A 108728-nucleotide genomic window follows, 5' to 3' on the forward strand; every position below is an offset into this window, starting at 1 on the left:
GCGAACCTGTCGCACAGAACACAGCGTTGGGCTGGATCCTCTCGGGAGTGATCGGCGATTCAGTTTCCGGACACGTCGCGTACACGCACCAATGTCGAATCGAGGAGGACCTAGTGAACGTAGTGCGCCGGTTTTGGGAGCAGGAGAAAGCTCCGTCGAAAACAGCGGCTCTCTCGAAAGAGGAAGTGGAGTGCGAGAAACATTTCGTCCGGACGCATTCGCGCCGGTCTGATGGACGCTACGTAGTGCGCCTTCCTCTCGTCTCGCCGCTACCGGACCTTTCCGGAACGCGTCGCGTGGCCGAGCGAGTGTTGCGAAGTATGGAGGGCCGGTTCGCGCGGGATGCCGCCCTTCATGCCGCGTACGTGGAGTTTATGAAACAATATGCTGAGCTGGGGCATATGACGCCGATCCACGCCGACGACTTAAACGAGACTCGCGTTTGCTACCTGCCGCATCACGGCGTTATGCGGGCGACGAGCTCTACGACCAAGCTGAGGGTGGTATTTAATGGCTCAGCCACAGTGCCATCCGGGGATTCGTTAAATCAGCACCTGATGGTCGGACCCAACTTGTTGCCGGCGCTGACGGACGTACTTACGCGATGGCGCCGCCACCGATTCGTCTTCGCCACCGACATCGAGAAGATGTATCGGCAGATTGACGTCCATCAGGAGGATGTGGACCTGCTGAGGATTCTCTGGCGGTTTGATCCCAGAGAGCCTATGCTGGAGTATTGGCTCACTACCGTCACGTACGGCTTAGCCTGTTCTCCACATCAGGCGATTCGTACGATGCACCAGCTCGCCAAGGATGAGAGGCATCGATTCCCGGAGGGAGCAGGCATCCTGGAAGAAGACACCTACATGGACGACGTGATCTCCGGAGCGAAAACTCTAGCTGCCGCTTTAGAGAAACGGAGACAGCTGGAACAGATCTGCATGGCGGGCGGCTTCCCGCTGAAAAAGTTGTCAGCCAACGACGAAGCTCTCCTGGAGGACGTGCCAGTGGAGGATCGACTGCTAAAGGAGTCTCGAGGCTGGCAACCTGGCGAGAGCCATCTGACCTTAGGCTTGCGGTGGCACCCGCATGAGGACCAATTCTCCTATACGACGCAGTTGATCCGGACGGAAACGTTCACCAAACGAACAGTCCTCTCGCTGACTGCAAGACTGTTCGATCCTCTGGGGTGGCTCGCCCCTGCCACGGTGCGAGCGAAGATCCTATTCCAGTCTACGTGGTTGTTGGGGATCGATTGGGACGAGCCGCTCCCCGATGAAGATGCCCGAAACTGGCGGGAATTCCAGTCCGACCTCCCTTCCCTGGAAGCCATCCGCGTCCCGCGCTGGCTGACGAGCGGAGACGAGGACTGCCGCCTGGAACTGCATGGCTTCGCCGATGCCTCGGAGCGAGCCTATGCCGCCGTCGTCTACTTACGAATCGAGAGCGGAGACGGCAAAGTAGAAGTGAGGCTACTCGAGGCTAAAACGAAAGTCGCCCCACTGAAACAGGTGACTTTGCCTCGTATGGAGCTGAGTGCCGCCGCCCTGCTTGTGCGAATCGCGGAACACGCTCAGCGAACCCTCGAGGCGAAGGATGTCCCTACGCATCTGTGGTCGGACGCCAAAGTAGTGCTGGGTTTGATCCGCGGACATTCATCATCTTGGAAGACTTACGTGGCCAATCGAGTGAGCGAAATCCAGACGACGCTGCCTGAAGCAATCTGGCATCACGTCCCCGGCCGAGAAAACCCCGCCGATTGCGCTTCGCGCGGCATATCTCCGGAGGAGCTGGTGAACCACCCACTCTGGTGGCAAGGACCGCCGTGGCTCAAAATCGAATCCAGCCCGTGGACCGGCATTCAAGCGACCGAGCTTCCTGTTGACCTGTCGGATCGCCGGACAAATGTGCACGCTGCAGCCACTTCTACGGAGAAGGTCGACGAGCCTCCGGAGTTGACGGAATGCTCATCACTACAACGACTGTTGCGGCGAACTGCCTGGTGTCGTCGCTGGCTGCGGCAGTTGCCCCGGCGGAGGACCGTCGCCGACTCTCAGGCCGATCTCGAGGTCCCGTTCGTGCTCCAGTCTTCCGAGCTCGATGAGGCACGACGTTGCTGGATCCGAGTGGTGCAGGAGGCTGCATTTAGCGAGGAGCTGAGAGCGATCTCAAAGGGCGAGCAGCTGCCGGCGCGCAGTGGCATCGCTAAACTAAATCCGCTTCGGGATGAGCAAGGTGTCCTGCGAGTCGGGGGACGACTTCGGCACGTTCGTCTAAATCCCGACGCGAAGCACCCAGTGATCCTGCCGAGTGAGTCCCATTTCACGCGACTCGTCATCGAGGCTCACCATCGACGGACGTTGCACGGGGGCGTGCAAATGACGCTGGGTTCCATCCGGCAGGAGTTCTGGATACCACGAGGCCGTTCCCTAGTCAAGCGCTGCATCCACCGTTACATGACCTGCCTGCGATGGCGGGCGGCGTCGCCGCAACCGCTCATGGGGGACCTGCCGCCGCCCAGGGTGACACCGGCTCGCCCGTTTCTAAATACGGGCATCGACTATGCCGGTCCAGTTTGGCTGCGGACGTCCAAAGGACGAGGACAGCACGCAGCCAAGGCCTTTATTACTGTTTTCATTTGTTTAAGTTTCAGAGCCGTTCATCTAGATGTGGCGTCGGACTACTCCGCTGACGCTTTCCTGGCCGCCCTACGCCGATTCGTCGCCCGCCGAGGTCTATGTCGCACACTTTACAGCGACTGCGGGACGAATTTCGTTGGAGCGGACGCGCAGCTGAGAGCCCTCTTCTCCGCGAGCAACCCAGAAGGCCGACGCATAGCCGCACGCCTCGCCGAAGAAAGGATACAGTGGCATTTCAATCCCCCGGCTGCGCCTAACTTCGGCGGAATCTGGGAGGCGGCAGTAAAATCTATAAAGTTCCACTTGAGACGGGTAATTGGCGACGCGAAATTGACGTACGAGGAGATGGCCACCGTTCTCGCTGAGATCGAAGCGTGCCTGAACTCTCGTCCGCTCCAGGCCATATCGGATGACCCGGAGGACTTCACCGCGCTGACGCCCGGCCACTTCCTCATCGGCTCGGCACTCAATGCCGTACCGGAACCGTCCCTAGCCGAGGAGTCGACGAGCCGTCTCTCCCGGTGGCAGCTACTACAAAGCATCAAGGATCAATTCTGGGACCGGTGGTCCAAAGAATATCTCCACACGCTAGCGCACCGTCCTAAATGGTTTAAAACTAGCGAGGAGATTCAAGTCGGCCGATTGTGCCTCCTGAGGAGCGAAACGACTCCACCGACGAAATGGCCGCTAGCGAGAATCGAAGAGCTGCATCCCGGGGGAGACGGCCACGTTCGCGTAGTCTCCGTTCGCACGGCTGCCTCGCGCTTTAACCGGCCCGTGAGTAAGCTCGTTCTCCACCCCGTGAGCGTCGCGCCTGAGAAGGACACCTGCTAAGTACCCTCTCTGTACATACTAATTATTAAAACTCGTTGTAATCTTATCCTTAATATTTTTCTTTAATATATGTCTGCTGGTAAATAAATAAAGTCCCTTTCAAGATTCGCGCATATAACGTACATCATATTCTCTCGCCTGCGTTGCGAGACGTACTTGCGTTCCAACGCGTTCGGCTAATCGCGTTACGCGTTCACGTTCTCGGCGCGTGTTCGATTGCAGCGGTACTACAGCAGACGCGGGCGACGTACCGCAGTATAGTAATTCGTCGGTTACACCATACGAGGCGGGCGGAATGTTCGCGATCGAACAAAAACCAGCGTCGGCGAATCCATACCGCGAATCTAAGAAAATCGCTATTTCTAAATAATTTCGGTATTTCTGTCTTTCAGAGTAAAGCCGGCCCAATTCTGTGTAAGAATAGATTTGCTCGAAGAAATAGCCGTATATTTCCCGGTAGCGCAAAGGGCAGAAAAACAGAGTTCAATGTTGTCTATACGAACTCGCTCCTTTGTCTCGGGGACTCAGTGCTCGAGGCATACCCCGGGACAAAGCGAGCGAACAATATTTCCAAACAGCTGATCGGTTGCCGGACTCGAGTTCAGCGTGACATTCGTTAATACGAATTTCTCGAGACGCCGACAGCTGATTGGCCTAGCCGAATTTTCGGCTCGTAACCGGGGGTCCGGAGGATTCGAGAAAATCAAGGGAATAAAACCCCGGACCTTCGCGCGCGAGTTCGCAATCGACGAAAGTCTCTCGGAGAACGCGAATCGAAATTAAAGTCACTCGTGTATACGTTGCTTGCGATCATCGTGTGCTTATTTTCACGCGCGGGAATAGCCGTCGTTCGCGAAACCATATGTCCGTAGCTCGCGGCATAGTGACTCTGTAATTACTTGTAAATACTGTACATAATTCAATTATAGACACTCTACTAAATAAGACTTTAAGAATTCTAAATTCCTTCCTACTCGCGTCTCCTTCGACCACTCGCGCACACCACCACTTCCAAAAACTTTGCTATTATAATTTTTATTATGATAGATATATTAATATTTAGATTAAATATTAAATAATTAATCCTTTTAGAGTCTAATCTTTTTTGTGTGTGAGAAGAATATATTTAATTTAGTTATTTTTTAAAATGTTAGAGATAGCTGAATACAAATATAAAATTTATCAAAATTTATTTTGTTGTTATTGCTTTCGTGAATAATTAATATTTCCAGACACTAAAATATAAAATCAACGTCTATCATAAATAATATAATGGACTTGATTCAATTAATATTTTAACTTGCCTACAATACGAATTGCGCTACAGATCACTTTCTCGTTCTCTTCAACTTTTACAAGACAGCAATTTACAAGACATTTACAAGACAGCATATGCATACGTGTCCTGTTTGGTCGCAGTTCCAACACGCGGCGGCGGGGTTCACGCTCGCGGAAGCCGGAGAATTGACCGACGCCCCTGTCGCAGGGGCGGCGGTCACGGCCGGGGCACTCGCTTTCGGCCCGCCGGCCTTACCCTTTCTCGCGCCCGTCTTCGTGCCGCTCGAATTCGCGGGGGACACGCCGAGCGCGGCCACGGTGCCGCGTTGTTTCCCCCCCGGATTGCGATTAGCGCCCTGGGGCTGTCGGTATGCTAAATCCGGGAAGAAAGAGCGTTCTGGCGGAGAAGGAGCGCGATAGTTTTGCGCGGCACGGCAACTCGCCTCTGCCCGCGCGGCCCATAGCTCGAGCGCGTCCATATTTTGAACCGAGTCTCGAGGTATCTGTGTCTGTAACCGGGGAAGCATATGTCGGTGTGCGTAACCGACCTTCTCCTCCTCGCGCCACGGCGGCGATAATCGATCGTAAAGCGTATTTAAGCACGTCAGGTAGTCCGTCACGGACTCCTGTTCCCCCTGCGTACGCCGCATTATCTCGTCGCGGAAGGCAAACTGAAAATCCGGGTTTCCGAAACGGGTACGCCACGCGGTTTTAAACGCGGTCCATGTCGTCAGGCGCTCCCGCTTTCCGCGAAACCAATAAAGCGCAATACCCGATAGGAAGAACGGGAGGCATCGCAGAATATCCTCGTCCGCCACGGGGATCAATTCGCGGCCCTCCTCGACACGCAACAGAAACGTCTCGGCATCCTCCCCGCGCGCGCCCGAAAACTTTAAGTCCCATTTCCGCATGATATTATAGATGGTCGTCGCGGAGTTACCGTTCGGGTCTGGCGAGGCTCTAGGCGCGTGACTCCGGGAAACGTCGGAGTGATCGAGGTACGGAGGCGGGCCCATTGCCGCGGACGGGCTATCCGGGCGGATGTCCTCCGCCGGGATATCGAGATATCCGGTACTGACCGGGTGGTCCGCTTCGACCCCCGTCATTTGGTTTAGTTCGAGGTTTGCCGCGCGGGTTGACCCGAAGTCGGTCACGCGGTTCGATTCACGACGCGCGGCCGTCAACAAGCGTAACAAGCAAAGCGTCAACTCGGGGTCGGATCCGTCGGTCGGTAGCTCGCGTCGACTTAACTCGGCGATTCGCTCGTCGCGCGAAGCGTGGATAATCCACTCGTCGGTGAGCTCAATTGGATCCATCTCGAAAAATTGCAAAAATTTCCTTAAACGCTACATCTACCTCTCGCGAGAAACCGACGGAATCCTACGGTGGTCTGAAAAAGAAAAAATATCGCTAATCGTCCGACCGAATCATTCACAAAATTCGCGAAATTTCATTCATCAAGATGTTCCATTCTCAAGTCGAATAGCATAACACGCGAACAATACACGCGAAAGGAATGTGAAGGTACTCGATAGTAATAGTTTTTCCGAAGCGGCCTTCCGCCAACGTAAACAGAATTCCGATGGTATCGCGATCGCGCTTTCTCCAAATTCCACGGCCTTAATTGGTCCCGAAGGATTCCACGAATTTCCTGCTTAACCCGCCCAAATACAGATTCAATTAATTAAACAAATCAAACAAAATAATTTCACAAAGCCTGAAAAATTGTTAAACGAGACATAGCATCATAATACATTCGCAATAACACAAAAAAAAGGCAGGAAAATAATAGGAGAATAGGTTCTCTTTATTTCAACTCAACAGCCATGTATCCTGCCGACATCTTCGTCACCCGCACGTAGCGCTAATGCCCTGTACGTACTTGTCTTTCGACGATCTTCGGCTGCCCGACGTTGGGCGCCAAATTTTGTCACGACTTTTTCACTCCCGGAGCGGTCCGGGACGTGTGCCGGATCAAAAGGGGGAAGGAGAGCAGGATGGTAGGCCTCTCCGGTGATTCTCTCGCACCTCCGACACTCCACGAAACGATTCTAATGTTGGACGCCAGACGCGTAAATTCGCGTCCGCGAAATCGCGAGAAACCAAAAACGAGACGCAAAACGAAATAAGTCGGTGTGCGAAGGAATGGCTAGCTCGACCTACTAGCAGGGCGGGGTTGATGAAGGGCAGCGCGGTATTCGGCGGGATGACGCCTAATAAATGATGTCGTAACTCAAGCAATTAATAAATAAAGGATAACATTTATTCTGTAATGATCCTCGGATGAACAGTAAACGCCAATTCGGCTTCCTTTAATCGAACCAAAACAAATAGGTGGTTGATAACGCGGGCGTCAGATTTTTAATAACCAAATATGATAACGCGGACGTCAGAAATAAACGAAAAATTACGTTAACTCAGTAAACGCGCGGAAGGCGCCGTTAGTAAGCAAGATAACGCGAGAAGAGAACTAAACTTACAAAATCAGCGAGATCATAGAATTTCACAGATAATAATAGTAGAATATTACGCGGACGAATACTATAGAGTATCGGTAAAATTACGACCGAATACGACGTAACTGGAATAAACGCGAAATAATAGCGTGAAATGCCGCGAAATGGTAGTGCGTCACGCGCGGAGCGCGTGAGCGCAAGGTCCAAACCCGTGCAGGGATTCTGTCGCCAAATAATCTTAATCTAACGCGAGTAATAATCTTAATCTACCGCAAGTAATAATATTAATCTAACGCAAGTAATAATCCTAATCTAACGCAGAGAATAGACGTGACGCGAGTAACGTCCCAACGCAAGAAGGAACGAACGCAACATGTGATATCGCCAAGGACATCCTAACGCGAAGAATAAGGCGCCGGGGCGCTTAACATAACGCGAAATACTAAACTAACGCGAGGAAATATGCGGAATTACCGCGAGCAATACTATAACTAACGCGAAATTACCGATTTATCCTAACGCAGGAAACTGAGATTAACGCAAGTGATTCTGATCGAACGCAGCACACGCGATCGTCAGCGATCGTCCAACGCGAAAAATGATGCGCCGAGACACTCGGCGTAACGCGAAATACTCGAATTAACGCGAGAAAGATTACGGAATTATCGCGAGTAATAACGAGACGCGACATTAGGTCAACGCGAATGGCATCTTAAGGCGAACAACATCCTAACGCGAATAATATCTCACGCAGCCGATATCGCGAAAATAATCTAAATGTCCGAAAGCGAATCGTAAGTAACGCAATTAAACCAACGCGAATAACCGTCTGATGCCATGAATATCGCGTGCAGAATCTAAGATTCGACCGGGCGAAGTACTACGCACAACGAGACACGCGGTCGTGACCGCGAAGGGCGCGAGAAATGGCGTATTCGCGATATCGAATGTCGTCATTGACGCGCCTACCGCGATCTCCAGGAGTCCGTAGACTTCGATCGCAATCCCAAGGCCACGAGACCATTCCGGTGCCCCTCGCTCTCGCTATCGATCGCCAAATACGCCTTGTCGGCGAATACGCTAATTATCGCGAGTATTCCCGAGCGAGAGCGCGACCCGGGGAGCGGTGTCGTGGCTTTACATCGAATATTACCGAAGCAACCTCACCGTAGGCTGATTCTCTCTCGAGGATCTTCGCCGTCGTCCCAAGGGTCGGAAGAGTAGCTGCGAGAAGTTCGACAAGCTCCAACGTACGAAACGACGAAGTGCGGAACACAAAATTATCGCGACTTAGATTTCACGTGTGTCGATTGGCGAGGACGATCCAAGAATGCTCCCGAAATTTCGCTCGATGGCGGAATCGATAGCGCACCCCACCCCGGGCGTACGCGGCCCCGCGACGTTGGAGCGCGGACCAATGAGGGGTGAGCTCGCTGGCTCGCGGCGGATTCGTGCGTAGGGCCGTGAATTACGGCTTTCCGCAGGGCGCTAAACGGCCCTTCGCTCGCGCGGCAAATTTTCCGGGATTCTTCCCGGCGGCGGACGGGACGTGTCTGCCTCCGCGTTCCTCCTTTTCGGTTCGGGAATGGTGGCCATCCATCCCGGAATCCGGTCAGCAGTGTGAGGAGGGCAGGTGAGCTGATTTAGCCCCGGCGCCCCGGGGCCCTGCCATTATGGGTCCGCCCGCCGCTGTGTCACGCGCCGCGCGCGTGTCTTCCTGCGCTCCGTCGCTCTCGGCGGTCCGCGAATCGCTTCGATCCGCTTTCCGTCGTCCGATTTCTCGCCTCTGTCCCTTCCGTCGACTCCGTTTTTCGCGATCCTCTGCATCCTCTCAGGAAACTCCGGTCTTCGGCTCGGTGAGGCGCCACGCAAATGATAAAAAATAAAAATAAAAGGGATCAGTAAATGCAACGCGATTACAATATGCCCCTGGAGATCTCGCATCGATTCGTTGAACCGTGCTCGGGCGTGAAAAAGGTCGCGAAACCCGCGCCTTGTGACGGCGGCGGGGCGCTGCAACGATGCAGCGAAACTGCAACGTCACAATATATATATATACTTCCCATGTAAATATCCCAGGTAGCACACATGGTCTTATTGACGTCAATTTAAGGTCATATGACGTGTATTTGGCGTCATGAAAAGGACATGAATTAGACGTCATTTTAAGACCAAATTTGAAGTACACGACAATTTTATTTTCATTTTTTGAGTTTTTCTTAATTAAAACAGACCCATACAGCATAGAAGTTTGCAAGACATTGCAGGAACGTTACAAGTTGCAATGTAATGTTGTAAAGACAATTGCAACATTTCGTTGAAATATTAGAACAACATTGCAGAAATATTATAAGAATAATTGAAAATATAGTACTATACCTTACTCCGTGAACATATATGCACACACATACATAAAGAATAGATTTTTTTTAGATTGATGTTTCTTTAAATTTAATTCCTAATTATTTTTCAACTTTGATTCAATTCATTAAATAAATTCTTTATTTTGTCAGGTAGCGTCTTTAGGCGTTATCATGCATGTTGTTAACGTAATTAAATTAATATTATATTATGTTAAATATACGAATTTCATATTAATAATTATTGTACATTAATTATAATTGCGTTATTATTTTTAATATTTACCAGTTATTATTATTACACGATTTTTTAACACTATAAAGATATGTTATATAGAAGTATAAGCAACAAGGAAGCGTCAGAATCGAAGGATCAACACTAGTCCGTTCGATCATCGATGTCAAGCGACGTTAGGTGCGGTACTGACTCGGATGGGTGACCGCGCGCGGCTGTATGCACACACGACATATATATAATAAATGTATTTTCTTTTTTTTTGTTTTTCTAAAATTCTTAATTCACAACAGCATAACAGCATATACATACCTTTAAATGACTCATATTTATGTCATTTTTAAAGCATTTTTAAAATTATTATGAACATATCTTATTTTTTAAAACAATATTTCTAAAAGATTTTACAAATATTATTGAATATATTTATTTGCAATCTTTTAAAAATATTTTTGAAAATATTTTTCTGACATGATCTGACGGACATAGAAACATTCTAAAAATATTTTTGTAAATTATTTTAAATTATTTTAATCTTTCTAAAAAATATTTTAAAAATATTTAAAAAAACATTTTGTGCTGTATGGGGTCACGCGTGTGCGCGCTCGTCATAAGAAATTTATATTTCGATTAAGTATACCGTAATAAAGCACAATAAGCATAAAATTGTTACGTAATTATCGCACCCATCACAACCGGGTGCTTACAAATGGTCCTTCGAGCCGGATTCCGGTATAATCGGCCGGATGCGGCATAGCAACGTAACGTGCGTCGAACCGGCAGTGGAAAAACGCACGCAAGTATTTGCTGGCAACGCTGTCGAAACTATCCAGCGGAGGTAGTCCAGCGGGCAAGTACTAGAAGAATCGTAAGTCTCGGTTATTGCGATAGCCGATCGACTGCATCCCAAAGCATTGACGCCTGAAACAACGGCAAAGCATCGACGCCTGAAACAACGGCAAGCACGAGAGGATAGTCAGGCTGTCTCTCTCTCTCTCAAGTGTGGCGTGCCCAGAAACCAAGGGCGCCACCGGATACTCACTCGTGCGCAAGGCCGAGCCTGAGGAAGCGGATTCGCGCGCTTGCAGACGACACAGAGGGCGTTTGCACGGCGGCGATCTCAACACACTAGATACTCACACGGAAAAAATTTTGGGGCAGTTGCTGACGCAATTGCGATTGTTGCAGCGCAAACCGGAGATGAGTTTCGCGTTCACGATTCGAAACAATGCTCTCTTTTTTTTGGGACAGCTGCTCTCCCAAACTGCGACGACTGCGATCTGAAAGCGTTGGTAATGCAGATACTTTCGTACAAGAGGCAGCACTGTCTTTACCATTGGGTACACACAGTACAATTTAAGAACATTACCGACATTTCGCGCGTCAGATGCCTCCCCGTGATTCGGGAAAATTGCTCTCTGCAATGTTTGGGACAGTTACTCGCCCAAATTCGAGTCGGCAGTCCACTCAACTGTGATGTGAGAGCAGCTTTACCATGCAAAGTGCAGCAGGCCACTCATAATTTTTTCCGTGCACTCGTGCGCAAAGCCGAGCCTGAGGAAGCGGATTCGCGCGCTTGCAGACGACACAGAGGGCGTTTGCACGGCGGCGATCTCAACACACTAGATACTCACTCGTGCGCAAGGCCGAGCCTGAGGAAACGGATTCGCGCGCTTGCAGACGACACAGAGGGCGTTTGCACGGCGGCGATCTCAACACATCGGACACTCACTCGTGCGCAAGGCCGAGCCTGAGGAAAGCGGATTCGCGCGCTTGCAAGCAACACTAACCTGTAAGTTTCCGTTACAGGGCGCTTGCACAGCGGCGATCTCACCATCACGTAGCCACGTGATACGACACCGGCGGCGACACGCGCCCACCGGTATTCTACGAGGATTCGAGGTCGGGATCGACGAGGGTCAGCCGTGCTGTCACCACGATTCGAGCACCATCGTTCCACAGACAGCTCTACGACTTGGCAGCGAGGATCACAGCAGCGTCCGAGCGTGCGCTAAGCGTATCGAGTGTAGCAATCTAAACATAACCTGTAAGTTCGTTCCGTTACAAAAAATCGTGTCAAGTTAGCGTAGCTTCACGATGGCAAACGAGCTAACCTCTCTTAGGCGTGCGCGAGGTACGTTTAAGTTCCGTCTTACGGGTTTCGAGACATTACTAGAAGGCTTTCGCGCGTCGGACAATCCGATCGAAACTCTTGAAACGAGAATCGAATTCATACAAAGCTTATGGCCTAATTTTAACGACATTCAGAATAAAATCGAGGATTTAGACGACGTGGATGAAGAACGGTATATCATAGACGAACGGTATTGTTCTTTAATCGGACGAGCACGGGCTCTTGTCAATCTTGAGCGAGCACAGCATCAGCAAATCAATCACGCGGGTAATCAGCAGCATAACAATACCCACCCCAACGGGGGTGCCGGCCACACGCAGGATATCAAGGTCAAATTGCCGACGATGAGTCTTCCGGTATTTGACGGGAATCCTGAGCAATGGCTCCAATTTCGCGACAGTTTTCAGGGGCTTATCGAAACTAACGCTAACCTATCAGATATTCAACGCATGTATTATCTGCGGTCGTCATTGAAAGGGCGGGCCGCAGAAGTCATTCAAGCACTCGAGTCTTCCGCAGCAAATTACGAGATTGCCTGGACGCTCTTGAAAAAGAGATTCGAGGATAAAACCGCGATCGCAAGTCGTCACTTGCAGTTGCTGCTCGACATTCCCGTGATGCAGAAGGAATCCGGGGGGCAGTTACGAAAAACATTAGATAGTATGTTGCGACATATTCGTGCTATTGAGCAGCTCGGGGCTAATACCTGGGACGCAGTAGTAATTCATCTTTTAACTTCAAAGTTAGACAGCATGACGCGACGCGAATGGCGCGCTCATGCAAAAGAACGGGAAAATATCACAGTCGGCACTTTGACAGATTTCCTAGAGGATCGATGCCTCATTCTCGAACTAGAGAATATAAAGTCAGATGCAAATAAATCACAATTAGCAGCGCGATCGGAAGGGCGAGCGTCGTCCCAACCGAAGAAAGCAACACAATCGAATTCTTTCGCGACTACGAGCGATGAGAAACAAGCGTCTCGCAAATGTGCGTATTGTCAAGAAAAATCGCATCTTATTTATTCATGCCACAAGTTTCGCGATTTAGACGTACCGAAAAGACAAAGTGTAGTAAACGAGCGTAAACTTTGCCGTAATTGCTTGCGAAGCAATCATATCGCAACTAATTGTCTGTCGACTCATTGCAGGAAGTGCGAGGGTAAACATAACACGTTGTTACACTCTAACGATCAATCAGTAGAAACGAACAATCAATTGAATAATAGCAGCAATTCAGACGCTAGCAAGGGCGTCGCTTTAGCGTCAACAAGCATTACAAAGCATTTCTCTCCTTCACGAGTCATATTGTCAACCGCAAGGGTTTGGATTCACGATAGGAGCGGAGCACGAGTCGAATGTAGAGTACTTTTAGACTCAGGTTCTCAGTTCAACTTTATAACGCGTGAGCTTTGCAAGCGTTTGAAGTTAAATACACACAAGCAGAGTTTTTCAGTCAAAGAAATAGGTCCAGCCATAGAGCTCCACGCATCAACGGAGGCTGTTATACAATCTAAGTATACTGCATATCAAACTAAGCGTCAATTTCTGATTACTGAACGAATAGTCGATAACCTGCCCATAGCAGCAGTCGAAATCGGTCATCTTAAAATTCCTCCTAATGTAAATCTCGCTGACAGCACGTTTCACCTTCCAAGTAGGGTTGACATGATATTAGGAGCAAGCATATTTTGGGATCTTCTTTGCATCGGCCAGATAAAGCTAGGCCGCAATCAGCCAATCCTCCAGAAGACACATCTTGGATGGATAGCCGCTGGTGACACTACGCCAGTCAGTCAGTCGCCTGCATCAATCAGTTATATCACAGCCGACGCGGCACTTCACAAGCAAGTCGAAAGATTTTGGAACATAGAAGAGATCGACCGTGCGCCGGTGCGATCAAAAAGCGACGAATCGTGCGAACTCCACTTTCTGCAGACCTACAAACGGGACACAAGTGGACGGTTTGTAGTCAGTCTACCATTCCGAGGGGACCCCAGCGAGTTGGGCGAATCCCGTAATACCGCGGTGAAACGATTCTACAAAATCGAACAGAAACTAGAACGCGATCCTGAGCTCAAAGCAGCTTACGTTAAGTTTATGCAGGATTACGAATCATTGGGTCACATGACCGCCGTGAGCGATACAACGAGCGATACAACGAGCGACACCTCGCCGGTGTATTACATCCCACATCACGCCGTAGTCACCCGAGTCAACGGGCAGAATAAACTTTGGGTAGTCTTCAATGCTTCTGCCAAGACAACTTCAGGAAAGTCTCTCAATGACATTTTGCAAGTCGGACCCACGACTCAGCCAACGTTATTTGTAATAGTGCTGCGATTCCGACAACACCAATTCGTACTAACAGCTGACATCGTAAAGATGTACAGACAGGTCGAGATTCTCGAGGAGCAGAGAAATTTGCAGCGAATCGTGTTGAGGCCAGACAGCAGTCTACCATTATTAGACTACTTATTAAATACAGTTACATATGGCAAAGCAGCCTCAGCGTTCTTAGCCATTCGATCCATGCAGCAAGCAGCTCATGATGCGAAACAATCTCATCCAATTGCGAGTCAAGTCATATTGGAGGATTTCTGCGTAGATGATCTCCTCACCGGCGACGATGACATAGCCGCACTTCGATCTCTAAAAGCGGATCTCATTGAAATATTGGGATCAGCAGGTTTCACATTGGCCAAATAGAACTCGAACGAACCGACTCTCCTCTCATCCAGCGAGAACGAGGTTCCGCAATTATTGAACATCGGAGACGAGGTGAAAACTCTCGGTCTTTCGTGGTCTTCCACCAAGGATACACTGCAATATCGAGTGACCTTCCGAAACACAGAGGGTCGCGTCACAAAGCGCAAAGTATTATCGGTCACGTCCCAGATCTTCGATCCATTGGGATTGGTAGGACCAGTTACGATAACTGCGAAAATCTTACTCCAACGCATGTGGCAGTTAAATCTCGCATGGGACGAATCACTCCCTATAGCAGCCTACACTCTGAATGGCTCAACTATCTCGAACAGCTTCCCGCAATCAACAACATTTCTACCCCGCGCGTGGTTGTCTGCGGAAACCCCGTGCGCATCGAACTTCATGGGTTCTCCGACGCCTCGGAAGCAGCCTATGGAGCCTGCGTGTACTTACGATCATCGACAAACAAGGAAGAATTACCATTCGGCTTTTATGCGCAAAGTCAAAGGTCGCGCCATTGAAAACAATCTGTATACCTCGCCTAGAACTCCTCGCAGCTCTTCTGCTAGCAAGACTGATTCAACTAGTAATGGCTACGCTATCATTAATCATTCACGCCCGCTTTTATTGGTGCGATGCAGAAATTGTGCTGGCGTGGATATACGGCGAGCCTTATCAACGTAAAACCTTCATTGCTAATCGGATCACGGAGATCCACCAATTGACAGAAAAGGACATGTGGCATCATGTGAAATCAGAAGACAATCCAGCGGACGTTATCTCCCGTGGGGTGAACCCAAGTCAACTAAAGCATCTCCGTCTCTGGTGGGAGGGACCTGAGTGGTTGTGCGATCCTACAGCGCATCTCCACGAAGCAATTCCCCCGGTAATCGGCGAGATTCCGGAGACCAAAGCACCACATTCCAGCACTACATTCACGCAAATCTTCGAGGATAACTATATACTCGATCGGTTTTTTTCTCTTTCTAGACTGAAGCGAGTTATTGCATATTGCCTACGTTGGAAAGAACCAATCAAACCAAGTACTACGAAACAGATACGACCATTGAGCGTCGACAAATTGGATCAAGCAATGCAGCTGATCATCAAATTAGTACAAGCGCATTGTTTTCCACGTGAGATCCACGATCTAACTATCAAGCAACGTGTACGACATGACAGTCGGTTACTGACACTGCATCCCTTTCTGGACGATAAAGGAATCATCCAAGTAGGAGGACGATTGAGGAACGCACAAATCGAGTACTCGCGGCAGCACCCAATTGTCTTGCCTTCTAATCATCACGTCACCCACCTCATCATTCGCGATGCGCACTGCGCAAATTTGCATCTCGGTGCACAAGCTTTACTTTCCACATTACAGGAATCCTATTGGATCTTATCTGCTAGGTCAACTATCAGAAAGATTTTGCATAAATGTATTATTTGCTTCAGAGCCAGACCGTATGCTGCACGACACCTTATGGGTGAGTTACCGACACATCGCGTAACATATACTCGCGCGTTTGCAAACGTAGGAGTTGATTACGGAGGTCCGTTCAACTTAAAGCTTTCGCGTAACAAAACTTGTAAAGCATACGTCTGTGTTTTCGTATGTATGTCTACTAAAGCAATACACATCGAATTAGTTTCCGATCTAAGCACTCCGGCATTTCTTAATGCACTTAAGCGATTTATTGCGCGGCGCGGCAAGTGCGCACATATCTACTCAGATAACGGTAGTAATTTTAAGGGCGCTAAAAACGAGTTAGCGACGTTTTACGATCTGATCACGACGTCAGATCATCAAGAGGCTATCGAGCGACATTTTTCCGATCACGCCATACAGTGGCATTTCATTCCGCCGTACTCTCCCCATATGGGCGGCCTTTGGGAGGCTGGCATAAAATCTATCAAAACGCATATGCGGCGTATACTCGGCGAAGCACTATTAACGTTTGAGGAAATGTACACTATTCTTACACAGATTGAGTCAGTATTGAACTCGCGACCGCTTACCCCGATTTCGAGCAATCCCACGGATCTGCGTGCGTTAACACCAGGCCATTTCCTGATCGGGGAACCTTTTAACGCCATTCCACAAAAGAACTTTGTTGAAACCTCTTCTAATCGTCTTACGCGTTTCCAGTATCTCACTAAATTGGTTCAAACGTTTTGGACTCGTTGGTCTACAGAATATTTGTCTAATCTCCGACAGAGATTCAAGTGGAATCGCGAAGATCAAGTTTCACCGATCAAGGTCGGTACATTGGTAATATTGCGAGATGATAATGCACCCTCGATGCAATGGGCATTAGGGCGTGTAACCGAGTGTCACAAAGGCAGCAATCAAAAAGTCAGAGTTGTAAGTGTAAAGACTGCGAAAGGCATAGTGCAACGTACTGTAGCGAAACTCTGTATTTTACCTATTGATGTATAATCTCCTATATGTTTCTATTTACGCGTAGCAATAAGATTAGAATAAGTCCTGAGAGTACAAATACTTGTAATATCTCGTTGAAAGCCAAGTCTTTCAAGGCGGGCGATGTATGTTAGTAAGTAGCTGCGCGTAGAGATGTCGCAGGAGTTAGTGTGAAGTAAGATGGCGGGCGAAGAGAAGTCACGCGTGTGCGCGCTCGTCATAAGAAATTTATATTTCGATTAAGTACCCACGCAACACACCGACGTCCTTCGGACGTCCGAAGTATGCTCCGAAAAGTCTAATTTATGTCGCCTTCTTGCGGACGTCTAAAATACGTCTCAAGGACGTTGTTTGAACGTCTTATAATGAGGTTATTTACACAGACGTTTGAGGGATGTCCAGAGTACATCGTCAATATGTCTGATTTTTCAAATTAAACCCAAGTTTTTTTACATTTTAATTTCGTTAAACAATATTGAATGACTTTATTTTACATATTTGTTCAATAGATATCTCGATAATATATAATTATTTTGTTATGTCATATTTTTACCGTCATATAAAAGACGTCTAAAGGACGTCTCGAAAACGTCTTATTATATTTTCCAATGCGTAAAACAAAAATGTTTTATTACTTTTACATTATACATAATGTTATTTCATGTTCTTTGTTCAATAGATATCTCGATAATATATAGTTATTTTGTTATGTTATATTTTTACCGTCATATAAAAGACGTCTAAAGGACGTCTCGAAAACGTCTTATTATATTTTCCAATGCGTAAAACAAAAATGTTTTATTACTTTTACATTATACATAGTATTTCATGTTCTAAGAATGTCCTGTGGATGTCGTCAAAATTGTTTTGTCGATCTGATTTTATATTATTTAATTATATATTGTAATTAAAAAAAGAGTATGCGGAATGCGGAATAATAATATATTTCTACAGGTTTTTAAAATATCTAGTATAATGTAATCTAGTTATATATATATATATATATATATATATATATATATAAATTAGATTACATTAATATTATAATAATAAATATTATATAATTGCGCATACTTTTTTACCTTTAATTACAATATATAATTAAATAATATAAAATATATGTATTAATATATATTAATAAAATATATATTATATATATGTATATATATATATAATACTACAGATTTTTAGTAGCAGCGAATATCGGAACGCATTCCATGTATGTATGTATAGGTTGCGTGCGCAGCGGCTACTATAGCTTAATTTGCCTAGGATTGGTCTCTCTCGCGTGGAGCGCAGGCATTGGCGCGATTCAGTGCCGCCAGTGATGCGCGCGTTCTAATTGGTCGAGAGTGGCGTGCGAGTTGCGTGTCACGTGTCATGTGCCGGTCGTGCGTGATGTAAAGCCTTGTGTACACGATGCTAGAAATCGGTCCGAGTTTCGGTTTAAGCCAATCAAATTGCAGCTCTTACAGAAAAGCAGCAGTTTCATTGGCTTAAACCGAAACTCGGACCGATTTCTAGTATCGTGTACACAAGGCTTTACGCGCGTCGTTCTTTCGCGGCGGCCATTGTTCTGGTTGTGCGTTGTGCGCCCGCCGATTCTGAGTTGGTCGTATTTAGCGTTAACGTCGGCAGTCCGAAGTCCCGCGTCGTAGTTTAATTAAGTTGCGTTAGTCAGTCGCGTTCTGTAATTAGTAAGTCGTGTCGCATATTTTTAGTGATCTGTCCGTTGTGAGCGTACCGCGCGTCGCTTCTTACCGCGCGGCACATGTTATATCCTGTGCAACACGTCCTGTGTGCAACAGCCTCCTCCATTTGCTTTTCGCCGGGACGAGACCGCGTGTTAATTCTATACCGTGAAAGTAGTGAAAGTGACATTTCTGATACATATATATACATATATATATATTATTGAGAGACGTCGACGTATCTTACGTAAGTATCTTAATATAAAATTTTTACTTTTGGACTTTGCGTCGCAATATATCTCCGCTCGTGGGGCATGTAAAGCTAGAACTACATCTATCGTAACGCTTATTTGATCGTGGTCGTAAGCAATAAAGCCATCGTAAACCGTATATCTATGCCAATACATCTATAAACACATTTTTCTTCACATGTCGAGAAAGCTGACAAGTTAGGTTATATGTTGTAATAGTTTAATAGTTTGATTAAAAATATATTTATTCGTACACAGGTATCACTTTGGCCAGAGCTAACTAGACAGTTGATGAGGACCGTTGTCAGGACCGTGAAATTTATAAAGAATTTTTTCAAGGAGGAAGTAATAATTTGTAGACGTATTGTCTAACCACGTGTAGAACTACGAAAAAATTCATAGCTACGTGCTTGATACTAACAGGTATGATATTTTTATATGTGACACTTCCTGCATAAGAGCATGATTTTTAATAATTGCTGCCAGAAATACTTCTCAGGCTACGGTCAACGTGACGCTACAAATGCTTCGAAGCATTCCTCTTCTCTTTTCTTTCAATGAAGAAAGAAGGAGAAGAAGAACGCTCCAAAGCATTTGTAGCGTCACGTTGACCGTAGCCTCAATGTATGCAATACATATATATATATATATATATATATATATATATATATAGGTGCGTATATAATAGATTGAGCATATCTTAAGAAGCCAATTGAACTTCGACACGCATCGGTATTTGTAATTTTTCCCTCGTTGCACACTTTCTGCTTGACCTAGTGTCACAACAAAGAAAGTCTGAAAAATATTCGAAGTGGAAAAATAAATCCTGACGGTATTGTACGTGAATTCGAAGATCCGTGCAACTGCACACGTTCAAAGGTTTATTCAGTGATTTATGAATACGCGCGCGCGAGAAGATAGACATTTGTTCAACATTTTACACACGTAATATAACGCCGACGACGATGATGCTTCCAAGTTTGGCCAGCGTTGTTCTATGGAAAAAAGGAGAAAAAAAAAGAAACCATGCCATTTCACGTCCGCACAGATTTCAAGCACGCTAGAAGCTACGCTCCGAGTTTTCAATCAATTTTAGAAGTGTTTGGAAACATCTAGTTATTTGTTATCAAAATGTTTTTATTTGAAAATGGAACGCACAATAACATAGGGTTTAATTTCTTGCCTTTGATAGCAAGAATTTAATATGGCCGTGATGACTACCCATGAGTCTTAAAAATGAGGAACTTTCTTTTTTTATGCTTCTTTTACCTATATGGTTCTATATGCAGAACATAGTCAATAGTTCTTGTAATAAATGTTTGCATAACTATATATACATTTTAGCTGTACTATATATAAGCATTTATAAGCTGTGTTTTTTTATAATAAAATAAATATTAATCTGATTTTACTTTCTCGACCATTTCGCGAATTTAATAATCTCTATAAATGCTATTTTCAGAAATATACATCAAAAACGTCTACACTACATCTATTTTACATCCTGGGGGCCTATTACGTATCTTTTCACGAGGTAAAAATGCGAAAAGTGAAAGAATTCACTAGAATATACTATAATTTTATTGGTTGAAATCTAAATCTGTTCACTTTTCGCATTTTTACTTTGTGAAAAGATACGTAATCTAGGCCCCCTGGAAGGATATAACAATATTTACTGGACGTCTTTGGGCGGTACATCGTATCAATAGACATCGTTAGTAGTCAATAGACAATAGACATCGTTAGTACGTACAATGACATCTATTGGACGCCTTTGGTACGTACCGTTGTACGTACTAACGATGTCTAATGGACGTCTTTGGGCGCCACATTTTTCGTACAAAAAGACGTCTACTGGACGTCTTCGGTACATCTTCAGTACGTCATGTGACGTACGGACGGGACGTCGTTTAGACGTCTAAAAGACGTCGGCGTGTTGCGTGGGTATACCGTAATAAAGCACAATAACCATAAAATTGTTACGTAATTCTCGCACCCATCACAACCGGGTGCTTACATATATAAAAAAATATCTGTTGCGTTATTTAATATTATAAAATTGTAAAATAAAGATACTTTTATTCTGAATGTACTTATAATTCTTTAAACAATATTGTAACAATTTTATCGCCAACTAAAAATTTCTAAATTTATTCACCTGTGTGTGCGTGCGTACATGCGTGCGTGTGTGTGTGTTTTATAAAATATTTTAGTTTCAGGGGTTCTTTTGTCAATTTAATCTACACAATTAAATGGTTAAGTTTGTTTCATTTTAATTCGCTGAATTTAATTTGCAATAAATTACTAAATTTATTTATATAAAATATTGATTTTATTTTGTCATTTATTTGGTTTTGTTTTTATTTTGTACATAGAAGTTATGATTATTTCGCTTGATAGAACGTGTTTTTCCATTTCTTAACTTACGAAAGATCATTATCAAAAATTGCACATAATTATCGTAAGTAAACAAAATATAAATAGTAGTTATACGAGTGAAGGACGTGACAGACAGCGTGCATTAATTCCATAGTTGATGATACACTTGAATGAATCGTTAAACTTGTTGGTACTTTATTATAAACTACGTGCAATATTTCCGACTATATAGAGTTTTATCATTTTATTTATATCTTTTTTATATCAGAAACTTTTAACAATAAATATGAAAAATTACTGCAAAATATCCTCACGTACAACGTATGTGACTACTCTGCATTGCGATTAGATGTAAATGAGCGATATGCATACAATATACCGTGATACCTAACAGAAGTGATTACATTATACCACGTGTATATCTATCGATCATTTATGTGAAAATATGCAATATGATGTACGTGTAATATATAAACAATATGATCATATGTATATTGTATATTGTACAACGTGCAATATACACGTGCATATCGGTCATTTACGTCTAATATCGTAATGCAGAGTAATCACGTACGTTGTACGTGAGGATATTTTGCAGTAATTTTCCATATTTGGAAGATTCTGATATAAAGAAGATATAAATAAGATAATAAGGCTCTATATAAGTCGGAAATATTGCGCATAGTTTTAGTAGTATATAAAGTACCACGAGTTTAACGATTCATTCAAGTATATCATGAATTATGGAATTAATGCACGCTGTCCGTCACATCCTTCACTCGTATAACTACTATTTATATTTTGTTTACTTACGATAATTATGTGCAACTTTTGATAATAATCTATCGTAAGTTAAGAAATGGAAAAACACGTTCTATCAGGCGAAATAATCATAACTTCTGTATACAAAATAAAAACAAAACCAAATAAATGACAAAATAAAATCAATATTTTATATAAATAAATTTAGTAATTTATCGCAAATTAAATTCAGCGAATTAAAATGAAACAAACTTAACCATTTAATTGTGTAGATTAAATTGACAAAAGAACCCCTGAAACTAAAATATTTTATAAAACACACATACACGCACGCACGTACGCACGCACACACAGGTGAATAAATTTAGAAATTTTTAGTTGGCGCTAAAATTGTTACAATATTATTTAAGGAGGTTCGATGGCTACAAAAAAATGCAGCCAGTTTCATGAAATTTTAATATGTTGTTCTGGAATGCAAAATAGAATTATGTGAATTTTTTGGGAATTTTTCACCGTCCCGTTTTGAAAAAAATCTACTCCAAAAATTTAAAAAGTACAATTTTTAGAGTAGATTTTTTTCAAAACGGGACGGTGAAAAATTCCCCAAAAATTCACATAATTCTATTTTGCATTCCAGAACAACATATTAAAATTTCATGAAACTGGCTGCATTTTTAACATAGGTTCTTATGGGAAATAACATATTGCATATACCTTCAGAATAAAATAAGTGCAAGAAAAAATGCAAATGATAAGGAAAAAAAAATATGCACATGTAACTTAATAATTTACAAATAAATGAGCGAAAGAAAGGGAAAGGTTACCGCACATTTCGTAGAAAAATTAATTATTAAAGCATAAATTGCTTGATTTTTCGTCTGCTAGACTGCCACGGTCGTGAACGACGTGAACAGCAGCACGCACTATACACGCGGCGACCAATCAGAGCAATCCCCTTCTCTCCCACTACTTCAAACGCTAGTGCGCTGTTACCAGAACCCCCGCATCCCACTACTCCCCCCGATGAAGCCATCGAACCTCCTTAAAGAATTATAAGTACATTCAGAATAAAAGTATCTTTATTTTACAATTTTATAATATTAAATAACGCAACAGATATTTTTTTATATAAGAGATGCAAAAATAAATAAATTTTTGAAAAAATTATTCGTTGCGGTTAAATACACATAGGTGTTCTTATTATAAAACTTTTCACACATGTAGTGGGGGTAAAAAGATAAATTTAGAAATTTTTTTTGCTGCTCAAAAACGGTTCTAGAGGGTGAAAACACCCTTTATATCTAGAGTGGCTTTTTGCTTTTCTTGATATATTTCGGAAAGTATTCGATATATCAAAAAATGTTTCAAATAAAAGTTTTATGGTAAAAACATCTCTATTTAAACACATTAATAAAATTTTGAAAAAAAAAAATTTTCTAATTTTTAATCAAAATTTTGTTTAAAAAATAATTTTTAAAAAATATTATTAATGTTGTTGAATAGAGGAGATTTTACTATAAAACTTTTATAAGAAACATTTTTTGATATCTCAAATATTTTTCGAGATATATCGATAAAAGTAAAATCCGCTCTACATATGAGGAGTGGTTTCACCCCTTAAAACCGTTTTTGGGCAGCTACAAAAAATATCTAAATTCATATTTTTACTCCCCCTACATGTATGGGAAGTTTTATTAAAATCATAATTTTCGAGTTCGCGAGGTTTCCTTGTGAGTCAAAAAGTCCTTTACAGTTTTTGGATACCTTTAATAGGTCAGTAGCTAGGTAAGTTTATCCTGCAAAAGGTCGAGTGACAAAAAATATAAAATGTTTCCATTAACATTATAAATTAAGCCTATTGTTGATATGTCATTAATAAACAGTATTTCATTAATAAACAATAATTATAATAAAATATGCTCAAACGGAGCCTTTTGTGAAATTTAAAATATGAGATTATATAACATATATGACATGATTTCACCATGTGTAAAAATCAATTTTTAAAACATTATTTTTAAGTTTATTCGAATTGATTATTGTTCGTACAGATTTTGTGTTCTGATATATGCACTCTACTTATACGTTGAAAGTGCAAGGAGTAAATATTTGACATATTTGGAATATATTATTACACTTTTTCTCGTTCTAATATTTAGTCCTAAATAAACTGATATTAAGGGGATTCTATAGCCGTCTGTATTACCGACCAAATTCTATATCTGTCCTTGTATAGACAATGATAATAGACAAGGATAGACAAGGTTATAGGTTATATTGCATTTGTCACAGATAACTTTTTTGTTTAGAGTCTAAACCTAATTCTGACAACGGTATCGTATTTTTGGATGTAATCCGCTGGGCACGCCACAGTCTTTTTGTAACAATACATTGTAGAATTTTTATATAAAGCGAATGTTTTCGCAAGTTGACGCATTGCTATACCCATACAGCACAAAATGTTTTGAAAAAATATTTCTAAATATTTCTATACAAATATTGCGAGAAACATTTTAAAATGGTTTTAGGAATATTTTAAAATGGTTTAAAAACCTTTTGTGGTAACATTTTTAAGAATATTTTAACAATATTTTAAAAATATTTTTAAAAACGTTTTTTTTTATCACCCAGATAAAATTTTCTTAAATATTTGAAATGTATTTTTAAAATATTAATTCGAATCTACATATTTATTGTATCATAAACTTGTTTCAAAATATTTAAAAAATATTTTTATTTTTTATTGGTTTTATAATCTTTTTTTAAATATTTTCAAAAATATTTTTGAAATATTATGAAATATTTTTAATTAAAGATGTATGTCGCTTATGTCAAAATAAAGGGATAAAGCTGAAATTTACAGAGATTGTGCACTTATATATCCCAAAAACCTGTGTTAAATTTGCGATCGATTGTCCGACCCGTTTCTGAGATATTTACTTTAAAAGTTACAGAAATTGTATATATATATATATATATATATATATATATATATATATACAGGGTGTTCCAGAATGTTTGGTACTTTTTTCATATTTAGATAGAGCGAGCCAAACTGAGTCGAAAAGTCATGTACCATTTTGCAATTTTCGCAATAGTTGATGAGTTATTAATGATTAAAAATCGCCGTATTGGCCCGGCCCACCGCCAAATCCAAGCGCGCGGCGAGATGCGGCCGCCCCGCGGTCGGCGCGCGGGCAGTTGTTTTCCACAAGCGGCGATGATTACGCACGAGCGGCGCGTAACGCCGGGCCCCCGTCCTGAGCGATGATAGTTTCTCGCCTTTTTTAAATAGAAATAAAATTTTCTAACAACATAGAAAAATTTTTTGTGCGTACGTATGTACATACGTGTGTACATGCATACACAGGGAAATATCAATTGTACTGCTTAAAAAAGCGATTACTTAATTTACTTTTTTTTCTTTTAGTAAGTAACGGTTGTCTTTAAGAAAGAATATTTTCTTGATAATAGTCTTAAAATGTACAAATTTTAGAAAGAGTCTTTATCATGTACTCGAAAGAAGAATTTATACTCCTTCAAAGAACATAATAAAATTTTATGAAAGAAAAGTCAAAATAATAAATAAAGTAATATGAGGACCCTCGAGATTAAAATAAGAGAAGTCAAGGGTATGAGGGTCAGAGGCAGATCACAGTGCGTAATATCAGAAATAACTGATTTATTCGTCGTTTTGATACATTACATCGATCCGTACGTTTCGGCTCAGTTTTGAGCCATCTTCAGCGGCAGTTACAGAAATTAAGTTACACGTTCTCCGTACCGTATGGTGAGTTTACCGATTCAAAGTATCAGAAACATAGACCAATTGATCCATATCTGTAAATTCGTTCAATTAATGTTGAGATATTAAAAAGATACCTTAGGAAACTCACTATTCGGTCTGAAAAACGTGGAATACAGAGTCATGTACATAATGAATACTCTCTGCGAGAAGACTTGACGATCTTGTCGACACGACACACAATGATATGAAAGGTCTTGCAAGAAGAGGCATGTCGTAGGTCAACACACCGGCAAGGATTATAACAAAGCACGATTTGACACTGTCACAATATTGCATGTATACCAATAGTAAAACCCCGATTTGCCAACGACCAAAGTTCATGAGCATTGATTACAATTTGCTCAAAACCGTGACATATGCATGATGCAAAAAATCCGTGTCATTTTGAGACGGTGTCAAATCGTGCTTTGTTATAATCCTCGCCGGTGTGTTGACCTACGACATGCCTCTTCTTGCAAGACCTTCCATATCATTGCTGTGCATGTGTCGTGTCGACAAGATCATTATGTACATGGCTCTGTATTCCACGTTTTTCAGACCGAATGGTGAGTTTCCTAAGGTATCTTTTTAATATCTCAACATTAATTGAACGAATTTACAGATATGGATCAATTGGTCTATGTTTCTGATACTTTGAATCGGTAAACTCACCATACGGTACGGAGAACGTGTAACTTAATTTCTGTAACTGCCGCTGAAGATGGCTCAAAACTGAGCCGAAACGTACGGATCGATGTAATGTATCAAAACGACGAATAAATCAGTTATTTCTGATATTACGCACTGTGATCTGCCTCTGACCCTCATACCCTTGACTTCTCCTATTTTAATCTCGAGGGTCCTCATATTACTTTATTTATTATTTTGACTTTTCTTTCATAAAATTTTATTATGTTCTTTGAAGGAGTATAAATTCTTCTTTCGAGTACATGATAAAGACTCTTTCTAAAATTTGTACATTTTAAGACTATTATCAAGAAAATATTCTTTCTTAAAGACAACCTTTACTTACTAAAAGAAAAAATAGTATATTGTGTTACAAGTGCGGAAAGTTGGCTGTTGGTCACGAGCGCGGGTAGGCGCACTCGCCTTCGGCTCGTGTTCGTACGGCCAACTTCCGTACGTGTAACACATACTATTTTGTATTACAAGTGCATGTAGGGATGGGGGTTAAGGGAGTGGAAATGTGCGTATATTAGACGAGTGCGGGTAGTCGCACGAGCCGAAGGCGAGCCCCTCCCCCCGCATACTTTAACCGACATTTATTACAGGAGCAAATAGCACGTATCGCGTAGGCTCGTAGCGAGCGCGAGCGCGAGCGCACAGTCACGTTTATCCACTACCTGTCGAAATCGACTTCGTCGGCCAGGTCGGCCTTGTCGTCGTCGTTGTCGTCGTCGTCGTCGTCGCGTCGGCAGCGGCAGCGGCGATGGCCACGGGCTGACGGGCCTCACGGGTCTGATGCCCTGATGCCCGAGCGAGAAAAACGAATAGCGGCGCGAGTTTGCACGCGGTTGTCCGCGATACGAGACTCGCGCTTCAGACTCGGCACTCGGCGACTCCGCGACTCGGCCGCGCTGACGAAAGAGAACACGAAAGGGAGGACGCGCCCGTACTCGTACCGTTTGGGAAGGTTATGCGTACAAGTATGTACAGTAGAGTGACATATGAGTAGCTGTTAGGTTAGGTGTGTGTTGGGAAGAGGCGAAGTGGCGGTATTTTCGGTAGTTGTTTTCTGTGTGCGAGATGGCGTTGATACCCGTTAGGTATGGCTTGAACCCGTGCGCTATGAGTCTTAGCGCACGGTTTTCCCGTTGACTATGACTTTGGATGTGACGTGTGGAATATTTTGTAGGTAGATGTTGGCAAATCGTTACTTTCCGCACAGAAAACACACACGGAAGTGCTACTTTCCATGCACGTGTAATACAAAAGTAAATTGAGTAATCGCTTTTTTAAGCAGTACAATTGATATATCCCTGTGTATGCATGTACACACGTATGTACATACGTACGCACAAAAAATTTTTCTATGTTGTTAGAAAATTTTATTTCTATTTAAAAAAGGCGAGAAACTATCATCGCTCAGAACGGGGGCCCAGCGTTACGCGCCGCTCGTGCGTAATCATCGCCGCTTTTAGAAAACAACTGCCCGCGCGCCGACCGCGGGGCGGCCGCATCTCGCCGCGCGCTTGGATTTGGCGGTGGGCCGGGCCAATACGGCGATTTTTAATCATTAATAACTCATCAACTATTGCGAAAATTGCAAAATGGTACATGACTTTTCGACTCAGTTTGGCTCGCTCTATCTAAATATGAAAAAAGTACCAAACATTCTGGAACACCCTGTATATATATATACATATATATATATATGTATACAGACGAACAATATATATGTATAATCCCATAACCCCATAACCCCATTCTAGAATATGCCCAATTACAAATTTGAATACGCATCATGTCTTACCTGCACAATTTCACGACTCATTCCAAAAACTGCATTACCATGTCGTCAGTATCCAAAAACTCCATAAAAATCATAACTTAATAAGTCTGACCTTGTAATCCATTCAAAATTAGTGTTTTCTCAAAATTTGTACTGGGTTGACTGGTACCTCCACGTGGTCAGGATGGGTAACGCTAAAACGTCTTTGCCACGTTTTATAATTGAATCCAATTGATTCCAATATTCGCCGCACTGTAAATCGATGTGGCTTGGATGTCCTTTACACGATTCCCAAAAAATTGGATTCAATTATAAAACGTGGCAAAGACAAACTCGTAAATATGAAGGAAACAGGTGTCGTCTACAAAATTGAATGTAATGACTGTAACGCCTCCTACATTGGACAGACTCTAAGACATTTGGAGACTCGTGTTAAGGAACATCTAAGCGACATTAAAAAAGATGTGAATAAACACTCCGTAGTTAGTAAGCACCGACTTACACACGGACATAATTTCAAATGGTCCGATACGGAGATTATGCATAGGGAGAGAAATGTGAGGAAGAGAGAGATTGCGGAGATGTTTTACATAAGAAAAGAACAAATGAACGCGATTAATTTAAAGAAAGACACTGAAAATCTCAATCCGCTATACGACAGAATTATAAGAACTACCTAATCATTTCTCTCTATGTGTATGTTTTTATTCCGTTGACCTAGTCACTTATTTGTATTTCGATGATTAGTCGATCGCCGTCTTTCGTTTCGGAACGACGTGTCTCCTGTCGGTTCCGTTTGCATTATGATTACGGGACACTGTATTGCGACTCTTAAGAATTTGACAAAGTTGCTACAACTGCAAGAACTTTACATATGGCAGAAATAATTGTGAACAGGATTAGATAGGTAGATATTTCCTTTTTAATTGTTCCTTGTGTGAAATTGTTTCTGTAACAGCGTGCTTGTAATGACTTCGTTGTGTATACTTTTTAGAAATCTCTTGAAAAGGACACAAAACCAGTGTCGAAACGTTGAGTTAAGAATCTTCGATAATAAAGTCAGTTTGGTCAAAAAATATATATCTCTGGTTAATTTTTCACTGACGAAGAAAAGAATTTGTTAATTTATTATTTTTAATATTTACCGGTTATTATCATTACACGATTTTTGAACACTATAAAGATATGTTATATAGAAGTATAAGCAACAAGGAAGCATCAGAATCAAAGGATCACCACTAGTCCGTTCGATCATCGATGTCAAGCGACGTTAGGTGCGGTACTGACTCGGATGGGTGACCGCGCGGCTGTATGCACACACGACATATAGATACATAATAAATGTATTTTATTTTTTATTTGTTTTTCTAAAATTCTTAATTTACAACAGCATAACGGCATATACATACCTTTAAATGACTCATATTTATGTCATTTTTAAAGCATTTTTAAAATTATTATGAACATATCTTATTTTTTAAAACAATATTTCTAAAAGATTTTACAAATATTATTGAATATATTTATTTGCAATCTTTTAAAAATATTTTTGAAAATATTTTTCTGACATGATCTGACGTACATAGAAACATTCTAAAAATATTTTTGTAAATTATTTTAAATTATTTTAATCTTCCTAAAAAATATTTTAAAAATATTTAAAAAACATTTTGTGCTGTATGCATGGGTATGCAGTTTCTAAAATTATTTTTATTCTCGGTATAAAATCACGTGGTGTGCCCTTTATTTCCGAATATGCTTCAACTTTGGAGAAGGATTTTTAAATCCGTAAAGCCAAAAAAAGATATCTGTGACAAACAAATGTCGGTATTACAGACGACTATAGGATCCCCTTAATAGCTCTTGTTTAAGAATTAACTAATACATAGCAAATCCAAGTGTGTTATTTTAACTGAAGCTCTTTTTACACATTTTTTGCCGTTTTAAATGACGTCATTTAACACGGTTGAATGTATTAATACGATTAAACGTGTTAATTTAACACGCAACAAAACATGTAAAACGAGCTTCAGTCAAATGTATCATTTTTAAACGTTTATGCGTGTAGAAATAACACACTTGGATTTATAGTGTAGTCAGTTCGGTTCCTGGTGTTCTTAACAGTCTACAGTATTTTTATATTTGGAGTTATATGGCATTAGTAGAGTTTATACCTCTCATTGAGAGACATATTGAAGTGCAGATTGTTATCTAATACCACTAAGCTATTCATGACTTCTACCAAATGTTGCATCACGGGAAGGATATTATTTTATTAGAATCTGATTGTTTGCCTAAGTTTCTTAATGGAATGCTGCTATATATACAAAAAGATGTATATTTACTGTAAAAAAAAACATTTTTTTAAATGTTAATAAATCATAATAATAAGAGAAATAGAACCGTTACGATATACAATCAAATTAGAATCAAAGCCATACGATCCAAGCTTAGATCTTTGACAGCCTTATATTAATTTCCGTGTGTGTGTATATATATGTATATACACACACATATATTTTTCCAACTAATAAATCATATATTTAATATTAATAAATTATTTATTCAATTTTTTAAAAAACGTATATTTAATGTTAACAAAACATTTATTTAATGTTGATAAAACATTTATTTAATGTTAATAAAACATTTTTTAATGTTAACTAATAACGTTTATTTAATATTAAAAACACTTTTTTAATGTTAAAAAAACGTTTTTTAATGTTAACTAACGTTTATTTAATATTAAAAACACATTTTTTTAATGTTAAAAAAACGTTTTTTACAATATTAAAATAAATATTTTTTTTATTAAAAAAAAGGAACTATCCCATTAATTTAAACGGTTTTTAAATAATTTTTTTTTATTACTAAAAATGTTTTTAAAAACGTTTAAAAAATATTATTTTGCTACTTGGGTATTTGCGCTCTATAGATGAGGCAGGTCATTGCATGATGAGACTAGTATGACCAAATCACGAGTGGTTTTGGTTTAAAAAGTCAATTATCAACCTGAAGACGACGGTTGCGATGGACATTATCGAGCGATTTTCATCGTTAACTACATTGCGAAGGGTTGTGGCGTGGTGCTTGCGATTTGCACACAACAGTTGTGGTAAGGAGAAACGTGTAGGAAACATTAAGACTGTCGAATTGCAGGAAGCGATGAACTGCATGATTCGTTTAGTACAGATTAGTGCGTTTGCGGAGGAAATGCGTAATCTGCGCCAGGGTAACATATTAAGCTCTAAAAGTAGATTATTACCATTAAGTCCATTTATAGACAATTTGGAAATATTACGAGTTGACGGAAGATTAGAATGTGCGAATTTAAACTATAATCAGAAGCATCCGATACTCCTGCCCAGCGATAACCATTTTACTAAATTGATATTTAGGGAAGCTCATATTAAAAACTACCATTATGGCGTTCAAACTATATTGTATATAGTGAGACAATCGTATTGGCTTCTTAGGGGTAAAAATATTCCTAAGCATATCGTACGTACATGTATGAAATGTTTTCGTTTTGCGCTTCCCACACCAAAGTATGTAATGGGAAACCTTCCGAAAGACAGGCTAGTGTTGGTGGACTAGCACTAGATGTTGGTGGAAGAGTAGATAATTTCACTGCCTTAGTAAGCAACGTTGATTTAACAAAACAATAATATCTGAATGTGTCTATTGATTCCTCATTATGTGAAGCGCCATACATCGGCAAAAGAAAGCATACTCCATTAGTAAAAATTAATTGTGGCAAACATACTTTTATTTTAAAAACCTCCGCAGAATTTCTCAAATCGTCACGTTTTTCTAATATTTTTAAAGCTTTCGATTTACCTTTATTGAATAGAGCGGATATAGTAAAAGTAAAGACCATATTTTGTTTTTGCATCCGCTCTGTTCAATAAAGGTAAATCGAAAACTTTAAAAATATCAAGGGACACGGTAGTGTTTCGCGCCAAGTACGAGCGGAGCGAGACACTATAGTCCCAGTGAGAAATGTATAGTTGACCTGACGTCGAATCAATGTTGATAATTATCGACATTGATTCGACATCGGATCAACTATAATCAGTCAAAAAGTTTGTCAATTAGCAGTGATTCGACGTCGAAGACGTCGATCAATTCGACTTAACCAGCTGTCAACCTCTTCGACGTCAAATTAACGTCAAATTGACGTCACCTTTCTAACTGGGGTGTATATTTACGCAAACTCACTGATTTGCAGATTAAGAAATAAGAAATAAGAAATCCGGTTTATATCGATTTTTTAGAAAAACGTGACGATTTAAGAAATTCTGTGGTAGGTTTTTAAAATAAAAGTATATTTGCTACAATTAATTTTTACTAATGAAGTACGCTTTCTTTTGCCGATATATGTATATGGCGCTTCACATAATGAGAAATCAATAGACACATTCAGATATTATTGTTTTGCTAAATCAACGTGGCTTACTAAGGCAGTGAAATTATCTATCTTCCACCAACATCTAGTGCTGCTCAACAGCATTTGTATCGAGTGTACTATCAAGTAAGGGAGACCGGGGCTAAAAGGTCAACGGGGTTGAAGCGTCAAATCAAATATCTCGGAACCTGTATATTGTGTGAACTCGCTATTAACATTGTAAACGCTGCTTATGGTACCCATGTGACCAACGGAGTTTCGGCAGGTTACCTGCCGTATTATGATTTTTACGAGGGCAAACGTGTTTTCGGAAGGTGAAAGTTACATTTTCTGCGCGTGGAAATTTTGTAATATCTGCAATAATATTTGCTCTCCAAATCTCGAGGTACGTGATTATAAAGAGTAATGCATGCTGAACACGAATCCAGTGTAGTTTTTTCATTATCGTTGATGTCTAATATTTCGTGGGCGATCAAACCTGAAACTTGTGTTTGGGGCTAATCGGTCAGTAAGCAGTCCAGATGCATTTCCAAGGCATTTCCAGGCTTATTGCATATGGAATATAGATGAGACGGGAATTACAACCGTTCAGACACCGAATAGAGTCATCGGACGTCGAGGAGTGAAACAAGTCGGGCGAGTGACTTCTGCGGAAAGAGGAACCTTCGTAACTATTTTTTAATAATGTTTCGCATAAAAATTTTAAATAAATTTTTATATTTTTCTCTTAAAAAACAATTATTAAAATGTATCCTATCATTTTTCAGGATTAGATGTACGTATATGTATTGAAAATGCAGTGTGACGTTTAAACCCCGGCATTTTTGAGATTTCAATTTTTCCACCGTTGTCGTTTTTGCTCTATACCGGTTAAACAAAGCGACGTAGACAAAAATTTCCTATATAAATTTTGTAGCTAAAGGTTCACTCTTTACAGTGGTATACCACTTTTAACTAAAATTATTTATTTTCTTGTTAAAAATCGGCACCGAAAAAAAACTGACCTTTTAGCCCCGGTCTCCCCTACAAACATATGGCTCGGGGAACGATCTCAATCCTGAAGACTGAGGATGGATAAGGAGGAATGATATTTTAGAACCGATTCTATCTTTGCTATCACCTGCTCCGGACACTCTGTTAAACTCCATTTTTTTGCAACTGCTCGAAAAGTTGCGGATTAAACTGTGGCTGCAGAAAAATTGGTTAAAAATGTTCAGCAATGTGTGGACATTGCCGTGGCCAATCTTGCCTCAACGCAGCACCTAATGCAATCGAAGAATGCTATGCCGACAGCTACGAAGATGTACATCCTGCAGATCTCTTGGCGGAAGCCATGGAAATTAAGAAAGTTATGGATATCGACCCAACGGAGGGAATTGAAGAAGTACTTAATTGTTTATTTCTCTTAGAAAAGCCCGCTCCGCGCGGGCTCAAAATCTATTCCCATCTCCCCAAACTCACCCATTAATTAGGAGCACCAAATTTGATATTCTTTCTCCTCAAACTCTAACCTACATCTCCGAATTCTTTTTTAATAAATAATAGATAATATTATAGATGCAGATTAGCATATTGTCAAATATTTAAAAAATGTAATCCCCTATATTGAAGTCTTTAAATTTTATTTTTGCTCGTGCCTCGCGCGTTTTCACCCTCCGCTGACCCGCCATTATTGACTCTCTTTCATTTTCTTTTATTTTATTTTCTTTCCTCCTTTTTTCTATTTTGTTTAAAAATTCTACCGGGATTAGTTTTACATTTGCTGCCTTTCTGTTCTAATATCAATTCATTTATTCTTTTTTTTCGCCCGCTTTTACCCTCTAAAAAATTATCCATTAATGAAAAATTATACTTATCCTCCAAAAATTAAAAAAATTTTGGCACCGGTTTCAAGAAAATCTCTATTAATACTTATTATTTCTCGAAAAACTTGAAAAATTTTGAAACCGGTTTCCAAAAAATCGGTACCAAAAAGTAATCCATTAAAATTATCTATAAAAAAATATTCAGCTTGATATCTCAAAATTTGCGGAAATTGGAGCAATCACGTACATTTTTTTAAACAGAAATCGGAAACCTCTTTATTATTAGCAATTTTTCTAATTCTATTACATTCTTTAGTTCTTTTTGTACCCCTATTTCATATATAATTCTTTAAGATTCGGTCAATTATTTCCCAAAAAATTGGAAAAATTTTTAAACCGGTTTCCAAAAAGATCGGTAACGAATAATTATACACATCATGGCAATCCCCGGAAAATTCAACCCCTACTTCATATACAATTCTTTGAGATTCGGTCCATTAACGAAAGAGTAGTTCGCAGACAGACAGACAAACAGTCGGGTTTTATATTATAGTATGATTTTGTCTCTATACGATCATATATAATTATATATAATCATATATACGTTTTTACTGAAAAAACGCCTTTCCAGCCCCGGAAGGGGAACGAAATAAAGATGATTGATTGATATAATCATTATAATCATATATGAACATATATAATGAGATTATATATGTAAATATATATAATCATATATGATCATATATATAGTTGTGGCGGCATGCGCCACCAATGATACACGCCCGCGCGGCGCCTGCATTACCGGCAGTTCGCGGCAACGCCGCTAGGCGTCGCATCGCCCGCGCATTCTCTCACGGTCAAAATTCCGCATCGACTAGTATAAAGGGAGACCCCCTACGGGACCGAATCAGATATTCTTAGGCGCCAGTCGCCTAGCATAGAAGCGCCTGGACGCTCAGCATAGAAGCGCCACAGTATATACAGTAGCGCAACTCTCCCGATTTCAGCGTGGATGAAAATGAACTGCACATGCGCGTGTGAGGTATGTAACCAATCAGAGCACTGATATTCTGTCTCACTTCTGCTCACTTCCTCTCTGTATTTTCGCTCTCTGTCAGCACCGTTGAGATGCTCCATGCAGGACATTTAAATGGCCGTTCAGTAGAAAGTGGCGGCAACGGACATCTGATGTGATCTGATGCGAGAAATAATAAAGTGATAAAGTGGTGAAGTGATAAGTCCTCAGTGAATAGTGTACAGGTGTTTAGTAAACGGTGCAAGAAAACCGAGAACAAATTATTTTCTTTACGGAGAATAGTTAATCTGTACAAAAATTGTACAGATTCTCGATTCTCTTATAAAGGAAAAGCACTTTGGTCTTAGCTTTGTTGCAGGTATTTGTGAAGAAATCTTGAGGGATAATCTGGAAGAAAAAGATGGCCCATCAATCAAGCGCGTGGTGTGTTGTTCGGGAATGCAATAAAAATATTGTAGAAAAACGACATTTTTTTCGGTTTCCAAAGGAACATGAAAGGTATAATGATTTTATTTATTAATTATTATTTTTTTAAACAAGTATAAATTTACATATTATAAAATACTATTTTGATATTTCTAAATGTATGTATATTATTATGTGCATGCATATGTATATATTATTGCAATATTTCTTTACATTTACAAATTTGAATAATATTTACAGATGGTTGCAATGGATACGTGCTTGTGAAAGATTAGATTTGGAAGCAATGGGTGTAGAATATGGCCATCGCAATTACCGATTGTGCCACTTACATTTGAAGAAAAGTGGTACAAGATAAGTAAGAGTAGAGCTCATCTTCAACCAGATGCAGTACCAACAATATTTTTGGAAGAAAGTAAGCCCATATACACATCTTATAATGTATAATCTTTTCTTTTTATATTCAATAGTATATTGTATATTAAACAATATCAAACAATATTTTTATAATATACACATTAATTAATGATATTGCATATAATTTATAGCAATGCATGTATTACAACATCAGCAAATGAAAAGATGGATGAAGAGCTACCTGAAGAAGAAAATATTTATATTTTACAACAAGAGGAAACAAATAGGTACTTAAATATCTGAAAATGTATTTATCTTTCTATTATAGATAGTATTTTGTTCTTATAATTAACTTTTTTTATACATTTTGTTCTTATAATTAACTTTTTTAGACACTTTTTATTTTGCAATGAAAAGTAATATTACACTAAAATGATATGTTTCAGTGACTTACAGTCGAAATCATTCTCGCCTACAGAGCAGATGCCAAAATGTGATAAAGATGTCCATATTGCTAAGCCGTACGTATTTGTATTTACATTATATACATACATATGTATTTTTATAATATTATTTCTTTTATACAGTTTTTTATAATCAGTCTGTAGATTTTGATTTAAACTTACAACTTATTACATTCCATTTTATGTTTCTTTTCTTTTAAAAATTGCGTTCTGCATTTAATATAACAAGATATAAATAATATTACGTGAGAGTAATTGTTTTTATAAACATTTGTCTTATTTTAACATGTCTGCATATACATATAAGGAATATATGCATATATAAGATAATTTTAAATAAATAAGGTTATCAATACCATCTCTATTTAATTATAATATTCAAATATAAGTTTTTCAAGATTTTATAATAAATATTTGGTTTATTTTATTTTTATATTTTTTCGTTATTGACATTTCTAAAATTGTAATTAATACTTCAACTTTCTTTCTAGAGTTTTACTATCTGTTTTTTTTTGCTATAATATATGTATATATTATGTATAGGAGCACGTCCAGCAGCACACGCTCAATAAGAAGAGAAGAAAGTCCGCGGAAGAAAAAATTGCAACAACTTGTACGATTACAAGGGAGAGTAAAAACACTGGACGAAAGAAACAGACGGCTTCAGAAGAAAGTGAAGATTTTAACTATAAGGAAGAAGAAATCAGAAAAAGAGAAGCTTAAGGACCATGAGATTTTACGTCAATTAGGCTGTAAGTTTTTTTCTCCAACTTTCGCACGATTGTTATCTGCCCAAATTGATGCGCAAATTAAAAGCAAACGTGGAAGACGGTATAGTTCCGAATTTAAACAATTCGCTTTAAGTATATACTTTCTAAGTCCGCGATGTTATAAAGAACTTCAAAAAGAATTAGCATTACCTGCCATACGCAGTCTACACAAGTTTACACAAACGTGGCAAATTAAACCCGGTATAAATGATAAAATTTTTTATGTGTTAGCTGTAAGGTTAAATTCATTGCCACTATTAGAACGTCATTGCATTTTGTGCATAGATGAAATGAGTCTACAAGCTCATTTATTTTACAATGTTTCACAAGATGAAATAATTGGTTTTCAAGATACCGGTAATGATCAGAAAGAACCGTTACCTGCAAAAAGTGTTTTAGTTATTATGGCACGTAGCATTGCAGGTAATTGGAAACTTCCCCTTTGCTTTTGTTTTGTCGAGAATGCATGTAAATCTAATGTATTGAAACCTATTCTATTTGATGTTATACGTAAATTACAACATTGCGGTGCTACTGTGCATGCTTTAATTTCGGACATGGGATCTAACTTTACACAACTATCCCGAGAATTAGGTATTTCTGTACAAAATTCAATCTTTTTAGTTGACGAACATGAGGTACTATATATATTCGATACTCCGCATTTAATGAAAAGAACTCGTGATAATTTGTTGAAACATAATATACAATTTGGAAATAACAAAGTTGCTTCATGGGATTATATTATTGAATTTTATAACAGAGACAGTAAACAGTGGATAAAATTGGTCCCAAAGTTAACTAAAAAGCATATCGAGCCAAATAATTTAGATAAAATGAGAGTATCATACGCTGTTCAAGTTCTCAGTAATCGTATGTGTGCAGGCATGTGCACTTACTTGTCCTTGGGCCTTCTTCCAAGCGCAGCAGTTGGAACAATAGATTATATCGACCATTTTGATAAATTATTCGATATTTTAAATTCTTCCAGTTTAAATAGTCCAAAGGAATATGGGCAAGTATTTACAGGAAGCGAAAAACAAATTAAATTTTTAGAAGAAATGTTATGTTTGTTAAAAACTATTAATGTAATTAATGAGAAAGGATCTCGTGTAAAAGTTAATTGCTTCGAATGTTGGCAAATAACTATTAATAGCATGATGCAACTTTGGGAAAAATTAAAATGTCATAATTTTCCACATATTCGGACACGAAGAATCAATCAAGATTGTTTAGAAAATTTCTTTGGCTGTGTTAGACAACAAGGCGGTAATTCTGTAAATCCGACACCGATACAATTTAGTCGTGCCTTTAAAAAATTATTTAGTATGAAGATGTTACAACATTCAGATGCGCAAAATTGTGCTGCAGATACTGATCGCATGTTAAGTTTAGTTGGTGTGTCATGTTCGAATCCGTCTACTTCCTCAGAATTTATTCCATCTACGGCACGTGTAATTTTAGATATTCCCAATCACGATTATCATAACATGGAACTACCAGAAGAAAATGCCTTTAAATATGTTTGCGGATATTTAATAAAAAAATGTACAGAAATGCATACGTGTGAAGCGTGTACAGATTATGTAAATGAAAATATGACTGTCTTAGATGATACTGCTTTGTATTGTTCTTTCCGAGCTTACAATACAGAGGAAAATCCTTTTGGAAAATTAAATTTACCAAGTAATAATTTTTGTGCTTATATACATCAATTAGAGGAAATATTTGTGAAAACGTTTGAAAGTAATTGCTTTAAAAAAAACATTGGTATCTATTTATTTCAACTTGCACAGAATGTAACTTTTGAAGCGCCGTGTCCACATTTCCCAACAATTTATTTAATAAAATTATTTTTCCGTATGCGCATTTATTATACTTTAAAACAACATAATAAGGCATGTAAACGTATTGGTAAAAGAAACAGAAAAATGTTGAATATTTTACATTTATAAGTCTTTTCTTTCATATATAATATATATTGCTTTCTTTATTTCACTTCACACACACACACACACACACACACACACACACACACACACACACACACACACCACACACACACACACACACACACACACACACACACACACACACACACACACACACACACACACACACACACACACACACACATATATATATATAGACAGTTTTGTTTTTATATACCATTACTAATTTATATTTCTTAAGTGTATGACTGATTGTGACATTGTATTTGCGAGCATATACTTTCACGTGTTTATGTTATAACAGTTTATGGTCATGGTAATAACAACTTATAATTTTCTTAATCTTTATTTTCTGTTTGTATGCTATGTTTATAATAAATAGATTTCATAGTTACATACAGTGTTATAAGTATTAAATATTAAAGTTTTAACTGTAAATATTAAGTTACTTTCTTTACCACTCTTTCTTTGGTTCGTACTGAGGTGGATCGAGTAACTGAAGTACGGACTAATGATTGAGTTGGACACAAGAAATTAATAAATATATTTTAGGTATAGGAATATTAGGAGTCAAGACATTTTGTTGTTTTACACAAATTGCATATTTTTATTATTGTATACTTTTAACTTTAGTATAACTTTAGTATGACGTTCTTTTATTTTCATGTATTAATATTTGTCAATAAAATTTCTATTTTATATATGTATGCTTGGAACTGACTTTGTTAACTTACATTAATATATTAATATGTGTTTTCTATCTGGCCGCATTAGCCCCGATGAGGTTAGGTGCCATTATAAAGGAAGAAGAAGATTTACTATGTATTTGGTTGGTGTAAGCTATCTATGATTCTCTTTTAGCTACTTTTTTTCACTATTTGCATATTGTACTTGTTTTATATATTTTGTGAAATTGTACACTAGAATAAAATTTTTTCAAAGAAACATAACCTCAATATACTATTTGCATTTCTATACACACTATCTTTTACTTAAACTATATTTAACATTCTTTTTACATCTTATGCACTTTTTATTATTTTTTATTTTGTTTTACTATTCTTTAATTTGCATGATATTTACATATATATTATTGTATTATTTATATAATTAAGTTTTTGTATGTTTTGTTTATTTTTTTATTATTTCATAATTTTTATATTTTTTTTCTTTTTTTTTACAGAATATTGCCAACACGAGTCATCAACTTATTTACATACTTTTTATCCGCTTTTTAAAAAAGCATGTAACAGATTTAACTTTTATTAGTTCTTTCATTTCGTTTACTTTGTCATTGCAATTATCATTGCAGAAATCATGTAACTTGACAGTTTATACATTTGTCACATATACATATACCTAGATATATTACATATACATAATTGTCATTGTGAATAAAAAGAATTAGATAAAATTAAGTTACAAGTTGTATTATATAATTTTCTTAATATTTCCTTGATATTTTCTTTTGTGACCGTTTAAATATTGATAGCATAAATAATTTATTGATTTGTGTTATACAACTCGTGTATAACACGAAGAAGTAATATGGCACATTTGTACAATTGCTATACAAATTATTAAAATTTATCTGTATTTTGTATATACCTATATATATATATATATAATTAAAAAATATATAGTGCCAATAAATAAATATATAGCGCGCGTCTAGTTGTACATCATGTTTTATTTCTATCTCAAATGTAACCCTTGTTGTTTATGCATGCGTTTCTGCGCGTTATAACGCACGTCAAACATGCGTCTCCATACATTATCCCAATCAAAACGCGCGCGTCTGACACGCAACGATAAATTAGAAAGAGAGAGAGACTTATAACAGTGAGAGGAAGTGAGACAGATTATCGGTGCTCTGATTGGTTACATACCTCGCACGCGCATGTGCAGTTCATTTTCATCCACGCTAACATCAAAAGTGCCGACAGAGAGTTGCGCTACTGTATATACTGTGGAAGCGCCCAGACGCTCAGGGTACATAGCAAGGCGTTAATCGCCCAACACAGCGCTAGCCGCTTAAACAGGCGCGAGTCGCCAGACAGCATTCACAGCGCTAAGCCGCTTACACGGCGCGAGTCGCCTATTAGTCATCCTCTACGCTAGACAAACCCACGGCATAAAGCAATAGGCCAGCCAATCACAGCGCTAGTCGCTCAATTCGGCGCGAGTCGCCTCCCGACCAATAGCGGCGCACGGCCGCGCGGCATAGGCGTAAATCGCCAACCAGTAACAACGCACAGCCGACCAATCAAGATACGAGGCACCGGCCAATCAGGGCGCACTGTCGCCGAACCGAGGCGCCAGACGCCTGTCTATCTACCACGGCGCACGGTCGCTTGCCACGCAGGTTAAAAATCACCTCATACAATTACGGCGCTCGGACGCCCGACGCGTGATCATCTAACCCTGGCGTCTCACACCTTTAGCGGTAAGCCGGAAAAAGGCAAAACGCCGCGCCTGTTCGAGGAGCGTTTCGTCTCCAAAAATGGAGACCCCACTAAGCGTCGGCGGACGCAACCTATACCGCTTCAGGCGTTAACAGTTAGGAAGCGGAAAATCGTGCTATCATCGGCATCTTCGGAGGTAACGAGCACTTCGCCAACACGGGAGCAGCCTAACGTACCGCCGCCTAAGCTTCCCAGAGTACGCCCCGTCTTCAGTAAAGGAAAGACTCGATCTCGTGATGTAGCGACTTCTACAGGGGACCTGAATCCTACAACACCGGCTTCATGTACCGTGGCTACCCAGACGAGCCCGAGGAAGCAACAGAGGGATGTCGCCACACAGACGAAGCAGCGAGGTGGTTACCAAATGAAATGCCGCCGTTCCTATTAAACACTGACACACTCCCATATGTAGATATGTAAATATACTCTGTGTAAAACATATATCGAAAATTGTCGCCTACATTTCTATCCTCTCTGCGATTCACAATCCTTGGGCCAACGCCTACTCACAGTAGCAGACTAAGGTAGAATACCGTCTAGATATAAGTAGCAGCGCCCATAATAGTCAATATATATTGAAAAAGAACTGTTTAACTTCGATAATAAAGCATAGATAAATTAAGTGTATATTTTTTCAAAAGCTATAAAATCAAAAGTAAAATGATTTATCCCATATATTATAACTTGGCGCTGATTGGCGTGAGACACTGCCGTATCTCTTGATACCGTTCTTATACTACTGTTCGTCAAATTTTAAATACGAGAAACGAATCCTATCGGATAATCCGAATTTAAAAGTGTAATATATACATATAATGCACATGTGTTGTGTTTATATATGGTTATATATAATTATATATGTAGGGGAGACCGGGGCTAGACCGTTAGTTTTTTTTCGGTGCCGATTTTTAACAACAAAATAAATAATTGTAGTTAAATGTGGTATACCACTGTAAAGAGTGAGCCTTTAGCTACAAAATTTATACAGGAAATTTTTATCTACGTCGCTTTGTTTAACCGGTATAGAGCAAAAACGACAACGGTGCAAAAATTGAAATCTCAAAAATGCCGGGGTTTAAGCGTCACCCCCCCCCGGGGCTAATCAGTCACACTGCATTTTCAATACATATACGTACATCTAATCCGGAAAAATGATAAGATACATTTTAATAATTGTTTTTTAAGAGAAAAATATAAAAATTTATTTAAAATTTTTATGCGAAACATTATTAAAAAATAATTGTTTTACCTATTCCATAAAACAATTTAGGCACGTGAATACAGAGGTTAACCAAATCGTAAACTCCCCAACGGCACGTCATATTGTCAACGCGGGCAACCACGGGGAACACGCGTGACGGCGTTCCGGTGACAACGGCGGCGACAATGACGCCGAGACGATGCGGCGAACGCTGGACGATGCGGTCGCACGCGCGACTGTCACTGACACAACGACCAACAACGACGATCTACCGCGCGCGCGGCATGTCAACTCTCGCGCGGAAATCGCGGGATCTCAGAGCCGTGCCGTGTCTCGCCGTACCTCGCCGACGTGCCGTGAGCGCGAGCGATCTCGAAAACAACGGTCCGCCATCTTTTCGGTCGGCCAAAACACCCGTTTTGCGACGATACGTGCGTACCATTTCCCTCCTACACAAACTGACGCACGTGCAAGGGAAGACAGAATCACGCTCGAGGGAAACCTAACCTGAAATCGCCGTAAGCTGAAGTCGTGCGCCCGGCGCGCCACAGTGACGAGACTAGGCGGACCAGCCCCGGGTGCTTACTAGCGGATAAGTCCCAAACATAAGTTTCAGGTTTGATCGCCCACGAAATATTAGACATCAACGATAATGAAAAAACTACACTGGATTCGTGTTCAGCATGCATTACTCTTTATAATCACCTCGAGATTTGGAGAGCAAATATTATTGCAGATATTACAATATTTCCACGCGCAGAAAATTTCACTTTTACCTTCCGAAAACACGTTTGCCCTCGTAAAAATCATAACACGGCAGGTAACCTGCCAAAACTCCGTTGGTCACATGGGTACCATAAGCAGCGTTTACAAAGTTAATAGCGAGTTCGCACAATATACAGGTTCCGAGATATTTGATTTGGCGGATTTACCCCGTTAGCGGTCTAGCCCCGGTCTCCCCTAATCTATGTGGATAAATGCTTTCTTTACATAATTTATATATAAATTATAAGAACTCATATATAATCATGTCAAATTGTATATAAAACATTATATATATTTAAATATATTTTAATCGCCTGTATAATTATATATAGTCATATATAATTATATACAATATCATATATAAGTACGGAAATTTTGCTTTTTATATATAACGCTACATGAAATTATATATAATCATATATATTTCACATATATCATATATATATTTAAATATATTTTAATCGCCTGTATAATTATATATAGCCATATATAATTATATACAATATCATATATAAGTACGGAAATTTTGCTTTTTATATATAACGCTACATGAAATTATATATAATCATATATATATACTTCCATGTAAATCTTATATTATCCATACATAAGTGCATATATATGATCTATTGTTCATATCTAATTATATTTGGAATTATATATGCTCATATATAATAATATATGGACCCATATATAATAATAAATACGTTTATTGACTCCCCTCAGGGTTGCAAGGCGTTTTGTAGGGACGTTCCCAACCCTTAATTTCTTCAATTCTCATCCAATACTACCATTCTCCTCTCACTTAAACCTTTGGACCAATGGCTTAAAGTCTCTTTCCGAAAGACGGAGCCCAGTTTGCTCCGCACAAGAGCCTATCTTGCATGGAGGTCGCAGCTTTCGGAAAAACTTTCCATGTTTACATGGCTCTAGTGGACTCGAACCTGGTTCCTCAGATTACGAGTCTGGTGCTCTACCACTAGACCACACTGCCGCCTATGAACCCATATATAATCTATATATATAAAGGAAAATGTCCTGACTGACTCACTGACTCACTCACTCACTCACTCACTCACTCATCAACGCCCAGCCTAAACCCCTGAATCGAATTTTCACCAAAAGTATATGAAATAGGGGTAGAATTTTCCGGGGAGTGCCACTATGTGTATAGTTTTTCGTTACCGATTTTTTGGAGACCGGTTTTTTTAATTTTTCTAATTTTTCGAGAAATAATTGACCGAATCTCAAACCCCTGAACCGAATTTTTACCAAAAGTATATGAAATAAGGGTAGAATTTTCCGGAGAGTGCCACTATGTGTATAGTTTTTTGTTATCGATTTTCTGGAAACCGGTTTTTCTAATTTTTCTAATTTTTCGGGAAATAATTGACCGAATTTCAAAGAATTATAGATTAAACAGGGGTAGAATTTTCCGGGGAGTGCTATAAAGTGTATAATTTTTCGTTACCGATCTTTTTGGAAGCCGGTACCGAAATTTTTTCAATTTTTCGGGAATTAATTGACCGAATCTTAAAGAATTGTATATGAAGTAGGGGTAGAATTTTCCGGGGAGCGCCATGACGTGTATAGTTTTTGTTACTGATCTTTTTGGGAAACCGGTTTTTATAATTTTTCCAATTTTTTGGGAAATAATTGATTGAATTTCAAAGAATTATACATGAAGTAGGGGTAGAGGGAGAGAGAGAGGGAGAGAGAGAGAGAGAGGGAGAGAGAGGGGGAGAGGAAGAGAGAGAGAGAGAGAGAGAGAGAGAGAGAGAGAGAGAGAGAGAGAGAGAGAGAGAGAGAGAGAGAGAGAGAGGGAGAGAGAGGGGGAGAGAGGGGGAGAGAGGGGGAGAGAGGGGGAGAGAGGGGGAGAGGGGGAGAGAGGGGGAGAGAGGGGGAGAGAGGGGGAGAGAGGGGGAGAGAGGGGGAGAGAGGGGGAGAGAGGGGAGAGAGGGGGAGAGAGGGGGAGAGGAGAGAGAGGAGAGAGAGAGAGAGAGAGAGAGAGAGAGAGAGAGAGAGAGAGAGAGAGAGAGAGAGAGAGAGAGAGAGAGAGAGAGAGAGAGAGAGAGAGAGAGAGAGAGAGAGAGAAAGAGAGATACTATTTGCGTGTCTTATTATATATGTCCTCCGGGGCGAAGCCCGGGTAACCAGCTAGTTTTATATAAAGTACCAAATTTCATATATAATCACACATATAATCATATATATTTATATATAATTATATATAATCTTTTTTTCCCGGGTTATCTCTAAAACGTATAAAAGTTGAAACTTTGTAAGCCGCAGAACACGAAAACGATTGATCCTACAAAAAAAACTTATGAAACGTTTTTTGTAGAGAATTTTATAAGCTACAAATTTTATAATAACTATTTTTGCCATAGGACTAAAGAATAAAGAGATATTCGCGGAAAACTGTTTTTTTTACCTTTGACCCTTTGTAAAATTTTTAGCAGGGGTCACATCAATGGGGACTTTCCACATATTGTTTATAACAACAAAATAAAGTTCCATGCAAAAATTCAGCTGGGTGCAAATTTTTCCGCAGATTTGTCATTTTTCGTCTAATTTTCCTGGACTAATATAATTAGAATAGTTATCGTAAAAACTAACGCCGGTTTATACAAAAAAAAACGTAAAGGATCTTGCGCCGTTACCTGTCGAATAAGTCGAATAGCTGTAATGCACGAAGAATCCAAGACATTTAATTGACGAGCATGACAAGCGAATTCATTGTAATATTTATTATTATTTAATATCTTCATCACAACAGCCTGTTTATTGAGAGGATCTCGTTCAGGCTCACAGAAATTAAATCACGTGCTCAGATTATTAGCGGTGACACCTGCAAGACACTGTTATTATCGACTGATCGACAACGGCCGTTTTGAAAGTCAGTCGGCATCAAACCATTAAATGTGACACACGTAATAAAGCGATCATACATATAGAAATTCAGAGTAAATTTATTAAACTAAATATGGTGGCACTTCCTTAAGGAAACGGTCCATCCGCCGATCCTTTAAGACTCGATAGGCGAAGAAGCGGATTTTTTGGCCCAGAGGTGGAGACGGACGGTACATATTCTCTAGTTTAACAAACATAAATTGTTATCTTTCATTGTACGTAATTTGTTAAAGCAGAGAACTGATTTGGGTTAGAAAATATACGTACAACCAGAAATCAAAACAAAAGCGCGGAAAGTTAGGTACATCCTACATCGCCCCTCACTTACAGTTCCTCAATCTTGACAACATATGTAAAGGTCGTGTTCAAATTCTATAAACAGTAAGATAAATACTTCAGTCGCAAGTTGGGAACGAACGTGAACAGTAGGTACTTCTTAATTTATATACACCAAATAATGAATAATATTGTATAAAGGACCACGGTCGTATAGTGTAATAATATTTGAATTCCACCGGCAACTCAACGTGCAGTGGTTCACGAGATGGCGTTAAGTGCGTTGCCTTAACCTATGTTTTAGTAGTTGTCAAATATCTGAGTGGCTCATCTTTCATGTTATGCCTGTGCTTAAGCAGATTAGAGGGACTGCCATACGAATACATACGTCAGAAATTGTACTGTCCTTGTCGAATAAAGAACTAAAGTATAACCTTGTAGTAGCTTATTACATGGTGTCAGAAGTAAAAGAATAAGATAAATGGCATCGAATATGGATTTGCGCTTGCCTCAGTCGCTTGATTGTGCTAACCTAGCAAAAGAATGGCCCAGATGGAAGCAAACATTCTTGATATATCTGATTGCGAACAACAAAATAGGCGAGAGTGAACAAAACAAAATTGCCACCTTCCTATGGTTGATTGGTCCACAAGGTGTGAAGATTTTTAACACATTATTCCCAAACAATGGAAGCTATGAAGACATGTTCGGCCCAGCATCGGAACCTGTAAGAGTGCCGGAAAATCAAGCCGCTGCCGGCACTACCGCTGGTCAACCTGGGACAACCGTCGCTGACCAGCGGACATTGCAGGATGTCATTAAAGCATTTGATGAGTATTGTTTGCCGCGGAAAAATGTCGCAATGGAAGCGTTTAAATTTAATATGATTATACAAAAGGAAAAACAGTCATTTGGTGCCTTTGAAACGGAACTTCGTACTCAGCTACAATACTGTGAATTCGAGTGCGCCAACTGTAGTACATCGTACGCTGATCGTATGCTGCGTGATCGTATCATTATTGGCGTGCAAGACAAGAAGTTACAATTGAAGTTGTTGGATGGCAAGGATGAGCCTTTACCAAGAATTATAGAAACCTGCAAAGTTTTCGAGGCTGCTACCGCCAACAAACAACTGCTGGACCGCAACCAAGGGAATTCAGCAGAAGTCAAATCCGCTGTTAAACAATCCAATGGAGAGTCATCAGACGTCGCTGCAATCAAACGTACTAACAATTGCTGGAACTGTGGTCAACCGTACAATGGAAAACATCGTCGTTACTGCCCAGCAATCGGCGCTAACTGCAACAGGTGTGGAAAAATAGGACATTTTCAAAAGTTTTGCAAGGGAGAAAAAAAGGAAACCCGCTCTGAGCAGCCTGCTATCGCCAAGCCGGCAAAGTCATCGGATCACAAGTCATCAGAAAACTCTGTTAAAAGCGTTAATTGGGGCGAACTAGGTAATGCTAACTTAACTTTAGTAGATCAGGAAGGCGATGCATCTAGTGTAAGTACCTTAATTAAGACTAAACATTGTAATTATAGAGTAAATTCTAATTCTGGTGCTGGTGGAGGTAGAAACAGATGGATGAAAGCGTTACTTATACAAGACCAAAGCGTTCAATTTAAGCTGGATACAGGATCGGATGTCAATTGCATTCCAATTGGTCTCATTAAAAGGTTAAACATTCCAATTGACTCATCTGGGAGTTTTACTGTCACTGATTATAATTCTAATGCCATAAAAGTTTATGGCGAGGCCTCAATCGCATGTATCAATCCTGATCGTAAATCAAGTCATGTCGCGTCGTTTCTAGTTGTCGATAATAAGTGCGAACCGCTACTGGGCCTGGAGTCTTGTATCTCGTTTAATTTAATTCAACGACTCAACGCTGTTAATGCACACAACCTTCCTTCTGATGTCGAAACATTTGTACAGGAAAATAAAGACATCTTTGAGGGTCTAGGGAAATTCCCAGGCACCTGCTCGATCATCCTCAAGGACGGCGTTACACCTTCATTGCACTACAAGAAACGGGTTCCCCTGAGTCTCATTGACCGGTTAAAGGCACAGCTATCGTCTATGACAGAACAGAGCATCATCAGTCCGGTTGACTATCCAACAGACTGGGTAAACAACATGCAAATAGTGGAAAAACCTGATGGTTCCCTACGGATCTGTCTTGATCCTAAGCCACTCAACATGTGTATAAAGCGAGAACACTTTCTAATACCAACCGCCGAAGACATTGTAAGCCAATTATCGGGTAAACATATCTTTACTGTACTTGATCTTAGTAATGGATTTTGGCAAATGGAGCTTGATCGTAAGAGCTCTGATCTGACTACATTTATGACGCCTTTTGGACGCTTTCGCTGGAATCGTGTTCCGTTCGGACTCAACAGCGCACCAGAAATGTTTCAGAAGAAAATGGTTCAGATATTCGGGGATATTCCGGGTGTTAAAATATATTTTGACGATGTAGCCATTTCGGGATCTGATTTAGTAGAGCATGATCGCACGCTTGCTCTCATGCTGCAACGGGCTAGAGCAAACAACATTAGATTCAATCCAAACAAGATTCAATACCGGCGGTCAAACGTTAAATTCATGGGCTATCATATAACCAACGGTTACATATCTCCCGATGTTAAATACCTGGATGCCATCCTCAAGATGTCCCGACCTTCGGACAAACCTGAAGTTATGCGGCTGCTTGGACTATTCAAATACTTGTCCCGCTTTATTCCAAACTTATCGCAACGATCAGCCAAGTTGCGGGAACTAACCAAGAACGGTAGTCAATGGTTGTGGACAGCTGATCATGAAAAGGAGTTAGCTGATCTTAAACGGTCCATTACAACTAAGCCTGCACTCCGGATATATGATCCAAAAGAGCCTGTTGTCATACAAACTGATAGTTCAAAAGACGGGTTAGGAAGCGTTCTTCTACAAAACGGCCAACCAGTCGCGTATGCTTCACGCAGCCTCACCGCCAGTGAGCAGAAATGGACTCAAATTGAGAAGGAAACCCTGGCTATAGTCTTCGCATGTGAGCGGTTTCACCACTTCCTTTATGGCCGTGAATTTACAGTTCAGTCAGATCACAAGCCGCTTGAATCGCTTATAAAGCGAGACATTGATGATGTGACTGCTAGATTGCAGCGCATGTTTCTACACTTGCTCAAATATCCTGGACTAACAATAGTGTACACTCCTGGTAAGGATATGCATGTCGCGGATTGTTTGTCACGTGCTACTGGCTACTGTTGACGCTGCCGGACCAGACACACTGGGGTTATCTGGAATTATTCACTCCGTCACTCGTCGAGTGTGTCTCTCTGAAGAGAACTACAATCTTTACAAAAATACGTTAAAAGGTGATGAACGATATTCAAGGGTCGTGAAATATGTTGTTGATGGATGGCCATCATACCACAAGCTCGATGAATTCTCACAAACATTTTACAGATATAAGGATCAGTTACATTTTGAAAATGGCCTTCTATTTAAGGACCATCGATTAGTTATACCGATGGAGTTACAGTCAAAAATCTGCAAATGGGTACATGCCCCTCACCTGGGTATCGAAAAAAACAGTGGCCAGAGCCAGAGAGCAATTTTTCTGGCCTGGCATGACTAATGACATTAAAGAAGTGGTCAAGGACTGTGTCGTGTGTGAACAATTTACATGAAATAACCAGAAGGAACCACTCAAGCAAGATGTTCATCCGGAGTATCCCTTCCATCGCATCGCAATTGATCTGTATGAATATGCAGGACTTGATTTCATAGCTCTCATTGACGCCTACTCAGGATTTGTCTGTTCCGAACGAATCAAAAGCAAAACTTGTCGTCATATCTGTGACATAGTCACGTCCCCGGCCCGGATGGTAGCTCGGCCGAGGTGGGCGTCAAGGGTGGTGCCTCCACCCGAGCGGGCGAGGCGTTGGCGTTACCGTTAGGCTAAATTATACTAAGACTTACAGGTTATGAGCGAGGGTGCGGAGCAGCTGGCCAGGACTCGTTGTAACGGCGTAAGGTCGCACCGCGGGATTATTGCAGGTGGACAGCCGGAAGCTTACCGAGGAAGGACGGCCGACGGTCGGGTCACGCTGGGGCCCATAGCCGGGACAGCCGAGCACCTAGCATGGGGCGCGGCGGGCGCGCGAGGCGGCGATCGCGCAAGGTACCGGAAGTCGGGCGCGGCGATCGCACGATCGGCAGTGGTGCAACTCCGGCGCGCAGGCGCGCGGGCCCAGCGTGGTCCCGCCGGACCGGAGAGAATTACTGTCGCGTGAGCCGCCATACCGGACGGTACCATCCTGCCCTTGCGAGCGTTTCTCTGGATAAGGCTGCCGGCGAAGGAAGGAGGACGATTGTAAGGCCACTGCTCACGCACCTAAAGTAAGATCGCCGCGATACCAAGGCCCTCCCGGGAGTCGCGTTGTGCCGCGAGAATGTGTTATCCGTGTTAGAGTATCGAGAAAAATACCGCGGGAGGGCCCGGCCGAGAAAGAGAAATCTATACAGCCCGTCTCGGGGATTCGGATGTGCGGCCGCCGACAGTCAGCGTCTCGTAATTTGTGTGATTTCCGCGTAATTTTCGTGATATCGTTTTCGTGAACGGGAAGATGCGCCGGGCGTAATCGAGCCGTTTTGGGCGGGGTGCTCTTTGCACGACCGGGCACCGTATCATCGCGGAGCCGTAGCGGGGCCTCCGCGTGATCGCGTCGCGGCGTGCGGGGCATCGCTGTGTCGTATTGCGGACCTCGTGAGGCTCCGTGCGTGAAGGCCGAGGTCAATCGCGGGGTCAATCCGGGACTCGCGTAATCCGAAGGGATTCGCGGTCGTTTTTGGGAGATTATCGTGTCGCGTGTCGTTGCGTTCGTTGTAAGTAAGTGTGCGTCGATGCCGCGAAATCCGGCGTAATGTTCATGTGTCGTTCGGCGTAAAGTATCGCTCTCGGTCCGCGTAATGTTAATGTATCGTTTGCGTAAAATGTATCGCTCACGGGAGCGTATCATTCTCGTGTCAATGTGTCGTCTCGCGTAAAGTATCGTGCCGCGTTAAAATATCAGTTGGCGTAGAGCATTGTGTCGCGTTAGAGTATCGTTGCGTAAGGCACACCCCGCGTTCATGTATCGTCCCGCGTTAGAATATTGTTCCGCGCTAGAGTTGATTCGCGCTCAGTATTGAGTGGCAACGAGATACTTCGCCGATCTCGCGAAGCGTGGCGGGACGAGCTGTGACCGTCGTCGGTCCTTTGCGGAAAACAATACTCTATCCTGTCTTCTTTTTCTTATTAAATATACTCGTTACCCTTGTTATTTAAGTGCTTTATTTCTGTGTGTGTCGATTGCGCTGCGCTCCCTCTCCTCCCTCCAACCGAGATCCACCAGCGGTCTCGCTTATGGACTGCACGCCTGAGATATTTTGCGTTTGAGTGTCAGAGTTGGAATTAGAGTAACGTGGTGCGCGTATTCGCACCTGGCGCCCATTATCATATTGGAGAAAAGTGTCCGGTCGAGCTACCATCTGGCTATAGAGATTTCGGGAAACTTAGGATTAAGCCTGAGAAAAGGCAAAGCGACGGCGCGCTCCTTTTCGGCCGGCGAGACCGAAGGGACATCGTCGTCGTCGTCGTATATCATAGATAGGCTCCACGGAATATTCTGTCGTTATGGATACCCAACGGAGATCAGATGCGATAACAGCCCATTTAACTCATTAGAATTCGATAAATTTACAAACGACACAAACATTGTAATCAAGTACTCTAGCCCTCGCTACCCCCAAAGTAATGGACTAGCGGAGAAGGGGGCCATAGCAAAGAACATACTCAAGCGCTGCTATGAGGCTAATGAGGTAGAACTCTTTGCATATCGATTGCTCGAATATAACGTGACACCCGTTGCTAACATGCGATTGTCGCCCGCACAACTATTCTTTGGTCGTCGTATTAAGACAAAATTACCTACCAGTCGCGAAACTTTGCTTAGAGATCAGTTGGATGAGGCCGTTGTACGAGACCGGTTGGAATGCAAACGTGAAAGTCAAAAGCATTACTACGATAAACATTCAAAATCTTTACCAGTTTTGAGCGAAGGCGAACGCGTGCTTTTTAAGAAAAACGGAAAAGAATGGCACTATGGTCGCATCGTGCGACGCATAAGTGATCGATCATACATAGTGATAGATAATTTCAATAGTCATTATCGTCGTAATCGTAGATTTATTGTTAAAACAAAAAACAACGAAATTAATCCCATCGAACTGTTATACGAGGAGCACGTACAAAAACAATTATATGATCCTAAGAAACCTGTAACCATTGTAGATACTAGTGATTGCCAGCAGAAACCTGTCAACAGACGTACAAGCGTTGGACCGCGAGCAGCTGATCTATCATGTCCTGAAGCCGACCGGGGACTTCTCGCTACCGATGATAGTGATAGCTCGGCGTCTGCGAGCGAATACGAATCAGCGAATGAATCGTTTTCTCATAGCGATAGTGATCCTGAGCTGGCAAGACCGGTTTCGCCCGCATTAGGACGTCAGGTCAAGACCCGTAGCAGTCGCGTCATTGCCCCGCCGAAGCGTTACGGTGACTGGGTTTGTCAATAAATGTTATGGAATCCTCCGGCCTAGCGAGGAGATCATAGCCTGTTGTTTCTTTTTATTTTATTTTCTTTTTTTTTTTAATTTTATTTAAAAGAGCATGTAATAATATTTGAATTCCACCGGCAACTCAACGTGCAGTGGTTCACGAGATGGCGTTAAGTGCGTTGCCTTAACCTATGTTTTAGTAGTTGTCAAATATCTGAGTGGCTCATCTTTCATGTTATGCCTGTGCTTAAGCAGATTAGAGGGACTGCCATACGAATACATACGTCAGAAATTGTACTGTCCTTGTCGAATAAAGAACTAAAGTATAACGTTGTAGTAAGCTTATTACATATAGACAGGTCTGGGCACTCCTATCAGAAAGCATAGACAAAAACGTGACCCAAGTGAAGCCAAGAAAACCAATATGGCGTCAGCATGAGGACCAATGAGGAGACGTTTTTCACATATGTGTGCAATATGTGTGCATGGTGCATGCGCAAAAGGCTCCCTCATGTCGACGCCATGTTGATTTTTGGCTTCATTTAGGTTACGTTCCCCCTACGCGAGTGCCAAGACCTGTTTATACGACCGTGATAAAGGACAATCTTTATTTTTAATTATTCTATATATATACATCCAGGCATTTACTTAAATATGCAAATATATATAGATAAACGCTGCAAATCGCAAATCGTGCAGCGCGTCGCTGACACGCATCTTGAATATATCAAGGACAAAGACACCGCGTATGAGATCTGGACCGAGCTGAGGGATACCTTTGAAAGAAAGAGAATGGCAGGTCAGTTTGTTTAAAGATAAAGCAGAATAAGGACAGAGATTGTGTATTCGTCGATATTAGATTCAAATATAGTACGGTCAAGCGAGTAAAAATGGCGACCATGCGAGCGAGCGCTACCAATTCACATGTGATGTATCACTACGCGCGCGGCACAGACCGCGTGGCAGCCCGGGTATCGCGACCGGTCGAGAATGTATCAATGCGCATGCGTGAGCGGGCGTGTCCGTGCGAGCAGCGCAGCAAGCGTTCATTCTAGTTTCGTACGTCCTCCGCGACGGCTCGTGTGTTGAGTTAGCTATTGCGTCATAAAGATTTGCTGTTTCTATTGGTAAATTCCGTATATTCACGAGTTATACATTGAAGCATCAATCTCTGTACGATGAAGATGATACGCCTTTGAAAGGCCGTATTACATTCAATATCGAGGATCCACCATTCTGCCGAACGATAAACAGAAAGAGAGAGAGACGGTAAATGATGACGCAGATTCTACTGGAAAGTTCTGGAAAGCTCTGACAAGATTGGTAACACGACCAATATTTCTACTTGAGAGAAGGCCCTTTTTTTAACATGATCGAGGCCGTAAATCATGAGACTGTATGTACTATCGTCGACCGTAATCAGATAAGCCGATAGAACGGCGAGAGAATCATTCATCTCTTACAGAGACGACGAGATAAATCTTCTGGATTCATTAGACTTTATTGAAAATACTGAGCTCAGTAATTATAATTCTAAACTATTTCTCTGGGAAAATAGCGATCGTCGATAAAGTTCCTTCAATATTCTATTTGATTCATTAAATGTAAAGATAATACTTTTCACGAACAACGTTTATATAAACTCTTGCATACTTAAGTATGATGAAATTAATAGATTTCTTTTGTAAATAAGCGTTTCATTAGTTGTTTAAGACGATTCGAAAACAAATCTATCGTTTGCGGTTCCTTAACATTATTACAAGCGTTTTCTTTATAACGAAGATAAAAGATAAGTTCATATAAATTCATACGAGCGTTTCCTTTGCTCTTATTTTAATGTATAATTTAGATATAAGGATTTGAGCGATATTTGCTGTCTTTACGAACGGACATGGCGTGTCACTGTTAATAAACAATATTATGCATTGCATAAATTCTATTATTCATTGAGATTGAGAATAATAATTCTCAGATGATTGTCTCTTGGCTATTAATCAACTTGAGTTGTGGAAACTGAGTAGTGTTGTTTTCGAAAAGACGATATATCAAGGAATGGTTGAATTGGCACGTTAAGTCTATTCGTATTATTTCTTATATAATTATCAATATTGTTGCTGTGTTCTTAACAGATATTATGTTTATTATCCATGTTTGATAATTAAGATCCTTTTCTGGATAAAAGCAAAACGACTAATCTCCTGAAACTCTGCATGATATCAAAATCCGATAACTTAAGATACGTATCATCTTCGTCTCAGCGTTGTATACCATACGATGTTCATTCTCTTGAAATAAGTATTACTGAAAAACAGATACGTAGCAGAATTTCACGGAAGGGATCTTTACTACCAATTACTTTTTCTTTGCATTATATTTGAGACAGCTTACTTTATTGTATTCTATTTATTTGTAAGATATATGTTTTTCCATTAGTATATATTTCTTTGCGAATACACAATCTTTGAACAGTCCATCTTTTAGTGTTGTGTCGAGTATCCTCATTCAAATTCTAGAGCCCTGGCTCCTGCGCGAGCTAGTACTTAACACAGTTACTACATCAGAAAGAACTCCTCACTCTAAAATTCAATCCAGGCAAAGAAACGCTGGAGTCTCATTTTCAATGTTTCGACCGTCTCATACGCGATCTTAAATCAACGGGCGCTACGTTGGATAAGACAGATGTGCCATCTGCTGCTCACGATGCCGAGTGAGTATGATACCATAGTCACAGCGTTGGAAACGCTTACCGCAGAGGCACTCACGACAAATTTCGTCAAAGCTCGTCTCAGGGACGAGGAAATTAAGCGGCTATCCAAACAAAGAAAGAGCAAGACCGAAGCATCGCAACCTTCAACCGCCTTCTCGACAAATCAAGGTACACGGAAAAATCAAGATAAACGGAATTATAAGTGCCACAACTGCGGGAAAGTCGGCCATTTTCGTTCGCAGTGCAAACGACCTCTGAAGTCGGAACAGAAAACAAAAACAGCAAACATAGCGACCGACAGCAAGGCACATGATGTCGAAGAAACTGAGGCATACAGTTTTTCTGCTCGTATCACGGAAGGTAAATCAACCTCAACTTGGTGTTTAGACTCTGGCGCATCAGAACACTTGGTAAGAACTCCTAAAAATATAAATAATGTGCATAAACTAAAATGCCCTGTAAACATAAAAATTGCCAAGTCAGACGTGACTCTTAAAGCGGAGAAGATCGGAGATCTGCGTGTTAAATCGAAAGTGGGAGACAAGTATAACAGCATTGTCATGTTACGAACGTGTTGATTGTTCCCGGGCTGGAAATGAACCTCTTGTCTGTTCGTAGGCTTGAAATAAATGGACTTTCAGTGACATTCAAGGACGGCCAAGGGGTCATCCAAAAGGGATGCACGGTCATCGCAGTCGCTCAACGACGAAACAAGCTCTATAAGCTAAATCTGATACATGATATTGAGACGGTCAACCTCAGCGCAACTGAACAAAACTTTAAACTTTGGCACTTGCGCCTCGGACACATCAGCGATGGAAGACTGCGGAAGCTCACCAACATCGCCGAAGGAATTAACGTACACTCTGAAGAGAAGTCATCTAAAATATGTGAGATCTGCGTTCGAGGGAAGCAGACGAAACTTCCACATAAGAAGGAACGACGACGAGTCACACGACCACTCCAGCTGATCCACAGCGATTTGTTTGGCCCTGTGACCCCGACGTCACATGACGGAAAGCGATACCTTCTGACATTCATCGATGACTTTACGCATTTCACGGTTGCGTATCCTATCGAGGCGAAGTCAGAAGTTTATAGATACTTTAAGCCATGGTGTAAGTAGACAGGTGAAGCATTCCCGATGCTGCGCACTCGTTCAGTTTTTGAACCAATCAGCGCGCGACCTGTTTTGCGAGAAAAGCAATATGGCTGCTTCCGTCAGTTTGTAGTCCGTTATCCGTCGCGTGCGTCTGTTGTGCGGAAAATATTGTGTGTTTAACTTTTGCGACTTTAATACAACATACGCAGTAAGTAGTAAATATAATTAATGTTGAGAGGCATTATATTGGTCGATATTTGCTAAATAATATGTATTTATGATCATCTAGGAATCATGCCGACTTGTTGCGTGAGAAATTGCAAAAGTCGTTCCGGTGGAGCTACGAAAACGAAAGACATCAAGTTCTTTCCATTCCCGCAAAATCGCGAGTTAAAAGAAAAATGGCTCGAAGCTTGCTACCGAGAAGAAGAAAATTTAAAACATAAACAGCGGTAAATTTCAAGAATCATTTGAATTCGTATACAGTATATAATTTGTGTTATTCTGAAAACTTATGTGTAATTTTCAGCAAGTATATGTGAGCGACATTTCTCTTCGGACTGCATGGAAAATAAATGGACAAAGCCACGTACACTGAATACCGAGGCTCGATTAATGCGTCGACTGAAGCTTGGCTCGATTCCAACTCAATTGCTCGATTTACCAAATCAAGGTGTAAATAGAGTTAACAGGCGCTGTACATTAAAAGGTGAAACAGAGCCCATGACAAAAAACACCTGGTAAGTTTGAAAGTGATCTTACTGCATATTTTTCAAAATACTGCTTGTATCGCTTTCTCTTTCTCTCTTATATCTCTTTCTCTTTCTGTTCTCTTACTAAACGGTACTTTGCATGTTACAGTCGTACTGGAATCCCAACGTACAAAGAACTTGTAGCTTGTGTGAAAAATGAAACAGTCATCAATACTGTCAAGGAGCATACCACATCTGCCGAAACTTCCACAGATATGGAATGTAGCACAGACAACCCGCCGTTAGGATGGAACTATGTGTACGTATTTTTATAATTATAAATACATTTTAGACGATTTTTGACACTTCGACCACTTCGCAATAGGTGTTCGTATAAGCCGAAGTCAATGGTTTCTGTGTTTAACTCGTAAATTTTATATTTTACAGAGATGAGTGTGAATCGGAAAGTGAGATTGAAAGGCTCCAACGGCACTTGAAGGAAGCTGAAGAAAAAAACAAGCTACTGTTATTGGAAAATAAGCAGCTCAGAAAAGCATTACCCTGGCGAAAATTAAGAAGCTTTATAAAGCGTTGACAACCGTTCAATGAGGGTTTTTTGAGAGTTTATACGCTTTAAAACTTTATAAGAACGCTTACACAACGCCGTTGGATTTAGAACGCTTCCAAAACGCTGTATATAACGTTTCATGAAAGTTCTGAAATGCTGAGGCAACGCTTTTCAGAGAACGCTCAGTAAACGCTACGTGCAGAGAGTTTGTTGTCAGATTTTTCAAACGTTTAGCAAACGCTTTTCCCAACGCTGTAAGACAAGCGTTTTCAATCCGTTCAGCAAACGCTCTTCCGATGGCGAATTGTAGAGGCGCAGTGAACGATTTGTAAGGCGTTAACGCAAACGGCTTGGAGACGCCCAAGAAACGCTTTTCCCGACTCCGTAACACAAGTGTTTTCCCTCCGTTCAGCAAACGTTCTTCTAACAATGCCGCTAGGCGGCGCATCTTTCTCGCGTTTAAAATACATCCAGCCGCGTATATAAACAGACCCCCTGCGAGGCGAAAAGCAGATTTTAACATTTAACGCTCTTTACGCCGTTTCTTCTAACGACAAGAGTAAACGCCCGTTAAGCTCAATAGAGGCTGCACGCAGTTTCCAATGATGAAAGCAAACTCTTTCGACTTAGGCTGGATTCGAGGAGCGCGCTATTAGCGCTATTTGCTTATTCTATCCTTGTTTTACATCTGATGAGCGATAAAGACAAAATGATTCAATAGCGCTAATAGCGCGCTCCCCGAACGCAGCCTTATTAAACGCTTAAGCTGAAATTTCACGCAAGCGAAGAAAAGCTAGCGTTTATCCCCACTCCACCTCACTGTAAAGCCAGCGAAGAACAGCTAACGCTATCGCCTCTATCTTTTTCATGGAGCGAAGAAAAGCTGGCGTATTACCCCTTCACGCAATGCAAAGTGGCATTGAAAAGCAGAGCTAACGCTACTTAACCTAGAAGAAGAAGAACTACGTATAATAAAAATGGAGTACTCCAATTATTATAGACAGTACATCGCGTACGTTGAATATTACAGACGTACAGTGGCAGCTACAGTTGCAGCAGAGGTTGTAAGGAGACGACGCATAGCCGCTATAGCTGCTATGTATTTAATGAAAAAAAAAGAAGATACGCGAAGAAAAGGTTTTGGGTAGCACCCATTTTCGAAAATCGTGATAAACATAGTTTTTTCTTTGCGTCGGTCCCGAAGTTAATATTGGAGGACATACGATTCCACAATTACTTTCGGATGACCGCAACTCAGTTGGAAGAATTGTTGGGCATGGTTGGACCAAGATGTCGTGTTTTCGGCGTTCGGCGTTGCTTCGCTAAAAGTTCAACACAGTTGAACTTTTAGCGAAGCAACGCCGTAAAGCCAACTTGACGAAAATTGATGGAGTGGGGGTAAAACGCTGGCTTTTCTTCGCTCCATGAAATTGCAGCTTTAACAGAGGATCTCTAAATGTTTTAAAGAACTCTCAGCAAACGTCATACGTCATGTAAACGCTGTGCAAACTCTCAAAAACGCTATATACAAACGCCTTTCAAACGCTGCAGCGTTGCAATTTCCGCTCTACGAACTCTCTACTGACCGTTTCTAAACTCTCAACGAACTTCCGCAAACGCTCACGTAAACATCAAACAAACGTTTATGAAACTTCTCATTTTCGCCAGGGTAGAAATGAAATCCAATGATTGCGAAGCCATGAAGAAAAATGAACAAAGAGCTGGCCAGGATACAGCTGCTGGTATATTACATGCTGTATTTACACCCGGCCAAGTAAAAAAATTGATGGCGCCGAGCACTAAGAGAATTAAATGGTCAGCAGATGACATTTCTTCCGCCATTGCTCTTCGATCATTGAGTGGTAAAACGTATAAATATTTACGTGAAGTCAAGCAGTTACCGCTACCTTGCGAGTCAATAAAGTTTATATTTAGATTGTTATTTTATTCAAGTCTACATTTTATTTAAAATTATTAGATGTTATTAAATGTGTATTTTAATCATTACAAAAAACGTTCCCTAATTTTATTCTGTTTGAATAAAATATTAATTTTTTTTCGTTACATATGTCTTTTTATTATTACCTAAGTAAATTGCGTTTCAACCGAGGTTTCAACCCTTCCTCCTCACACTATAATTCAAAATCTACACTGTGGACGTGCGGTTGACCCTAATCAAATTACGTAACCAAACCAGAACAGAATTACGACAGGAGTTTAATAAATACATAAATAAACTAATAAACGTAGGTTTAATTGTCATTAGTTTATTTATTATTTAAGGTTTTATTGTATTTTATTAAGTATATATTTAAAATTTTACATGATTCACACATTTTTATTTCTTATAATCGAACTTCACCTTAAAGTGAGCGCCTACAAAATAGGTCGCCTCCTGATTGGTTCAACCGCCAAAGCTGCCGCCATTATGCGCAATGCTTCACCTGTCTACTTACACCATGCTTTAAGCTTTATGAGTCCATGGTGACCGCACATTTCAATTATAAGATCTCTCGTTTTAGGTGCGACAATGGGTGAGAGTACATCTCCAAACAAATCAGGGACCACTTCGAGGAACACGGGATTCAATTTGAGTACACAGTCCCGTATACGCCCGAGCAAAACAGCGTAGCGGAACGTTTAAATCGAACCATCGTGGAAAAGGCTCGATGCATGTTACTAAACTCGAACTTGACAAAGTCCTTTTGGTCTGAAGCTGCACTCACTGCAATATATTTGTTGAACAGATCGCCCACAAAAGCACTTTGAGATAAGACGCCGGCGGAAATGTGGTTTGGCGAAAGGCCCTGCCTGGAAAAGGTCCGCATATTTGGATGCTTGGCATACCTACACATACCGAAGCAGCAACATGCACGAAAATTTGACTCCAAGTCAAATCACTGCATCATGGTGGGGTACGCTCCAAACGGCTACAGACTCTGGATGCCGGAAAAGAGAAAACTCGTGCATGGTCGAGATGTAATTTTTGACGAGACTAAATTTCCAACTCCCTACGATACAGAACTTGCGATGAGGTGGGAGGCTAGTTATATCCAGAGGAAAAAAACGAGGAAGAAAACGAGGAAGAAAACTACACGAAGGACTCAGACGACGCATCTGACTCAGATCCAACAGAAATAATTGAGAAAAAGAAACTCTCACCGCCTCTAAAACACTCGTCTCCTTCAGCGGAACTACCGAGCAGAGATGCCAATTTCAAGCCGCTTACAGCAAGCAGCAGCACAGCGCACACAAGCGCACACAAGCGCACACAAGCGTGTACGTGTGCGGCGGCTGTGTGCTCGGCGTTCGGCCAACTTCGAGCGGCCGAAGAGCGCAGACATACATCTGCGTCTCTTTCTTGCTCGAGCTAGCGTCGCCAGCCACGAGAATCGTAAAATCTTATTGTACTCGGCTCGCGCGTCTTACTCGCGTTTTCGCGTGTCCCTTTCCGCACTAGGCGCGAGAAATTATCGTGTCTCTTGATTATGTCACAATTAAAACGTAAAAATTATTATTAATTAAATAAATCTTTTAATTATATTAAAATTTATCCTGTACATAAAAGATATATAATACATTTATTTAAATACATTTGAACAAATAATTTTCTTTAAATATAATATATAAGAGCCAGTAAATTTCATTGCAATCTCTGCTGTAATAAACTTTTTTAACATATTCATTAGACTTATTGTTAGGGTAAATATTTACCTTTACACAGCCCTCGCCAATGACCTTGACCTTGACATATGTTGTCAAGGTCACCCTCCTGAGTAACCTTCAGAAGGTTTTAGCCGTCGCTCGTTTTTTATTAAAAAGTTATTCACAAAAAAAGTTTGGAAAATATAGCAGTTATTTTAACGGGATAGAAGTAGGTACACATGTAAGCGGGAGAGAGCAAAATATCCATTTGCATATCACTTAGCTTTAAATGATGAATATATTCTATATAATATATCAAAGTACATGGGGGGTGCAGGGGGGCAATTTAAAACTTATGAACAAAAAAAGTTTAAAAAATTTACAAGTTTGTGTCAGTGCTAAAGGAAGTAATTTGCTGATGTAAGTGTATAGACTGTACACATATGAGCGGAAGGGGGGTGGGGGTGGATTTCAATTCGCGTGAAAAGTCGCATTGTGCAATTTTATCAAAAATATGTCACAATTTATTCATTAGTAATTGATACATTAGTTAATGGATATAAAGAAGCCATTATTTTAAGAAATTGCGATATTCTTTCATTAAGATGATACTGTTTCTTAAACAAAAATTCAGCTATGTAATTTATATAATGTTCTTGTTATTTTATGTCAAAACGAGGCAAAAGCAGCACGCATATCGCGCCATAATCGTTCTATATTTTGTATATGTACATCTAACACAGAGTTTACAAAATTCTCAGAATAATTCACAGTCTGATGTATGTAATTAAAATCATTCAAAGATCTGTATCCTTTCCAACAGTCACTATAGATTATTGTGCCAGATTTAATACGTTGCTGAATGATTGTAATTAATGTATTTGCAGTACGATCTTTTACTGGGATAATAAATGTGCAACTATGTTACAAACAAGGTCTATCATTGTACAGTTCGGGTTTTCAACTTTCCACGCGAACCGAGGTCCACCCCCACCCCTCCCCCGCTCACATGTGTACTGTCTATACACACATCAGCACACATATCAGCAAATTACCTCCCTTAGTAGTGACATAAATTCGTATATTTTCCAAACTTTTTTGTGAATAACTGTTTAATAAAAAACGAGCGACGGCTAAAACCTTTTGAAGGTTACTCAGGAGGGTGTTATATGAGGACAACATATGTCAAGGTCAAGGCCATTGGCGGTGGCTGTGTAAAGGTTTTACCATTCAGTTAAATTGTCAATTGGGATAGAAAGATTACGATTTTGAGGGAATTTATCAGCGTTACAAATTGGGTTTCTTTTCTTTGCATTAACTCGTTAGTGCAAAGTGCTTGTTACTTTTCTTTTAAGGAATTGGATATTCGTCGCACTTTAAATTTACTATATCTTTTGCTAGCGTCTTTAGACCTGATAATTTAGAATATGTAATTCAATTTTTCTGTATTAATAATTAAAATAAAAAAGATTATTTACATAAATATTTATTACCTAGGTGTGATATAGTTCACAAAAATTATATGAGAAATATAAATATATTTTTATACATTTGTCTTCGACGAGCGTGATGAGAGACAGTGACTCTTACAGACACGGTGTCTCTTAAAGACATGGAGTCTTTAAGGATATATCTAGACAAATTTTCATAGCGCATAAACATAAGCATAAGAAAATTGATTGGTCTATATACATATGCATAAGAAAATAGATGCATAAGAATATCCAATTCCTTAAAAGAAAAGTAATAAGCACTTGTAACGAGTTAATGCAAAGAAAAGAAATCCAATTTGTAACGCTGATAAATTCCCTCAAAACGTAATCTTTCTCTCCCAATTGACAATTTAACTAAATTTATAAAATTTAATGAGAAACTCAAAGATGATAATAAACTAAGAGAAGATATGGTGAGCAAAATAAAAAAATAATATTTATTAATTTGTAATTATTTATGGAAACATTATACATATACTATAATATAAGTACAACTAATTATATTTTCAAATATTGTTTTCAGAATAACAATATTTGAAAATCCTCAGAATATGTATACTGCTCTTTCGGTTTTTTTAAGGGAACGGGGGGGGGGGAGAGCGCATACATGAACGTTCGCACGTGCGTGCACCCCACTGGAGAATTCCTGACCCTCCCCGGGACTGACCCTGCTATCAAGAGTGAAGCTTAAAATAAGGGTGGTGCCTCAAAAAGATAAAGTTGTTATACTTAACAATAAGTCTTTAATGAATATATTAAAAAAGTTTATTACAGCAGAGATTGCAATGAAATTTACTGGCTCTTATATATTATATTTGAAGAAAATTATTTGTTCAAATGTACTTAAATAAATGTATTATAAATGTATTTAATTTATATCTTTTATATGAAGGTTACTCAGGAGGGTGACCTTGACAACATATGTCAAGGTCAAGGTCATTGGCGAGGGCTGTGTAAAGGTAAATATTTACCCTAACAATAAGTCTAATGAATATGTTAAAAAAGTTTATTACAGCAGAGATTGCAATGAAATTTACTGGCTCTTATATATTATATTTAAAGAAAATTATTTGTTCAAATGTATTTAAATAAATGTATTATATATCTTTTATGTACAGGATAAATTGTAATATAATTAAAAGATTTATTTAATTAATAATAATTTTTACGTTTTAATTGTGACATAATCAAGAGACACGATAATGTGTCGCGCCTAGTGCGGAAAGGGACACGCGAAAACGTGAGTAAGACGCGCGAGCCGAGTACGATAGGATTTTACGATTCTCGTGGCTGGCGACGCTAGCTCGATCAAGAAAGAGACGCAGATGTATGACTGCGCTCTTCGGCCGCTCGAAGCTGGCCGAACGCCGAACAGCCGCCGCACACGTACATGGCTGCTCGCTTATGTGCGCTGTGCTGCTGCTTGCTGTAAGCGGCTTGAAATTGGCATCTCTGCTACCGAGACGAAGCAATCGAGAAAAAAGGCCACCTGCATACTTACAGGACTACACGGTATTGGCTCTGAATGCCGAAGCTTACGTCGATGATGTGCCAAATGATTTCCAAGACATCGAAGGGAGAGACGATAGTCACAATTGGTACCAAGCGGGACCAGAGGAGTTACAAGCACTCAAGCAAAACAATACATAGACAATGACAAAGCTACCTCCGGGACGACGTACCATATCTAGTCGTTGGATTTTTCGTCTGAAACGGGACGAAGATGGGAATTCAGATATAAAGCGAGACTAGTCGTTAAAAGATGCTCGCAGAAAAAGGGACTGGATTATGATGAAGTATACGCCCCGGTAGCCAGGCTTACCACCGTTAGGACACTACTCTCCGTCGTAAACCAAGAAGACTTACATGCAATTCAAATGGATGTGAAGAATGCATTTCTTCACGGAAATCTACAGGAGGAGATATATGTAAAAATACCAGATGGAATCAAAGGCAAACCCGATCACGTACTAAAACTAAACAAATCAATTTATGGACTCAAACAAGCTCCAAGAGTTTGGAACGAGAGATTCGATGAGTTTGCAAAAGAAATTGGCTTCAAACAATCTCCTCATGACAGATGTTTGTATGTAAAATTCTGTAAATAATTAAAAATCTATCTCTTGTTGTATGTAGATGACATCATCCTGGCCAGCAGTGACTTAAAGGAGCTCAAAAGAGTCAAAGATTCGCTCAAAGAAAAATTCAAGATGACGGATCTCGGAAACCAGCATAGTTTCCTCGGCTTCAAAATTGCTCGGAGAAACAACGAGATGCACCTCACACAAGCCGCATACATCAGAAACTACTTACGCGCTATCACATGGAGGATTGCAAGGGCTCGAGCACTCCTATGGAAGCAAAACCTGATTTTAATACCGACGAAACAACGGAAATTATCATTGAGCAGAAGCCGTACAAGGAACTCGTGATCTGCCTCATGTATATTATGCTGAATACCAGGCCCGATCTGAGCGCAGCGTTAAACTACTACAGCAGCTTTCAGAGCAATGCAACACAACAACACTGGAAAGGGCTGAAGAGAATTCTTCGATATTTAAAGGAAACGATGCATTACGATCTCATATATCGCAAACAACAGTCCGCTGCACTCGCCACATACGCTGATTCCGACTGGGCTGGATCCAAGAACAGAAAGTCCACCACCGGTTTTCTGCTGGAAGTTTTTGGAAACAACGTGCCGTGGACGACAAGGAAACAGACGACGGTAGCACTCTCTTCTACGGAAGCTGAGTATGTTGCACTTGCCAGTGCAGCAGCGGAATTGATCTGGCTCAAAAACCTACTCAATGACCTACTTATCACCTGTGAAACTCCGGTGACACTCTATGAAGATAACCAAGTATTCACCTACTGAATAAATGGGAACACCGACGACTGAAACACTTGGACGTCAAATACCACTTCGTAAGAGACCTGGTGCTGTAAAAGATCATCGAAGTGAAATACGTGCCATCCGCAAGCCAAAAGGCGGACATTCTAACAAAAAGTCTGAGTAAAAACTTGTTTGAAAAATTCAGACCTCAAATTGGAGTTGAACATTGTTAAATGGAGTTTAAGTTCAATATCTAATTCTCTTTTTTTTTTAGCTATTCAACATCTTTCACTCTAGTTATTGCTGTGTACAATATTAGTTGTAAATTTATTTTGATTTATATAGAGACTCTAATAGCGTTTTTCACTGGCAGAGCTGGTGCGCATTCAGCGCACATTAAAGCCGTCGTACACAAACCAACGTAAACTGTATGTTTAATATAAACGGGTTAAATCATGAAATCCTCAATATTCTTTATTGCACTATTTGGTAAAATATGTACTGGGTATTTTATCAGTCGAAATATTTGCATTTTACTTTTAATATTAGAGATTAAATCAGTGTACAACGGCTTTAATGTGCACTGAGTGCGCACCAGTTCTGCCAGTGAAAAACGCTATAAATTGAGAGGGGGTGTTGAGATGTGCAATTTAGCCTTAAGTTTTTGATTTAGCCTTTAGTATTTTTCTTTAAGTTGGCAACCTTACATTCCGTTCTTTTCTTTTTCTATACGTTGCCCGTACAGTTCAAAGTAAAGCGTCGAGAAGGAAACAGGTGTGATCACACTTAAGCTGGATTCAGACAGGACGCGTCAAGCGTCAAGCAGCGAGCAGCAACCAATCAGCGAGGCGATATTTTCTACGCCACTGCTGATATCACCTTGCTGATTGGGTTGTCCTTGACGCGTCCTGTCTGAATCCAGCTTTAGTCCGAATAAATCTTACTTTCGTAAAACGTCGTGTATTAAGTTCACGCCCGCTATCCGTATCCCAAAGCGCTACTCAACACTTTTTAATGAAGAATGAGCGACGGCTAAGTTATAAAGAAAAGTCACTTAGGATCATGTCCTTGACAACATATGTCAAGCTCAAGGTCATTGGGGCTGGTTCCCCTATACGGGCTGTACTAAATAATTACCAAAATATGCTTTTTCAATTAAAAAAAGTACTATCTATCTCTTTAAATCAAAATATTATACGGTATTGAAAAATACCTACTATATTTTTTTTGTTATACTCCTATAACCTATTAAGTTATTCAATATTGAGCCATATCATATAGGTTTAGTTTTATAATTGTTTTTCATTTTTATAGTTATTTTGTCAAAACTAAACTGTCAGTTTTGTAATAAATGTTTTAAGAAAATACTTATTTCAGTCTTCTATTTTAACTTAGCTGTCTTTTACAATAATTATAATTATATATGAGCTAACATTAGAAATCTGATATTAATCTTAGCTTGATAACTTGAAACACGCAACACGTGTTAATAATGCCAATTTAAACTAGAATTATTTTAGTTACTTAATGGTCAATTTTCTAAATATTTATTATATTCACATCTAGATAGTATACTTTAATTAATTTGTAATTAAAATTTTAACAAACTTGTAAGAAATAAAACTTGACATTTACTAACATTGCAAATTATTTACTCATTGTAGAAGACCTTTCTTCTATGTAGTGTTTTTTGATGTTCGTTTCATCCCTTTTATTCGATGATGCCCTAGTTATTAATTGTTAATTTCTTAATTTATTTTTTCCATTTTGCGTAGTATTATAAAGAGACACAGCAGTGTCTCGCGCTAAGTGTACGTATCCGCGACATGAGTAACGGGACAGAAAGTGTCTATTATATACCTGAACCATCGAGCTGAGTAAAAACACGATGGTCATATCTAAATCGGCTAAACGGATGAAATTTTTAATAGACTCAATCGATTGCTAACATATTATATAATAAAAATGTCTTAATTTTTTTCTATATCGAATATTAAGAGATTTTTTAACATAATATACAGAGTGTTTCCTAAATAAGTACACAAACTTGAAGGGGATATTTCTTGGCTTATTTTAAGAAGAAAAGATCCTATAAACATGTGTCCTAAACTGCTTCGTTTTCAAAATACAGGATGTCAAAATTGAGAGAAAGAATATGAAAATTTCGAAAATCTGGAAAACGCTTAGAGATATTTTATTCCGAGTTTTATTCAAATTTGCTGTGCGTACATATGGTATTAAGAATCATATTCCAGTACCGATAAAACATTTTTAGATGCATCAGGGGCACATCTAAAAATTTTGGACTATTTTGAAAACAAAGCAGTTTAGGGCACATGTTTATAGGATCTTTTCTTCTTAAAATAAACCAAGGAATATCCTCTTCAAGTTGTGTACTTACTTAGGAAACACCCTGTATATATTAAAATCGAGTAATTTAGATTTAAGAAACGTCATCATCATCGACGTTGTTGTCGTCGTGGTCGTCTCAGTTATAAATCGACATTTCAATACTCATGTAAACCCACACACACACCAAGCATCCGTCACACCCTTACTTATCTTTATCTACGTCATTCACCTGACCTCAGTATACTCCGACACGTCTCAACGCAGCCTAACACACATTCTTATCCAACCACACACACGCACACGCACGCACGCACGCACGCACGCACGCACGCACGCGCGCACGCGCGCGCACATCATCATTATCATCATCATCATCACTACCCACTCTCACTCCCACCTTAAAATACCTCAATACACCTTGACACGCCCCAATATAGTCCAACACATCCTTACCCAAACACATCACAAACCACCCCCACTCCCTCCACCCTAAAGCACCTCAATATACTCTATACCCAATATATACTCTATACTCTGACATGTCCCAGTGTAGCCCAACACACTCTTACTCACACGCATTATCACCTATCTCCACTTCTTCAACTGACACCCCTCACTCCATCAATTATCTTAATACACCCCGACCCGTCGCAATATGACTCAACACAATCTTATCAATCCAATTACATTACATCATATTAAATAACTTACGAATCTGTATATTGTTAGTTGTTTATAGTTATATGTCTTATATTATATCACATAAAATCAATACGTTACTTATAAGACGCTCGATATTACAAAATGTGTGTTATAACATAAAAAATACCTTTTTTAAAAAAAGGTAAAAGCGCCAAAGTGTCTACACTCGTGTCTATACTCGTCAAAATAATTGTGCAAAACAATGTTATTTTAATCTATATTTGCAATAAAAGTAGCTATTAAGTCAGACGCTGTGCCAACTAAGCATGAGTTTATACACATCGTAAAATTTTCTTATATCATACCTAACAAAATAATAAAATTTTTAAAGAATTTGCTATTAAGCATGAAAAATTATATTTATCGTGACGTTTAATTCTTTCATTACTATGCTTATTAAAATAATAGAATATTTCATCCAAAAAAAAAACTTGACGTTGCTAAACAAATACGCATGCAAATGTTTCCTGTAGAGAAAGGAAGTTGTCTCTCTATGTATATACCTAAACTATCTTGAATCTACTTCGCACATATATCTATTCATATTTTAATCAAATTCGCTCTTTAATCACACAAACCTCACACATGCGCTTGAAATGTTTGCATATATATATATTTATTGACTAATGCCAATTTTTTTTTAGCGAAATCTGTTGTTCTAGTAAGCATAATAATGAAAGAATTAAATGTCATGATAAACACAATTTTTCACGCACAATACCAAATTCTTGTACTTTAAATATTTTATTATTCTATTTGATAGGGAAATATAACTGACGCAGTGGGATTTTACATATGCAACTAATAACAGTTTATTCCAATTAGATTACAAAAGTATATTCGGTTACTTGCGACGCTCGAACTGTATATGTGTCTCGCGTGGCGACTCACTCGAGACTAACTATGTGACAAGGTTACAGGCGTCAACAGCCCAAGAATACGCGTCGATATATATCGCGCCACTGGCTCGATAGTAGTTACTTCGCGTCTCTAACACTATTACATATAGAGAACTATTACATTTAAAAGAATTAAGTTTTATGATGTATATAAACTCAGGCTCAGTTGGCGCGGCGTCTGATATCACTACTTTTATAACAAAAATAGATTAAAACAACATTGTTTCGTACAATAGTTATTTTGACAGGCGTGGGCACTTGGCGCTCTCTTTTTATCTTTCTTTAAAGGTATACATCGTAATAATGTAAAATAAACATGTTCAACGATTAATACTTTTAGAGAATAACAGCATCCTTGATATATATTTTTAAAACGTTTTTTGAAAAAAATTTGAATATTTTTTTAGAGAATATCTTCAATATATCAGGAATATTACTTAACCCTTTAACGGCTGATTTGTTTGCAAGAGTTTAACACACTCGACTAATGATGGATTAACGTTAGCAAGTATCAAATATGTAAAAAAAATTTTCTCACAATTTTCCTACCCTCTAAACTACCCTTACATTGAAGAAAACATCCCCGTAGTTCAGAAACGTTACAAGTCGAAAATCTGGCTTATATCATTCTCAAATAAGAAAAATTTTACTAGGACATGGAAACCACCCAATCAAGCTATCCCGTTGAAGGTTAGCCAAAAACCACCCCTTTGAAAAAATAATAGAATGACTATTTTAAACACTATTCTAAACATAAAGAGTCTTTGTTTGGCGTATTATCACTGTTAAGGGTAATTTTTCTTGCAGCTCTTTTTTGTACATAATTTTGATTTTATTTCAAAACGTATACATAAACTGAAGGTAAACAAAAAAATTCTACCTAAACTTTGTGCTCATTTTTCATTTTTTCATGATTTTGGCTCTTTTTGACAGGGTGTGTAGCTGAAGAGTTGCTATCCTCAGGTTCAGCAATTTTTTTATATTTAGGGCCTACCTTCCTCTTTAAAATAAGACCTTAACAAAGTCAATGTGTTGATTTTTATGGAAGATATGATTTTTTAAAGTATGTGGGACGTTTGTGTCCCACTGGCTGTTAAAGGATTAAGTAGAAAATAATGTAAAAATATTTAAAAAAAATTTCTGACAGCAAAAATACATTCCAAGAACATTTTTATAATATACTTTCAAATATTTCAAAAATAATCTCTAAATATTTTGAAAATCCTAAATTTCCTTATCTTATATCCTTACTCCTTATAACTTAAATTAGCAAGAAACGTAAAGAGCTATGAGCTCTTTAAAGCTATCTAGCGGCAAATGCAACAATGTTGCATCACAATTGCATCGTTAGGTCGCTGATTCAACTTTTTGGCATCAAATCAATGTAACGGTAGTTGGTAGCTGCATAGATGATTTACTAGCGAAACCTTATTACGAAAGAACAAAATACCAAATATACTGCTTTTACAATAGTCTTTATTCAAAGAATACCGCCAATCGAAAAAGATACGTTTGCTTCATAAGTATTAGTAAACGGGAACAAATTTACCGGATTAATTAGAGTAAACTCAAATGTCAATAGTAACAACTGATGATAATAAAATACAATATATAGACAGGGTCCCGTTTATACATATATATGTCCGTTTATATATATGATATGAGGTTAAGCAGAGAGCATTTTCCAACGAAAACTCAAGATTTATTCCAAGACTATGTCATTTCTTCTTCTCTCAAATAACTAAACAATGTATAAGAGCTTTATAACAAATCCACTATATAACTTTTTTCATTCTGATGCAAATTCAATTTGCATTGATATATCTATATTTTAATTTCTTAAGCTGTAAAGATTTTTTAATTTTGATATCTTTTTCTCTCACAATTATATTTTTTCTTGTTCTGTGCATGCATAAATCCAATTTTCAATCATTACTATTATAATTTTTAATCACAAAAGAATAATTTTGATACAAACTTTTTAAACAATTGATTTTCGCGGCATGGAAAACAAATTTACTGTTTAAAAACTGCTTTATGATAAGAGTTTTTAAAAATATCTTTTAAAATAAAATTTTATCTAGTTTTCCTACAAAAAAAACTCGAAATCTATTTATTTTTTGTATCCTATTCACACGCATGTTACGCACACAACAGAATGTTCCATTTTCCACGCATTATTTTTTAACGATCTGTGGTTAATTTAGATGTGTGTGATTATTCTTAAAATAAAATATCAAAATAATAATTTTCGTGGTGTAAACGAATAAAAAAGAACTTTTCGCAAAATTAAACTAATAATCAAATAGATTACAAAATTATATTTATTAGCTAATTTTAAATAAAAATTAATAAAATTCTAATTTGAAAGGGTAAAAGAGCTTTATAGTCACCAAAAATATACAATACTAAAAGTTCGGAAGTTACTGTAAATATTAATCTCTCTCGCCATTTTCGCTAACAATAAGAAAAAAATTTTTTACTATATAAATTTGTAAATTAAGAGAGAGAGAGAGAGAGAGAGAGAGAGAGAGATCTTTTTGGATAACTTCCAAACTATTCTTTTTCTACAACAATGAGAGAAAAAGCTTATGTTTATTCTTAACCCTCAGCCTCTGCCCTTGTTTTCGACCAACGTAACTCCTGTCCATGGGTCGTCCGTGTCCTGAGCTTATTAAATAACTATAAATGTTTAAAAATCTGAAAAAATGCATAGAGTATCTTTGAACCTTATAGAATACGAAACAATACTTTAGAACAATAAAAAAATTTTTTAAATAACTGTTTAAACAAATAAACTCGGAAAAGTCGCTAAAAAAACGTAAAAATTAAAAAAAATCATATCTTTGGTTGAAATTGACGTGGAATAAATTTTTTTAAATAGAAGCTGAAGAGTTGATCTTTAAGAAAAAAATTACGTCGATCTTGCATTATTAAAAAATAGTATTTTTTACAATTAAAAAATGCGTATTTTCGATGTCGTTAGATTCACGAAAAAAGGGAATAAAAATAAGATAATCATGTGGTTTGTTTTAAATTGCGTATTTATAGAAAATATAAAAGAACAGTGAAAGTATGATAAAAGTTTGTATTTTTATATTTTATGATTAATAACAATCCCGGCATACACATAAGCGATGTTCCTCACATATGGATCTTAATTGTCTTATATATTTAATTTTAACACTTATCTAACTTCTTTTGATGTTATTTTTTTTTAAAAGCCACAAAACATTTTTTGCGCGAAAATAACAAGTTTTGAGACCCTGCGTTTGACACACGTAGCCCCTGTGCATGGGCCATTCGTGTCCGTTCGAGATTTGTAATCTCCAGTACTCGCGGCTGTACTAGCGGAATCTAACCAAGTTTTTTCCATGAAGTAGCTCTTCACTTGAAGTTTTTTTTCAGCTACTACAAATGGTGCCACCTCTGTTGAGTTTCAAGATATTACAGGTAATAGATTTTGGCCGGACACAAATGACCCATGGACGGGGACTGAGGGTTAATTAAACAATTCTATCTACGTTATAGCTTAGATTTAAAAAAAATACAGAAAAAATCGCTGAACTAAATAAAACTGAATCTTTATGGCTAAATTTTGAGAAGGCATTACATGCATCCTGATAGATCCACGTAGATGGAATGATAAAATAATAAAAGATAATAATCGACTGAGAATCCGGACAACATACGAGGATGTAGTCTCAAATTATCTGAATCTCGAGATTAAGGAATAATCTTGACAATAACAGTGATAATATCGGCCGTGAATACTATATCGTAATTACTATACAAAAGTTAATGAGAGACAAAAAACATACAATGTATGTAGGTACGCGCAAAGCAGGCTAATAGTATTTAAAGCGGTGGTCTCCGAACGTATCTCCACATCACTCACCTTTCTCTTCCTTCAGCTTCAAGTTTAACCGCCGTCCGGTCGAAGAAACGACGTGTCGTCGCGCATTGCATTGGCGTGTTGCATCTCGTCACGCAGCCCGGGCAAGGTCACGATGTCTGCGATAATAACGATAATGAACAAAAGTGAATGACAGTGATGATAACAACGAAGAATGACAACACAATGGCAATGATAATGACGATAACAGTAACAAATAATGACAATAATGACGAAGACTACAATGATGATAACGACAATGACGACAATGATGATGACAATGACAATGACGATGACGACGACGACGACGACAACATCGACAACGATAACGACGACGATGACGATGACGATGACGACAACGACGATGACGACAATGATGACGATAACAATAACGACGAGATGATGACGACGATGACGGTACGACAGTTACGATGGTTACGAGGGTGACGACGGTGACAACGGTGACGACGGTGACGACGGTGACGACGGTGACGACGGTGACGACGGTGACGACGGTGACGACGGTGACAACAATGACAGCAATGACAACAATGACAACAACGATAATGAAAATAATAATGATAATAACGATGATAGCACTAGCACTAACCAACACTTTTTCCACCAAGCGCTGCAATCGACACCCTGCGCGCTTATCGATTCAGCGCTATGGCACAATCGCGCGCGTTAGGGTACAAATGCGAAGGTGCACGATGTTGTTACCTCTTGGATATCTCGTATCATTTCGAACGCTTAAACGCAGGAAACGTTCAGCAAGAGAACGAGGGAAATCTATATAAAACACAATAAACAACCAACTTTTAGTTGGCTAACAGAAATAAAATCGCGTCGTCGTTTATAATATCGCACAATTATCAGGCAGACGACAAAAGAGGAGAAGCCGTGCAACCGAGAAACTCCGGAATTATTCAACCACCGTATTTCTACTACTACCTACTGCTGTCGATTGCTTTTGATAATAGTGGAGGTGATGGTACAGTCTCTGCCACTATACTGTTCGTTGGTGCCGACAGAGGCACTACTACTTGGACGCAAGCCAGCGCGGCAGCGGTGCGCCTGCCTCAGCGATTATCCCGAGCTACCCTGCGCTTCGGGTCGCGCATCGTCTCCCGCACTCTGCTCCAGTGACGAAGTAGCACTTTTTAAGTGAGAATGAATTTCGCGTGTAGAAAAACCAAGTGGTATAATTTATAGTGTCACCCGCAATAAGATTTTAATTTTGATTCAATGTTCTAATTGTCATCTATAGTAATATAATTAATGATATGTTAAAACATTAATTTATGAAATTAGTAAAAAAAAATTAATTATTACGATTTAATTATTAATTTAAATTTGCTTTTTGTACAATGATCTGTATGTAACACGTTTAATTTATTTATAAATTTTATAACAATTGCATGTAATATAAAAAACCGAGATCACTAAAATTCAGCAGATTGATCATTAATATAATTCCTAAATATTATTATTACATATAATATTTCTAATAATACTATAAATATACAATTTTATCAATAATTCACTTGTATAGCGTTCCACGGAGTGTAGCCACCCAAATGTTCGATTGATGTTTCCATCCCTGTTTCTCCCCTACTCAGACCTCTTTTTTGGCTCGAACGACTTCGTAGCGTGTTATCATCAAAATTCGTGTTTTCGATCAAATGTAAAGCTTTGCAGTTAGGAATCCCCACCAAAGCGTTTGCTGTTCCTTATGAGGATCAAATCGATAAACCTGCATCGTATATACGCTGAGAAAATGTTTCATATATGATTAATAAAACGATCGATATAGTATCTGAACAGGGTCAGTATTGAATCAGTCGAAAGAAGACTCGGAAGGCGCATAAAACTAGACAATTGCTACAATATCGATGCAAGTTCTTACTTCTTTAACAGGAGATTTATTCAATTATTATATTTATCAATACACTAAATTATTATTTTTTTAGTTTATGTTATGGTCATTATAACAACAGGAGACATTTAGGAATAGTCTGGAGGTCATCATAAATAATACGACAATCAATCCTTAGCAATTGTTGTATAATTTACTATTAATATAGCTAGCAGACTTTTAAATAATGATAAACAGTATATTCTTTTAGAACTCACTGACATCAATGTTGGAACACATGACTTTTTGTAAAATAGTTAAAACGCAAATAAATTAAAATAATCTAGGAAAAATCAGAATTTATCGTGTATGAAATTCAATGACTATTCTCCAAACACGAAACTGTTTCTTTTTTTATCTTTTTTAAGATTTTTTCTTGAATGCTTAATAAAAAAAACTTAAATCAAACTTGGTCAATATAATCTGTCACTGCAGATCAATATAATCAGACATAACAACAAATCTATCAATCTGGAAGTGCTCATCTCTTACTGTCTGAGAACGTGAATTTTTTTAAGTTACACTGTCTTGCTGAAAATGATTCGAAGCAAAGCCAAAATGTCCGCTATTTCAACTATACTATTTTTAATTAAAGAATACTGCATACCGATAATTTGAGTACTAAAAACTGCTTTGATCTTTATTCTGTTTATCATTTAGTACAACAAATATATACAGGGGATAGACTATTTTATTATATTACTACAAATATTTCAATAGTCTCTTAATATAAAAAGAAATTCAAATAAAAATTTCAGATATTTTTTAAAAGAAAAATATAACACGTACCACACATTTTTTACAGCACTAGAAATTACAAATTTCGCGTTATTTGTTCTCCAACTTTGTATGTATTAATATTTTTATGTATAAAATAATAAGATAAAGAGTAATTGATACAAGCAAAACAAATAAATATCCAAAAAATGTTTACAAAATATATATAAAATTGCACATTGCAAATTGTAAATTTTCCCTTGATTGCAATTACAAACTTTCTTTCTGTCACATACACAGAAACAAATTTAATCATAATATTTATATATTTACGTTATATTACAAAATTTTGTACATAAAAGGTTATTTTAAAATTTTTTAACGAAAATTTCTATTTATCATTAAAAATTTTTGCAGTTAATATCGAAATTGTTTTAAAAATAATATGGTTAGATTATTTTTTGTTAAAAATTTTTTAACAAAAAACAACCCAAGTGATAAACTTTGAATATGTATAGCACAGGTAATAAAAAATAAAAGGCAGTATTTTTTTACATACATTAAGGGAAGAAAACACCCCCTTTAAAATATCAACTATTATGTTTTTAAGCGTATATCGTTAACATGGTAAAAAAACTGAAAAAATGTTTTACATATAGTTTTGGGAGAAATGGGGCACGTTGAGATACCTAAATTTAACTTGCTGTATTTCTTTAAATATGTATGCTAAAATTCTTTTTAAAGTGATTTCCAACACAAATTTACTTAAATTTTGAAATTTTAATAAGTTTATTGGTTTAGCGTGCTTTATTTCCTAAATAATAAAAAGAAATCAGTTTTTAAAGTGTCTCAACCTGCCCCACTAATAGTGCAAGTTGAGACATCCAGTAGGGGAGATTAAAACAATGTGAAGCACAATGAGACATATCAATAATAATTTGTGTTATGATTTTTTTGTGAATATATATTAGATAGGAACTACATATATTAGAACATAAAAAAATATTAGAATAAAAAAACATTGTGTTGGCATCAAAATTACCTTTTACTTAACGTTTTTTCCGTTATCTGATTATTTTCAATAAGCAACAGATCTAAAACAAGAAACAACCTTTTAAAATACAGTTATCTTTAAAAGTGTCTCATCTTACTCCAAAAAGTTTTATGTCTCAACCTGCTCCATAGTTATTTGTCTCAAAGTGCCCCAACAACAGTTTTCAAAGCTAACAAAGCTAAACCGAACTAAATTGATTATTGTGCAAAAATACGAACTGTGGAAATTAAACACAACTATATAGGCTATTATTCAGTAATAAATCTAAAATTTCTACAATCATAATAAATTAATTAATTCAGTTTACCTTGGCAAATTAAAATTTACATTTAATATTCAAAAACACTTATCTTTCGCTCACAACAAAACAATGCAATCTGACTGCAAAAACTAAGATTATGTTACCTCCTGGATAAACAAGGCATGCAATGATGACAGTGCAGCCAACCTAAAAAACTCCCTTTTCCTCCAACTAGCAGTATCTCAACATGCCCTGTGTCTCAACATGACCTACTCTTTTCCTACATATGTATATGTGTGTGTATGTATGTGTGTGTGTGTGTGTGTGTGTGTGTGTGTGTGTGTGTGTGTGTGTGTGTGTGTGTGTGTGTGTGTATGCGCGCACAAGAGATAAATTCAATTATACAACCTCCATATCGTACAGCTTAAGTAACACTAATGTCGACGGTGTCATAACTTCTATGGCTTATAACTCAAGAAGTTTTTAACTCTTCCTGGTCACTACAGGGGTCAGCATAACCCCAAAAATTTTTCAAAGCAGAATTACACTAACTCCAAGCTTTGAAACAGACCTTGTGGTGCATCTACCAAAAATTGACATTTAAAAAAAAGTCATTTTTCATGTACCTTAACTTTTGTGATTTTTTTAAATATGTTAATATTAAGTAATTAACAAAATTATTATTGCGGCAGGTTTTACAACATTTCAAGAGGGTTAAGTAATTTTTTCAAGTCAAAATAATGAAATACTGTAAATGCGGCAACCGATTTTAAAGTCGCTGGGGTTTTGAACCCGGTGTGACTATTATGAAATTGTAGATAAGTATGACCACGAAGAGTTAACAAAAAAAAATTAATTACACCATTGTCAAAACATCTCAATATCAACTACAAGAATTTATAGTAATAAATGAGAATTAAAAAATATCAAAATAGCTCTAACCTGACTTTAAATTTCATCTAGGGTCAAACAAACATTACGTTTTACATTCTACACATATTTTACATTCTACTTAAAATACTTCAGTCTTAGTCTAAAAAATTTTTTAATACAACGTATTTTTTTTAAACATTTTTGCAACAGTCATATTAAACAGTTTATCCTGTATACCTATACATACATATACACGGTGTTGAAAAAAGGTGGTATCAAATTTTAGAAGTATGTAGTACTCATGAACCAAGAAGTCTTAAAAAAAACCATTCTCAAAAACTATTTATTTCCGAGTTATAAAGAATATAAAGCATTTTCTACAGCAGATGTACGATATGCCCTCCATTCATTTCTATACACAATTCGGTATACTTTCTCATTGAAGATCGAACATATTCAAAAATTTCAGGTTTATTTCGTATTAACAAAAGTTTTCTATTTTTTGTATCAGTTTATCCAATGTGTCAACTGATGTGTACACTATGCTCTTCAAATGTCCCCATAAATAAAAGTTGAACGGATTTAAATCCCATGAACGAAATGGCCATACAACTGGACCGTCACTTCCTATCCACTTTGCCTGAAAACAATTGCTTAAAAACTTGCACATTGCTTCCTCATAGTTTTTAAGCGTGCAAGTTAAAACTTGCACACTTAAAAACTATGAGAAAGCAATGTGCAAGTTTTTACTTGCACACTTAAAAACTATGAGGAAGCAATGTGCAAGTTTCTACTTGCACACTTAAAAACTATGAGGAAGCAATGTGGAGTTTCTACTTGCACACTTAAAAACTATGAGGAAGCAATGTGCAAGTTTATACTTGCACACTTTTTTTATTGTGATAAGCTTTATTGCGACTAATATCTGTTATATTAGTCGATATCTCAAAATTTACGAAAATTAGAGCAACCACGGACATTTCTAAAAATAGCCAGAAATCGGTAATCCCTTCACCGATCCTTGCTAAATTTAACACCAACCTACCTTTAATGATACTCTATCTATAAAAAAAAATTAAGGGGGGATATACCTTTGTGAGGGCAAAATTTTTGACAATTTATTTAAGAAAGACAAAGCAATATTTTTAAATTCGGTTGTTTATACATCTTAATACAAGTCTTGAGGTAAAAGAAAAAATTTTTTTTTTAATTATTTCGAAAGGCGCAGTGGCTGATAAAAGAAAACTCCTTTTTTTCATAGTCCTCCACGGGCGTACTCGTACAGGTCACAATTTTCAACCTAGGACAAAAAATAAAAAAGATTTAGAAATTAGATATAAAAAACTAGAAAAGTACGTAGGATTTTTTCGATAAGTTAAAATTTAACGATTTTATGATCGAAAATCGACCGATTGTTTCGATAAAAAATACATATTTCCTCCATATTGACGCTATTTTTTTAAAAATCAATATTTTTGGAAAATCCTACGTACTTTTCTAGTTTTTTATATCTAATTTCTAAATCTTTTTTATTTTCTGTCCTAGGTTGAAAATTGTGACCTGTACGAGTACGCCCGTGGAGGACTATAAAAAAAAGGAGTTTTCTTTTATCAGCCACTGCGCCTTTCAAAATGATTTTAAAAAATTTTTTTTTCTTTTACCTCAAGACTTGTATTAAGATGTATAAACAACCGAATTTAAAAATATCGCTTTGTCTTTCTTAAATAAATTGTCAAAAATTTTGCCCTCACAAAGGTATATCCCCCCTTAAGCTTGATATCTCAAAATTTGCGGAAATTAGAGCAATCACGTTGATTTTTTTAAACAGAAATCGGTAACCCCTTTATTAGCAATTTTTATTAATTTTATTATATTCTTCAATTTTTTCTACCCCTATTTCATATACAATTCTTTAAAATTTGGTTAATCAGTTCTTGAGTTATAGAAATTTCAGTAAACTTGACTGTTTTTTTTAACAGAAATCAGTAACCCCTTTATTATTAACAATTTTTATTAATTCTATTATATTCTTCAGTCTTTTCTACCCCTATTTCATATATAATTTTTTAAAATTTGGTTAATCAATCAATCATTCTTTAAAATTTCTGTTTAAAAAAACAGTCAAGTTTACTGAAATTTCTATAACTCAAGAACTGATTAACCAAATTTTAAAGAATTATATATGAAATAGGGGTAGAAAAAACTGAAAAATATAATAGAATTAGAAATAGATCGATATCTCAAATATTGAGAAAGCTACAGCGTAAAACACACTTTTCTAAAAAATGAAAATCTCCTTAAAATCCATACCGGTCGACAGATTTTAATAAAATTAAAGGAGGACATACTTTCTATGATACTCTATTTGTGTACCAAAATTCAACCCGGTATCTAAAAAATTGTAGAAGTAGAATGCTTGTACAAAAAATCCGTACACACACACACACACACACACACACACACACACACACACACACACACACACACACACGCACGCACGCACACACACACACGCACACACGCACACACCACACACACACACACACACACACACACACACACACACACACACACACACACACTTCCGGACATTTTTTACTAATATGATTTCTCGACATTTTGGAACATTCTAAACCTATTTCCATCAAAATCTCGAAAAAAAATTTTTTCACCATCACAAAGCTTCCTCTATGAGGAAGCAATAAATGTTGCCTAACAATCATGAGAAAATTCGCAGGAGCACCATCGTGCATGAACCACGATTGTTGTCTACGTAGAAGAGGAATATTTTCCAAAAGTTTGATGATGTTCATTATTCGTGAACCTTAGAAGCTCGTGAAGGACGGGTCGCGTGTAAATACGTTATACTAGAGACCCTCTAATCAGAGACTGGCCATAAGGGGGCCACTTTTGATTGGTCCGCCATTTTTCTTCAAAAACAAGAGAAAGAAAGAGATATAAGAGAGAAAGAGAAAACAATATAAATGTAAAGGATCTCTATGAATGTATATCGCTTTCTCGTTCTCTCTTATAACCTTATCTCTCGCAGGATTTTGAAAAAATCGCCTGATGGCCAGTCTCTGATTACAGGGTCTCTACGGCCGGTATTCATAGTCAGTTCTTATATTTAAGACCATCTTAAGTACAATCTTAAGATGTCATTAACCAATCACAGAGCCGTATTAGCATCTTAAGATATTACTTAAGACGGTCTTGAAATAAGATCTGATTATGAATACCGGCCTCGTTATACAATGCATACTCGTAAAACGAATGGAGAATACATCGAATACTTTATAACTCGGAAATAAATGGTTTTTGGAGTAATACTTATTAAGACTTTTCACGAGTACTACACACTCCTAAAATTTGGTAACACCTTTTTTCAACACCCTGTATATATACAGGGTAAATGGAAAGATAAGGTCACCTCCAACTAGGAGGTGAAAGAGGAGCTTAAGTAGAATAAAAAAATGTATATAAACTTTTGTTGTATTCGCTATGGTTTAGTAAGTGTAGCACTTCATACATATAGTATTTTATATCTGCAAACTAAACATACAATACATTGTTGAAGACCGATTACAATGTTTTGCGTTTACTAGAATAAGTGTTCAAAATGCTTTCCTCCCTCGCGCAAGCATAATTTTCTCGATCCACATGTCCACATTATGCCTTAGACGATCAACATGATGGTGTAGTTGAAGTACACCTGTCTCTCCTATCCTTCGATGTAAGGCTTCAAACATTCGTCTATTAGGATGTTTTCGCCGCGGAAATCGCATCTGAATATTCCCTCTCAGCTGTGGCAGCATTGCCACCACAAAACCCATAAAGATAATGCATATCGCGATATTCCTCGTTAACGGGGAACGCAGACTTTTGCATAACGCATAATAAAACGTAAGCATAAGAAAACTGATTGGTCTATTTCCTTATGCACATGTGTATGGACCAATCAATTTTCTTATGCTTACGCATTATGCGTTGTGCAGAAGTGTGTGCTCCCCGCTTTACTAAACATTTTCTATCTGTGATCTCACTATACAATTTTCTGTGTAAAGCACTTGGTTGTCTTCACTCTTTCTTTTAGTATTGTTTGTTGTAGATACAGTCTGACTGAATACAGTAGTCTTTTAAATAAAGCATAGAGACATGACGACAACAGATATGGACACAGTACGGACGCGGTAAACACAATTGGCTCACAAATCACAACATTACATATTCAGCATAAATAATAGTCTAATGGGTCTCTAGAAGAGTGTTCAGAAGAAGGTTGATCATGTTTATTTTGCAAATGTAAAACCTATAACACACTATTTTCTATAAATCATAGCGAATACAACGAAAGTTTATGTACTTTTTTTATTCTACTCAAGCTCCTCTTTTATCTCCTAGTTAATTGACCTTACTTTTCCATACACAATGTATATATAATGTATATACAGGATGAGTCATGACTGGCTACCTGAATAACTCCCACAGATTTGGAGATAGAAAAAAATGCTTCAAGTAAAAATTGTGAAGGAGACATCTTGCGGATATTTTTTCCCAGATAGAAGTACTTAGGAGATTTGAAGGTCACCCTTATTATTTTAAATGGGACCATCCATTTTCGAACACCTATGATTAAAGGTGCGATTTCACGATGACGCTCGACGCTGGATTCGAGCGTCAAAAAGCTAAACTGTGTTTAGCTTTGACACTCGACGCTCATTTCAGCCAATCCAGTGGTTAGGTTATATTTCGCGTCCCTCTGAATCTATCACGTGACCAGATTTGACGCTCGAATCCAGCGTCGAGCGTCATCGTGAAATCGCACCTTAAAACCTTTTCCAAGACAGTTTCAATGGTCATGGACATGAAAAAAGTTAAAAAATAAAAATTTATCGTGAATATTTTCGAAACAGAATACTCGTGGTTTTATTAATTGAATTAAATCGAAATGTGTTATTATTTATGTCATTTGTTCATATTTTATTGATGGGACGTTAAATTGTGAACAATACAAAAGATTTTTAACGCAAGTACTATCCTTATTAGAAGATGTCCTATTACACGTTTGGCAGGCCTAATAATATGATGGTTGTCCAGCATATTCCGCATGTGCTGTAACTGCAATTTTGAATAGAAAATTGTTAGATTAGATGAAATGGCTATTTATGACTTCCCATTCATCTAATCCAACGATTTTCGAATAGCATATGTGAAATGTACTGAACAACTATCATATTATAAGGTTTGGTAAACGGGGCATCTTCTAATAAGGTGAATAGTACTTGCGTTAAAAATTTTTTGTATTTTTCACAATTCAACGTCCCATCAATAAAATATGAACCTATAACATAAATAACATTTCAATTTGATTCAATTAATAAAACCGTGAGTATTCTGTTTCGGAAATATTCACGATAAATTTTCATTTTTTAACTTTTTTCCATGACTTTGAACAACCATGACCATTGAAACTGTCTTGGAAAAAGCTTCAATCGTAGGTGTTCGAAAATACATGTTCCCAGTTAAAAAAATGAAGATAACCTTTAAATCTCCGAAGCACTTCCACCCAGGAAAAATTGCATCTCTGTAAAGGCATCTTCTAATAAGGTGAATAGTACTTGCGTTAAAAATTTTTTGTATTTTTCACAATTCAACGTCCCATCAATAAAATATGAACCTATAACATAAATAACATAAATTCTCCTTGCGGTCGAAGAATAATGAACTGTGATTGGCCAATTCTTACGACTTACGACCTCTATGTAAAAAGACCTTAAGATGTCCCTGTCGATACCACACAACTTTTACTTGAAGCATTTCTTCCGTGACCCTATATACTTAATTATATCAATGACGTATATACATAGACACCAAACATTCCTATACTTCTGCTGTAGCAGCGGTTGACATCAAGGTCGGTAGCGCCATCGTCCATTTACCGACCTTGGTTGACGTTGAAGTCGGATGTTGGCAGTTTAAGACTGAGCGAGATAGTTGATTTGGTTCTAGTGCTTTCTCACTTTGTCTTTCTGTCTTTTTCTATAATATCTTATATCAGACTTTCTCTCTGCTTATATAATATTTTCTATTTTCTCTCTTTCTTTCTCACGAATAATGGCGACTTTTGACAGTCACTCTAAAGGTGCCTTTTCACGTTGACGCTCGATCGGCTCGACGCTCATCTTCAGTGAGCAAAAATCTTCAGAAATATTTTTTATTTATATATATATTCGTAAAATATTATTACTTGAAGATATTACTTGAAAATAATTAATATTTTACGTATTTCGAAGCCTATTTTTGATTGTACTGAGACGATCAACGACGATTCAGCGTCAACGCTGGATGTTGAATAAATTCAGCTTTATTTCTTGACGCTAGCGTCAAAGCGAAACCGCGTGACCCTAGAAATAATATTTTTTACTTATTTATATTATATAAGTAAATTTATATATATATATAAATAAAATATATTATATTTGAAGATTTTTGCTCGCTGAAAATGAGCGTCGAGCGTCAACGTGAAATGGCACCTTTAGGGCCAAAGCACATGTGACAATCGTAGTCGTGGACGTAAGTAACGCACAAGCTTTGGCGTATCTTGATTTGTCAGGTCGAGGACTACGACCGTCGTATATCGCTACGCCATGTTATGTGCTTTGGCCCTAAGATGGAGTGAGAAAACAGTAGAGTAGATACAAGATAACTTTCTCACTGTTCTAAACTGCCAACTTCCGGCTTCACGTCAATAGACGGTTTGGTCTACATTAACTATGTCGCTGATATATAAGTAAATATATATATGTATATATATATATATATATTTACTTATATATATTCTGATCTATTAATTCTGTCCTCTCATTACTTTTATTAGAATTAAAATAAAACATTCTAACATGAAATGAATTATAAATTAAATTGTAGAAAATATATATTTTTTATAACAATCAATATATTGATAATGGAAATTTAAATATTGCAACAAAAATTTTCTTAAAAACATTTTATTTTCTCCAGGAAACATGTACGTTATCTGTCCGGTATCTTTGAGCACAAGTAGTTTGCATCCAAGGAGTACTACCCTTACATTTGTATTGGAGTAATCCGGCGACCGCGATCATAACACCATTATCTATGCAGAACCGCTCATCCGTCGCATAAAGAGTTGCATTCCTTTCCTTACACATGACACCCATCATTTCCTGCAGTCTTTCATTACATCCCACACCACCCACGATCAATACCTCATTCGAGCCTATATGCGCCATTGCACGTTCTACAATATTATTCGATGTAAACAAACAAGGAAAAAAACAAGAAAAAAAATTCATCTACTTGGAATTACCTGTGATTTCGATGAGCATGGCAAATACAGTCTCTTGCAAAGAGAAACATAAATCTTCAGGAGTAAACTCTTTCGTATCAAGCCACTTGGAAAGATGTTCCTCTATGTAACTTAAAATACCAGAGAATGATACGTCCATCCCTTTCACAACATATGGTAGTGGTACCAATTTTTCACATCTTTTCACATCCATAAAATTTTAGTTGAATCCAGCAAACATGACATCCATGAGCATAAATTTAAGATTAATATTTATATTGAGAATAAACAATAATCAGATAAAAATTTACTTGCTTTTTTGCTAACTGCTCTATATTATATCCAGGGGAAGGATTATTTGAAAGCTTTAGCAGCCTTGCAAATCTGTCCAGACAATTTCCAACTGCTATATCAATTGTTTCGCCAAAAATGCGATATCTTTGTCGAGAATATGCGATGATTTGAGTATTTCCACCAGAAACATACAAAACAGTAGGATTTTCAGTACCAGTGATTAAACGTCCCATCTCAATATGGCCAATACAATGATTGACTGCAACCATAGGTTTATTGTATAATTGAGCAACAGTCCTAGCTACTAAAGCAGCAACTGTCAATGGTGCTCCCATTCCAGGTCCCTTTGTATAACAAATAATATCCACATCCTTCAGACTAATCTTTGCATCGTCTAATGCTTTTTGCAAGATACCTAATATATGTTTCCTATGATGTTGCGCTGTCTCTCTAGGCAAGAAACCTAATATAAAAACATATCTAGATTACATGTTAAAATATTTACATATTACAATTATTTAGAATGTGTAGAGAAATATAAACTAGACCAATCTATATACATATATTAAAGTCTTAAAAAAATAGCTAATAAACTTTATTTGATAAATAACTAAAAAGCTTATACTCTGTATAATATGTGCTTTTTATTTTTATCATTATTTTATTTTATTTTTAGATTTGTATTGATAAATTAAGCTCAAACTAATAGAATACATATAATAAATAATAAAAACACTAATGAAATAAGTAAACAAAAAATATATATAATGTTAACGTACAGAATACAATGTCCTGATTAACAAGAAAGTAAAAAAAAATTAATAACATTAATTTATTTTTGTAATCTAAGTAAAACTTGATTCTTATATAACCTTTAATATTTTAAATATAAACCTAATTCAACATGTACAAGATATTTTTTTAAAAAATAAAAATATTGTATTTATAAGTAATTTAAGAAATAAAACTTTATTTAATCTATTTTTTTCCCTTCTGTATTCCAACTAACTGCGGAAGTTAATTGAATCGTTTTGAAATGACAGATGGACAGTAAGTAGTACAAATTAAATGGAAAATATAAATAACTCAAAAATTAACTTATATTAATAAATATAAAACATTTAATATATATGCTTGCATATTTACAAAATATTATTTTGAGGTTACCTTCTCCTGGCGGAGTAACATAAGTGTGGCGTACGTTCGATAATACGTTTTGATCGCGAATTATTCCTACACCCAATTTATTCGCGCTACCTTCAAATCCAATAACTACGACCATTTTTTACAAGTTTTTTATTCTGTAGATTAAATAACAAATCGCAAACTTCCTCTTCTTTTTTGATGACTCCCTACACCCATGGTGTATGCACAGTATAAAGTATAACCAGTATGTTCACTCTAGAGTCCCTATATATAGAGTCTGGCCACGTTCGTGTTCCTTCCTATTGGTCGAAACAACTTTTGTAAAAGCATGGCGGAACCAATAGATGTTGTCAGAGAGAAGCATAATAATTTGAAAAGGAGTGAAATAAAAATTGCGAATAATTAGTAAATTTCTTTTTAATTTTAAATTAAAATGAAGTAAACATTATGTATACATTTTAAAATATAATTTAACGAATTAATGTATGCATAGCCATTGTTTTGCTACTATATATTTTTTTAGTTAATCGACCTTTCATGCATGAAATTTTTATTCTATATGCAATAAATCGTTTCTTAATTTTAAAACTTAATTCATGACAGTTGTTAAGACTTGTACAAGAAATATTTTTCATTTTTTCAATAAAAAAACTAATTAAATTACATTTAACATTATTTAAATGAGGTAAATATTGCTGAATAATAACTTCCATATCAATAAAATATTTAAAAACATCTGCGGTAACAAAAAATAATGTATTATTTCGGAAACATTTTAAATGCACAAATTTTGCATACAAAATCATATTTGTATTATATTCTGTTGAACCAGCAGAATTTAAACAAGTTGCGCATATTGCACTTTTACCTCTAGCAATACTGTTAACAATATAGCCAGCTATATTATATAATACATTTAATTCTATATTATTAAAATTTATATGTTTGGAACTAACATCAATAGAAATATTGGGAAATTGTCCTAAATTTCTTTTTTTTTTTGTTTATTCAAGAAGTCACATAGAAATTCTCTATCATTTAGATCATAATTTGAATATTTAGATGGTTTTATATATGTCGAGATATGCAAAGTTCTTTTAAGTCTTGCTTGAATTGTAAGGCATTGGGTATTTGATGTTTTGCTCTTATTCCTGAAAATAAATTCTCGACACAGTCCTGCGTAAACCGACCTGTTAATACAAATACGTAGCCTCTTTCATTTATCAAATATTTTGTTAGCTCGATAATAGATTTTGTAGTAATCATGATACCACATTGGACGGGTTTGAATTTGTGATTTTCACCTATTTCAATATTTCTGAATAGTTCTATAATAGACTCTAGAAATTCAACACTTTGATTATATTTTTGTTCACTTTTTTCATTGCCTAATGTTTTACCTAATGCTACTTTTTGAGATCGTGATGTAACAAGTGTAAACCATTTGGAAACAACTTCTATAAATGATGCTGTTGTTTCATATTCTATTTTACAATTTTCTTCAGCAAGAAATTTGAGTGCACTACTGGTATCCGTGCTCATAACATTTTTCGCTTTATTTACCTTCATTTTATTATATTTTCCGGAAATAATATCACTACGGTGAAGTTTAGGAGTTAATTTGAGGACTGAATTTTCTTGCAATTCAACTAATTCACTTAAATGCTTGAATTGTACGATACAAGAAGATAATTTATGAGTATGCACGAATGTCTGTGGTAGTTGTATTATTTTATTATTTTCCAGACTTGATCTTAAATTTTTTAAAAGATGTGGCGCATCAGCAAAAAAAAACAATTTTCGTGTATTATCAATAGGATGACATATTGAATTTTGAATGGAAGAAAATTTTCCATTTGAAATTCCAAATGCTTTCCACATAGACTGATTTACGGGTCCCATATCGGATGTTATACTATGTACATATAAACCAATGGATTCCGCTTTTCTAATTACTGTTTCTATAATAGTTTTTAAATTGGTACCGTTAAATCCATTGGGCGTATAGTAGTAGGCAACAACTTGTTTCCACCGCGAAAAAATACCAGCAAGCATTATGACTAAAGCATGTGACGCTTTTTGAAATTGTCCTGTGAAAGAAAAAAATTTTTTCTTCTATTGTAAATACAAAACTTTTAAAATTTTGCAATTTCTGCAAAAAAGAACTACAATATAAAATCTGTTCTTTTTTGTTGAAGTAATGCAAATGCCTCGTTGCCAGTCGCAAGTACTAATTAAAAATATTATTACTGGTTGTACAGTCGTTCACGGAAAGGTTGCAACACTTTTTTTTGATGATTTTTGGAACGCGCAGTAATTTTGAGATCGCGATTCACCATCTCTGTATACACGTAGTGAACGGTTATGATAGCTGTCAAAGTGAACTATACAAGGTGGAGGTTCACGAAATGTATCTTGTGCGCCGCGGAAAATCTTAAGATATCAACTGGATACTGTAATATCGGGGTTAGTATAAAAGAATAAGCTAAATAGACAATTTTATTTTATAAATTAATTTTTATTTTCAAGACATGTGTAACATTAAAAATTAATGTAATATAAACATATTAATATAATTATTTATAATAATTATATTAATTATTATAATAATTATATTAACAATATATTAATTATTTATAATAATTATATTAATATATTGTGTTATATGTTATATTAATTTTAATTACATAATTAATTACATAATTAATAACATTAAAATTAATTAATAACATATTAATTTTAATACATATTATTAATACATAATTAATATAACAGTAAAATTAACCGGTGTCTGGATTAATGTTCGGCAAGCAGAGGACATCAGTCGATCGAAGAAGCTGCCGTGGAAGACGTGGATGCTGAGACCGCGAAGTCACATCACCGCTTCAAAGCCAATCCTTCTCGTCAAATAACGATGAAGTAATCTTTCTAAAAAATTACAATTATAAAAATTAATTACTTGCAAATTCAGTTTTAGTACAAAATCATCATTTTATTATAATTATATTAAGTTGAGAAGATAGATTTACTTACATAAAATTGCCAGATCGCTGATTACTATTGATTGTTCGGTAAGAACAGATCAATCGCAATCTGTTGTCCGCTGCAATCCAGAACGAATCTCTTGTAGAAATTCGTTGTGGGATTAAGATGTGCACGTCTTTGTTCACTCTAGTACTGGGATCTTCTCTCGGCTGCAGGGCCCCTGGATCGATATTAGGCAGGGATGTTTCGAAAACGGCGATACGTCCTCGGGTGGTGGAGAGGAGTTTGTGAGTAGCTTGAAGACCGGCACCAAGGGCGTTGTTATCATCAAGAGTGCCACACAACTTGATAGGCAGCTAGGCGAGAAGGTTGCGGAATCGGCAGGCCCAAAGATATTTCGGATAATTTTTACCTTGTGCCGTGTTCATTCAAGATTTATTCCTTCATTCGTTTATTCATTCCATTCATTAACGAGAGTTCACGTTACAATCATTCAATGTCAAACATATCATTTATTTATTCATACATCACCTTGGTGAAAAAATTTCTCAGAAAATCTCTCATATTTTCTCAGAAATTTTGCAAGAATTGGGACTTATGAAAAATTCTGAAGAGGTATATGATATTTCTCAGATACTTTCAGAATTAATTAGATGAAGATTTATAGAATATTTCAATATCCGTATATGTGAAAATTTCTGATAAATTGCACAGATTTTCTCATATTTATTCAGATTTCTACAAGGATATATTTGCGAAAAATATTTATTCTTATTTTGTCTGAGTTTTTCAATTCGTATAAAAAATCTGAAAATTTCTCTGAGTATTCAAAAAAAAAATCTGAAAATTTTTATAGAAATTCTGATTAATAATGTGAAAAATTTTGATATTTTTTCACCAGGACATCCATGGAAGATCACATAGTATTAATACCGTGTGACATGATTCTCTATTACTGCATTTAATTTTTGGGGCATAGATGCAACTAAATTTCAGAATAACTCAGGCCTTGCGCGGAAACCTTCCCATACGTTGAGAACTGTTGCGCCAATGCCTCGCGTCTACGTGGAAATTGAGGATTCCATATTTTCTGAGTAGCTTGTTCCTCTCGTTTTCCATAATGTTACAGGCTCAGATTCATCCGTCGAAAATACCTTCTCATTCGAAAAAATGGTATTTGTCCATTCATATTCCCATGCCAAATGCTGCAAGGTAAAAGCCATCCGTTGTTCTTTGTGGCGTTCGGTTAATTGTTTATATTGAGCCGGTTTATATCGATTGTATCTCTGTTCCCGCCATCTGCGTCGCACGGTTAGCGCGCAACAATTCAAACCAACTTCCGCTACCGTTTGCTGCGCCGCTGAGCGGAATCCGGTCTTCTGAACTAAATTTAAAAGTTGTTGATCTTCCTCGACGGTAGTGCATCGTGGACGCCTTGTTATTGGCCGAGAATTTATATGGCCGTCTATTTTAAATTGTCGCACTAATTTGTATACCGTACTTCTTTGCAATGTAGAGGAAAGTCCCCTATTATGAGATAGGCTCCTAATATGCGATAGCGCAAACCGTGCGGCGCAGAGAGCGGGAACAGAGATATAATCGATATAAACTGGCTCCATATAAACAATTAATTGAACGCCACAAAGAACAACGGATGGCTTTTGCCTTGCAGCATTTGGCATGGGAGCATGAATGGACAAATACCATTTTCTCGAAAGAGAAGGTATTTTCGTCGGATGAATCTGAGCGTGTAACATTATGAAAAACGAGAGGAACAAGCTACTCAGAAAATATGGAATCCCCAATTTCCACGTAGACGCGAGGCATTAGCGCAACATGTTCTCAACGTATGGGAAGGTTTCGCGCAAGGCCTGAATTATTTTAAAATTTATCTATGCCCCAAAGATTAAATGCAGTAATAGAGAATCATGGAAGTGTCACACGGTATTAATACTTTCCATGGATGCCTTGGTGAAAAAATATCAAAATTTTTCACATTATTAATCAAAATTTCTATAAACATTTTTGATTTTTTTAGAATACTTAGAAATTTTCAGATTTTTTATACAAATTGAAAAACTCAGACAAAATAAGAATAAAATATTTTTCGCTAATATATCCTTGTAGAAACTTGAATAAATATGAGAAAATCTGTGCAATTTATCAGAAATTTTCATATATACGGATATTGAAATATTCTAAAAATCTTCAATTATTTCTGAAAGTATCTGAGAAATATCATATACTTCTTCAGAATTTTTTATAAGTTCCAATTCTTGCAAAATTTCTGAGAAAATATGAGAAGTTTTTTCACCAAGATGATGTATGAATAAATGAATAATATGTTTGACATTGAATGATTTTAACGTGAACAACTCTCGTTAATAAATGAACGAATGAAGGAATGAAAATCTTGAATGAACACGGCACAAGGCAAAAGTCATCTGAAATATCTATGGGCCTGCCGATTCCGCGACCTTCTCGCCTAGCTGCCCATCAAGTTCTGTGGCACTCTTAATAATAACAACGCCCTTGGTGCCGGTCGTCAAGCTGTTCACAAACTCCTCTCTACCACCCGAGGGCGTATCGCCGTTTTCCAAACATGCCTGCCTAATATCGGTCCAGGGGCCCTGCAGCCGAGAGAAGATCCCAGTACTAGAGTGAACAAAGACATGCACATCTTAATCCCACAACGAATTTCTACAAGAGATTCGCTCTGGATTGCAGCGGACAACAGATTGCGATTGATCTGTTCTTACTGAACAGTCAATAGTAATCAGCGATCTGGCAATTTTATGTAAGTAAATCTATCTCCTCAACTTAATATAATTATAATAAAATAATGATTTTGTACTAAAACAGAATTTGCAAGTAATTAATTTTTATAATTGTAATTTTTTAGAAAGATTACTTCATCGTTATTTGACGAGAAGGATTGGCTTTGAAGCATTGATGTGGTTTCGCAGTCTCAGCATCCACGTCTTCCACGGCAGCTTCTTCAATCGACTGATGTCCTCTGCTTGCCGAACATTAATCCAGACACCGGTTAATTTTACTGTTATATTAATTATGTATTAATATTATGTATTAAAATTAATATGTTATTAATTATTGTAATTTTAATGTTATTAATTATGTAATTAATTATGTAATTAAAATTAACATAACATATAACACAATATATTAATATAATTATTATAAATAATTAATATAATTAATATAATTAATATAATTAATATAATTATTATAATAATTAATATAATTATTATAATAATTAATATAATTATTATAAATAATTATATTAATATGTTTATATTACATTAATTTTTAATGTTACACATGTCTTGAAAATAAAAATTAATTTATAAAATAAAATGGTCTATTTAGCTTATTCTTTTATACTAACCCCGATATTACAGTATCCAGTTGATATCTTAAGATTTTCCGCGGCGCACAAGATACATTTCGTGAACCTCCACCTTGTATAGCTCACTTTGACAGCTATCATAACCGTTCACTACGTGTATACAGAGATGGTGGATCGCGATCTCAAAATTTCTGCGCGTTCCAAAAATCATCAAAAAAAAGTGTTGCAACCTTTCCTTGAACGACTGTACTTAGCAGTTGCCTTTATGAAAAGAAAATTGTTAACTTTTAACTTTTTTAAACAACTGCAACTACCAAGTGCAAGTGGAAATTACATTTTTAAACTAATAGTTATATTATCCTTTGTGTCTTGTAACGGGGCATTTGTGACATGTTATAAGAATGGTTCTTAGGAAAGAGGTATACCTGAACTGTCAGGCATACTACTATTGCCAATATATGAAAGGGTGGAAGGATCAAATTGTTCTCCAGGTACTATGCTCATTTCGTCAATAGCAATTACAGCATCCTTTTCTCGCTCATCTTTAAACAATGATATTTGTTTTTTTAAAATATCAAAAACGTCCTCTAATATTCCTGGTTCGAAATCAATGCCTTCTTTTTTTCTTCGTAAAGTACGTTCTGATGGTAAAGGTATATGGTGCTTTACTAATTCATTATATCCATTGCTGCCACACAAAAACCTTAATTGTAATGCTTTCAGAATTGTGTTGTCCGACCACTTAAAGCCGCGTGAATTTTGACCAAGAATAATTTGAATTTGATCATCGTTAAATCGTTTTCTCAAATTTAATTTTAGTTTTGACTTTAAATTGTCTAGTTCAATTTTTTTCTTTTCATCTATCAGTCTTCTTACATGTTTTTTTAATATCTTTCTTGATCTTTCAGTTTTATGAATAATTATGTTTGCTTGCTGTAGTTTTTGTGTTGCTTCTTGCGTTCTTAATTCTGCTTGTTGAAGTTTTAGTTTCAAATTCTCATAATCATTTTGATTATATATTAGAGGTGACTCTAATACATCTTCTACAACAGATAATTGTTCTGCTTCTGTGAAACATTCTTTAGCTTCAGAAAAGTTTGATATTTGCATAGAAAGATCTGAGCTGGTTTTGTTATCATCAAATTGATCTTCATTGTTTAAAACTATCTTCAAAGCTGACTTTGATGATGATTTTTGATTTTGATTTTTAACATTTCTTGTATCAGCCTGCAAGTACAAATTTATTATTGATTTATACAATTAAAAATTAAATTTAATGATAATGTAAGCGCTAAAAAAAATTAACTTACATCACAAGTAAGTATATTATTAAAAATTGTTGGAACTGCGTTTTGCTTTAATTTCCGCTTTCCATCACTGCGAGGCTTCTCCCACATATCATCAGAAAAGTGTATCTAAATAATATATACATAAATAAAAAAGAATTGTTTCTTAATTTCATAACAAAGATATTTGATATCTTACCTCGCATATAAACAATTTCTTAGATAAGTTATTCAAATCATATTTCTCAATATTAGCAATCCATAATGCTCATCTGCGGGAAGCGAGTAAAGGGAAAAGCCTTTCTGAGAATAATTCTTGCATTGTGAAATACAACAAGACGGCATTTTAAACTCTGAAAATTCATATTTTATTTGAAAAAAGTGGTTTTTTCGGGTAAGGTTAAAAATATGTGAGGTTAAAAAAACAATTTTGATATTAAATTCAAATAACAAATAATTTAATAATAATAACTACTTTAATAATAAATAATTCAATAGTTTTTTATAATAAATATTTTTACATACATACGTCTCTATTTTATTAACTTTATATTCGTATCAGCTCAATCAGCTGTGTTTATATGTATATATTGTCACGACTTTTTCACTCCCGGAGCGGTCCGGGACGTGTGCCGGATCAAAAGGGGAAAGGAGAGCAGGATGGTAGGCCTCCCCGGTGATTCTCTCGCACCTCCGACACTCCACGAAAAGATTCTAATGTTGGGCGCCAGACGCGTAAATTCGCGTCCGCGAAATCGCGAGAAACCAAAAACGAGACGCAAAACGAAATGAGTCGGTGTGCGAGGGAATGGCTAGCTCGACCTAATAGCAGGGCGGGGTTGATGAAGGGCAGCGCGGTATTCGGCGGGGTGACGCAAAATAATCAAGATCACGAACTCAAGCGGTTAACAGATAAAAGATAACCTTTATTCGGTAGAAATTTCTGGATGGAACAGTAAGTGCCAATGTGGCTTTTAAAACAAAAGCAAATAGCAGGTGGTAGATAACGCGGGCGTCAAATTTCGAATACAAAATATGATAACGCGGACGCCAGAAATAAACGGAAAATTACGTTAACTCAGTAAACGCGCGGAAGGCGCAGCAAGAGAACGTGTGGGGAAAACTAAACTTACAAAATCATCGAGATCATATAATTTCACAGCTAATAATAGTAGAAAGGTTCGCGGACAAATCACATAGAATATCGGTACAAATTACGACTGACTACGACATAACGGAAATAAACGCGAAATAATAGCGCGAAATACCGCGAAATGATAATGCGCCACGCTTGGAGCGCGTGAACGCAAGTTCCCAAACCCGTGCCGGGATTCTGTCGCCATAAGAATCTTACTCTAACGCAAGTAATAATCTCAATCTAACGCAGGGAATAATCATAAACTAACGCAAAGAGTAATCTTAAACTAACGCAAAGAGTAATCTTAAACTAACGCACGAGCGCGACGCGAGTAACGTCCCAACGCAAGAAGGAACGAACGCAACATGTGATATCGCCAGGGATATCCTCACGCGAAGAATAAGGCGCCGGGGCGCTTGATGTAACGCGAAATACTAAACTAACGCGAGAAAATAGACGGAATTACCGCGACCAATGCTATAACTAACGCGAAATGACCGATTTATCCTAACGCACGAAACGGAGAATACGCAAGTGATTCTGATCGAACGCAACACCCGCGATCGTCAGCAATCGTCCAACGCGAAAAATGATGCGCCGAGACACTCGGCATAACGCGAAATACTCGAATTAACGCGAGAAAGATTACGGAATTACCGCGAGTAATAACGAGACGCAACCTTAGGTCGACGCGGATGGTATCTTAAGGCGAACCACATCCTACCGCGAATAATATCTCAACGCAGCCGATATCGCGAGGATAGTCTAAATGCCCGAACGCGAATCGTAAGTAACGCAATTAAACCAACGCGAATATCCCTCTGACGCCATTAATATCGCGTGCAGAATCTACGATTCGACCGGGCGCAATACTACGCATAACGAGACACGCGGTCGTGAACGTGAAGGGCGCGAGAAATGGCGTATTCGCGATATCGAACGTCGTCATCGACGCGCCTACCGCGATCTCCAGAGGTTCGTAGATTTCGATCGCGATCCCACGGCCACGAGACCATTCCGGTGCCCCTCGCTCTCGCTATCGATCGCTAAATACGCCTTGTCGGCGAATACGCTAATTATCGCGAATTTTCCCGAGCGAGAGCGCGACCCGGGGAGCGGTGTCGTGGCTTTACATAAAACGTTACCGAGGCAACCTCACCGTAGGCAGATTCTCTCCCGAGGGTCCTCGCCGTCGTCCCAAGGGTCGAAAGAGAGCAGCCGGACGTCGTACTCAGCTCCCAAAATGCGACTTAACGCGAAGAGAATATCGCGACTTGGCCTTTGACGTGCGTCGGTTATCGAGGACGATCCACGAATGCTCCCGAAATTTCGCTCGATGGCGGAATCGATAGCGCACCCCACCCCGGGCGTACGCGGCCCCGCGACGTTGGAGCGCGGACCAATGAGGGGTGAGCTCGCAGGCTCGCGGCGGATTCGTGCGTAGGGCCGTGAATTACGGCTTTCCGCAGGGCGCTAAACGGCCCTTCGCTCGCGTGGCAACTTTTCCGGGATTCTTCCCGGCGGCGGACGGGACGTGTCTGCCTCCGTGTTCCTCCTTTTCGGTTCGGGAATGGCGGCCGCCTATCCCGGAATCCGGTCAGCAGTGTGAGGAGGGCAGATGAGCTGATTTAGCCCCGGCGTCCCGGGGCCCTGCCATTATGGGTCCGCCCGCCGCTGTGTCACGCGCCGCGCGCGTGTTTTCCTGCGCTCCGTCGCTCTCGGCGGCCCGCGAGTCGCTTCGATCCGCTTTCCGTCGTCCGGTCTCTCGCCGTTACCCTTCTCGTCGACTCCGCTTTCGCGTCCTCTGCATCCTCTCAGGAAACTCCGGTCTTCGGCTCGGTGAGGCGCCACGCAAATGATACAAAATAAAATAAAAGGGATCAGTAATTTGTAACGCAATTATAATATGCCCCTGGAGATCTCGCATCGATTCGTTGAACCGTCCTCGGGCGTGAAAAAGGTCGCGAAACCCGCGCCTTGTGACGGCGGCGGGGCGCTGCAACCATGCAGCGAAACTGCAACGTCACAACACCCCACCCCAAGAGGGAGCATACCGGGCTCGGTTGCCTCCACTTTAGTCACTCGCCTCCCCGGGGCTACCGTGAGAGCGCTCGTGCGATCGAGATCTCCAGCGAAGGGCTCCAGACCAACACAAGATGTGACGATACAAAACACAAAGAAAATATCACACAAAAAGAAGCCATCCTTATTCTAGTCCCCTTCCCACGCGTCGCAAGAACCTCGGAATCGTAGTTCGGAACGCAAGTTTCGACCGTTTCCCTTCGTGTACAGACACGACGCAAGTCGGACTTTTACGATGGCCTACGACGATTAGTTGCCTCGCGCTTGGTGCCGACCGCCTAAAAACCACGTTAAATGTCGACCGCCCTTCTATTCTTAGGACGCGTCGACGATTTAACCACGCTAAGTGTCAACCGCCCTTCTATTCCTAGGACGCGTCGACGATTTTTCGTCAGAGTCGACCGCCCTTCTATTCTTAGGACGCGTCGACTACAACGGGGATGCACCCTTTAGTAGCCCGGTACGCCGGCTTGTACCGTGGCTAAGTTCGCTACGCCGCTTTCGGCGAGCACACCAACACCAACGCGAAATGACGCGCCGACCCCAGAACGGGAGCGCAACTTTATTTCTATCGTGGCTCTACTACGTATTATCGGGCTTACGCGGCAACGCTTAGTATCGGATACGACGAGTACTCTAACGGCGATGTTTTTCGCAATTCGGAAACTAACAAATGAACGGAGGTCTCGGGGGTGGGTTCAAGGATCTCACTCTATTTACAAAAACTTAACCGTGATAAGGTTTTAAATCCTTAACGTGGATTTTTCCTACCGAGTTGCCTAACGAATCGGCGAGTTCATATACGACTGGCGACAGAATCCTGTTAACGGTAAACGGGCCATGGAATTTTGCGGCCAATTTCGCAGAAACGTGTTGTGCGGCGGACGATAAAACGTGTTGTCTTTTTAAAGCCTTGTGTACACGATACTAGAAATCGGTCCGAGTTTCGGTTTAAGCCAATCAACTTGCAGCTCTTACAGAAAAGCAGCAGTTTCATTGGCTTAAACCGAAACTCGGACCGATTTCTAGTATCGTGTACACAAGGCTTAACACCTGTTCGCCTACCGCAAACTGCCGATCCCGCTTACGCAAATTATAATACCGCGTTTGCTTTTGTCTCGCGGCCTCCAAGTTCTCCACGATCCATTCCCGCAGTAGTCGGATTCGCGCCATCCTTTCGCCCCACTTTTCCGGGTCCGCGAGTTCCACTTCGGCCGCCTCGTTTCGGCCGCGGAATACATTGACCGGCTGTGGTTCCCTCCCGAAATTTAAAAACGCCGGTGTCGCTTGTAGCGACGTGTGATACGCGGAATTATACGCGAAACGAAATTCATGAATATGTTGGTCCCATTCACGATGGTCTCGTCCCAAAAAGGCAGTAATCATTGTTTTAAGGACCCTGTTAACCCTCTCGACGGGGTTCGCCTGAGGGTGGTACGGCGGTACCGTCGAATGGTGAAACCCATATTGCTCAGCCAACGATTGTATTTCGCGATTCAGAAACTCGGTACCATTATCGGTCAGCAGCACGCGCGGCGCGCCCTAACGAAAAATGACGAGATCCTCGATCGCTTCCCGAATCTTTTTGCCGGTCGCCTTACGGAGTGGGCAGCACTCAATCCACTTTGTGAATAGATCCTGAACCACAAGAAGATACGCGTGCCCCGATTTACTGGGCGGGAGCGGCCCCATGATATCCGCGGCGATAACTGTCCACGGAGCCTCGATTACCCGCTGACCCATTAATCCCGCGGGAACGTCTTGCTCCACTTTAGTTCGTTGGCAGGTATCGCACCGGCGCACGTACCGGGCGATATCCTTAAACATCTGCGGCCAATAATATCTTATCGCGATACGGCGGTAGGTTTTTTCCACGCCCAAGTGTCCGGCCTGAGGCGGATCGTGACTCTCGCGTATTATCTCCTCGCGCGACTCCTTCGGCACGACGAGCTTCCATTGGTCTAAATCAACTATGGTCTCGTTTATGACAGGGCGAGGTCGGCGGAAATATAATTTTCCTTCGTCTATTTTCCATCCCGGGAATCGACGCGGGCGTTCGTTAACCTCGTTTAATCGTTTTACGTACCACTCGTCCTCGACGGCGGCGACCGCGCACAACTCAACGTCCTGTTCGTAAATTCGCGAGAGCGCATCCGGCACGTGGTGCATCGCACCCTTTCGGTGCTCGATACTATAATCGTACTCGAGCAACTCGAGAGCCCACCTTGCTAAGCGTCCCGTCGGATTCTTTAAATTATGTAGCCACCGGAGGCTGCTATGGTCCGTTATGACAGTAAATCGGTAGCCTTCTAGATACGGCCTAAACTTTTTAATCGCCCATATGACCGCTAGGCACTCTTGCTCGGTGGTAGAGTATTTCTTTTCCGCGTCAGACAGGGCCCTACTCGCGAAAGCAATTACAGGTTCGGCCCCGTTTATCTGTTGTGTCAGCACCGCGCCTAAGCCGACGGAACTGGCGTCGATCTGTAATTCAAACGGTATGCTGAAGTCCGGACACGACAAGGTGGGTGGAGAAGTGAGACACTCCTTAATAGTCTCGAACGCGGCTTGTTGGTCCTCGCCCCACTCCCACACCTGATTCTTTTTAAGTAGTCGCGTTAACGGCTCTAGGCGAGTAGCGCACTGCGGGATAAAACGGCGGTACCACGACGCCATACCAATAAACCGCCGCAATTGCCGAAGGTTACGCGGCGCGGGATATTCCCTAATCGTAACGGTCTTGTCGGGGTCGACCTTCAACCCCTCCCGTTGGACCAAAAATCCTAGATACTTCACCTGAGAGCGACAGAATTTGCTCTTCTCGGGGTTTATTGTCAAGCCCGCTTCGCGAATACGCTCGAAAACGCGGTTCAACCACTCGAGATGCTCCTCGAACGTTTCGGTAGCCACCACGATATCGTCTAAATACGCGAACGCGTACGGGTCCATCTCTGGTCCGATCAACCGATCTAATAATCTCTGAAAGGTTGCGGGGGCTCCCGTTAAGCCAAACGGCATCCGCTTGAAATGAAAAAGGCCTTTTCCCGGTACCGCGAAAGCCGTGATCTCCCGACTCCTTTTCGATAACGGAATCTGGAAGTAGGCCTGACTCAGATCTATGGTCGAAATATAATGATTTAAAAAAACATTTATTTAAAATTTATTCGACATTATTTTAATATTTATTTGAGGTCCCCCGTTAGCCCTCGGCGGGGGAACAGGTGGAAAGCTCGAGGAGGTAGAAATTGGGTCGAAGACAGAATTGTGTGAAAGGGTGGAGGCGCAGGAATGAAGAAGGTTACGAAGGAGGTTGAGAGGAAGAAGAGGCATTGGAGGTGAGGAAAGATTCGAGGTGATGTGGCCAGAAACCGAGGGAGAAGAGAAGAGTTGAAAGTGAGGTTAGGATGACGGTGAGGAACTGGAAGGAGGTCGCCGGGGATGGAAGAGGTGAGAGGCGGTGGAAGGGGAGTGTTAGCTGGAGCTGGAGCAGGGCCTGGCGGGCAGAAGTGGAGACGTGGAGTCCGCTGGTTGGCTGTCGACGAGAAGAAGGCGCTATGGAGGTATCGGTCCGAGCCGGCGCGGGGAGGCGACTGCTCCGAAAGAGCATGTTGGCACCACTGCGGGGCGGTAGGACGTGGCGCGCAAGAGTGTGCTGCGGGCAGAGCAGGTCGGTAAGGAGGAGAGAGTAGATACCGGCGACGGAGGAGTTGGCGTGAGAGGCGTTTGGATTAAGGCGAGCGCGCAAGAGAACTGCACGGCAGCCAATGGGAGAGGAGCGGAAGAAATCGAGAAATCGATGGATCGAGACGATGGTTCGATCGAGGAGGTGCGCGCTAGGCAATAGCATGTGGAAGCTAGTGGTCGCAAGGCAATGAAGAGCTGATCGGTAAAGGAGAAGCGGAAAAGCGGAAAGGTAGAAAAGCGGAAAAGAGAAGTCAAGGAAGGCGAGGAAGAAAGCAGAAGAGAGGGAAAGTAGGAGTGAGTGGAGTCAAGGAGAGAATAAAGTAAGTAAGGGAGAAGAAGAAGGGGGATGAGAGGTTGGCCGCGGGAACACACACACACGACACGATTGAGGGTTAGAGGAGATGGAGAGGAGAGAGAGAGGGGAAGAACGAGGAAGCGGAGAAGGGAGTGAGAGTAAGAGAGAGAGAGAGAGAGAGAGATGAGAGAGAGGAGAGAGAGAGAGAGGGAGAGAGAGAGGAGATGAGAGAGATGGAGGGAGAGAGAGAGAGGAGCGGAGATGGAGGAGGAGATGAGAAGAGAGGAGAGAGGGAGTAGAGAGAGGAGAGGAGCGGAGTAGACGAGAGAGAGAGAGGGAGAGAGAGAGAGAGATTGAGAGCGAGAGAGAGTGAGAGAGAGAGAGTCGAGCGAGAGAGGAGCTCGAGAGAGGAGATGAGAGAGGAGGAGAGAGGAGAGAGAGAGTTGAGAGAGAGAGAGGAGAGGATGAGATGAGATGAGAGAGAGAGAGAGAGCGTGGTGAGAGGAGAGAGAGAGAGAGAGAGAGAGAGAAGGAGAGAGGGAAGTAAGATCTGAGAAGGTTTTGTTTATAGGAGGAAGAAGAGACCCGTGAGAGTAGGTGGAGGAGCGGACGGGGAGTGAGAAGGGGAGCGGAGGGTCGAGACAGAAGACTGAAGGAAGCAGAAGGGGTGGTGCAGGAGAGGGGGCGCAGGCAGAGAAGAAGAAGGTACGTGGAGCGAAGGAGACGGAAGACAGAGGGGGGAGATGGAGGAGTCGCAGAGCATGAGGGTGTGGTGCAAGATAGCAGAGGAGTTAGAGAAGATCAGAAAGGTGCTGGAGGGAAGAGTAGGGGGAGCGGAAGGTGCAGAGTGCACAGGAAGCGAGGCAGGAGCCAAGTTGGAAGGGAAGAGCGGCAAGGAGGTGTGGAAGGAGTCGGGAGGAGAGGTCGTAGGAGAGAGTAGGGAAAGGGGGGAGAAAGTGATGGCAGATGTAAGAGAGGCGCAGAGAGAATCCAAGGAAGGGGGAGAGGAAGAGAGGAAGTTTGTCTGGGACAGAGGTGAGAGTATTAGAAGGTGGGTGGATGAGGAGGCGAGGAGAAGAGTTGGGTCGCCGGAGATGAGAGGGACGGAAGTGACGGAGAGGGTGGGGTATATGGAGAAGAGGGAAGGGCCACAGAAGGGGGAGGAAAGAAGAGAGAAGGAAGAGAGCGAGAAGTCAAGAAGCCTGAAGGAGAGAGTAAGGAGGCTGGAGGAAGAAAGAGAGCAAAAGGAAAGAAGAAAGAGGAATGTGGTCTGGAGGAGGCTAGACGGGCGGGACGCTAAAGAAAGGAGGGGGGTGATGGAAAGGGTGGCGGAGAAGGTGCTAGGTAGGGTCCCGAGAATTAGAAGGGTCTGGGAAAGAAGTGGGGAGGGAGGGAGAGAGGTAGTGATAGCGGAGCTGGAAGATGAGAAGGAGAGAGAGGAGCTGCTAGGAAGGTATGGGGTATTCAGGCAGAGGTGGGGGATTGGGGTGGATGAGGACCTATCCTTGGAGGAGAGGAAGACGAGGTGGAGACTGTTAGAGAAGGCGAGAGAGGAGAGGGTCAAAGGAAGAAGAACGCGGGTGGAAAATAGGAGAATCTGGGTGGATGGAAGGGAAATTGTGTGGAACGAGGATGAGGGGAAATGGGAGGAGAAGTAGTGAGCGAGGAAGGGAGGGAGGGAAAGAGTATGTGAAAGGCCGCTATGGTCAGGTCGGGTTAGGAAGGGACAGGATTGTAAAGGGTTGGGTACGTCCCTGGAAAACGCCAGCTATGTAAAAGCTATGTATATGTCTGTTGTGAGTTAAGGAGGATTGTAAAGGTTTGGGTACGTTCCGTAAAAACGCCTTGCAAACCCTGTGGGGACAAGCAATAAAGACTACTACTAATATTTATTTTACATTAATTATTTATTTACTGTAATAATTTGAAAAAAACGTTTATGTAACGATTATTCGACATTAATTTAATATTCATTTTACATTAATTATTCATTTGCATTAATGATTTGAAACATTGTTTATTTAACATTTATTCGACAGTAATGTAATATTTATTTTACATTAATTATTTATTTGCAATAATGAATTGAAAAAACGTTTATTAAACATTTATTCGACATTAATTTAATATTCATTTTTACATTACTTGTTTATTTGCACTAATGATTTGAAAAAACATTTATTTAACATTTATTTAACATTATTTTAATATTTATTTTACATTAATTATTTATTTGCTATATCGTTTCATTCAGATGGCGCGACGCGTGAGTCGCCACTCTCAATTAAGTGCCCCCACCTCCTTCCTCGCTCTCGTTCGGTGTCATGGCCGCGCTTGCTGCGTTTCTTCGGACGAGACGAGTACGTTTTCTTTTTTTTTCGTAAGTGATTGAGCTAAGTATTCGGCACGTATTCTGGAGACCAACCGAGCGAGATTTGACTTCCCAGGGAGAGCTCACCGCCAGGAAAAGGAGAGCTGCGACAGCTCGCGTCCGAGAGGGAAGATTGAGGCGAGGAGTCCGGTCCAGCGAGCAGGGCCCTTCCGATATTCTTATTTGGGACGCCATATTGGATTAAAAAACATTTTAGAACACGTTAAAATAGATGTTTTTGTAACATTAAAAAAACATTTTCTCAAACGTTAAAATAAACATTTTCAAACATTAAAAAAATGTCTTTTTAAACGTTAAAATAAACGTTTTTTTAACATTAAAAAAACACTTTCTTAAACGTTAAAATAAACGTTTTTAAACGTTAAAAAAATGTTTTTTTAAATGTTAAAATAAATGTTTTTTTAATTTAAAAAAGCGAACTTAACCCATCATTTTTAACATTTTTAAAAATGTTTTTAAAAATGTTTTCCAAATGTTTTTAAAAATATTTTTAAAAACATTTCTTTGCTGATTGGGTAGCTGTGTATATTTAAAGTTGGCGCAGTTTTGCATGCGCGTGCGGCCACTGAGCATGCGCATGTGGCCGCAGGGCATGTTCAGTGTCGATTACTGAGATAATTTTTCGTTTTTAAGACTAATAATAAACCAACAAACGCTAAAATTAGACCAACAATCATCAGCAAACGATTACGCATCGATTAGACCGTTTTTTAATTAAAAATGAGATTTTTCCGGCTCCCTGGCGAAAATAGAAAGTTTCATAAGCGTTTGTTAAGCGTTTACGTGAGCGTTTGCGGGAGTTTGTTGAGCGTTTAGAATCGGTCAGTAAAACGTTTAAAAAGCAGAAATTGCAACGCTTTAGCGTTTGAAAGACGTTTGTAAAGCGTTTTGAAAGTTTGCACAGCATTTTCACAGCGTTTGCACAGCGTTTACGGGAGTTTGTTGAGCGATTGAAAACGGCCAGTAATCCGTTTGAAAAGCGTTTGAAAAGCGGAAATTGCATCGCTTTAGGGTTCTTCTTGCGGTCGAAGAATAATTAACTGTGATTGGCCAATTCTTACGACTTACGACCTACAATACATCCATTGTAGACCGGGCCTAAAACATTTAGAGATCCTCTGTTAATAAGTCGAAAGCGTTTGCTTTCATCATTGAAAACTGCGTGCAGCCTCTATTGAGCGTTTAACAGGCGTTTACTCTTGTCGTTAGAAGAAACGGCGGAAAGAGCGTTAAATGTTAAAATCTGCTTTTCGCCTCGCAGAGGGTCTGCTTATATACGCGGCTGGATGTATTTTAAATGCGAGAAAGATGCGCCGCCTAGCGGCATTGTTGGAAGAACGTTTGTTGAACGGAAGGAAAACGCTTGTCTTACGGCGCCGGATAAAGCGTTTCTTAAGCGTTCTCAAACCGTTTGCACAAACGCCCTACAATTCGCCGCATTAGAAGAGCATTTGCTGAGCAAAGGGAAAACGCTTGTCTTACGGCGTTGGGAAAAGCGTTTGATAAACGTTTGTAAAGTCTGACAGCAAACTCTCTATACGAAGTTGTATCAGCGTTCACTAAGCGTTCTCTGAAAAGCGTTGGCTTAGCATTACAGAATTTTCACGAAACGTTTTATACAGCGTTTGATAAGCGTTCCGAAAGCGTTTACAACCCAACAGCGTTGTGTAAGTGTTCTTACAACGTTTGAAAGCGTATAAACGCTCAGAAAACCCTCACCAAACGTTTGTCAACGCTCTATAAGGCTTCTTATTTTCGCCAGGGCTAACTTAACGCTAATTTTTCTTTTTTAATTTACAAAAAAATTAAGAACCAACAAACGTTGTAATTTGGCCAACAATCACCAACAAACGACCAACAAACAACTAAAAAAAAAAAATTAATAAAGTCGAAGTTGACCGGCTAAGTTTATAGAGCCCAGTGACACAGGCAATAGACACAGAGTTTCCGTCACGTTGGAAATTCTGTGCCTATTGCCTGTTGCCAACCAATCATAGTATTCGAATTTTTTAGGTTGTAATTAACGATTTTTTGGTTATTTTCTGTTTCTATTGCCTGTTGCCTGGCATTGTGCAAGGATTCGTATGTATTTGGCCGGAAATGAACGTCTTTTTAAAGAATCTCTATATGAAATCGTTTGTATTTCGTATGAAGACTTTTGAAGTGCAATTGAAAAGGTTTGTGAGTCATTCGTTTAATTGTAATTAATTATTTATTTTTACACCATGCATTTAGCCGAAATAGATAAATTAATAAAAGTTTTTATATGGAATCGTTTGTATTTTGTATGAAGAGTTATGAAGTGTGATTAAAAAGGTTTGTGAGTCACCCAGATAATTTTAATTAAATATTTATAAACTCGGTAATTAGCCGAAATATAGATTTTTAGTTATTCATGTTAAAAGAAAAAGGCGCTAGTGTTCCCGAAGGTCCGTCTGCAGTCAGAATTAATATAAACGTTTTAAAAATTATTTTATACTGAAATAAATAAATATACAGGCTATAATAAGCCTGTAGCTATAAGCGATAGTTGCTAATTAAGTTTGTCACTCATATATTTCCATCTTGCAGAGGACCTCCGTAACGAGATCAAAGATGTACCAGTTGTGCAGGGTGAAGAGGTTATCTCAAACGCCCTGCCATAGCCCAAGAGCGACTCAAATGTCATTACCGCTGAGAAGTACTTCTTGCCATTTGAGTTAGCATGTCAGAGCAAGTCACCGCGGATTGTGATGACACAGCACTGGACTGCCTGCAGAAGTTAATCGCATATGGCCATCTCACTGGCAATGTGCCTGATTCAACGGAGCCTAACAAGCTGCTGATTGTGCGCATTATCGAGACAATTTGCGGTTGCTTCACCGGTCTACAGACCGATGAGGGTGTGCAGCTGCAGATTATTAAAGCTTTGCTGACTGTAATGACAAGCCAGCATGTGGAGATACACGAGGGTACGGTATTGTTAACAATTCGTACTGTTTACAACGTTTACTTGGCATCGCGCAACCTGATGAATCAAACAACAGCCCATGCGACTCTCACGCAGATGATCAACGTGCTCTTCGCGCGAATGGAGACTCAGGCGGAGGAAGAGAATGTGAGGCTTGATGGGGAACATCAGCAGGAGGGTTCTGTCATAGCAAACGGCGAAACTGAAGCCAAGCTAAGTCCAGAGAATGCTCCT

The 108728-nt window shown here is 39.0% G+C and overlaps 4 protein-coding genes, 3 long non-coding RNA genes and 2 pseudogenes across 15 annotated transcripts; 5 read left to right on the plus strand and 4 right to left on the minus strand.

Annotated features, from left to right (window-relative positions):
- Positions 1–320: 320 nt before the first annotated feature.
- Positions 321–3473, plus strand: LOC139784103 (uncharacterized). Its single transcript, XM_071723265.1, has one exon. The coding sequence runs from the start codon at positions 321–323 to the stop codon at positions 3471–3473; it is 3153 nt and encodes a 1050-aa protein (XP_071579366.1).
- Positions 3474–11899: 8426 nt separating this feature from the next.
- On the plus strand, positions 11900–14644 carry LOC139784096 (uncharacterized). Its single transcript, XM_071723262.1, has one exon. It carries the CDS (start codon positions 11900–11902, stop codon positions 14642–14644), a length of 2745 nt encoding a protein of 914 aa, XP_071579363.1.
- A 32368-nt stretch (positions 14645–47012) lies between these two features.
- On the minus strand, positions 47013–76050 carry LOC139784105 (uncharacterized). 4 transcript variants are annotated; one of them, XR_011721478.1, is made up of 5 exons: positions 75616–76050; positions 75356–75537; positions 74749–74864; positions 47239–47343; positions 47013–47152 (listed from the first exon to the last, which is right to left on the minus strand). It is a non-coding gene; the product is annotated as an uncharacterized lncRNA (long non-coding RNA). The 4 variants fall into 4 exon arrangements; XR_011721477.1 differs by having other exon boundaries at positions 47013–47343; positions 75616–76001; XR_011721479.1 differs by lacking the exons at positions 47013–47152; positions 47239–47343 and adding an exon at positions 72307–73550 and having other exon boundaries at positions 75616–76001.
- LOC139784102 (uncharacterized) lies at positions 57679–58965 on the plus strand. 2 transcript variants are annotated; one of them, XR_011721475.1, is made up of 5 exons: positions 57679–57871; positions 57953–58115; positions 58193–58403; positions 58525–58674; positions 58803–58935. XR_011721475.1 is itself a non-coding variant. In XM_071723263.1 (4 exons), exons 2-4 carry the CDS (start codon positions 58228–58230, stop codon positions 58948–58950), a joined length of 474 nt encoding a protein of 157 aa, XP_071579364.1. In that variant the 5' UTR covers positions 57679–58115; positions 58193–58227; the 3' UTR covers positions 58951–58965. The 2 variants fall into 2 exon arrangements, 1 of the variants encoding a protein (XP_071579364.1); XM_071723263.1 differs by having other exon boundaries at positions 57679–58115; positions 58803–58965.
- A 69-nt stretch (positions 76051–76119) lies between the features above and the next one.
- On the minus strand, positions 76120–88544 carry Tcs3 (Probable tRNA N6-adenosine threonylcarbamoyltransferase Tcs3). 5 transcript variants are annotated; one of them, XM_071723267.1, is made up of 6 exons: positions 88337–88544; positions 87191–87632; positions 86897–87075; positions 86639–86827; positions 85831–85952; positions 85172–85747 (listed from the first exon to the last, which is right to left on the minus strand). In XM_071723267.1, the coding sequence occupies exons 1-5, from the start codon at positions 88449–88451 to the stop codon at positions 85867–85869; spliced, it is 1011 nt and encodes a 336-aa protein (XP_071579368.1). In that variant the 5' UTR covers positions 88452–88544; the 3' UTR covers positions 85172–85747; positions 85831–85866. The 5 variants fall into 5 exon arrangements, with proteins under 5 accessions (XP_071579370.1, XP_071579371.1, XP_071579367.1 ...); XM_071723269.1 differs by lacking the exons at positions 85172–85747; positions 85831–85952 and adding an exon at positions 76120–80848; XM_071723270.1 differs by having other exon boundaries at positions 85163–85952; positions 87191–87649; positions 88337–88475.
- Positions 88545–91037: 2493 nt separating this feature from the next.
- Positions 91038–92061, minus strand: LOC139784101 (uncharacterized). Its single transcript, XR_011721474.1, has 2 exons — positions 91349–92061; positions 91038–91243 (listed from the first exon to the last, which is right to left on the minus strand). It is a non-coding gene; the product is annotated as an uncharacterized lncRNA (long non-coding RNA).
- Positions 92062–93165: 1104 nt separating this feature from the next.
- On the plus strand, positions 93166–94479 carry LOC139784100 (uncharacterized). Its single transcript, XR_011721473.1, has 2 exons — positions 93166–94097; positions 94203–94479. It is a non-coding gene; the product is annotated as an uncharacterized lncRNA (long non-coding RNA).
- A 323-nt stretch (positions 94480–94802) lies between these two features.
- On the minus strand, positions 94803–96298 carry LOC139784098 (uncharacterized; annotated as a pseudogene).
- An 11639-nt stretch (positions 96299–107937) lies between these two features.
- LOC139784097 (brefeldin A-inhibited guanine nucleotide-exchange protein 1 pseudogene) lies at positions 107938–108722 on the plus strand (annotated as a pseudogene).
- The last annotated feature ends 6 nt before the right edge of the window (positions 108723–108728 follow it).

This window comes from Temnothorax nylanderi, unplaced genomic scaffold, assembly GCF_030848795.1.
Source record: "Temnothorax nylanderi isolate EJ_2023f unplaced genomic scaffold, tnyl_v1.0 TNYL_tig0584_pilon, whole genome shotgun sequence".
Lineage (NCBI taxonomy): Eukaryota > Metazoa > Arthropoda > Insecta > Hymenoptera > Formicidae > Temnothorax > Temnothorax nylanderi.

What these genes read in the sequence shown, in the direction of transcription:
- Tcs3 (XM_071723266.1), bottom strand. Translation starts at nt 88,451, where the DNA reads ATGGTCGTAGTTATTGGATTTGAAGGTAGCGCGAATAAATTGGGTGTA. An exon ending in CATGCTCATCGAAATCACAG is followed by an intron (nt 86,828 to 86,896) that starts GTAATTCCAAGT and finishes ATAATATTGTAG; the next exon opens with AACGTGCAATGGCGCATATA. An exon ending in CGGATTACTCCAATACAAAT is followed by an intron (nt 85,953 to 86,638) that starts GTAAGGGTAGTA and finishes TATTATTTCTAG; the next exon opens with GGTCACGCGGTTTCGCTTTG.
- LOC139784102 (XM_071723263.1), top strand. Translation starts at nt 58,228, where the DNA reads ATGGAAAATAAATGGACAAAGCCACGTACACTGAATACCGAGGCTCGA. An exon ending in CCCATGACAAAAAACACCTG is followed by an intron (nt 58,404 to 58,524) that starts GTAAGTTTGAAA and finishes TGCATGTTACAG; the next exon opens with TCGTACTGGAATCCCAACGT. An exon ending in CCGTTAGGATGGAACTATGT is followed by an intron (nt 58,675 to 58,802) that starts GTACGTATTTTT and finishes TATATTTTACAG; the next exon opens with AGATGAGTGTGAATCGGAAA.
- LOC139784103 (XM_071723265.1), top strand. Translation starts at nt 321, where the DNA reads ATGGAGGGCCGGTTCGCGCGGGATGCCGCCCTTCATGCCGCGTACGTG.
- LOC139784096 (XM_071723262.1), top strand. Translation starts at nt 11,900, where the DNA reads ATGGCAAACGAGCTAACCTCTCTTAGGCGTGCGCGAGGTACGTTTAAG.